The sequence below is a fragment of the Cornus florida genome, unplaced genomic scaffold (assembly GCF_030987335.1).
Source record: "Cornus florida cultivar Cherokee Brave unplaced genomic scaffold, ASM3098733v1 CherokeeBrave_3.0.0_Hap2_Chr02, whole genome shotgun sequence".
Classification (NCBI taxonomy): Eukaryota; Viridiplantae; Streptophyta; class Magnoliopsida; order Cornales; family Cornaceae; genus Cornus; species Cornus florida.
In genome coordinates this window covers 2814782-2958960 of record NW_026775572.1, presented here as the reverse complement: position 1 = coordinate 2958960, position 144179 = coordinate 2814782, and the positions used below count along the sequence as shown (strand labels likewise).

Below are 144179 nucleotides of genomic sequence, written 5' to 3'. Positions count from 1 at the left end.
TATAAGTTTTGCTGTTCGTTAGTTGATTTGTTGATAACTGTGAGGTTTACAGCATGCACCTCGTGCTAGTGAAATGCTTCACCTCTGCCTTAGCAATCCAGTGTACTATTTAACTCACTCGCTAAATCCCTCTTGGGTTTTGGGTAATTCCAGATACCTTTTGCACTATGTTCTATCCTATAGTCAAAATAGAGATGCTTTCACTGAACTGGCTGGAGTAGCAATTGTTTGCTTGCTTGTGGGCCTTATTGGCTTTGGTAAGTTTAAATTCTTCCTTAAATATCTGTCTGCCTTTTATTTTATTATTCCATCAGTTTCTTATATTTCCTAAAACGACAATTGGTTATCTTGTTAGGAAGAATTTACCTTGGCATGCACAGTGTGGTCGATGTCATAGGTGGTCTTGCTTTTGGACTGGTGATTCTTCCATTTTGGCTTACCATTCATGAATATGTCGACAATTTTATAATTTCAGGACAAAATGGTATGGGTACTTTTTTCTACTTAATACATTTGTATTTCAGATTTTGTATGAGATAATGCGGCGTTGTTTTTAACTGCTCAAACACAATTAAGGCCAGTAAAATGGCCTAGAGAAATTCAAAAGGGGCCAAGGTTTTCAGATTGAGGCGAAAATTAGTCAAATGGCTCCAAATGAAGATTTGAAGACCAATCTGAATCTTAAATCAACAAACAACCCACTTGTTGGCTTTGTGATCTGATTTTATGGCTTGAAAGTTGAAACCAGGCCAACTAAATATACAAACAAGAAACTCTGTGAGACAAATTAGTGAGCTGCCATCAGAAGCCCAAATATGACTAGAATATTGCTTCAAAAATCCTAACCATCCGTTATTATTATTATTTTGACAAGGGCCAAGAAGTCCAACCGTCCTTTTGGGGATTGAATGGACTTGTCCAGTAGAAGTAGGCCTAGTCATAAATTTTACCCTTTTAGAGGGCCAAGGTCCATATGATGGCATTTCAGTTGTTTCCACAGCTAAGGAACATTCTCCTTAAATTGAAATGGAATGAGGGAACAGCTTTCTTTACTTAGAGGGGACATTCAGCTTAATAGAAGTAATAGAAGGGTGCTAGCCAGAGGCAGATGTCCTGCATCAAAGGATAGCCTTTAAAAGGACTAGTTGACCTCAAGGGCTAGTAGAAGCTCCTACAGTTGTTGGTCTACTAAGAAAGACTCCTGCCTTATATGTCTTCTTCTTCTCTTATGACAGGAGAAGGTTTCAGAAGCCTACATAGGGAAAGACTAGCACTCTAGAGAAAGGAAGAAAAAAACAAATGAGAGAGTCTCTCTTTGACCCTGTAAATGATTGAAACTTTTAGGTAGGATTTTCTATTGCTCTTGCTTTTTAGATAGAGGTATGTAAAAGCACCTACGCCTCCTTTTATGATTTATTAAAGCCAAAAGGTGGCACTTTTAACCGTGAGCCATGAGTTCTATGCAAAATACTTTTGTACTTATTTTCTTTTCTTTATTAAAGATTCCTCCAGATTGTACAGAGCAATATTTTTTCTCTCTATTGGTGAGGCAGAGAATCACCAAACCATGTTAATCAAAATCAAACGGAGTTGTTTTGAGGTTGCAAGTATAGAGTGAATTACTTTGGACTATTTTTCATTGGTATCCATCAGAAAGAAGTCGTTACTTGGTCGAATAAGACAAAATACCAAAAATTGAAAAATAAATTAACATTTCGTTGAGATACTAGGAATATTACACAAGGAAACATAGAGTATGATTGAAATTTGAGGTGCTAAACATGTGAGAATTGAAATTACTCACTGTCCATTATTCGCTTCTGTTGCAGTCACATTTTTTTGGGCTGCCCTTAGCTTCTTGTTGCTCTTTGCTTACCCGACACCGGAGCTTCCAACTCCAAGTTTTGAGTATCACACAGCTTTCAATGGTGTTGCATTGGGAATTGTAAGCATAAACCTTTTACCTGTTTAAGATTAATATTATTTCTTTGTTCATATCATAATTCTTTGCTTGGACTTCAAGTTATTGTTGGTGGTGCATATATAATTGATCACTTTCTTTCCCTATATGTGTTCTCATTATCTGTTAGGGTCAGAATGATGAAATTCATGGCCGTTAGTTGACATAAAACTTTCAAGTACATTATATTCATGGTATATAAAGTTTAAATTTCCCAAGTTAACCTTGTTTGAGAAGTAGAAAACAAGATTTTCATTTTTTTCGAGGGTATAGAGTACTGAATTCTTCTATACTTCAATCGGTGGTTCATTTGCTTCTAGAGTAGGAACTTAGATTTGACCTTGACGCAACCTAATCTGGCTTGAATTGGATTTTGAACTCAGGATTTAGCCTGTTCTCAATTGTTCTTGGCGTGCCCTTAGGTGCTGAAATGATGCCTTGCTGATCCATTTTTGAACTGTAATACATTGTGTACTAGTTTTGAGCAGAAGGTTTTCTCTTTCCCTATTTGTTGAACATAGGTGGAAAATAACCCATGTTTCCACCTTGGCCTACAGCTTAGTTGGGCCACAAGAAAGAAATTAATCTCCTTGGGGTTGAATTAGGTTTATCACATGCCCAAACTGCATGAAATCCTTGCACTTCCCAGGCTCTCTTAATCTAAAATACTTGTTTGTGATTTAAAACCCAAGATAGATTCTAACCATAGAACTTGATAGATATACGAAAGGTGGAACTACATGGTGAGATGTCAAGTTGACAACTAAGATACTGGGGTCAATAAGAGTATGTTGCTCTCAGTGCACCTTCTATCGTCGGATGCTGATATTGTATTATATGACAAGATAGAGTTTATCTAACTTATCACATGGTTTATCTTGTTTTTTGATTCCCAAATTCCTTACCAATTACATTTTACATTGGAAAGAAACATGACCTTGTGACATGACAAGTCATTTCTCTTCTCCACGTACCTGATTTTTTATGCACATGGAGATTGAACTAAGAAATACTGAAGTACCATTTAGCAAAACCAGAAGAACATGGGTGCTAGTCAGCAAAAACTTTTACACATGACAATAATGACGACTCCATGAAGTGTTGCTTGTACTGTCACTAGTCTCATAAGGGACTAAGAGCAATAATGCACTAATAGATGGCGTGTAGGAAACATGGGCACTTCCAAAAAGGTGGTGTGCCCGTATCAGATTCATATTAGATACTGAAACTTTGTTGACACATGTCCAAAACCTAGTAAATGTGTCAGTTCAAAAGTGTTATTTCATGCACTTGGCAACATTGCAAACGTTTGACACATGATTTGTGTAGTACGAATGCATCTCGATAGATGTCATGTCAGACACTCTTGGAAACAAGATGAACACACCTTGAAGTGTTCAACCTCTCTCTCACATACACATAATTTTGACATTATACTTATGCCCACTACAAGTCCAGAACTGAATAAACATTTTTAGTGTACTTTAAGAATACGATTTCAAGGATACTATTCTTTATTTTTATTGAGTTTCATCTTCCATATTATGTAATTCTTTGTACAGAAATTTTACAAAATTAATTGAAGTTATATATATTTATTATATAATGGATGTGTATGTTTAAAATTTTATATATATGTATTGTCATGCTGTCGCTGTGTTTGTATACTACCTTTTATGATTTGACATGGTGGTATATCCGTCGTGCTGGGTATTATGTTTGTGTTATTGGGATAGCTTGAATAAGAATTATCATATGAGAGTTGGAAATTAATCCCGGTATACAATCTCATCTTTCATTAATATGTAGCTTTGTCTTTAATATTGATGATATTTGCTCAAAGTAGAGAAATCACCTGTCAAAATATCTAACATAACATAAAATAGGGTTAAGCTGAAGTTTTTGAGATATTGGTTAGTCAGAGGACGGACTAGGATGTACTCGGTATGGGTCAGGGAGTAAATATTTTCCATAAATATGGATGCAAATAATGAATATACGTAGATGTCATATTACTGTAGCATTAAGAACTATTAAAACTTCAGTCTAGTCTTCCCTATGTGTCAGTGAATCTCACTTGGATGTGCTGTTCAAATAATTTAAGCCTGTTTTTGTCTGTGTACGGGACTATATGAATTTCATTTAACTAAATGATTACGATTGATGGTGAAAATTGGTGATAGAATGAACATGCAGAATTTTGATATTATATGTTTCCAGCCTATGATGAAAAGTACACTGGAAGTAAGATAATGGTGGATAGAAACTTAGAATATCAAATGCATGCTACTAAAAATCGTTTATTAATCTTCTAACTTGGTTCTACATTCTTCTGAGTTATAAATGCCTTTCTTCTCTCTCTCTCTTTTTTTTTTTTTCTTCTTTATATTTAGTTCTAAATCCTTTTTCTCTCAATTTTTTTTTTTTTTCCTTTTTATATTAGTGCTTATTATTATTAATTTTTTTGTTAAACAGGTAACTGGGATCCAGCAAACCTATCATCAGTTTCACCATGAAAATGTCCCACGGATCTTTACTTATCAACTGACAATCCCTAATTTTTTGGGGAGAATGGTAGTGGGTATTGTGACAATACTCCTTGTGAAATTCTGTGCCAAAGCTCTCTCGAAATGGAGTCTTCCCATTGTAGCAAACACCTTGGGCATCCCAATAAGATCAACCAGCTACATCCCAGCACTAAGCGCTTCGACAAGTGGTAAAAAGTCAGATGGAACTAGGCAATCTAGTTATTTCCAAAAAATGTTCCTTCTCTCCCAACAGGATTCATTTGATGTTGATACTGGTATAAGGTTTCTTCAATATGCTGGTCTTGCGTGGTCTGTGGTAGATCTTGTTCCATCTCTATTCTCTCACCTGCACTTGTGATGCATGGTAGTTCTTGTGTATATTTTTACGCCCCCCCTCCTTTTTCTTGTCCATTGCCTGCTTTTAGCAAATATCAATGTTTTTTATTTCTAGAAAAAAATACATTGTCTAGTAAGAAAAATCCGTGTTATATATTTTGTTCAAATTTATTAGAATATTTCATGACAAAATATGTTTCCTATTTGTCATGACAAGTGTAAACTAGGGTAAAAATGAAGCGATGATTTTGAATAATTTTAATAATTTTGTATCAGAGTTTTGGTTTATAAATCACCATGAGTTTTACAGTGCAATTTGGTGAGCTTCAACGATGACTTTGGATAAGAACCATGAGATCTTCACATTTAACCACTAAAATGAATATATATTTCAATTCAGTGATATATTGTACGGTAGAAGCTCACGACTTCTTTACCCTGGGTCGAATTTTTATGTTTACTATTGTTATGTCTGGGTCCAATTTTTATGTTTTTTATTATTATGCTCTTGCATGCTATAGACGACTTATTGTGAGAGTCAATAAGTCAACTTATGTGTTATTTTGTAATGCCATACAGTGAAGTGTCTAGATTAGCAAATTGCTTAAGCTTGTTAGCTAAAAAAAAATTACCCTTACAAGCTTACTAGAAGCCTAAAAGGGTTATTTGCACTAACATCTCTTGAAGTTTTGGTCAATTTTGTTCATATGCAAGTCAACGTTTATTTGATAGTAACACCCTTTGGGATTTTAAAATCTTGCATCCACACCCCTTTTTGGCCTATAAAAAGACCTAAATGTTTTTTTTGACTAGTCAACAATTACTGGTGATCATGAAATGACCCGAATGTCCTTTTCTAGCTAATTTTAATGGACTAAATTGACCCATTATTTACCACTTCATGCCATCGTCTATTATAAATATCAAGTTGGGCTTTGCCTTCCACCGTCACAAGTACTTCAAGTCCCACTGGGCGTGCTTCCTTCTACTACCTCATGGAGCCTGAATGTTGAAAGCTAGTAATTGCTCTGTCGGTGACTGATGCCGCTGCATAGGGCGTCTCCCTTTCGCCGCCAAATCCATTGTCACATAAGATAATAAAAAAAGCAAAGCATGTGTGCAAGTGTGTGTATATATATATATATATATATATGAATTGGGGGATTAAGACATACTGGAATTATATATATGTGTATGTGAATTGGGTTCCTCGTGGTTCAATTATGTTCATTATGAGTTCGATTGAGATTGTCATGGGTGGAGATGATGGTGGTAAAAATGGTGGGGGTAGCAATGATATATATATGGTTTCATATTGGGGTTTGAGAGGTAATGTATGTATATGAATACGAATTGGGTTTGATTTGAGGTTCTTCATGGTGGAGTGGTAGAGGACTTGATCTTGGCCTCCGCAAGGTGGCGGAGCAGTAGATGCTTATGGTAGCGATGCTAGTGGTAGTGTCGCTGCAACCTATTTATAGTTTTCAATTGCTAGGGCCCTTTACACGGTGGTTGAGGTGGTGATAATGGGTGGTGGTTGTGAGGTGGATGTTACGGTGGTGAAGAAAGAGAGAGAAGGGGGCAGATCGTGGTGGAGTTAACGATGGTGGGAGGTGGTGGCGATGGCAGTAGGTGATGACAATGGGTCGGCGATGGTGGGTTGTGACGGCCCGAGTTTTTCAACCCGGTGCATCAGTGATGAACCGAAAGAATGACCCGATAACGGATCCGAAATGCGGAAGCGAATGAAGCTAAATGACCACTAGAGATGCACGTCATCCCTAAGGCATCAAAATGAGTCCCCACGAAGCCATGAAACTCTATTAAGCCAAGCAAATGAAGCAAGAATGCCAAACCTGAAAAGAAATAAACTAAGGGCAAAATGGTCATTTCACATAGAAATGGGTGCCACTGTATACACCATTGGAAGGACAACGAAAAATGAACAAAATTAGACTCAAGAACCGCCTAATTATGAGTCCGAACGGAAAAGATATGAATTTAAAACAATGTGGCCTTCTCCGTTAAGAGTTACCACGAACCTATCTCACTGAAACAGGAATAACTCACACTATAGATGGAGTCTTGATGAGTGGTTGATACCAGCAGAAAGCTAACTTCAAGCTCTTGAACTTAGACTCAAGAACGACCCAATTTGGATTTAAAATGAATGAGATGTGAGCTCCCAAAGTTGATGCAACAAGGCTATCCACGGAAAAGATGAAGAATAGGGTTCCAGGGAGGATCGGTTGATCGAAGCCCAATCATCGGTCGGCCGAAACGATGATTTTCTCAAAAAGCCTACTGGAATGGGGTCTCGAGGCTTATCGGTCGACCGATGGTGTTTCATCAGCCGACCGACACATCTGCTGTAGCTATGAAAAACTGCTGCAATATGTAAAAATGGTGTTCGGTCCATCTCTATGGTTCTACATGCTTTCTACATGATTCGAATAAGTTTGAAAACATCCCCTAGCATCATTGAAGCATTCAAATCGTGCCAAAATAAAGAGGAACTCAAAATGACACCCCATGGATGAATTTTTCATAAAAATTCATAAAATCGCCAAAAAATAGTTCTAAGGTTGAAACTTAAGAGTTTTGTGAAATGTGGACATGCACGCAAACGTAAAATGACATTTAAGACGCGTCATAATGGTCCGTGGCCTCAAAATGTCCTCAATGCAAAATATGACCTCCCAACGGCCAAAAATGCCTAAAAATGGAATAAATGAAACCAAAATGCAAAACACAGAACGAAATGGTGTTTGGTCCTTGGCCATACCTCAAACATAATCATGGAAACCTTATGAAAGAAAAATAATGGAATTCCCACACCCGGTGTAAAAGTTATGAAGCAATGACTTAGCATTTCACAATATTTTCATAAATAACCTTAAAAATGAAAGTGTATAGAATACAAAATACATGTCATTGGCCTCCGGCCTTAACTCATACATGCCAAATACACTGAAAAGAGTGTACTTATGTACACATTACATATATGAAATAAAAAATACAAATTTGATATACAAGTCTACAAAAATGACCTTTCATGTCAACATTTTCATGAAAATGATACTTCATGTCTACAAAACTTCCATAGTTTAGTGTGGATCCCAAATCAAGGTCCCTGTACCTGAAAAATGTCCCTACTACGTGGGTGAGTAACATAAAGCTACTCGTAGGAGATGAGCATGCATCGACCTAGCATTTCACAAAATTACCACCTTAAGGTGAAACATGTTAAAGGGCTCATGCCACTTAACGTCTATGTCAAGATGAGACTCAGGGAGCATCATAAGCTACCTTAGATCATTTCTAGCATAAATCAAATCATCCATGCAATTTAAACAATATAGAAGCATGTTATATAAGGCAACATGATATAGGTTCTCAAAGTCTTCAACTTGAAATCTAAAACTCGAAAACAACTAAAGTGGATCATGCCACATAACGTCTATGTTTTAATGAATTTATAGGATCATTCCTAAGTTATATTGGCACATCAAAACACAAATCACAATATCGATGCAATTTAACCAACATTGGAACTTCCAATACAACACATAAAACATAGCTTCTCAAAGTAAACATCTTGAAACTTAAAACGAGAAAAACAAATAAGGAACAACAAGTTATAACATCATCTAGTTATCAACTTTAAATGAAAAGCGAAATCAAACAAAGTGGATACTCGGACGTCACGCTAGATCAGATCGATAACATAATTCCTTTAGGATTACTAGCCCATGGGTAACCTCCCTATGTGCGCACTAGACTGTAGAGGGACAATCCCCCGTACTAGAACCATGTCCTAGCCGTAGTCAAATAACGACATCCCCAAGTTTCCAAAATCAACAAGTTGTGCAGCAACGTATATATCAATATGTATATACAAGATAGTCAACTATCTACCATGCACAACCAAATTGGAAACACATACAATACATGCACTAAGTCCACAACTACTATGGCACGACAAATGTCGAATCTTCAGTGTGCGATTCTTTACACGCTATGGCAATATATTCCAATATTGAAAACAGATACTCATGAATCTAATACAAGTCCGAAATCATGATTTAAACATATTACCAAGGTCAAATACATTATTTGATCATTAATGCAATAGAAACAGAAATTAATTAAATAAACTAATCAATTTTCCTAAGTTTCATATCTCAACCAAATAGTCCCAAATCAATACATGTTAATCAACATAGCATGAACATTACAAAAATCAATCTAACAACTTAATTAAACCAATGGGACCGTTAAATAGATTTTAATTAATTATTTTAATTAAAATTTCTAAATTTTCATATTTAACCAAATGCTCCCAAATTAAAGTATGTTAAAGAACATGCCAAGACTTAATTTAATAGCCTATCATAAGTGTTTTTTATGCAAGATACGACCATAATAATTAATCTTTCACGAAAGAAAAATATTAAATAAATGTTGCAATTCTTTTACAAATGGCCCTAATTTAATATATGTAAACAACCACAGCAAAGCTTAATTTTCTAGCGTGCCATAATTTAATTCTAAGTTATACATCATCATGATAATTAAATCTTAATCATAGAAAATAATTAAATTAAATTATAGAACTTAAACCAAAGCATGCATACAAGTTGTATAAACTTTTAAAATCATCCATACAACAATAATATAAACCTAAGACACCCCTTACCTCGATTTAAGATGAAAATCTCAAAAGCCACCAAAGTGAAACGGCTTCGAATCCGACAATACTTCAGGGTTTTGTCGGGGACAACACCATAAATATTAAACTCCAAATAGGACCTACCAAAATTCCAACTTGATCTCAAACTCGAACTCAAAATTTGGCCAGAAACGGGTTATAATAAGGGTGAAAGATGCGCGTCGTCAAGACAAGCACAAAATGCGAAGGCACTATGGCTTTATAACAAAGGGAAGGAGGTTTAAATGAAAGGAGAAGGATGGCAGCCCCCCTTGAGCTACCATGAATGCTTCTGGTCGTGCTTGAAGAGAGGAAAAGACAGCTTTTTAATTTTGTAACCCCCTATTTATAGAAAATCTCAAAAAGTGCCCCGAACGGGCCCCGCCGGATCCAGAAAAGTGAAATTCGCACAGACGCTCTCAAACGGCAAAACTCCGTGAACAAAAAAGATTCAAAATGAGAAAATATGAATAATGGAAGAAACAGCGTCGCAAACTGAGTCTCGAGTAGAGAGTTATGCCCGAACAAGTTTGTCGGCAACCAGGTCTAAAAATCCTGAAATTGGAGAAAAATGACCAGAAGGAAATTCTAAGAGTACAAGACTCGACGAAATTTAAAAATGAATCCCGTACGAGGATTCAGGCTCAAAATGAGGCATTTTTGTAATAACTTTCATTAATTGCACAATGGCCCTTCCAAAAAGTGAAAACTGCACAACTGGCCCAGAATGAAAATATCTTTCAAAAATATTTTCTTAAAAACTCCTGAAATAAAATATCTTCAAAATATATTTACGAAAAACACCCCAAGAAAAGAAAAAGATTCTGAAAAACTATTCATCCATGCCCCTATGGACACCGGGAGCAACCAGAGAGCTTTTCTGCAAAAGTAAAGACACGTATTTCGTGGAAACCACTTGAGATGAAGGCACGTGAAGCCGGAAATCAACTCTGAGTACAAAAAGTGAGGTTGTGCCAACAAAGTGACAAACAAGGAAAAGACAATATAGGGAAAAATGACGAAATAGAGAAAGGGACAAAAAGTGAATAGTGTCCGAAAAGTGAAAAGGTGGAAATGACGTGATCCTCAAAGGAAGTTGTCAATCTAAAGGAAAGAGTCTCAGAAACCATTTTCGAGCACTCAAGATGACACTATCTGACGAGAAACAGAACTCAGAAAGGAAAAGATAACGAAAAAAAAATTTATCCGTAAAATTTAAAGAAAGGGAAAGGGATGAAAATGACCGGGTCATTACATGGGTGGTGGTTGTAGTGTTGATGTTGCGATTGTGGTGGTTGTGGGGTTGATGTTATAATGGTGGTTGTGAGGTTGACGTTGTGGTGGTAATTGGAGAGACAGCGGGGAAATTTTTCTTTTGTTGTCAAGGGTTATTTTTGTAAATTTCATTGTTGATATTTTGTAAATAAAATTGAATTAATAATTTAAGGGCATTTATGTCATTTGAAAGCTCAAGGTGTGTCATTGTTCAAAATTGCATTGACCAGCTGCTGGGTAGAATTAACCAAAATTTTAAGAGGTGTCAATGTAATTAACCCTGAGTAAAATTAAAGCACATAGAGTACTGCGCTATCTAAAATCATAGCCCACAACGATTTTATTTATCTATTTATTTATTATTATTATCATTTATCTTGACAATGGTTAGTAGTTAATTGGGGAAGGGAGGAGTTGAACTGAGGATCAGTAGGGTGGGGGGCAATTTAAGCCTGCCTCTTTTACCATTTGGGCAACACTGCCACACCTCATAGCCTAGAAGGATCAGTGACGGAGTCAGAATTTCAAGTCAGGATAGGCATTGTACAATATATTATATATATATATATATATATATATATATATATATATATATATATATATATATAAACATTACAAATATAAAATACAAAAGAAGAAGAAAAAAAAAAAAAATTCAAATATGCACGTTAAAAAGATGAATTTTAAAAAGTAAAAATTGAAAAAGAAAAGAAAAATGAGAGGACTTTAATAAGAAAAAGTTAAAAGTTTCAATTAAGGAAGGAAAATTTAACCTTTTCTTTTAAAGAAATTTAAGGAATTTGAAGAATAAAAGAGAAAATAAAGGAATAATTTTAGAAATTACAAAATTTAAGAGGCACTATATAATTTTTTTTTCATATAAATGAAAAAAATATTAAATATTATAGAGGGCGGTGCAAGGCAGGAGGGGCACGGCCTTCATTGGCTCCGTCCGTGACAAGGATTAAGAGAACCACATTCAAGCGGGGTGGTTGGTTCACTAGTTTGAGTTTGATGTGTTTGTTTGAGATAATGCATTTTAGATAGTAGTTGAAAAAACAAGTCACACTTAAAAAGTAAACATGAGAGATACTAAAGCCTTTAGGTTGGTGGTAGTTCTTTTCATTCTCAAGGAGAATCGTCTGAATATGTTTGATATTAATGAAAATAATAATAATAATAAATAAATAATTTAATATTTTAAATGAAAGTGGCTTGGCATTGAAAAATATTTCAAAATATGAACACATGGAAGTTTTAACTCCTAGAATGAGCTCATTAAGCTCGGTAAGTTAAGTTTTGTTATACTTTCCTAATGGAAGGGAACGGAATAAAAGGCTTGCAGGTTGAAAGAAATTTTGTTAATATTAAATTGGTTTTTATTTTTATAAAGACAAGATCAATGAAAAATGGTACGGTGATTCATTTATTAAACTAGTTTATTTCCATTTCTTTCTCCCAAACCAATTATTTTCCTTTTATTTATTTATTTTTATTAGTCTCATATAAAGTGGTACTCTCATTTTTTCTTTTCGGCTCCATTTGGTTAGATAAAAATAAGCAAAAAAATAAAAAAAATAAAAAATGAAAGAAAAGTGAAATAAATGAAAATAAAAGTTATTTTTTAACATGCATTTGGTTAGCAACTTAACATGAAAATTTATTCAAGAAAATTATAGGAAAATATTAATTTGTTATTTTGAATAGCATAAAAGTAAAAAGAAAGTGACTGAACATACTGAAATTACCCTTATGATTTCAAATACTAAAAAAATAAATAAATTTGTATTTGATGATGTCTACTTTTAGCAAAAGAAATAGTAAAACGATGAATTATTAAATTTAATAATATAATTATTTATAATTAAAATAAGACTTCATAATATATTATTAGGTAAAAATAGAACTAATTATTAGTTTAAGACAAACGAAACTTAAAAATAATAACAACGGAGATGAAGAAACTAACAGCAATATTAAATTTTGAATGAAACTTGATTATACGTTGTTGTTGCTAATTATATATGAATTTGTGGAAAAACAAAGAAACAAGTGTTTTTTTTTTTTCAAGAACTTGCCTAAGTAAACGGTAAAATATGAATGTCAAATAAAAAGACTTATTTCACGAGTAAATATTATTTTCCTATATTTTGTGCAGGAAAAGTTTTGACAAAAAATAGGAAAGTATGGAAAACAAAAATTTCCTTTACGTTTCTTTTTCCATCTATCCTTTCTTTTTTCATCTATCCAAACTCCAAAAAAAGTTTAAATTCTTTTTTTTTTTTTTTTTTTCACCCTACCAAACATCAGGGACGGGAACGAATTTTTTTTGTTAGGAGGGGCACAATGTACACTAAATACATATAAATGAGTGTTTATGGAGTATATATACATAAATGGTGAATATATATAGAGATTAATATTTTTGGGATGAAGTAAATTAATAAATTACATATATAGTATATAATGAAACAATTTTTAAAATAATATTTAAGGAAACATATATAGCATACCAGGGAAGGAGAAATTTAAGGGGGGAAATTTTTACACATTTCCAAAAAAAAAAAAACAGAAAAAAGTATATATATACAATAAGGGAAGGAAAAAATTCATAGCTATTACTGGTTCTGACCCTGCCAAACATAGCCTAAATAAAAAGGGAATGATGTTGATTAAAATAATGAATTCTACTTAAATATTTTTAAAGTAATGTCTTTATATAATAAATCAATACGAGTATTTATATAAATGGTAAAAAATAAAATAAATAGTTGCTTATTTGAAAGGTTAATGACACAAAACTCACTTGAATGGTAAAAAAATTGGATGTTATTAACTTGGAATAAAAAAATTTGCGAAAGTTTGTAAATAGGTTTGAATACTGTTATATATATATATATATAAGTTGAAATAATCCAACTTATTTAGGGAAAAAAAAAGAAATAATTCAACTTATGTTAGGATCATTGAAGCTTTAGGGCACAGCGGGCTTTCGAACTGCACTTCAAATTTAAATGATGTGCGAGGCTGATACACATGCTCTAACATGGAAAAAAAAATAAGATCATTGAATATATCTTAAAAAATTGTTAAATTAAATTAAAATTAATTGCATAAAATTCTTTAAAATATGATTAAATGCATATTAATGATTTGATTATACTGTTGACATTTCTATCGCTAATTTACAGTATTTGATAAAGTTTTGTGACATTCACATGAAAATCTCGAATTTTTGAACTAATTTTTAATTTCAATTTCAACTTTTTTATTATTTATTATTTTTTATATTCAACCCATTAATTATCTACAGCCAATGTGTGTTAAAAGGGTCGACAGTTTTTTTTTAACACCAACAAGAGAACAATTTATTGAGAAAAAGAAGGCAGTCAAATCCAAAAGCCAACTGGACAATTCGCTTATTATGACGCTAGCCGCAACTAGTTCGGACACAAAATAATTTTCCTTGGTCTCGAGTGTTTCTTTCTTTTAAAAAAAAAAAAAAAAAAAATCACGGAGAAGATTTTTTTATCTTAATCTCTAAGTTTGAAATAGGCGAGACATCTCCGTATTTGTTAAAAGCCGATATTTTCGCTTTGTGTCCGATCTACATTTCCGTATCTGAAAGCTAGGGTTTCTCAATTCTCCTCCTAGATTGCACACAATCCACAACTACTTCCCGTTTTGATCTCAACATCGGAGGTTTGTCCTCTCTCTATACATATGTGATATATGTATGCGCTCTTTAAAAAATTTCTCTTCAGATTTCATTTGTACCGTCTTTCTTTCTGAAATTCGTCGTTCTGACGATTCTTCGTATATATGCGTCTCCATCTAACTTTTAGAAGTGCTTGATTCTTCGTACCGTTCTGAAATTCATGGTTTACTATAAAGTTGTTCGCTTTAAAAATTTAAAATCCCTTCTGAATCGGTGTAATTCTATACATATATTTTGCAAATTTTTCGTGTGAATTTTCATGTAATGCACGATCTTCATTATCACTACGAATAGTTGGTCATCACTTTTTTTTTTTTTGGTTGTAAATTTTAGTTTAATCTCACGGTTTCTGGTTATTATAGCATGATTTTTCGGTAATTGGTATGAAGATTAATTTTTTTTTTTTGTTAGTGCCTTTTATATGTTGAACACTCAATTGTACTATTCTAACAAATCAATGAATGTATCGCTTGTTTAAACAGGTTTTTGGGGTTAATGGCATTGTTTTTTCGGTCATTATTGGATTACTTGTTGTTGATTTTACTTCTTTTCTTTGATTGATCAGGGTTTGACCTTTGAATTATAGATAACAATATTCTCATTTTGTGGCGGTAAGAGGAATTTGGATCAGAGTCTTATTTGTTGGGGGTTACTGTCTCGGTTGTGATTCTGGATTAGGAATTTGAGTTGGGTTTGTCAGCTATTGTTGAAAGGGAGGGGTCAAAATTTCAATATGAGAACTTCTTGGGCGGATTCTGTTACTGCTGCTGAGACTGTAGTTTCTGGCAGTAATAATAATGTGAGTGGTGGAGCTTCACGTCCCACCAAATCTGCTTATGTTCCTCCGCATCTTCGTAACAGGCCTGTATCGGAGACACCAGCTCCATCATCTAGTGGTCCAACATTAGGTAATGGTAGGATGCACAGGGGAGATTCTAGGTCTGACTACGGGTACCAAGGTTATACTGGTGGTGGTCGGGTTGGTGGTGGCGGCAGTGGTTGGAGTGGCAGAGGTGGGGGGTGGGACCGCGGGAGGGGCCGAGAGGTAAACCCCTTCGGTAATGATGATGTTGATGGTGATGCAGAGCCTTCATTTGGTGAGCAGGAAAATACTGGTATAAACTTTGATGCTTATGAGGATATTCCAGTTGAGACAAGTGGAGATAGTGTGCCACCTCCCGTGAATACATTTGCTGAGATAGACTTGGGGGAGGAACTGAATCGAAACATTCGGAGGTGCAAGTATGTCAAGCCGACTCCCATTCAGCGTCATGCGATCCCCATTTCTCTCGGGGGTCGGGATTTAATGGCCTGTGCTCAGACCGGGTCTGGCAAGACAGCCGCTTTTTGCTTTCCAATTATTAGTGGAATTATGAGGGGGCAGTTTGCAAGACCACGTGGATTACGGACTGTGTACCCACTTGCTCTTATTCTCTCTCCTACAAGAGAGCTCTCGTGTCAGGTTGATTTGTTGCTAAAAGGATGCACTTGGTGCATTTATTTATTTATTTATTAATAATTTAGGAAATAAGGATCCTTACATTTCATATTGACATGCAGATACACGAGGAAGCTAGAAAGTTTTCCTATCAAACTGGTGTCAAGGTGGTAGTTGTTTATGGAGGAGCACCAATCAACCAACAGGTTTTTATTGCCCTTTCAGTCTCTGGTCATATATGTAGAAGTATGGAATTGAGTTGCACGGTCTTGGTTCACAGTCACACTTGATTTTCATTGATAATAATTTTGGTGTAAACTAAACAGTTTAAGATCTGTTTATGCATGAGTGGATGTAACACCTCTTAATGCCATCTTTTGATTTGTTTTTGGAGTTGATGCCTGTGTAAGTTGTAGCTTATGGATATTTATGTCCTTTTTTTCCATTGATTTTTTTCTTTTTTAAAGTTTCTTTTGTTATTAAAAATCTAAATTGTCTTGTATAAACTTAATAAATAAAAATTAAGTTAAAGATGCTTGAGTATTTGTTTTTTTGACCTTTCTACTGACTTCGATTTGTCATCAAATCCTTCCATTCCTTTATCTTATATGGCTGTAAATGGACCTTTATGAGCTTCCAAAATATTTTGTAGGCCATGACCAATGCCCCAATTGGTCTTATACTTGTGACCTGCTATCAGGAAAAAAAATTGCAAATAGGAACTGAGAGAACTTCCCATTTATGTATACGATGAAACTTGCCGCCTAATGTGCCAAAAGATGCATTTTGTGAATATCTACTTTGAGATACTTGTTATATGCATTTCAGAGTTTCACTTATCAAAAAAAAAAAAAAAAATGCATTTCAGAGTTTTGGAGTAGTGTTTTTTTATTTATTTTTAATGCCACTTGCTTCCCTTTCTTTTCTAGAGCGCATTAATTTGATGTTTTGGGGTAAGCAAAGTGTAGTGACTATAGTCCAGAAGTTCCTGTTCAGCTACTTGCAAAATGGGGAACTGTGTACTGCCTTTTATTTTTTCCACCAACACACTAATTATAGAGCACTTAGGTTTTAGCAATACTATCCTAACCCAACCCCCCCCTCCCTCTTTTTTTTTTTTTTTTTTTTTAATTCCCACAGCTAGCTGAAACTGGCCTACATTTTTTCCCATTTAACTTCGTATGTCGTAATATTGACGCAGGTTTATCAGTATGCATATAGTCATGTTTGATTAGTCCAGCAAGTGCATTGATGTGGTAGTCTTGGTTATTGTCTATCCTTGTTTGCTCATGTTACCATTGACTTTAGATTGAGTATCTTTTATCATTACCAGAGCCAATTGCAGCATCATCTTGAACTGATATTGTGTTACTGTTCGTACATGTGCAACACTATTTGTTGATTGTATGTGATAGCGGAGCAGGGTAGTGAGAAAGGGATGGGTGTAAAATTGGACACTTGGCAGATGTAGGCATACATGGTGGCTTTGCAGGGGATTTTGTTGTAATTTAATTGGATAAGGCTTGTAGAAATTGGTTAGATCTGGCTGAAGTCTTGCTTCTTTGTAATATGCGACTCTTTGAAGTACAAGCTACTCATGGTAAGGAGTGTGGATGTTGTGAAATTGGTGATTTTGGAGGAGAAGTGATGGTGCAGGACGATGGTAAATTAGCCATTATCGGGGTCTTGGAATTTTCCAATAAAGGATTTTATCTAGTTAGACTTCTAGATGTTTTTTTTTTTTTTTTTTTAGGACTTTTATCTAGTTAGACTTCTAGATGGTTTTTTTTTCTTTCTTTTTTAAAATCATATATTGTAAAAGCTTTTTGGGGCTGTTTTCTCTCTGTTTGGCAGTGTGGTCAGGGGATTGAATACAGATTCCAATTGCTCCATCATTGGCTTTGTTCAAGTTACAGGGAGGGAAAAATAAAAGTTGGCATTATATAGGAAGTTTTGCCCTTTGTAGCATGGAGAGTTGAGCAGCTTTGAACTAATTCTGGTTAGTAGGAAAGAGGACATTGAGCATCTCACTTTCGTATATTTGTTTTGGGCGGTAGAGTGGCATCTCTCCCTTTTTCCTCTCAGGTTTGCTATGGCATTCCTCCTTCAAAGCCAAAGCAATCTATAGTGATATATAGAGAGGTTGGCTGGGGGATAGCTGGAGTACCGATGAGGGACATTGACTGTAACCAAGAGCACATTGATCCTTCTCCTCGCTCGATGTCCTTCTTCACTCTCCCAGTTTCCGTGGTTAATAAGTTAGAGAAGCTTTAGCTTGATTTTCTTGAGGGGGGTGGAAGAGTTTAAGTACCGTGATGTATATTGTTAATACTGTTTGCCCTCTGATTTGAGTTGATGAATTGGAATGAGATGTCTGAAGGAGTTTCATAAGGCTTTGCTAAAGTAGTTGGAGATTTCTCGAGGCATGATGGATTAGGGTGTAGGGTTGTGGCCTCAAAATAAGGGACTTGGGGAGTAGGTCTATGAAGTGCTTGGGGCACATGAGGTGGGAATGTGGAAGAGCTTTAGGAGTGAATGGGGAACATTTTGCTGCAAATGTTCATATTTTAGTGGGGTGATGGGGGTTGATTAGATCTCGATTAGATGTTTAGTGTGGAGGATCTTTGAGAGAGGTTTGTCATCATTTGTTTCAGCTTGTTTAGGTTAAGGAAGCATTAGTTGCTGATGTTCGTAGACTTGACTGGAATGGGGTATTTTGGGATGTTCAATTATGAATAAACGAATTACAGTGCGATTGAGCTAATTGTGGATATATTAGAGCGTTTGCAAAGTGTGTGACCAGGAGGAGGGGTGTATGAGATCTGGTGGAAGGCCTTGAAGTTTTGAAAATTCAGGTGAAATTTTTTACATTAGTTGGTGGAGTCATTAGATGGGAGATTCCTCAAAGTTATATGGAAGGTTAAGGCTCCTTCTAACGTGGCTTTCTTTTTGTGGACTGCAGCTTACTAAGAAATCCAGATTGATAATCTGATTGTGAGTGATAAGTCAATATCCAACTGGTGTTGCATGTACAAGGAAAATGAGTAGACTGTGGCGCGCCTCCTCATTGATTGAAATTTGATTAGGGGGTTTGATCTTTTGATTTTGTGCCGCTCAAGTCTGATGGGTGTTTTCCAAGATAGTGTGGGATTTGCGTCTTTTTTCACAAGGGGGTTTGAGGAGGTGGTGGAGGAATGCTTGGAATGCGGTTCCTCTTTGGTTTATCGGTGCATGGGGAAGTGGAACTTTTGACATTTTGATGGGGTGGAAGAGCTGTCCTATGGAATAGAAAGTAGATTAATGGCCATTTAGCTGGGTGTTATGTCGGGTTAATCCCTCGATTGATACTTTCTTGGATTTGACTCCTTGATTCTTGAAAAAATATTTTCCTAAGCCCATGAAATTTTATTATAATTATAACTTGCATTAGACCAAAACCAAATGTACTAAATTGAGTTGGGGTCTTTTTATGGTATGTTTTTGAGCCTCAATATGGCCATGGATTGAAAAATCTGAGAAGATTTAGGGCGCTTTGGTTCTTGTTTTGGGTAACCTAAACAAACCCAAATTTTTGTGCACTCTTGTCAAAAGTGAGGGAAAGGGAGAAGTGACAACAAAGTGGAGGCACCTAATAGGATTTTGAGTTCCACCAAAACTCCACCAGTGACTTGAAGCATCAAAAGATGAAATAAATAAATAAATTATTCATTTGGGGTAGATAAACCTAAACACTCTAAATATTTAGGACATATATGTGTTGAGGGACGATAATTAAAATGTTAAATGTTGTTTTTTTTTATATTTTATTTTTACAAGGGATAACCCATATATTCCGGTTAGCTTTTGTTATATTTTTTAAATAATTATTGCATAACTTGAGAAGATAAGGCTCATTAGTTATCTTGTACATTATTTTACAATCATGTTCTTTTTTCAATATAAAAAGCGTCGGATGTAATACATTCTTGACTTGCGCCACATGTATATTATTTTTTTTGACAAATTGCCGAGTGTGTCGGTAGAATGTCGTGTCCAAGACAATGCTGTACATGGAAAAGGCTCCTCCTAGAAGGCACTTGTGTTGAATGGGAAGAAGGGCTGGAGGGGAGGGAGGAGTAGGTGGGAAGAAATGGAGAAAGAATAAAAGAAAGATTCTTGTAAAAATTTGCCTGTATGTTCAAAGTTTTGGACTATTATAGATCTTGAAATTGTAAAGCAGGACAATAGGAGATTAAATAACCTGTACTCGTGCGGGTTCCGTTATCAAGAAGTGTATCAATGGCTGCTTTTACCAATTTCTCCTGACACGTTTGTGACGCTGTCACGCTGAACTGGACTCCCGATAGATAAGATAAAATCAGAAATACTCTTTATCTCATACTTGTCTATCGATACATAATCTAATGCTTTAAAAAAAGAATAGAAAAATTTTCTCATGCAGAGAAGTCTTGATGAAAAGGTAAAACTTTTTCTAGGATATCTTTTTATATGGACCCTGGTATTTGTTTTGCCAACAGTTTTCCGCCAGTCTCAGGCCTGCCTAGCCCTTTTTTATTCTTTTTTTATTGTCCCTACTAACCTTCCAAGCATTATAGCTGAGCCCAGGAGAGGTCAAGTAAATGAAAAAGAAAAGAAGAAGGATAAAAGGATATTGACCATCATGTTGAAGTTTCCAGAATTTGGTTGATCAGATATATCCTATGTTTAAGGATAAATTGTATAATTGATGTTGGCGTTGAAGTATTCATTATTCCTAGATATTGACATATATTGTAGGCCCATTCAGACAAAGTGAGCAGTTGATTGTTTAGTAGCAACAGCACTTCTCCTTCGGATTTAAGATGGTTATCTAATGGCAGGGACGGAGCCACTAAAGGCTCTGTTGGGGGCAGCTGTGCCAACTTAAATTTCCTTTTTATTTTCTTCGACATCGCACAAAAAGTTTCTAAAAGCTCTTTTTGTCTTTGGAAAAATTATAATCTAGTGAGGGGAATAATATTTGCACTACACTCAGTTTGCTTTTTCAAAGGTAAATGACTTAATTTATCATTAAAAAGCATACTGACTTTACTGTGTAATCACTTTAATGACCAAATTTAAAGATAATTGTTATTTATTGGTAGTGCAATGTTTGAGATGAAATCACTGGTGACTTTTATTATTATACAGTGACCATGACCACTGTAAAACATTTGCTTCTCTTTGATTACTTAATCTTTAGCATGATTGTTGTGTTTGGACCTCCAGCGTAATATATATTATAAATCCAGGCCCATTCCAGTTATAATCATTCAAAAACAAAACCCATGACCCAAATCCAATATTCATCTAAAAAATGAACAAATTCACAGTCCTTTCTTCATAAACTAGTGAGGTAGTACGGACGTTTGTGACTATACAATTCGGTCCTTTCCACGTATCAAATCTCGTCTCTCCAAAGTAAATTTATGGTTCCATCATTATCAATTGTGATCGTGAAGTTTCTATTTTTTTTTTTTATAGGTATCATAGTTTTTTTGGTAGGTTAGATTTTATATCAAGTCCATCCTCTCTCCTTTTTTTTTTTTTTTTTTAAACATCAATTTCAATTGCTTTCAAATTTGGTGGTATCTCTTGGATATGCCAATTAAAAATACTTATGTATGGAGAGAATGATAGCCAAGTTGATGACTTATCAAAAAAAAAAAAAAAAAAGAAGGCCAAGTTGATGGAATTTTGTTTATTGAAACTTTTTCTATACAATGACCGTGATCACTGTTGTCAATATTGATCCTGAAGTTTAATTGAATCTGATAGTGGCCAATTTTGTTCTTATTTATCTATCGTGTTAGAATGTTTCTCTTTTTTGACATAATTAAAGTATTCATCTTTTCTGAATAGTTTTCCTAAAAAAAATAAAAAATCCCACTGATATTAAAGCAGGAAAAATGGATTTTTTAAAAAATAGTTAAAATAAGTCATCTCTTTCAAAATATGATCCAAATTCAATCTTTTTTTCCTTTCTAAAACAGATATATATACGGTGGGGTTAACTATAATAATTTTTGTATGGCGTGTTTGGAACAAGTTGTCATTATCACTTCATTTAGTTGTTTAATTATCTTATTATCATGAAGTCTGTATTATTTTGTATAGATTTCTGAATTTTGGTGTAGACTGAAATCATATTCATTATATGCCAATGTTGCTGCTTGGGATACCTGGTTTGTTTCTCATTTGATAAGCAGTGGCTGCCTTTGGTTACTATAACCTGATTGCAAGTAATATTACCCTTTTTGCAGCTGGACTGAGTATCAAATATTTGAAACCTAGTGCTTGTTATTAATGGCTTGTTCTGTGTGGTCAGTTGCGAGAGCTTGAGAGAGGAGTTGATATTCTCGTGGCAACTCCTGGACGATTAGTTGATTTGCTTGAGAGATCGAGAGTGTCGTTGGAGATGGTAAGATACTTGGCTCTTGATGAAGCAGATCGAATGCTGGATATGGGATTTGAGCCTCAAATCAGGAAGATAGTGGAACAAATGGACATGCCTCCCCGAGGCGTGAGACAAACAATGCTGTTTAGTGCTACTTTTCCAAAAGAGATTCAGGTCTGTTCATTGTATATAAAATTTCTTGTCAGTTTTTTGTTGTTTATATTGTTTTTATCTAATGCCATAAGCTTTTTTTGCAAAGTAATCTCTATTGTAGTATCAGAATATTATTTTGATTATTTTTTCTTTTCTGGAAGAATCTGATTTGATACTCAGACGATCTTGACTGATCAATTTGCTTTTGCGTACTAGTAGGTTTCGTTTTAACTTTTCATAGGTGTCCTAGTTTTGATATTCACATGGATTTATTCTACTCATAACCCCCTCCCCCTCCCCCTCGCAATGGGCGTGCGCTGTTGCTTCTAGGTTGTTAGTTTACATTCTGTTGTCTGATGGTGAGGCAGCATGGAATGAGTCGAGAGATGTGCAACCAAATTGGCATTTTTTCTTTTTCCCCCCTGGTCTGTCTGATTTTATTTTTATCTTTTTTTGTATTTTGTTTCATATACAGAGACTAGCATCTGATTTTCTTTCAAACTACATTTTTTTGGCCGTCGGAAGGGTTGGTTCAAGTACTGATTTGATTGCTCAAAGAGTTGAATTTGTTCAAGAGACTGACAAGAGAAGCCACCTTATGGACCTTCTTCATGCACAGAGAGCTAACGGAAATCATGGCAAGGTAATACGAGCTACACTTTCTCATGCAATTTGTACTTACCTGTGGAATAATATATACTTAATATTAGTAACATACCAGTGAGTTTAAGCTCTGCTGGTATCTAGAATTTGATTCCTATAACATTAGTGACTACAGAGAAAAGAAAAATAAGATGAAAAAATATACTTACCTTTGGCTTAATCTTCTGACTGTTATTTTGGCAATAAAACTGTAGTTTAGAGGCTATCTATTCGGTTCATTTTTTTTTTTGATAAGTATCTATTCGGATCATTTTTATGGCTGGTTTATAGTTAATTGTCTGTCACTTAATTTGCAGCAATCTCTGACTTTAGTATTTGTGGAGACGAAAAAGGGTGCTGACTCATTGGAACATTGGTTGTGCATTAATGGGTTTCCTGCAACTACAATACATGGTGATAGAACACAGCAGGTGAGTTAACAATTTTGAGAATGTACACTGTTAGTTTGATTTTTGTAAATGTTATCCTTAAGAGTTTCATTAAAATGTGTGCTCCTTAATATGCTAATGCCACAATGCCATACATTGTTAATTTATCACCTTATCTGAGTTGAGAATCTCAATTGTGTTTTTGATAACTACTAAGTCCACAATCTAGAGACGTGAAAGGATATGATGTTTGGACTTTTATATTGTACCACACTTGTTGCATGTGACAACGAGGCTGGCCAAAGCTAACATGGGATGAATTTATTGGAAATGATTTTCAAATGTTAATATAATAGGAGAAATGACTTGTGGTGGGATACAATGGAAAAATAGAATTTGGACGGCCAACTCCAGTCTCCATTCATATAGGATCAGAGGAGGGATGATGATAATGATCTTATTTACGAGGAAAAATAATAATTTATTCTGACAATCTGTTTGCTTATCAAGAAAATTATTAATTAGTTTAAAGATATCATTCATGGAGCTAGTTTATAGATGAGGTAATTTTTTTGAGAATTAAAGTAGAAAAGCTATAATGACCTGATGGAATTCTTATTGAGGCTTGAGAGTGTTCGAGTGACGATGGTACAGTTTGGCTGACTGATTTGTTTATCAAGATTGTGCAGACTTTTTAGATGCTCATTTAATGGAAAAGAAGTGTTTTGAGTGCCCCTTTATTTAGAATATAGGTGCTGTCTAATTTGGTCATCTAACTTGTAGTTCTTATGAGTCGCGCAATGAAACTTTGGGAGAGTAATTGAATGAACAGTACATTAGACAACAATATTGAAAATCTGTGTCTTAGCATCTGAGGTCTACTGTTGAATCTGTTTTCCTATTTCAGCGATTAAAAGTTAGTATAAGTTAAGGTCCTTTGGAAAATAACTTGGAGGGCTTTTTTTTTTTTTCCCTTTCCCGCAATAATTAAAATAACCTGTAGAGTTTTACCTTTTTCATGCTTGAGCATCATTCGCCATAACAGTAATAAGGAGCAAATTGTTACGATGGCTCTCACAATTTGCTTACCTTATCCTAGATCCGTTTAATTTCTTAATTAGTAAAGAGTCCATCCTTTATTGCGGACCATCAACCATTTATGATAACACGATTTTCGCAATTTATATTTCCCAGATATGAACACCCTCATATACATATAACCCATTTGTGTAGTCAGTCAAGTGGACACCTCGATTTAAATGCCGAATCGATGAATACACATCGTTCACCAATTACATATAAAGCATATAAACCCCATATATATACATGGGATAAAATGTCTTACATAATCCATTAAATTGCCTATGCTAGGGCATAGAATACCAACTTTTTTTTGATGAAGTTCTTATTTTGATGAGATCATAATGTCGGCTATTTCTGTTAAAACTTTGAATAGAAATTAAGTAGGTAGGAAAGAGTGAAATTTGTGTGAAAATAGGAAATTTAGAAATTCAAAGGGATCAGATTAGATCAGATTTGTATTGGATCTGAAATGAATTGACATATATGTATATTATAGTAGTCTGGACCACAAATGAGAGCTAATAAGGAAATCGACAATCCCATAGAAAGACATCTTTATGGGGGAGAAATGTGACAACCTTTGTGGGTGGGTGTGATTTGGGCGAGCACTGGTAGGCTACGGGGTGTCACGATTCCACATTGCCTGGAAGAGGTGAAGTGCTATATGTACACTCTTCTATGACACAACGCGTTTTAAAGCCGTGATGACTGTGAACCTACTAGAACTTCGGAGTTAAGCGTGCTTAACTTGGAGAATATTGTCTCTGGTCCGGGAGTGCAAAAAGCGGACAATATTGCGCCTGGATAGGGTGAGGGTTGTTACAAGAAAGTTACGCATTGAGTATGCTCCAATGGGTTGTTACAAGAAAGTTACGCATCGAGTATGCTCCAATAAATTTCTAGCCCTTATTATCAAATAAGGAAGTGAGCTTGCGAAGACAATTTTAAGGAGTATAAATTTAGCAAGATTAGTAGCCAGCATGAAGGTATAGTAAAAATCAATGGCAAGACTTATCTTAGCTGAAATTCTAGTACTTTCTGATTATAGGATCAAATATTCAGAGAGAAATTCAGGAGGGCATTAATCATATAACTAAGAGTGGGATGGTTGAAGTGGAGAAGTCCTCCAAACGATATGTGATTGTAAAGTTCATGCTAGGCAGAAGAGAGTGGGCTATAAGAGCTATTTGGCCACTACTATTTTTGGTACGAAAGTTTGGCAATTAAGAAACATGTTAAAAGATGAATATTTCTGAAATGAGAATGTTGGGATGGATTAAGATATAATAAGTGTCATTTTAGATGTGCATTTGAGACCAAGTAATGCAATGGTTCAGAGGAGTGATTTGATCTAATAAGTCGAGGTGCCAAAAGGATGACTGAAACACGAAAGTGAAAAGGAGTTTTGGTGGGACTGCAAAAAATGACATGATTGTGTTGAATGTAACTGTGAATATGGTTTGGTAGGGAGTTGATTGGATTTGATTTATCATTGCAGCCAATCATGTTTGTGCTTATGATGATTACGAGTCGGGTTCTGCTGGGTGTTTTCCTCTAATCAGGCTCTAAGTAATGGTAAATAACTGTAGGAGGTTTGAGCAAGCTATTATTGACAGAATGTAAAACAAGTATGATGGTAGTAATGACTGTAGGAGGTTTGTGCAAACTATTATGACAGAACTTTCATTGTTATTTTATTTTTATTGGTGGAATGTTGGTTACTAATATTTTCTTAAGTTTTTGCAGTCCTTTATTCCTCATTCCATGATTTGGCCTCATTGTGTTATCACTTATCAGAATAACAAACTTAATTATTATGCACGTGCGTACAGGAAAGAGAACAAGCATTAAGATCATTCAAGAGTGGAAATACGCCGATTTTAGTGGCAACAGATGTGGCAGCACGTGGTCTCGATATCCCTCATGTTGCTCATGTGGTCAATTTTGACCTCCCTAACGATATTGATGATTATGTACACCGGATAGGACGAACGGGACGAGCTGGCAAGACAGGATTGGCGACAGCTTTCTTCAATGAGAACAATTTATCTATGGCAAAGCCTCTAGCTGATCTGATGCTAGAATCTAATCAGGAAGTACCTGCTTGGCTCACTCGTTATGCAAGTCGTTCATATGGAGGGGGTAAAAGTAAGCGCTCTGGGGGAGGACGTTTTGGTGGTCGTGACTTTAGAAGGGATAGCTCTTTTAATAGGAATGGGGGTGTCACAGATTATTATGGTGGTAGTAACAGTGGTGGTGGATATGGGGTTCCTGGCAGTTACGGTAGTGGATATGGTTCTGGAGTAACCAGTGCGTGGGATTAGTGTCCACAGTGCACTGGATTTATTTTCTTGTAGTATATATATTATTTTTGTCAAAATTTAAGGATTATTATTATTATGTGTTACCTTTTTTCCCAAATGTAGTTGAGTTCCGTTTGCCTTGAATGTATGAAAAGCTTTCTCGAGTATCATCGAATGCTTGTGGTTATGTTGAGATGAATGTTGATTTCCTGTGTGGTTCGGTTGGTAGTTATTTTTTTTCATGCTCTGAGTGGTAGTGAACAAGGTAACACCCAGGCCAACAAGTAATTTCAAGATTAAGAACAATTCTGTATGACGAGGTCCGATTTGATTATATGTTGTAGTCTCATTGAATATAAATATCCAAATCATTCTTATTCACATTCCGTCTTTCTCAATATTCTTTATGCTACGGATGCTACGCATATTTTCTTTCATTTATATCGGACTTTCTTCCAAACACTGATTATAATTAGATTGTGCTTCTATATTTAAGTCTGTCTAATTTTATATATATATATATATATATATATTTATTTATTTATTTATTTGTTTGTGTTTCCAATATGTTTTTATATTTTTAGAAAATTAAATAAAAATTTCTCATTAAAGAGAGGTGTGAAGTGGGAACCACTAATCAAATTGGGTTTTTCTTTACTTATATTGTATTTTATATATACATATATATACACACATATGTATATGAATATGGATGTGAAAATTAGGATTTTTATTCACGGAAAAAATTTGTAGCTTCCTGAATATTGAAGAAAGAAAAAATTAGGAAAAAAAGAGATTAAAAAGAAGGGTGATTTAGGAAAAATTAAATTCATGTGATTGAATTATGTTGGGATTTGTTACCTTTCCTATTCAATGACAGTACTGTCTCTCTCTCTATCGTATATTCTATCAAAAGAATTACTTTCACAATTTAATTACTAGTTACTTTATTCGAATTATTTTGTAATACAATAATTTGTAATATTTAATATTTTTTTTGTAAAGTATCACTACAGATTTATTTAAATCTAGAGATATAACTCTTTTGAAGTCATAAACGAAATTGTTGTTTATTTTTTGAAGTTGTAATTCAAATTTTATTTTGAGGCTTAAAATTTCACGTAAATCTTTATATTGTGTTTCTTGGGTTTTGATTTACTTTGTGTAACACAGTGCCAAATCTAAATATAATATATATATTTTATTTTTTTATTTTTATTTTTAAGAGTCGGTCATAAGTTGGATAGTAGATACTATACTGAAAATGGCAATCTCATATTTCCCGCTCGTTCCAATCGATGAAAAATTCAAACGCAGCCTTAGCCCGTTGCGCCTCTTTACTCTCTGCCTACTTAGTTCGGCCCCTCTCTCTCCCCTTGAAACCTAGTTATTCTCCAACATAGAATGACTCGAGGCGCTAAGCGAAAGTCCAATCAGGACATTCCGTTACCGCTAGGGTCTTCTTTTGCAGCAAAGAAGGAAAAGAAGGATCCGACGGTGGATGATGATATCGGGTTCGCCGGAAATCCAGTTCCAGCCAACGAAGCGAGGGAAAAGTCGTCATTAGGGTCTTCTTTTGCAACAAAGAAGAAAAATAAGCTTCCCACTGCAGATGAAGACATCAGCTTGGCTGGAAATCCAGTTCCGGCCAACGAAGCCAGGGAAAAGTCGTCATTAGGGTCTTCTTTTGCAACAAAGAAGATAAAAAAGCTTCCCACTGTGGATGATGACACCAGCTTGGTCGGAAATCCAGTTCCGGCCAACGAAGCCAGGGAAAAGTGGCCTGAACGTTACCAGTCCAAGGTCTCTCCGCGAATTTTTATATTTTTATGCTTTATATAATCATTATGAATATCATTACAATCTTTGACAATATTTTATATCTTTATTTCAGTCTGATTCTGCGTTTCTTTTATGTTCCTTGTTTACAGAATAAGGTCAAGACTGTTATTTCTCCTAATGGATCCGAAGAGTGAGTGATTCTGTATGTTAACATCAGTACATATGTGGATCTAATTGTTCTTTTTATTGTGTTTATGGTCGTTCTTGTTTCATTTTAGCTGTGAATCCACTGAAAAAGAGGTTTTGCAAGCAAGACGTCACTATACTCAAGCCATTGTGGATGGTTGCATATTCAAGCTTTATGATGATGCATATGTCAAAGTGAGCTCTCTCTCAACGTCTGTGTATATATATATGAATCTGCATATTTGTGTCCATGCTCTGTAAACTTACATTTTGTGCATATCTAAAAATCTATTCAATTATGTATTTTTGTGTCTATACATGCCATAGAAGTTCTGATGCCACTTGTTATTCCAGTAGATTTAAATTCACTCACAAATAATAAATTTGAACAAACAAACATCTAAAAGAAACCATATTTAACTTCGTTCAGCCCAAAAATGAACTCACAAAATTGAAGCTTGAGCTAAATTCTGTTTTCTTCTCCATGATGCTCGAACTCTTGTGATTTCAGGAGTACTCTCTTTCCTGAAACTATAATTTCCAAGTATGTTTCAACCTAAGACATCTCCAACATAGAAACATGATCACAAAGAAAATTCCAAATAATCTCCATGGTGGCTTAAATTCTATCAGCTAATTGTTTCTTTCTGTATGAAAATTGGCTCTGACTTTGTGCATGGCCCATCTGCAATTAGAATCATCACGGCTGTTGAATCTTTTTTGCATATTCCAGATGTCCCAATATCAGAAGCCTTCATTCTATTGTTACTTGTTGGACATTGATAATGCTTGTTAAAGGGGTTGATACAAAATTCTGAATAATATTTTCATGTTTTTATAAAGCTTTGTATGGTTTTAATGAATGCTTTGTAATGACACTTGTCCAAATGTAGAATTATTTGTTTAATAAAATTTCTTTTATCAGATTTGATTTATGGATATCATATTATGTTTTAGCAACATTTAATTTATTGAAAGATTATTTGTAGACTTTGTTATATATTTTCTAATGATAGTGGTTGTTAGTGAAATTGTTACATCAAATTGAATAATTCTTGCAATCTGTACTAGTGACCAGGATTTCTGAGATTAGGTGTTCTCAAGGAACCAGGAATGCTGATCAAGGTTTCACATGTATACATATAAGGTTGACATGAAGTGAGCTATTGGTTGGGCCATTTGATGGAAATTTTGTTATGGCTTGATTTTCCAACACATCACTATTATACCAGAGTTGATCAATAATAATCCAAAAATGCTTTGGTCTAAGTTCATTTTTTGGATTCTTATTTTATAAATTTGGTTTTATAATTTTCATGCCAACTAGAGGCCATGCCTGCACTTCAATAACTGTTGTTTATTCACACTTCAGCAAATTTTGATGTTCGAAGTTCGAACCATATCTGGTGCCATTATTATGGGTGTACATGCATATGAGTGCATGTTAAACTGTCTCAGTTTAAAATAACGAGAGGGAGCTACATAAGAAGATGCTGGCGTGTTATATTTGAAATCGGACTGAAAGTATGGTTTTGCTTTTATATTAAAATACCTGCTTATAATTTTTGTAGCCATATTATTCACTTGCATCTTGTTATCCAATTAACTGGTTACCTGGATTGTAATATGGATGGTAAGTTTTGTAGATACCAGTATTTTTCTAGTACAGGAATTCAAGTAGTATTTTGTTTTTATGGAATATGTATATACTTTCTCTTATTTTCTACTCTATTTTTAATGTGTTAGGCTGAAAAGGGAGAACCTGATTTCATTGCCAAGATTGTGGAGCTGTTTGAAACCATTGATGGAGAACCGTATTTTACAGCTCAGTGGTTCTATAGAACTGAAGATACGGTAAGGGCTATATAACTTATCCATTATATTTATTTTGATTGATATTTTCATTCACTAATCTTCAAATGTTTGAATATTTCTAGATAATAAAAAAACAAGCCCATCTGGTTGACCAGAGACGAGTGTTTTACTCGGACATAAGAGACGACAATCCGTTGGATTCCATAGTATCGAAAGTAAAAATTGCCCGACTCCTGAAAAATGTATAACTATCACATACTTATTGTCACTATTAAATCCAGTTTTATATATGTCACATTAACTCCTGCTGTATGTATCAGTACATAGGGTGATGACTATCTACTTTGTGCAACAGGTGGATATGGCTGAAAAAGGGAAGGCAATCTCATCTTCTGATCTGTATTATGATATGACATATTCGTTGCCATACTTTACCTTTACAACCATAAGTACAGGTAATATTGTTCTGTTAAAAATGACTGCTGTAGTGTTTTTTCTGCTTTGACTCGTTAATGAATAGATGATACCATGGAAAGCCCATATAATGTGTGAAATTGTATACAATCTCAAAAAAATGTATATTTTTAGTTTAACTTAGGATTGCCTTTTGCATCATTGACTCCAGATCAGCTCAAGGTAGATAGTGATGCATCATCAGTAACATCAAGTGAAGCTAGTTCAAGCAACGCTCCAGGAGACACAATTGATTATTCAAAGTCTTCCGAAGCATGCAATCTTCAAGTTTCTGAGATGACTCTACTGGATCTATATTCTGGTTGTGGTGCGATGTCTACTGGCTTGTGTTTTGGCGCTTCCATTTCTGGTTTGAAACTTATTACTGTAAGTGAGAACTGAATTTAAATGCCATTTTCATTTATGCACAATTCCATGTAAAGATTAATCTCTTGATTGCTAATATGTTTTTTTTATCTGTATTTGGTTATTAGAGGTGGGCTGTTGATATAAATTCTCATGCATGTGAAAGTCTAAGGATCAACCACCCTGAAACTGAGGTGATATATGAGTTACTTTTCTTCTATTTTTTGTATGCCCCAATTTATCCACATCCCTCATCAATAGGAAAACTGGAATATGATTTTAGGTGAGAAATGAAGCAGCCGAAGATTTTTTGCATTTGTTGAAGGACTGGGAAAAGCTCTGCCAGGAGTTTCCTGTTGATTTTAAACAAGACAGCCTAGATAGTGATGAAGACGATGATGCTGCTGATGCGTTGAAAGTTCCTCACGGAGAATTTGAAGTGAGGAAGTTAGTTGCTATTTGCTATGGGGACCCCAACAATGTCAGCAAACGCGGATTGTACTTCAAGGTATTCAATATTAACTGAAAGGAATGGGTTATTGATGTCATGTAATGTGATTGACTTACTGTATTTTGTTTGTGCACCTTTTTTTATTATTCCTGATACCTGTTAAGTAGTAAAAAATTTGACCTCCTTTCCTTTTCCAATATATTCATTCAAGTGGTTGAAACGTCTTAGGAAGATATATCTTACTAAATATTTAAAATTGCAACAATATTGAATCAAGTTTTCCAAATGTAGATGTGCTTATGAGAGGAATGCTTGAGAAGCTATTTTAGTATGTTGTATATTTACATTGTTTTTTCATTTTTGTATAGTCATTTTAGGCTTAAATTGTAATAGGGTTAGAACTTGTATGTCCATAATCTTTTATAACGTTTAGAAGTTTTGGATAATGCTTTTAGATTGTCAAATATCATTGCCTAATGTTAAACTTAACAAACTTGATAGATATGCATGTCTTTTTAGATAAAATTTCCGAAATGCAATGCAATTAGCAGTTTCTTGTATGCAATAGGAAAATATCAGATACTGCAAATCTCATATGTGGGAATGCCTTTATTTTTACATGGAATAGTGCATAAATATAAAAAATTGGAAGACTTCTTTACATAAATGTTCCTTGAATATTATCACATACTAGTTTCCTCCTTATTCTCGAGAATCAACAATTGTTCATTTGTTCCTATACCTTTCACCATTCATATCTTCTTCTCAGTATTGCCAAGGTTGATCAATTTATAGTTGTCGCGAATTCTTTTCTTATATGAATGGTTATTATTCACTTCGAATTTCTCTTGTTATGAATAAAATACATTTAAAATTAAGAGAAATTCTTAATTTTACTTTCAGTTACTTTCTTTTTCTCTTCTTTTCCATCTTTCTTTACCCTAATAAATTTTTGCATCTATTAGGTGCGTTGGATGGGCTATGGTCCTAGTGAGGACACCTGGGAGCCTTCTGATGGGTTAAGGTATTCTATTTATTTACCCCTTGCTGTACTTTAATTTTTTGTTTGGCTGCCTATCACTTTTGTTATCCACACAAGACATATTTTCTAATGTTATTAATTCTATATCAGCAAATGCAAGGAGAGAATAAAAGAATTCGTGACAAGAGGTTATAAATCAAAGATATTGCCTCTTCCAGTAAGATTTTCATCTTTAGCATTTGAAGTTTTAAATGTTTTCTTATCACAGATAGTATCTTTTCTTTCTGTGGGCCATTTTATATTTTATTGAAGGAGTTCATTTCATGACATCTTTGTATTTCTTTCCATGTTTACTTAGGGTGATGTTGACTGCATATGTGGAGGTCCTCCATGTCAAGGAATTAGTGGATTTAACCGTTTTAGAGACCAAACTGACCCTTTGAAGGATCCAAAGAACCATCAGGTTGTGGTGTTTATGGATATCATAGAATTTTTGAAGCCTAAGTACATATTAATGGAGAATGTATGCGATATACTAAAGTATGCTGGAGGAGCTTTGGTCTCTTATGCCATTGGGCGTTTAGTGTCTATGAATTACCAAGCACGATTGGGTATAATGGCGGCAGGTTCTTATGGAGTTGCTCAATGTCGGATGCGAGTCTTCCTTTGGGGTGCCCATCAACTTGAGGCAAGTTTATTTCTGATACAGTAATTCTGTTATATCATGATTAGTAACTCACAATTCTTCTCATGTTTTAGAAACTGCCTCAATATCCTTTACCCACACATGCTGTCATTGGAAGAGGTATTGTAATAAATGAATTTAAGGTACGTGTACTGTTTATAGGCAGTGTTTGTGTTTAGTGTTTGATTGAACTATTTTTAATTTTCATGTAACATATCTTTTCCTTAAATATAGGAAATTATTGTTGGGTCTGACAACGGGCAGTCATGCATGTTGGAGAGGAGCACTTTACTAGGTGACACAATCTCAGATTTGCCACCGGTAAATGTTACTTTTAAAGTTATCTTATGGTTCTTATGATTAAATAATCTAATAATGCTTGAGATATTCAGTTGATATTTTTTCACATTAATTTAGGTCACAAATTATGAAAATCGTGAAGAAATGCTTTATGGTGGTGCTCCTCGTAACACTTTTCAAAAACACATTAGATTTAGAAACAAAGGTGAGTACAAAAACCCTTTTTCTTATGCAAAATGTTCACTTATGTGTTTTGTTAGGGTAAACTCTGCAATATTCCGTTGATGTATTGTATTTGTTCAACTACTTTTTCATAATGTCAACATGACATCTAGTCAATAACTATAATTATATAATTGGTATTTCATTGCCTTGATCAATCGGTATTTATGCAAGATTATCCTGAATCTTGCCAATATGCGCTACGATTAGGAAAATCGTAATAATTTTATTTTCCCATATTTCTCCACTCTCTTCCTTTGTTTCTTTCTCTAGTTTAAATCAAAATCTACTTGAAAAACATCAGAAACTGTAATCTTGATTAAAAAATTGATTGAACCTTTTAAGTAGGGCATGTTAAGTGATCATTGCATATGTGATTGAGCAACTAATTTATAGTTGAAACCATTTCTTTGGAAATCAATCTTAATGTATATTCCAATTGGCCTTTAGGGAGTTCATATCATCAAAATGTTATTTCTGATGTTCTAAATTTATTTTGTTGTACAGTTGCTGGACAGAAGAAACAAATGCTTTATGATCATCTACCATTGAAGTTGAATGAGGATGATTATGAGAGAGTCTGTCGGATTCCTAAAAGAAAGGTTTCCTCATTTTTATTTATTTATTTATTATTATTATTATTTTTTCTGAATCAGAAGTATTTAGTTAATTTACTTCATTTTGAATAGTCATTGACTGTTCACTGATTGTGTCTAAGAGGGAGCTAACTGCAGGGAATAGCCATTGACTGTTCACTGATTGTGTTTAAGAGGGAGCTAACTTCAGGGAATAGCCATTGACTGTTTAGCGATTGTGTTTTATTAGGGAGCTAACTTCAGGGATCTGCCGGGAGTAATGGTTGGTTCAGTTAATAAGGCACAATTGGACCCGTCAATGGAGAGAGTGTTGCTTCCTTCCGGGAAACCTTTGGTACTGTTCTGTTGCAAAAACCTCAATCCTTCTATTATGTACTCTTTTCTTTCGCTGATCAAGCCAATTCTGACTTCCATTACCAATTTACTTGTAAAACATAGGTTCCTGATTATGCTATCAAGTTTGTCCGTGGGACGTCAACAAAGTATGTGCTACTTATTTGTGTATATTTATTTTGACCATAAGGATGTTATAAAGTATCCAAATTCTTATATGTAGGCCATTCGGTCGGTTGGGTATGGATGATATTGTTACCACGGTAGTGACAAGAGCAGAGCCCCACAACCAGGTTTCAAAACTTAATAATTTTCTTCAACATACTATTTTTAATCATGATCAGGAACTTCGGCCAACTTTGAATTCAAATTCTTTTTTTAAAGGTTATCCTTCACCCAGATCAAGATCGAGTGCTAACCGTTCGTGAAAATGCACGATTACAAGGGTTTCCGGACTTTTACAAACTACAGGGGACTGTTAAACAGAGGTATCAGACTAAACCATACTTTCATTGCATGGTCTATATATATATATATATATGTATGTATGTATTTGGAGTGTCCTTGTTGACACTAACTGTTCCAAAACTTAAGAGTAGTGGTTGATGTTCTAATAAAACTGTAAACTTGTGTGATGTGAAAACCTTATCTATAATTAACATGTACTCCCAAAATACTTGTCCATCCACGTCTCAAAATACATGTCCCATTCCTAAAATGGATGCACTATTTTTTTATAACGTTCCTAAACTACCCTTTGACATTTACTTTATTAAACAAGTGTACTAATTTCGGAGCACTCTTTTGTTTTTTAGTAAGGATAAATTTGAAAATTTACTCTTTATTGATATAATAAAAAAAATATAAATTCTGCCATTATAAAAAGTTAGATTCCCCACCAAAATGGCCAAGAATTTTGTGTCATTATTTTTTATTTTTTTGGAGTTAATAGTAGTATTCCTCCATAAACTTGGTCGCTAATTCATAACTCCTAATTCATTTTGATATGGTAGTTAATCATCCCTAAAATTGGGTGTGTTTCTATTTTATTTTCAGGTATATACAGGTTGGGAATGCGGTTGCATTCCCGGTATCTATAGCATTGGGATATGCCTTGGGTAAGGCCAGCCAAGGAGTCCATAATAGTGAACCCTTGATGACCCTTCCTATGAAGTTCCCTGACTGTCTGAAAGATATTCCGTGCTTAGATGAATCTGACTGATTTTTTGTTGCGCAAATTCATAGCTGTTTGGTTGAAATGTAGGCTATTCTTAACCTTAGTGTCCCTTCCTAGCAATTTGGTTGAAATGCTAGTAGCCCATTCTTTGCAATTTGGTTGGAAGACATGCTATTCTTCACCATCTAGTTGGAGCAATGTTGATTTTTGCATCTATGGTTTTAATGTGTTTTTTGATCATGCCGGGAAATGTAACTTCAAAGTATAATATTTGAGATGTTAGAATTTCAAATGTTATTCAGATTATATAGCCGCACACTGGTGCCTGTATTGGCAACACACTTTTTCTTCTGTTTTCCTTTTTCTTTCCTTTCCCTTCACCGCCACTTCCCTATTGGCTTCTTAAGAAGCTTAATTACTATCATTGATGCAAGTGTTGCAAAAACTACATGCAGAATTTTTTTTTTGGTTAAAGAACTACATGCAGATTTGGATGCACTTTATTGTTACTTTTTAGTCGGTCGAAAAAGATTTTTGTTTGAAAAAATGGAAAATGCAAGTTGTTGGATTTATCTGATTGATAGTTGTATCACAAGTGAGATTGGATCAACAATTAAAATATTAGTGCAATTTCTGTCTTTAGCCTTAAACTTTATATTTAATGGTTTTCGTACAAACTAATATGCCTTTAAAAGTTTTTCTAAAGTTTTCAACCTTAAACCTCTCTTGTGATGCTAAACATTTTGGCTTTTGTAGTATGTGGAAACAACCCAAAATTCACTGTAAATTCATATACTGTGTGCAAAGAAACTTTATCTTTGATCCACTCTCTTTGAAATTTTATCACAACCATGAAATCAACCACTAATCCTTATGAAAACTCAATCGAAGAGACAAACCCTAGCTTGGAACCATGTGTATTCTTGAGTTTGACGCGTATGTCCGGCTAATTACTGAGTTCACATCTGCCCCTACTGTATATATGTATCCATAAAATAAAAAGTTCTCAGTACAGTAATGATGATGTTGATGTTGATATATATATAGAAATGCAGTATTTTTCATAACCACAAAAAACCACTTTATCATTGCTTCAACCCTTGCCATGCTTCACTTATGGCCTGGATGTTGAATTTTTGTTCTTGCAAGAGACTTATTTAGTAGCAAAACTACTTACATGTGCATAAAGTTTAGGGGTAGTGCAATTTAGTGTAAAAAAAGTTTAGAGGTTATCAATTTAATCAAAATGTCTAAGATGTCTGGCTTATCCAATAATTTCGGCAGAAAAGCCTTATTGTATCAAAGGCTTAGATGCTGTCAGTGGGACATTTTGACCAAACTAATAGGGTCTTAAAAACATTTGAAAGTTCACTACAATATGTTAGAATATTGATGATTGCCCATATCAATCTAAAGAGCACACAATATTTAAAATCAGGCACTATATTTTGAACGGTATCCATGAATTTTAGTTGCCTCACGTCAAGTGACAGTTACCTATGCACGATATTGTCACTACTCATAGTTCTCTTGCGAGGCCCACGTGAAAGTCAACAAATTATGTGGACTTGGCAAAAGAACTGTAAATGTGGGCCCACGAGGAGGGCAGTGAATACTGACAAAGTAGGCAAGGATGTAATGTTACGTTTGGTGTGCAAGAATGGAATGCTCATTCCAACTATTCAGTTATTTGGTGTACATGAATAGAATGGAATGACTATTCCAATAGAATGAAAATCCATTACAGGGAATGAAAATCCATTCCATAAGTAAACCTATGGAATGACCATTCCATTCTATAGTAAGATAAAATTATTTTGTAATATTCCCAATAAGCCCTTAATCACATTCCAATAAGGCAAAAATATTTCGCATTCACCAAAATCTTTCACATTCCATTTTTCATGTTTATCGATTTCTTTATTAGACGTGATAAATGTCTTTCATCTTCCCTCTCTTCTGAATATACCCAGAGTTGTATTGACAAAAAAATTGCAGGACTTTCAACCAAATTACAAGTATTAATTTCTTTATTTATTTATTTTTGATAAGTAAGTATTAAATCTCTTTTATCTTCTGTGTATATCACTTTTTTATTTTTATTTATTTTTTTTGTATCTTTGTATTGAAACATTTGTGTAATTTTCTCGAACCAAAAGTGGACTAATTTGACTTTTAGACCCTTAGTCAAGTTCATCGTTGGATGATTGGAGAACCTTGCTTAATTAGAATTTTATCAAAACTAGAATTTTCAAGAAATCTACAATAAAAAAAATTAAAAAAAAAATTACACAATTACTTGGAAATATTACCAGGTTTTTTTGTTTGGTTGATGATTTATTTATTCCTTAATTTTAGTTGAGTTGATCTTATGGTGCATGATTTTTTATATATTATTAAGATTGATATATCATTATATATATATATATATTATTTTTTAGCCTTTACATCAATTTCTTAGATAAAATATTCAATCATGATAAGTTGGTTTAGTTATAATTTTTTTATTTTTCTTTCTTCCAATAAAAAAGGCATTTTTGAAAAACGGCATTCCCTTCCAGATTTAATGATACTCAACCAAACAATAAAATGGTAATAATCATTCCATTCCATAACGATTCATCGTATTACACCAAACATTAGAATGGTAATACTCATTCCATTCCATTCACATTCTTATTCCATTCTAAATTTTATTTCATTCCATTCATGCACACCAAACGTAGCATAAGGATTTATTTGGTTAAATTTTTTAATAGTAGAAAACCATACAAAAACTTGGAGGTTTACCATACATATACTCTGGTGTAAATCGATTCATTTCAGAGCACAATAAACATTTTTCATGTAGTTGTGTACTTGGAGATCTTTTTAACTGATAATACTTGACTTTACCATACATGTGCTCCTGTATAAATTGATTCATTCTAGAATACAACAATCCTTTTTTGGTGAGTCATATACAACAAAGTTGATGATCATTTTATCTTACCACAAACTAGAGAGATCATTTTAGCGGATTATTGATAATTACTCAATGTTACGACACATATGCTCCATTAAATGGATTCATTTCAAAATATAACAAACCTTTTCATTTGGTCATATACGACAAACTTAATTGGAGATCATTTTAGTTAATGATACTACAACAAATTTAGAAATCCTTTAAGGAACATTGAGATAAATGACTGAATTTTGATTAAATGCAGCACAAGTGAATTAGCTATATGGAAATTACATATGCATTGTGTTGACGAACTTATAAACTTTTTATATGCTCCGGTGTTAATTGATTCATTTTAGAAAATAACAAACCTTTTAAATTAGTCGAATACGACAAACTTAGAGATCACTTTAGCTGATAACACTTAACGCTACGACAAACTTAGAGATGAAGATTGAAATAAATGACTGAATTTGATTAAATACCGCACAAGTGAATTAGCTATATGGAAATTACGTATGCATTGTGTTTGACTAGTTTAGAAACTCTGTATATGATCCAGCGTTAATTGATTCATTTCATAATACAAGAAACCTTTCAGTTCGTCGATCAGATACGACAAACTTAGGGATCACTTTAGCTGATAATACTTGACGTTACGACAAATTTAGAGATCCTTTAAGGAACATTGAGATAAATGACTGAATTTGATTAAATGCCGCCCAAGTGAATTAGCTATATGGAAATTATGTATGCATTGTGTTTGACAAACTTAGAAACCATGTATATGATTCCGTGTTAATTGATTCATTTCAGAATACAATAAACCTTTCAGTTCAGATACGACAAATTTAGAGATCACTTTAGTTGACGTTACAACAAATTTAGATATTTTGTAAGGAACACTGAGATAAATGACTAAATTTTGATTAAATGCTCCACAAGTGAATTAACTATATGGAAATTACATATGCATTGTGTCTGACAAACTTAGAAACTTTGTACGTGCGAAAAATTATACTTAATCATTCCATATGCTCCCGAGCCTCCTGTGTTAATTGTTTCATTGCAAAATACAACAAACTTTTTCAGTTGGTCGGATACGACAAACTTATAGATTGTCTTATCTAATAATACTTTGACGTTACGACAAATTTAGAGATCCTTCAAAGAATATTGAAATAAATGACTGATTTTTATTTTTATTTTTTGGAGATAAGGTGAATGAATTAAATGGAAGTCTGGAGTTCATTCGAACTAATTAAGGAACAGTACGTATGTGCTTATTTCTAGGTTGTAATGTTTGTCATTCTATTTAGTAATTGGAAAAACAGCATATAACTATGACCATCTATTCTATCAAATATGAGCACTATATTATTTGTAGTAAAGGAATATATATTGTTAATGGGATGTATGCTTTACATGGTGCTTCAGTGTTTCAATTATCCATTGGAAATCGCCATATATTAGGTCCAACAAATTAATTAACTGTATGAAAATTTGAGCATTAATTAATAATGAATTATAATTCTAGCTAAAATTGTTATATATTAGTTAAAAGTGTACCCACGATAGTGAGAGCTTGATGGACAGGAAACATAGCAGTACTCCGAAAGGGTGGCAAAACTCCAAAACCTATTATATATGTCTTAAATGTTTTTTCGATCAAAAGGCAACTCTTTGATATTTCTCATTGTAACATAATTTTTCTTTTTATTATTCTACATAAATTTTTATATATATTTTAATCCAAGGGGTTAAATTTTTATATATATTTTAATCCAAGGGGTTAGGGACTTAGTGACTCATGAATGTCTTAGAATTGAATCTTCTCAAGTGCAATCAATTTCTTAGGGGTCACGGCATAAATATGATCCGAGTTTTACCAGATTCACGTGGAGGGGTCGCTTTGCATGAGTCTCGTAAATTAGTCGGCCCAGATATCCCGATTAAAATAAATAAATTTATATTCTTTTCTTTCTTCTATCTTGATTTTATAGTTCTATACATTGGCTTAAGTTTAATTGATGATAATGCAACACAGACCCAACGCTGCTGCATAAAGCTCAACTCTATTTTTTGAAAGGTAAATATATATATATATATATAATATGAACATATATAACATGTGGCAAGAGCTTCACAATATCATCATTAACAAAAACTATTAGAAAATACATGAGCTGCTAAACCCTACTTTAATTAAGCCAAGGTCCATCGCTGATATAAGATATTCTGTGGACCTGCTTGACAAATGTTGTCCGATGAAGATGTGAAGAATATTGACAAACAGCTACTAATTCACTCAGCATGCTCTAATAATCTTGTTTTCTAGAGTTATTTAAATAAATTTATTCCTTTGCTTCTTAAATGTGTTACATTTTATTTCTGTAATGTTCACAAATATTTTTTGGATTAAAATAAAAATCTAAAATAATATTCCTAAACTACTCCGAACTCCGAAGTGTTGAAAAGTACTTAAATTAACAATGAATATCTATTTTAAATTTCACAAGGAGCACGAAATAAAAGCATGTGTTATCTCAAAAATTAAAGTCTTCAAAGCATATATTTATTTTTGGGTGGAGGAATTAGTTAATAGAAGCATTATCGAATCTCATGCACACTTATCCTCCTTCCCTCCAAAAATTTAAAAGAAAAAAAATCAATGAGATTTTTGTAATCTATATTAGAGGTTTTAATTATGAAGTTAGATTAATTAACACGAGACATGCATTTTCGTTTATATGAGCAGACCATTCAATTTGTTAAGTCATTACAACTCAGCAAGTGAGAGAATTATATATATTTAGGCAAATACTATTAATTTGAACTTATCCCTACTTAATGTGTGACCCATCTAATTAATTGTGTTTAGAGATAAATAAATGGTGAATTTATTTGATATAAATAGTACATATTTACTTAATACAAAATTATAAATATAAAAAAAGAACTGATTTTTTATATCAAATTTATCAAGCCGTATGATAAAATATTAAGGCAAATACTATAGATATTAATTTGAACTTATCCCTACTTAACAGTACAGCTAATTGTGTTTAGACTTTAGAGGTAAGTAAATGTTGAGTTTATTTTATATAAATAGGACATACTACATACAACATTATAAATATAAGAAAAGAAAAAAGAACTGATTATAATTTTTTTTTTTTCAGATATGATGATTATAAATATATAACTGTTTCTTAAATGTATATATTATGTTTGCTCACTGTGGGTTGCGGAAAATTGCAATAATTGGTTGTTGTGTAGACAATATATAATTTCTGGTTTTAATTTTAATTATTTTTTTACAAGTTGCATTTGTGGATGAAGCCATTGAGATAAAATTTTCTTTTTGTCTTTTTAATTGAAGATAAGGGATAAGTTTTGTTTCTGAAAAAGAAAGAATGTACAATAACTCCCAAGACAGTGGAAATTATTTAATTATATATTCAGAAAGAAAAGAAAGTAAAGTACTTAAATACCCAACAAACATGACTTTCTCATTCTTAATTTTGAAGAAGTAATGCGTGGTTTGGGTAAAATCGGTGTTAAAACAATAAATACTGGCACTAAATGAAGTTTATCAACACTTCTTGAAAATTTGACTTTAAATTAATTTATATATAATAGAGTAGAATCAAAGATTCCCAAAACCTGTTTAAATAACAGCCCCAGAGTGTTGCTAATCCACACCTCTCTGAAGATGCCAAAAAAATCAAGCAAAGTCAATAATTCTGGTGATGCTCCAAAATGGGAGTACCAGTGCATCTACTGCAATCAAACCTTCTTCTCCGGTCGGGCTTTGGGTGGCCACCAAAATGCTCACCGGTTTGAGCCCAGAGAGAAGAGAAGAACCCATCACCTGCGTGTGCCGATGCGATACCAATCTCTTGATGGATCATCTGGACCTGCTGCTGCTGTCCACTCACCACCTTCACCACCTAATTGGTCTGGTGGATATGGAAATTTCCCCATGACTGGCGGCCTTTGGCCGGCTGCTCCTCTCGGTCATGGAAATGGATTTCCGGCTCCACCACCGTTGGCGGCTCATGTTGATCACATGCAGCATGCAATCAATGTGGCTCCGGATTATCCATGGAATGGTGTGGTGGGTAGAGTTGGGATAAATCGTGACTTAAATGCTGTTGAAGTCACTTCCAAGATGAGGGTGGATATGGAGGTGGACTTGGAGTTGAAGCTTTAATTCTGAAAACTAACCCCCCATTCCCCCACCCACCCACCCCCCCCTCCTCTCTCTCTCTCTATATAATATCCAGCAGCGAGTCCTGCATTTCCTTGTATCAAATTGTCATGGTTGTAATGTTTTTTTATTTTTTATTTTTTTTAGGTTGCTGTTTGATGTATTTAGTGCTGATTCGTATAATGTTCATGTATGTTTAATTATGTATATATGTGTTTAATATATATATGTGTGTGTCTATTTCTGGTACTTATATATCGTTCTTGAAGTTTTCTATTAATTCTTCTTTTAACCTTTTGTTATCATTATTCCGTTACTTTTCTTCCATCAGTTAAGTCTTCTATATCATCAACACAAGAAGAAATTTAGTGAGATTACAAAGAAAATATATGAGCCCTCAAAATTAGGAGATATATATATATATATGAGCCCTCAATCCGCAGATGCATGTATATTAATATTCCTTCATATATATCGTTATCTACAATTTTCTGTGATACTGTAAGACATTAATATTCACATTTATTCCTTCTTTATACCTGATAAAGAAAAAATAAGCTTTCATTCCTTCTCTTTATTTATTGAATTAGTCAGTAAGCCTTGCTGTATTCGTAAAACTTTCGATTGTATATATTTTTTAATTATTGATTTGAAACTTGTAACACTAAATCTTACAAAAAAAAAAAAAATTGCAATTTTTTGTAACTCTTTTTATATTAATTAATAATTTTTTTTGTATTAATAAATAAATACTGAAATATTTTGAAATTGATAAAATAGATAATTTATGGTAGAGTTTTATAGAAACTTTTTATATGAAATATTTATATATATTAATAATTCTTGTCTAATTAGATTACCTTTTATTTAAAAAAAAACTCATAATAAAAGGTAATTTGTGGTAGAGTTTTAAAAAAATTGATTTATTTTTTATATCAATTAAAAAATATTTTTTATATTAATACTTCTTGTCTAATTAGATTTTGTTTAAAAAACTCATAATAAATAAATAAATAGGTAATTTGTGTTAGAGTTTAAAAGAAACTCTTTTTATATTAATTAATAATTTTTTTATATTAATAATTCTTGTCTAATTAGATTTTCTGTTATTAAAAAACTCATAATAAATAGATAAATAGGTAATTTGTGTTAAAGTTTTATAAAAAAACTCTTTAAAAACATCTTTTTATATCAATTAATAAATAATTTTTTATATTAAAAATACTTGTCTAATTTTTTTATAAATAGGGTAATTTGAAATTTATTAGTTTGATTTTATAGTTTTATAGAGTTATTTTTTTTTTTTTTTTTTTTTTTAAACTCTTTTCATATCAATTAATAAATATATTTTTTTATCTAAATAAATAAATACTGAAACTCTTTGCACATTTAATAATAGTATATATAAAAACTCTTTTTATATTAATTAATAAATATTTTATTATATACATAAATAAATGCTGAAATTTCAGAGCTTCTGTATTTTATAGATAAAAACTCATTTTATATCAATTAATAAATATTTTTTATATAAATAAATAAATACTGAAATTCTTTGGCAGAACTTTTGTATTTTATATGTTCCTCTGAATTTCTGGATTTCTGGATTTCAGAGCTTCTTTATTTTATAGATAAAAACTCATTTTATATCAATTAATAAATATTTTTTATATAAATAAATAAATACTGAAATTCTTTGGCAGAACTTTTGTATTTTATATGTCCCTCTGAATTTATGGATTTCTAGAATTCTGTGACGTTACCGATTTTTTATCGTTTTTCTAATTTCTGGAATTTATTTGATTTTCTAAATTATTTTAATCCTTGTCTCGTTTTGCGTGCCATGCGGGCCCCGAGGGGCGTTTTGGTCAATTATTGAGTCGAGGGTTTTAGAAGTGTATTTTCAATCATTTTATGTCAATTAAAAGTAACAGTTTCATTTTTAGATTTTTTCAAAAGTCGGGACGATTTCCGGACTCGGGAACTTTCCTTGGTTTTCTCATCTTAAGTGAGGAACGTTATTGGGATTTCACATGTGTGCGTGTATATTTATATGTATTCTTTGAGAGGATATTTTGGGCGTAGGCATGTTATTACAATGGAAGACCATGGACTAGGAGGTAACTTTGCCCAAAATTAGTAATCCACAAGAATTGGACAAGTGGCACATTATTGGCCTTGGAAGCAAAGTGAAAAATTAACCTAATTTCCTCCTTCTCTTCATTCAGCCGAGACCATCTCCCTCTCTCCTTAGTTTTTCCTTTTCTTCTCTCTATATATCTATACATCTATATACACATATTTCTCCATTGTTGCAAGCTTGATTTGAGGTGTTTAGAGTGAGGTTTTGGAGGTGATCAAGAAGGATGTTGGAGAGCTTGGCATGAGCTTTCATTAGAGACCAAAGGTGCAAGGGCTTGGAGGATTTTGAAAAAATTTGGGGTTTTTCTTCTATTTGAGGTAGAGTTTATCTAATTGTCGATTTCCTTGGAACTGGTAGTTAATTAGATGACTTTCCCTCATTTGACATGCCAATTTAATGTTAATTGAATAATGAAGATTTTAGGGTTTTGGTTGATGCAGAAGCTTTGTCTTATTAATGTGTTTGATGGAAATTAATTGTTTATCTTGTGTATGAATTTCAATTGACATGCTAAGAAGTTGCTATATGGTGGATTATCTCTATTACTCTTTGTATAGTCATTTTGATGTATGTAGAAACATGTTTAAGTGTTGGATTATCGTGTTATGGTTGTGAAATTGCTTATTGGATAATGAAAGCATGATGAGAATTTGAATGGTTGAAATCAAAATATTTCATATGCATGTCATGAGGGTATTGATGGGTATAAGAGAGGTGATGGTGTGAATGTGATGTGTGGATGTGTGGAGGGGTGAATGAAATGTGTGGGTGTGTAGGAGTGTGGAAGTGATGCATGGACATACGATGGTATAGACGGAATGTGTGATTATGTGAGGGTAGAATGTGATGTGTGGTTGCATTGGCATCTTGTGCATAGCATTGAATATGATGGTGTGTGAATTATTTAAAAATTGAGGTGTCGTATGTGAATCCCTCGCATGATCCCCATCTCTTTTTCCTATTCATTGCTTGTAAGGCATGTAATTATTTACCGTGCTTGAGGAGATGCCACTTAGGTATTCTCTACTGAGCCTTGTGCTCACTCCTCTACTTATTATTATTTTTCAGGGATTGAAGATGAGCCGGTGAATAATATACATCCATGGATATCAATGTAGATAGGACTTCACTTTTATTTTTTACCAAAGCTATGTAAATTTTGGCCATAGAGGCCTTACTCTTGTATTTAATTCCTTTAAAATTTGAATAAAATGAGACTTTTGTAATTCGGTCTTTAAATGATGTATTGGACGGGTATTGGGGATGCAATTAAATATAATCTCACAAAATCCTTCTTGGTGCATTTTCTTGGAACGTGTTATGTATCATTCAAAATATTTATTACCAATATTGTTATCGTATTGGGTTTTGAATTGTATATAATTACGTACACGTGCAATGGTGGTAATTGGGTGATTGGTTATCAAAGTTGGTGTATTTGGGATAGTGGGAATTGCGAGTGTGGATAACCCAAAACCAGTTGACGTATAGCGTGAACTAGTCGACGTGTAGTATGAACCAGTCCACGTGTAGTAGGAACCAGTCGACGTATAGCGTGAACCGGTCGACGTATTATGTGAATCAGTAGATCGGTATCTTGGCAGAGAGTTTGTCACTGTACACTTCCCAAACCAGTCGACGTGTACATCCCACACGTCGACCGGTATCTCGGCAGTGGGTATCATTATTGTTCATGTCCCAAACCAGTCTCTGTTTTGTATGTAATTACTATTTTAAATTCTTAAATTACACTTTGGTACCCAAGTAAGGTTACACTTAATTATTTTATGACCCAAATAAATGTAATAATTATGTTTTGACTACCGAAAAGACTATTTTACCCCGGATCTTATTTTAATTATTATGTGATGCAAATAAATGGCTATATTAACCTTTGAGTCTAAAATTATTGAATTAGGGCAAATTACCATTTTGTCCTTTTTGGACCTTGATAATTAAATTTAACGTGAAAAGACCGTTTTACCCTCGGATGATTTTGGGTCGGGTAATGACCCGTTTAATGATCTGGATCTAGTGGATTCGGGTCGTTAAAAATTCTTAATTTCTGTATCCCTTCCTCCTTCCTCCTTCCTCCTTCCTCCATGCCCCTATTTATAGGCTTCTTGGATTAATAGGATGATGACATATGTACTCTCCTGATAGTTATCATAAAAAATAACTATTCTTTTTATATCAATTAATAAATATTTTATTGTGAATGATTTTATTAGGTAATTTTTAGAGTTTTATAGAAACTATTTTTATAAAAACCTTTTTATATCAATTAATAAATATTTTATTGTGATTGATTTTATTAGGTAATTTTTAGAATTTTATATAAACTATTTTTATAAAAACTATTTTTATATCAATTAATAAATATTTTTTTATATAAATAAATAAATACAAAAATACTAAAACTCATAATAAAAGCTAATTTGTTATATATAATAGAGTTTTAAAGAAAATAAAATAGTTAATTTGTGGTAGAGTTTTATAGAAACTCTTTAAATATATCTTTGTCAGATGTGATAGAGTTTAATTGAAAATAAAATAAGTAATTTGTATTAAAATTTTATATAAATTATTTATTTTCTTTAAATATATATATCCTTGTCTAGTTAGATTTTCTTTTATTAAAAAACTCATAATCAAAGGTAATTTGTGGTAGAGTTTTGGAAAAATTATTTTATTTTTTATATCAATTATTAAATATTTTTTATATTAATAATCCTTGTCTAGTTATATTTCTTTTATTAAAAAAACTCATAATAAATAGATAAATAGGTAATTTGTGTTAGAGTTTTATATAAACTCTTTTTAAAAAATTATTTTATTTTATTTTAATATATCCTTGTCTATTTAGATTTTATTTTATTAAAAAATTCATAATAAATAGATAAATACAAGTGATATGTGATAGAGTTTTTAAAAAAATAAAATAGATAATTTGTGGTAGAGTTTTATAGAAATTATTTTATTTTCTGTAAAAATAATCATAATAAATAGTTAAATATAGGTTATATGTGATAGAATTTTATAGAAAATAAAATAACTAATTTGTGTTAGAGTTTTATAGAAATTATTTTATTTTGTTTAAATATATTCTTGTCTGATTAAATTTTATTTATTAAAAACTCATAATAAATAGATAATGTAATAGAGTTTTATAGAAAATAAAACAGCTAATTTGTGGTAGATTTTATAAAAAAATTTTATTTTCTTTAAATACATTCTTGTTTCATTATATTTTCTTTTATAAAAAAAATCATAATAAATAGATAATTAGTTAATATGTGTTGGAGTTTTATAGGAAATCTTTTAAAAACTCTTTTTATAGGAATTAATAAATATTTTTATATATTAGTAATTTTTGTCTAATTAGATTACCTTTTATTAAAAAAAACTCATAATAAAAGGTAATTTGTGGTAGAGTTTTAGAAAATTTATTTTATTTTTTATATCACTTGAAAAATGTTTTTATATAAATAATTCTTGTCTAATTATATTTTCTTTTATTAAAAAACTCATAATAAATAAATAAATAAGTAATTTGTGTTAGAGTTTAATAGAAACTCATTTAAAAACTCTTTCGATATTAATTAATAAATATTTTTTATATTAATAATTCTTCTCTAATTAGATTTTCTTTGATTAAAAAACTCATAATAAATAGATAAATAGGTAATTTGTGTTAGAGTTTTATAGAAACTCTTTTAATACCTCTTTTTATATCAATTAATAAATAATTTTATATATGAATAATACTTGTCTAATTAGATTTACTTTTATTTAAAAACCTTATAATAAATAGATAAATACGTAATTCGTGTTAGAGTTTTATAAAAACTCTTTAAATATATCTTTTGTTACCCAAGTAATGACCCTAGATGGGGGGTGAATAGGGTCATTGACAAATTATGAAACTTTTTCGATTTAGCTTTTCTAAGCTCCTTTTTTATTTGTCTCTATACTTTAGAGCCAAATATGATTCATTGTGATTAATGCATTTCCTAGTGGATTGTAATGTGAAGCTTTCTTTAACCTTGAAAATATAAAACAATTAGTTTACTACATTTGATAAGTATGTTGCCTTAGTAAATGATCATCTCATTCATTCTTTGAATCATGCATATGTAAGATGTAAAATTAAGCATGCGCATCATTGAATTCAAATTATAAATGAGATTATTTCAAGTGAATACATGTAATTCAATTAACCACTAAGGACAAACATTTGAACAATATTGATGTAAATTATGCTCAAGGTACAAATGTCATAAGAAGCCTTATTATAGAGTTTATAAGAAATATACCAAATATTCATCAAGCATATAAACTCTAAATATGAAGGTTAAGTTGAATATACATTCTATCAAACACTTGGTGTGTAACAACATTTAGCTAGTGAAGAAATATATTCATATATGATTTTTTTAAGTAACTATCTCAATACATTCCACCTAATCCAAGTATACATCCCATTCTCCCATTTGCATAATATTGATGTGATTAATATTCAAGATGCAAATGTCATAAAACACATTATCATAGAGTTTATAACAAATTCATCAAACATTTGGTGTGCATATAGACTCTAAAGGTGAAGGATGTGTTGAATATGTATTTTTGTCAAGCACTTGGTATGCAACATCATTTGAGATATATATGAATCAAATATAGAACATATAGTTTAAGCTAAAATCAATCACTCATTCAACTCAAGATGAACTAAGCATTTGATATATAAAGATTGAGCAAATAAAGATGCAATCAAATGTAAAGAGAGTAGAGATTAGAGAGTTAAGAAAATGCAAACCAAGGGACACATGATGTACATATATGGTTCGGCACAATCTTGGCCTACATCCATGCCTTGAGAAAACCTCTCAAGGATTCCACTATGGCTCCTCCTTACGGGTGGAGAGCAAACATTTACATGTTCTTGCTTGCGGGTGAAGAACTGACCTTGTAATGAAGCCATCTCACTTCTCCTTCTTTTGATGGCTAAGAAGAAATCATTGCCCACTCTTACGGGTGGAGAGCTCTACCAAATCCTCTCATTAGAGAGACACCTTCTTTCTTTTATGGGTATCACATTAAACAAACTTTTCCTTGCCAAGAGCACCTCTTGGTTTTCTTCTCTCAAGAATGGATATATAATGAAGCTTATAATGAATGTCTCTCAAATAGACAAATATACAAATCAAAGCTCTCATAGTTAAAGTTACAATTGAAATAATCAAATGAAAGCTCAATTCTAAGCTTGCAAGATGAATCACATGAATGATATGAAATAAATGCTTCAATGGTGATTCCTAGAAGATATTTCTATCAAAAATGATAAACAATTTCCACCCCCAAAGGTAAGTCTCTCTATGGCTCTCTCGCATGCCCACAATGTCTAGACATTGTGTATTTATAGCCCCATTTTAGAACATAGCCGTTTGGGGGCAAAATGGTAAAATTCCATGAAGTCAAAGGGTCAAAATAGCCGTTAGATTCAAATTGCCTAGAGAGAGTCGATTAAGTTGTAGAGAGAGTCGGCTCAGTTGTGAACTGAGTCGACTAGATTGCTAATGGAGTCGGTTGAGTTAGCTGTCTTCAGTTTTCTGAAAAATGATAACCCTCGGTCTAAATGAATCGACTGAGTTTTTAGAAGGAGTCGGCTTAGTTGAAGACTGAGTCGGCTGAGTTGAAGATTGAGTCGACTAAGTTGCAGTTATACCAGAAAATGAAACTGTTTAGTGCTTTACTACTGACTTCTGCACAGGACTTCTTTGCACACCTAGAGCTTCTGCACAGGACTTCTTTGCACACTTTCTTATTTCCATTGAAAACATTTAAGTAAATGTCTTTATAGTATTTATATGTCTATTTACTTTAAGTTTATAATGTAAATAAGGAAGTACCCTTCATTTGGATTCAATAAAAAATATAAGAAAATTGAAATCCAACTAAATCAAAATGTAGAAATTCAGTTTTAGTACAAATTTGGATTTCCGACAGTTTTGGTAAAATTGAATCCTTATGTAGACCAATGTAGACTTGGCCATAAAATCCCATAAAATTAGTTTTGGCTAATTGAAGTGTAAGGAGTAATTACCCGAAAAAATTATCTTGGAAAAATGTTTTCTACAAAAATCCAATTTTCACACTTAGCCAAAAACACAGTTTTCATGATGTGCATTCTGGGATCCTAATGTCCGTTACCAAGTCATGGTAATAAATGATTCTCATGCCTTAATAGTTGATCAATATAAATCATATGATTGATGTGCATGGTCTTAGTATTTCTAGCACAAGTGATGGGTTCTTTCAAAACTTAAGCAAGCTTGAACTAACTCATTCTTTAGCAAAGACTTCATGTGTCAATTATATTTGAATAAAGTGTTAAGTTTATTGCTAGTAGTTATAGGAACATATGAATAATAATGATACGCATGGTCCTATAGAGATGAGCTTCCAAATGAAGTTACTTCAAAAATAACTTTACAATTTAAGCTAGCACTCACCAAGCTATCTACCCCTTTCTTTAAGCTTTGTTCATGATCTTTTAGGCTTTGAGGTATTCTTCCTTTCTTTGAGTTGCTTTCTTGCTCACTGTAGTCTGGGCTATCTTTTCTTGCAACTTTCAGCCTTCTTGTATTTATTCATTTCCTTGATGTGATCTTGAATAATGGAATACTTGGCATGGTCTTTATGATCTTCATTGAGGTTCTTCTTTGAATGTAAATCATTTACAACACTTAATGTAAACATTAGTTCTCAAACACCATTAATGGTTTATTATCATTAAAACACTTAGATTGTCCTTGGATGAAATCCTTAAGATCAACAATCTGGGTCAACATCTTTGTCTCATATGATAAAGTTTTATTGAAAATAAAATAAGTAATTTTTTTTATAGAGTTTTACGCAATTTATTTTATTTTATTTTATTTACATATATCCTCGTCTAATTAAATTTTTTTTTTATTTATTAAGAAACTCAGAGTAAAAGGTGGAAACATTGAAACTCTGTGCACATTTAATAATAGTATTGATATAAATATAGATATAGATATATTGTGATAATTATCTATAATTATTTTTTAGAGTTTTATAGAAACTATTTTTATATCAATTAATAAATTTTTTTTAATATAAATAAATAAATACTGAAATATAAACACTGAAACTCTTTGCACATTTAATAATAGTATAGATATAGATATATAAGTCTTTGCACATTTAATAATAATATAGATATAAGTATATAGCCCCATTTTTCACTCGCATACACCATTAATTCTTAGTGTTGTTTGCTTAAGCTAAATATCCTGTCAAGTTGCGAGAGACAGTTAAGGAGTCAAAATTTTTTTCAACTCAAAAATAAAACTGCAGTAACCAAGATTCCAATACTACGACATAATTTGAAGGAAAAAAAATGTAATACAAAAATTCAAATATATAAATAAAATGAACATTAATTTCATAAAATTGCACTAATAAATTTAAAGAACTAAAAAATAGATTAAATAATAAGAAGAGAGTGAAAGGTTGACGCACATATATCATACATAAGTGCAAGAAGAGGAATTTTTAAGAATAAAAAATATATATATATAACATAAAAAGGAAAGGAACATGAGATAACTTTCAATGGGGAATTAAAGTTTGATTAAAGAATGAAAATGCAAAATTTTGTAAGGAATCAATAAATAAATAATCTTCCTTTCCTTTATAGGTTGGCATTGAATATGCTCATACTAACCAAATCTACTCTCTTATTGTAATACCCGTGAAAAAAAAAAAAAAAAAAAAAAAAAACATTTATCATTAGATGTGTTTATTGGAGATATTAAAGGAGATATATTTTAACGTATCTTTCAATTAGATAATTAACTATTATCCTGTATTTTAAAAACAAAAGACTTCTATATGAACTAAACCACTGGGCATATATCGGTACATTTCGGCATATACAAGCTATTTTAAGGATTTCTTTTCACTGAGATCGCAAAGTCATAATCTGATCAAGCGAATAGTGAATTTGAACGCAAGTTAATTCTTGCTTGTAACTTTGTATTTATTTATGTTTTAATGGTTAGATTATTAAATATGATTTAATTGTAGAACTCATGATAGATATGGAGATTATTCAAGGAGTTATTGAGTGATTAGAAATTATATTTATTTCATTATTTCTTTCTGTTTAATTGGAGTTGCAGATTAGCATAGATTTATACCGATTGATTGTGGGGTTATATAAAAGAAAATTGGTAATTGGAGTTAATGATAGTTTTGTTTTTAGTGTTAATTTAGTAAAGGAATATGAAAAATAAGGCAAGGAATCTGTAGAAGCCTGGAAGGTGAAGAAAAGAAAATTGGAATAAAGATGATGTGGCGGGACCTAGAAAAATTTAGCAAAAATCCAATTCTTTGGCTTTGGCTGCGTGAGAGTGTTTATTAGGTAATCAGATGCAATTGTGGCTAGGGTGACTGAAATCATAAATCAAAACAGAAGAACTGGCTTACAAAGTAGGGACTTCTTTGGAAATACGAACAAGATCCAGAACAATGAAATCGACTAGTAACAGCAAGGTAATACAAAACAATACGAAAAATGTTGTTACAGTTGTTGTTATGGTGGAGTGGGATTCGTGGAGTTGGTTTTTGTTGTTTATTTATGGAGTATTATATACAATTAATGGCAGAACAATTGGAGTGATATTGAGGTTGAAATTTAGAATATAAGTTTACAATTTTTTATAATTAGGACTATTAAGTTGGTACTGGTATGTTAATAATTAATAAATAAATAATTAATTATTAATTAAGGTGGTTGATAAACTCATGATATTATGAGTAGAAATTATTTAAACATATTTAGTGTTTAATTGATGTGATTAAACTAGTTGGAGCAGTAGTCTGGGAATTATACAATGATGAGTTTGTTGAGTGCAGTCAGGGACTGTCTACAGGAGTTAAATTACTCTTTTGATATGGCCATTGGGCTAAAGGTGCCCTTAGTATGTGGACGTGGTCAGGGGCCATCTGGGTGAGTAGACGTGAGTAGACGTACAATCCAGCCACATGTGTGTATTTGGTAGTCAGGGACTATGCAATTCACACCATTTATTCGAAGTGGAGTTAGGGGCTTATGTGAGGTATTGGCATTAGAACGCCAATTGGTCGAGGGGAGCCAGGGGCCCATGTGAGGTAAGTGGGAATTTTAGTAATTTAAATACTAGATGGGTTACAAGCTCATAGTTTGAGTTAATGTTATAAAACGACGATGATTAGTGGATATTTCGTAGTCACTTATATATGTGTTTATATACGGATTATAAGTAAGGATTGACTTGCTAAACGATGATAGTGTTTAGCAATTTTTTGCTGAGCTTGTGAGCTCACCCCTTTATCACTTTCAGGTGCACATGGATTTAGCTTGCAAAGGAGGCTTAATGGGAGACGGAGATATTTCATATTTTCCACATTTTGATTTTATTATTGTTTCTTAGCAAATATTTTGTAATAAGATTCACTTAGTACATTGGTGGATGTAATAAATCTCCTTTGGATTGTTAGATTTTTTTAAATAAAATGTTTTCTTACTGTTTCAATCATGAATTTTGGTGGATGTACGATGTGAGTCGCGTACCAGATTTTAGTATAAGACGAAGATTTTTGTGTTAGAATTTTTGGAGCGTGACACTTATTGTCTCACTAAGTAGGTATGCACCTAATTTCTCCTTAATCCTTTAATTATTTTTCCTATCTTTCCTAGATATGCCTAATATCTATATGAACACCTGCGTTTTCGCCACATGTATGCATATATTGTTCATATTTCATTTAGTCGTCAAATATTTCGCTCCATATAAAATAGCCGGTCTTATTATTATTCTATATATTTTCTCCTTTAATTCTTTTATCATATAATGCCCCACTAGTATTATTCCACTTTGTCCAACCTAATCCAATTCTATTATTTATAACTTCATGGATCTGTTTTTGTATCATTGATCCTAAGACCGAAAGTAATTACTTTGTATTAATATTTTGGTCTTGAATTTTTTTTTTGCTATATTATCATCACTTAAATTTACATTCCATGTATTCCGTTAGAAGTACCAATTTTTAAGCCTTTTTGATTTTAGAGTCATTCTCCATGCTTTTAATTAATTTCATTACTAAGACTTCCTTAGAGCTATCCAACAGTACTCATCGGTAAATAACGTGTCCACGGAAGGACTCCTTGCAAGTCTTTTGTTATTTCATCCATGATTATTGTAAATAAATATGAACTTAGCTTTGATCCTTGGCGTAATTCGACTCTTATAGAGAAATTAGGTGTCTCTCTGCATAGAGTACAAACGCTAGTCTTAAACTCCTTGTAGATATCCTGAATAAGTTCTACAAACTCTAGTCTTTGACCCCTGGTGTAATTCTGCAATCATTTGGAGTATTTTTTTTTTTTACTGTTTCACCAAACACTCCCATTTTTTTGGGAAGGGCTTCCTGGGATTGGAAGCCCGTGCCCTAAGAAGCTCCCCAAACAAGGCCCAAGTCTATAAAAATCATAAGTAGATTCTTTTACACTACTCCACTAATCGAGGTAAATGGCCTCTATAGTGGATCTTCCCGGTATAAATCCAAATTGATTTTCATACACGGTACACTCTTTTTCTTAGTCTTTATTCTATTTACCCTTTTTCCGTAAGGAAGAGAAAAGAAATAGAAAATAATTGTCAGTCCATTTAGTACTCAAATTACTAAGAACCCATCCCTATAAATGTAGTGAAAGGTGGCCTTTGCTTATGGACACTCGGAGGAAAGACCTGACATCTGGTATAATTTTGCACACAGTGGCTTCGTGATTGTGTTAAAATTCAAATCCATGTCAATACGCTTGAAGCTATTTTGTTGATGATTGTGTGTTAAATATCCATATTCCCTCATTTCTTGTTTATTTTTCCCAGAAAAAACACAACTGGGCCCTGGTCTTGTAGACAAGGGTTTTTGCATTGAAATTAATGCCCCAAAATACAATAACAAAGCAAAAATTAGCTTGATTTACATAATTGGCAGAGGAATCAACGGAAAAGAGAAAAAATGCCTTTCACAATATACAAAGCCAACCCCAAATCCCACTCCCTCCCTATACACAAGAAAAACAAAAAATATACTTTTATCAGTTTTAGTTATAGGCCTTTCTCAGCACTGGATTATTCCAAATCTCAAAACCATCAACTCCCCTAGTCGACTCAGGAACATCAGCTTCACCTCCATTAGATTTTTTTAGCTTTGCCACAAGACCCCACATATCAGCAAGTTCGTTTTCTAGATATGCCTCTCTTTCTTTGGATTCTTCTACCTTCCTTTGTAGCTCGGCCTCCTTTTGATCCTTTTCCGCCAGAGCAGCTTCATATGAATGCTCTCTCTCCCGACTCATGACTAGTTCTCTCCTGATATCCAAAGGCAATCCACCTTGGTCATCCCGTTTGATGTTAACATCTCTACGCCCATTCCGGGTTGACACAGTAGTTCTACGCTGGGTCAGAGAATTCTTTTGTGCTGTCAGCTCGGCAGCTAGTCTTTCGTTTTTGTTCATGAGCTTGGCAACTTCTTCTGACAACGCTTTTAACTCAACTGCAGCAGCTGAGGCTAAACCTTTGGCGTATGAACTCTCCTCTGCCAGTTTCTGATTCCGAAGTTCTAGCTGCCCTTTTGATTCAGTTAGTTCAGCCACTTTACGTTTCAGTTCTTCAATCTCAGTTTCCTATAAAACCCAAAACCAGTACTTCAAACGATATGACAATATACAGGCTCACTGAAGTATATAATGTCATTAGTAAGAATTAGTAGAAATATATACCCGTACAAGCCTATGTTGGAACAATATCTTTTAATTTTATTTCATCAATATAGTCATGCAATGACCATCTCCAAAACTAGCCGATTTTCAGTCCATGAGAATTTTGATCAATCAATCTGTTCAACAGCAGTCTCTTCTACAATGCTATATCATCTAATATTTGAATGATTCTAAAGTTTATACGACAACAAAAGAATGGGTTGCAATAACTGTGTCACAATTTAGAACCAGTCTCATTATCAGTATCCATTATTTTCCACGTAAATGATTTCAACAAAAGAATGGGCTGGAAGCAAGAGTGTTTTCCAAATGTATAATGACCACAGATCTGGAAACATATAGTGTCCTACCCATCCACCTCTTGCTCTCTCCCACAAAATAATAAGAAATAACAGATTGAAACATGAAAGTCTACACATCACAATGAATTAGTCAGTTACAATTAGAGTTAAACAAATTAAAAGCAGCTATGTTGAACAGATTAACAAAATATTGGTAGAGGAGGGTAACACTCATACAGGAGCTGCTGTCAAGTAACACTATTTAAGAAAAACAAAATCCTACATGGAATATTTTTTTTAAAAAAAAAAATTCATGTGAAGAGATTTTCATAATGGTATGTTTAATTGTTGAGAAGATGTGAATTGTATTAAAATAAGAGACAACTAGAAATCTTGTCACATGTTGATTAGAAGTAGCCGTAACAAGGTTGGGGGTTCTCTTCTTGGTCTACAACTTCTCAGCAAATCCCAAAGATATTTAATGGGTGTATCTTCCAACTGAGAAGTACGTATTTTGTACAAGGTTGCACATGCAAGTGTCCAAATTTCAGTAAGACTGGAAGGGTGAAATTTTGTCCTAGCATGCACAGATCGAAACATTCTCACAAAAATATATACCCATATAAATTGGAAGATGCTAATTCCTAATGGCATGTAGAGTGACAAAATTCTGTATATCAAAAGTCATTCAAATTATATATTTTCAAAAAAATTGGACGGAAGGACCTCCTATCAAGTGAAAAGTAAAGATTATCTAAAACATTTTCACATAAATATGCATGCGCATGTGCATACATTGATGAGTTGAAGTACATAAAGATTCCATACCAAGCAGAAATTCCAAGTAAAATGCCCTTGTAAAATATAGCATTCTGTTCCAGTTGAGTGCTAGGGTGTGAACAAAATGTTTGCGTAAGTTTGAGCTGGAGACTTAGCCAAGTTTCGCATTGAAGTCGGAATGATGAAGAATGAAGCAACTTTTGAATATCCTTCCTCCATGACAGTCAATCATAATAGACAAAGGTAAGAAGAACCTTACAAACCTTAGGATCTAAGTTGAAAATGGTTTGATTTGGACTTATCTAGACATTAGGATTGCACTACAATGAATTATGGTAAAAGGTTCTGTTTACACCATAACTTATCAGCCATTTCCAGTTGGAAAGGTTATCGTGGCCGATCCCAATGGAAGGGTGAACATTTCCAATTGGAAGGGTGATATGCAAATAAGGATGTGTTCAAACTGATGAGAGAGAGAGAGAGAGATCATGGTGGCTACTGAAATGTATTTCTCATATGTATTAAACCCTAAGCCTACAGTGGCTTATATAAAGATACAAGACTCATCTAATTACACAATGACCCTACCAACTATATGTAATTACATAATGACCCAAAACATTCTAACACTCCCCCTCAAGTTGGAGAGTATATATCAAATAATCCCAGCTTGGAACAGATAGTCCTTAACTGATTATGACCCAATGCTTTGGTAAACATATCCGCTAATTGATCTTCAAACTTCACAAATGAAGTAGAGATGCTCCCACTTAATATTTTTTCTTGAATGAAGTGACAATCAACTTCAATATGTTTGGTCCTCTCATGAAACACAGGATTTGATGCAATGTGAACAATTGCTTGATTCTCACAGAACAATGGAGTAGGAGTTTCAACTGTCAACCCAAGTTCTTTTAGAAAATGTTGTATCCATGTCAACTCACTAGTGGTATGGGTCATTGCCCTGTACTCAGCTTCAGCACTAGATCAAGCTACCACCGTTTGCTTTTTACTTTTCCATGTAACAAGATTTCCTCTTACAAATGTGCAGTAGCCTATAGTAGATCTCTTGTCTGAAGGAGAACCAGCCCAATCAGTATCTGTAAAACCTTCCACCTTGAGATGACCTAGTAACCCAAAACCTGGAGCTTGCTTGAGATATCGGATAATCCGAAGAACAACAATCCAATATGGCATTCTAGGAGCTCCCATGAACTGACTTACAACACTAACTGCATATGAAATATTAGGTCGAGTAATAGTGAGATAAATTAATTTCCCAACAAGGCGACGAAATCTGCCCGGGTCATTAAATAGATCACCCTCATCAGACACAAGTTTTGTATTTGAATCCATAGGAGCATCAACTGGACGACCACCCAACATACCTGTTTCTTCTAATAAGTCCAACACATATTTGCGTTGAGATAAACTTATACCCTTCTTGGATCTAGCAACTTCAATACCCAAGAAATACCTAAGTTTTAGTGTGGAATCGATTTTGCAAAAACAACTTCAACTTAGCAATGCCTTCAGAATCATCACCCGTGATCACAATATCATCTACATACACCACAAGAAAAAAGAAGCCAGCTTTAGTGCGCTGGTGAAATACCGAATGATCGGTCTAGAATCTATTAAGACCAAATTCTAATGCCGCCTCAGAGAATTTTCCAAACTAAGCCTGTGGAGATTGTTTCAATCCATACAGGGCCTTTTGAAGGCGATAAACAGTGTGACGATACTCCCCCTGAGCAACAAACCCATGTGGTTGCTCCATATAAACTTTTTCAACTAAGTCGCCATGCAAGAAGGCATTCCTGACATCCAATTGAAACAACGGCCAGTTACAATTGGCAGCAATGGAAATAAGTACCCGAATAGAAGAAATCTTAGCAATAGGAGAAAAGGTCTCATCGTAGTCAATACCATAAGTCTGAGTGTACTCTTTTGCCACCAGACGAGCCTTCAACCGCTCAATAGACCCATCGTGAAGGTATTTAACAGTGTAGACCCACTTACAACCAACCGTTTTAGAGCCCGGAGGTAAGGGAACAAGATCCAAAGTCCGATTATGGTGAAGGGCATCCATTTCATCTACCATGGCTTTGCGTCAATCCGAATGAGAAAGAGCATCTTGCAAAGTCTTGGGAACAAAAGTAGCAGACATTTTGGATAAAAAAACAAGATAAAGAGGATGAAACATTATGGTAGGAGACAAAGTTAGAAATGGGATGTGCAATAACACACGACCGAGTACCCTTACGGAGAGCAATAGGTAAATCATTAGGTAAAGTAGATGGCGTCGGATCCGAAGACTCTGAAGGAGATGGAGGGAACGAAGTAGGCGGTCGAGGTCGTCGAGTATAAACCTGCAAGGGGACAACGGAGCGAGGAGGTGTGGGAGCAGGAAATAGAGAGGGAACAGTTGGCATAGGTGGCTCAAGAGTAATATCGAGAGAGGTAGTAGAATCAGAAAAATATAGGAGTGACTCAGAAAATGAGACATCAGCACTAGTGAAATATCGCTGAAAATGTAACCCTTCTGAGTGCGAGAATACCCAAGAAAAACACACTTAGTTACACGAGGGTCGAGTTTGTCAAGACCGGGCCCAAGGTTATGGACATAACACACACATCCAAAGACCCGAGGAGTAAGATTAAATGATGGGGAGTTGGGAAATAGAACAGAATGAGGATATTTCCCTTGTAACACCGACGAAGGCATCCGATTAAGAAGATGACAGGCCGTAAGAACAGCATCACTCCAAAAACGTTTGGGAACATACATATGGAATAAAAGGGCACGACGTACTTCCAGGAGATGACGATTTTTACGTTCAGCTACTCCATTTTGTTGAGGAGTATAAGTACAAGATGATTGATGAATGATGCCTTTAGCATGAAAATAAATCTCAAAAGGGTCCGAGGAATATTCTTTGGCATTGTCAGAACGTAAAACTTTAATGGAACATCCAAATTGAGTTTTTATTTCTTTGCGAAATATTTGAAAAATAGAGAATAACTCAGAACGATTTTTTATTAAAAACAACCAAGTCATACGAGAATGATCATCCACAAAAGTCACAAAATAACGAAATCCATTAATAGAAATATGTTTTATTGGGCCCCATACATATGAATGAATTAACTGAAAAGGACTAGCAACACAATTGGTAGCTTCGGTTTAAAAGATACACGACAATGCTTACTAAGCTGACATGCTTCACAAGGCATGGACTCAACACAACTAAGACTAAGACTGGGGACTTGACGCTGCAAAACTGATAAGGACGGGTGGCCGAGACGACAGTGCCACTGGAAAGGAGACAAAGATGATTGAAGAGCCGTGGGAGATAGTGCAAGATCAAAGTAATACAAGCCACCTACTTCATGTCTCGTACCAATATTTTTCATCGTCTTGAGATCCTGAAAAATACAACATGAGGGATAAAATGTAACGGAGCAATTAAGAGATTTAGTAATTTGACTAATGGACATCAAATTAAAAAGGAATTGAGGAATATATAATACAGAGGAAAAGGACATAGAAGAGGTGAGTTGGGTGGTTCCCATACCCAAAACTTTAGTGGAGGAGCCATTAGCAAGAGTAACACTTTGAGAGGAAGGAACAGATTGAAAATCAGATAAGAGATGAGAACTACCAGTCATGTGATCTGATGCCCAAGAGTCAAGAATCCAGGGACTCTGACGATAGGATAAGAGATATGCAGGTGCACTACCTGATTGGGCAAAGGAAACCATGGAAGATGAGGTGGAAGGCCGTTGTTGAGACATAAACTGAGCATACTCATCGCGGGAAACTGTCATGGTGACCATAGCAGGCTCAACAGCCACTTGTGGAGCAGTTGGTGTGGCAGAGAAAGAAGAATCCCGTTCATTAGAGGTTACTTGATGTGCATAGGAAGAAGGTGGCGGTTACCCATGAAGATCCCAACAGTAATTGACAATGTGATTAGTAAGACTGCAGTGAGTTTAGAGTTTGAAGTCTCTGCTTCTGCCATGACCACGGCCTTGACCACGTCCACGGGTAAAACGACCGCCACTGCCACGAGAAGACTGATAACCACCCTGGTTCACAACTAATGCAGAACGTTCACTGCTAGGAGGAATAGTGACACCACTTGAAGCACTCCCGGAAACGCCACTAGATAGAGTAGCACGCTGGAGCCTGGAGAACATATCAGGAAGAAAGGGAAGTGCAGTGCTACCCAAAATCTGTGCACGAACAGATTCATATTTTGGTGACAACCCCGTGAGAAACCGAACAACATTAAAATCCTCACGTTATTGTTGCATGCTCTTCACATCAGAGGTGATAGGCTGATACAAGATCATTTCTTCACAAATTCCCATGGACTGTGAGAAGTACTCTGCGAGACTGTTAGTACCTTGCCGGAGGTCAAAGAATTGTCTACACCTCATAAATTTTGGTGATATTACCAGTACCTGATGTTGGAGGCGGTTCCATAGCTCCTTGGCAGTATCCAAATACAACAGGTTGGAGCTGATATTGGGTTCAATACAATTCAGCATTAAGGAAATGATTTGAGCATCCCTTTGTTCCCATGAACTGAAATCTGCATCACTGTCTTTAGGCTTATCCTTAACCAAATGAGAGCCAAAGCCTTTGGCTTTCAGAAAAATAGCTACTGACTTGGCCCATAAAATATAGTTCTTCCCATTGAGCTTGACTGAAGTCATGAGAAGATTGAAAGAAGCAGAAGAAAGCAGGTCTGAACCGGCAGCCATGGAAAAGGAAAAAGAGATAAGAAAACTGAACCTGGGAAAAAAAAACTGAATCCGGATCTGGTCAGACGGGCGGGATCTGGTCGAACGGGCCGGATCTGGTCGAACGGGCTGGATCTGGTCAAGCGGGCTGGATATGGGTAAACGGACCAAATCAAAACCAGTTCTTTGCTATTCCGGTTTTAGTAAACCAAGGTTGGGATAACTTCAAGCCTGCAGCCAAACACCACCTTTCTCCTTCACAATTAGCGCCGGCAAGAACCAGAACTCTGCCACCGACAATAAACTCCAACACCCGAGGTTCGCAATGGAGAATCAAGGCTAGTACACACCCTAGCCCTTCCAGCGATGACGGCAACCCAACACAAGCGGCGATCTAACAACCGAGTAGAGGGGGTTCGCGATGATGGAACCTCTGCAACTTGCGACAGCCAAGGCAGCCTCGGCCAACAAAACGAAGGGCTTAAGATCTGAGAATGACGGCCAAACCTTCGGCGAAGAACAGAATCGACTTCGATCTCGATTTCGATTTGTAGAAGAACACCACAGATGCAATCACAACCACAATCTTAGTTTCCCATTGTTTCGTACCGCTCTGATACTATGTTTAAACTAATGAGAAAGAAAGAGATCATGGTGGCTACTGAAATGTATTTCACATATGTATTAAACCCTAAGCCTACAGTGGCTTATATAAAGATACAAGACTCAGCTACTTACACAATGACCCTACCAATTATATGTAATTACATAATGACCCAAAACATTCTAACAGGATGCAATCATGAAGTGACACGTGTCTTCATCAAAGAAAGCCATTTAGTACAACTAACTGCATAGGGACACGTGTTTGCAAATAGGGAGGTAGTTACCTACAAGTTGAAAAGTCATGGGACACATGGCAGCTATAAAAGGAGCAGATACTTGCAAGTGAGGCAGTTAGAAGATCGTAGTCCATTCCACTTGGCAGTTCCAGAACGCGGCTAGAAGCCTTCAATTGGCATTAAACCACCAAAACCACTCCTCCAAAGCTGCAATTCATGGGAGAGTATATCCTTACACGTTTCAACATTATGAGAAGACTAAGGGAGACATGGGACACGCGGCACAAATCGGACATTCCACGTGACACAAATTAGACGTTCCACGTGACACAAATTAGACGTACAAATTGGACGTTCCACTTGGAAGCATCTCAATAACAGATGGAATTGTCACTGACTATAAATAGAAGACTTAAACAGAATTAAAGGGCATCTCCACACAGATCAAACAACTCCTATTTTCATCTACTTTTCATTTCAATTCATGCACTTTATCTTTTCTTAGTGTAATATTTAATTTTCAAGCACTTTAATTTCCCGCACTTGTATTTCAATTCCTTTAATTTCCAGCACTAGTACTTTAGTTCCTAGTTTAATGAAAATTCATACTTTCAATTCAATCCATTTAATTCTTCCACCAGCACTTCCACCAAGCATTTCCATCATTTTCCATTTCTGAAGTCCTTTTCCACAAAGGCAAAAAGAACCCTGTTCCAAGCTCTTCAGAATCGCTAGAACCTCAAGCCTCTCGAGGCCAGATTTGGAATATAGTTTGGTGCTATTCCATTTCCATTGGATTCTCGATGAATCCTGGCACGCCCGCACCTTCCACCTATCCACTTGGAACGGACAAAATTTTTGTGGCCAAAACAGGATCTTTTCAGAAATACAACTAAGTCTAGATACAATATGATATTGTACCGGTAGAGCCATTCTCTGTACCGGTAAAAGAGTTTACTGGTTTTGATACCTATTTGTCAGGATTCAAGTTGTACCGGTAGTACATTTTATTGTACCGGTACAACATGCTCTTGTGTTAGGGTTATTTCCGGCAAAATGACAATGTATTGGTTGGGCATAATGTTGCATCGGTATAATAGTACACTGGACATCCCATGTTATTGTCCAAAATAATATTATACCGGCAGTAGAATTCTTTGAACAAGTACAAAGTGACGCAAAATCCTACTTTCACAAGGATTTAATTATCTTTGAACTCTAATTCATGATTAGCTTTTCGAAACTATAAAAACAAAATTTCTAGGTTATTTTGGTGTGAAAAATTGCAGAATTTTGAGAGAAAACCTAGAGATTCAAGAACCCTAGGTTTTCCATCTTTTTAGGGCTTTCATCTTTCACAACTAGGAAATTCAGTACATACCCCATGCTTACTTGTGATTCTTAGTACAGAGCTTGATTGATAGTAATATACTTCAACCCATTTCATCTACGGTGTTCTTAAGGGAGCAGATTGTTTGCAGAGCAATCTTGTTCTATGTCAGCGGCTCGATTGTGAGATTGTGGGAGTGAATCTAAGATCTGCAGGTATTGGGTTCATTTGCATTCAATTTCATTATCAGGAGCAACTCTCACACGGTCAGCAACAAGGTCTTGACAAAGTGGTTTGAGCGACTAAGTCAAAGTCAGTGTAACTTTGTTTATATAGTGGATTGTTTTACTTTGGACCACTGTCCCATGGTTTTTCATGGTTGACGATTTTTAGTTGAAAAATCAGACGAGTTCTTTCCTTTACTTGCTTTGCTTTATTTGTTGATCGTGATTAATGGGGATCTTTATTGTTAACTAACTTAAAATTTTAGTCAGTTACAAAACTAAGCAATAAAACCTATTCCACCCCTCTAGGTCTATAGGAACCATCAGATAATACTAATTTAACTAACCACTTCCGCATAGTGCAACTCACAATATGCATATAGCAAAGGCATGATAAGCATCCAAGACATGTACATATGCATTTGTGATTTGACAACAAATTTAGAAATCTACGACTATGATATAGTTTAAATAATTTATAAACAAGACAAATGCAATGAAAAGTGGATTAAAATTTCTTGAGGGCTCCAGCTGAACCTTAGGTTTCCAATATCAAGTCATTTGACTCGCATAATTGATGTATGATACCCTTTTTTATTTCAATTATGTATGCTACAATGACCATTTTACATATAAAAATCCACCAAATGTTTGAGTTGGAACTTGAAACACGAGATTTAGAAAAAAACTTTGCCCTGCTTGGTTCAGTTTTATGCTTTCAGAGAACTGAAAATCAGAAAACTGTACAAAATTTGTTTGGTTGCTAAAAATTGTTTTATGAAAACTCAGTTATAAAAAAGGCCTGATTTCAGTAAAACAGTTTCCTGATTTCTGAGTTCTTGAGAACTATTTTCAGAAAAGTGAACCAAGCAGATGTTTTTCAAGACAAAATATGGGTTTTTTCTTTTTTTGTTTTCAAAGAAATGTGTGCGTGTGGATTTTGGGACATTTCAATAGAAGAGTATAGAACCCAAGGGTTATAACCCAACAATATCTCCTTACTTTCCATAGTGGAAGCTTGAGAGTTCAAGTCCCCATGGGAACAACATGGGTGAGTGTATCTTCGAGGAACAAAAAAGAAAAATACCAATAATGTTTCATTCAACTACTCCTTCGTCCCAAAATTCTAGTCAGATTTGAAAAGTCAATGTAAATAGATTATATAGTTCCCAATATATCCTCAGCCTTTGAAAACTTACCCAACTAACTGTGTATTTTAAATGGGTAGTTTTTTACTTTTAAAATGGGACAACGCATTAAATGCATGTCCCCTCAAGAACTTGGAATTTCGAAAAGGGAAGCCAGAGGGAGTACATAACTTTGCTTCAAGAACTAAACCAACACTCATTAAGGGGGTCAATTAGGAAAGAACCTGTGCTCCAAAAAGCAATGCTTCATTTGTGTCCTTCAATACAGTATTTTCTCTGCTTATGCAAACTTCTTCCTTGATACTTCTTGTTTCAGAGTAGTGTTGTGAATGAGACACCACTTGGCTAGCATTTTTCAACTCCAATGAATCAGAAAGCTGTTGTTTCAAGGAGGCAATTGTTTCTTGCAAATGTTCACATTCACATATCTGAAGGAAAGATTTCATGACAGATTTTTAATTAGTGAAATCATATAATGATGGAGTTCTGCATAATTGGCCGTATTGTTCCTGTACCTTTTGGTCGAGCTGCGCTTGAATTATTCGATTATCTGCAGCTTTAACCTGTAAAGGAAAAATAAAACATTAAAATGCTTTTCAGATAAAACTACAAACATAATTTAATCAATCTATTCTTTGCTTCATTTTACATCATTTCATAATTTCAATGTGTAACATGTTAATATAGGAAGCAAGCTAAACTTAAGAATAAGATGGCTCAAAAAGCATATGAACTTTGATTTCAAAGAATAGGGTATTTGAGAATCTGATGGAAATAACATCATTCAAATATGTCTTAAAAGGTATCTAAAATGAGTAAAGAAATATATATATATATATATTCCCTTTTTGTAATGATTATGAACGAAAGAATCACTTGTGCTCTCAAATGCACTGAAACAGAAGGGGAAAAAGATAAAATATAAAGAAACGATTTTATGTCTATTCAATGTTCAGACATTCCCTTAACTATGTCAAAGAATAAACAAATAATTCCCCATTTTGCATACAAAGGCTGCGTTACCTCAAGTTCAAAGGACTTCTCACTCAATTGTGCCAAAAGTTCAGCTACAGACTGCAGCACACAACAACAATTAGTATTAAAGATAACATGTAATTAAGAGCTAAGCAATCTATCAAACTAAACAAAGCCAACAAATACCCCCAATCCACGATCACCACCCCTGCACCCAAAGGCAGGTAAAAAAGGAGGAAGAGGGGGGGGGGGGGGGTGTGTGGGGTGTGGTTTGGGAACTAAAGGAAGTAGAACTTACTTGTGGTGCTTCTGGTTTATCAATTTTGTCAGGCGGACAAACAATGGAATCAGCAATTTGCTTTTCTAGAGAAGTTACTTGTTCATTCTTCCTTTTGATTTCATCATTCAACTTTCTTATCTCCACCTATGATGTAGGACCATAAAAATGAATTATATAGGAAATTAAGTTGCAGTTAGGGACACAAATGATATGAAATCAAGATATTACATGAATTTTTTCGCTCTTAGGGTTTCTTGCAGCCTCCTCAGACAGCCGCTTTAGAGCACTTGAATGGAGTGCCACCTCTCCAAACAAAATCTTTTGATGCTCCCTCAGAAGATCTATTTGGTCAATCGTCTTTGTGTTACTCTGGAAACATGACATTGAATTCTAAACCCAAGGGTTATGTAAAAGCATTCTAACTTATGGGCAATTATTTAACATTAATGAAGGAAGTTGCAAAATGGAGTTTCCTGAACAATATATATATATATATATAACCTTTTCATATAACAAAACAAGCCTTTTCATCAAGCTTGTGTTGGGATTATATGCCTTTCAAATCCAACTTTGGATTAAATAAATCTGTTTTTTAGACAAATATGTGGGAATGCTTATTTTGGTTAATTTATGAGATGAATACTGTCCACTGATTAAGATTGGATGATTTAGGTGCATAGAGAGAGTCTTGTGCTTACAAGTCATCAATCTACATAATTAGAAATATTGTAGATTAGAATTGAGCATTCTATCTAAAAAAATGTAACACATTGATTTTTATGAGATAGGATGGCTTATCTCAGTCATCTGAGTGGAAGACTCAAAATCACACGTGTTAGTGTGTATGACACATTGAATGGGATCACTGATAAGTGAAAATTATGATTGTCATTATAGTAATTTAACTTATCAGTACTAAAGCAAATAATTCTTAATCTGGAGGGAATAATGGACTTTTGTCTTTAGTCATAGTTGCTTTGATTAATGGGTGAGATCTTTTAAGATCAATATGCTAGGTATTTTGGGTAATCATTGATTACGGGCTCTGGAACATATATTGTCAAGATGAAATCCATGTGGTAGTATTATTTTGTTTTGGTTTGTTTGATCACAGAAAAGTGGATCTAGTGGTTTTAGATAAATTGTTTAATATATTTATTTATTTCTATATTAAATACTCCCTCTGTCCCAAAATAGATGTCCACTTTGGGAACTGTAACTCACAATTTTGATGGTATTACCTTTTATGGTTTCCAAACACTAATTAACATGGAGGGGTTAATTTGCAATATTTAATACATAAGTGGCTTCTATATTTATTGGTGACTTGGAGTGCAATTATTTTCATTTAGTGGAATTGAAAATAATTAATAAGCTAATTAAATGGCTGCTAATTAATTGGGCTTATTGGAGACAAGACATGGATATATAGGCCCATCTAGATCCCACTTCTACCTTACTTGGAGAGCAAGCAAAGAGTTAAAGAAGTATTAGGGGAAGGAGAGAGAGGGGCGGCCCACCCTATAGTATACATAGGGTGGGGCAGCAACCCTTTGTGTGTGTGTGCAAGACATAAAATATTCTCTTTCCAAAAACCATAGTTTTCCTTTGCTCTATAAGAGACCACTCTTCGTAAGCTTGAGGATTCTTTCAAGGTCATAGGAGTGAAGTGTAAGACGAGAATTGAAGCCCAACTAATTTGATTTTTTGAAGAAGAATTAGAGTGTTCTCGTATTGATAATCAACAACTCGTCCAGAGATTGGTTCCCAAAAACATGCGACGTAAAAAAAATTGATTCCACATTAAAAGTATTTTTCCTTCACCTTGAACGAATACGAATCAAGTATTTAACACTAATGATGGAATGCATAATAACCCTGCACCTACAAAGATCCATCCGAGTTTGAAGTTTGTACTTTCTAGCAATTCTAAATGCTACCCAATTCATATAGAACTAGAAGAATCTTAGATTTCCCAACTGCAAATAACATGTCTAGAGCATGCATTACAAAGGCCGTAGAAACTTAAATAGCAAAAATATATAGAGCAAGAAGATGGTGGTATAAAATTATTGGGCACAAGCTGCAAAATATATAGGCATTAAGTGAAGCAAAGAACAAAACATATGGGCAAGTATCACTTTGTACATGCATATTCCAACAGTTGATGACAGGATAACAGTGAGATATGACAGGTTCTGTCTCGTTCTGGATAAATAATGCCACCGAGTTCCAACAGTATAGGAGGAGAAAGATAACTTTCAGCCCGCTTCCCGCAAAACTTTTAGTTTCTCATCGTTCCAACAATGTTTAAGAGGAAAATCATGATACCCATGCATGCAACAGATAAATTTTCTCCACCACAAGATAGATTCAAACACTGAATTAGTAAATTGCATACCAGAGGTGTCCGTTGTCCCAAAATATTTTCGGAAACTTCTCTATCCTGTCCCGCCTCTGATAAAAGATCTGCAGAGGGAGTGCTTTCTGAATGTAGAGAATGTGAATGTCTGGATTCCATACGACAATTGACGCTTTCTGCTTGAGGGGTTGAAGGTCTACTAATAGACTTGACTCCAGTTGCTTTATCACTAGTGCTTGTCAAAGACCCCAATCCACTATCTCGCTTCTGGTAAATATAAAACAGGACAAAATGAGAATGCGAAATTCTCAATCTCTAACAGATAGTAAAGCACAATTTTAAATTACCACAACAAAATTGTTAAAAATCGTAAAATAACCTTTACAACTTTCTAATGGCTTTTCTGTTTCTATCAAAGGTGTTCACATCAAGTAGATTAATCACCAAAAGAAAAAATATATTATTGTTATTAATGTAAAGCAGAATTCTTAAACCAAAGTTCATAAATATATGAAAATAAAACATTGCATGAAATATTATTGTTTTCTCATTCAAGAATATTCTAATGAAACATTATCAATTTTAAGAAGCTGCAAAAATTTCATTTAATCATATACACATAGATGATTAAGTCATTTGTAATGTCAGTAAAGACATTGCCATAATTAACTTCATACTTCTCTTATTGAATTTCAATTATTTTTTCAAGAGCCTAGGGTATCAGTGTAGCATGTTTTCTCGCAGTATTTAATATTCTACACTACCCTGCAACTATAGGCATGTTTTAGTAATTCAAAAGGTGGCTTCTCTGAAGGTTGAATTTGCACCAGTGGCACCGATGCTCAAATGTCCTAACGCTGAATCAGGTAGCGGCTCTCATAGTTACTCATCATAGAAAGATTAATTATTCCATTATAAAGAAATATTAAACTCTATATTGTAATTTTCAATTAAAAATATTGATAAAAACCATGAAATTCAAAATCATTTGTTTTTTGGGTACGTAAGCAACACACACATTCACACACACCAACATTGCCCCATGTGGGGCTCGAATCGATTACCTCACCCTTTAGAGAGGAGAGATCATACCACCTGGGTCAATGGTTGTGAACATCTTTTTCTTAACCCACATTGTCTCCCTTTCCTGGTTCATATTTTTAAGGAGGGTACCTCTTGACCATATGTGTTTTTCATAGCACTAGAATTAAATCTCTATTGTTTTCTCACTGCTTTAACTTGTGTATATATTATCATATGGTGCTGCCAAATTTTAGGAATTCACAAAGTAATTTATTTCCAATATATATTGGCATATGGTGTTTTTAAGGGGTCGGATCTACATAATGGTTTTCCGCATTCAGATTCCAAAAGATAAAACAAACTAGTATAATTTCAATAAACGGACAAACACAAGGTGGATGTTCCTTTTCTTTTTCAAAATTGCAAGCAATTCTCAATCAGAACTTCAACCAATATATTCTCAGATACATGATTATTCCTTTATTTTCATCTGCGATATGAAAACGTGTTCCAGATTCTACGATACACGAAATAATCAGGACGGCAAAATGTCAATATAATTAGTAGTTTGATGATGGACATTTACTTAAACTCATAAAATTCTACCCCCAAAAATATAGCATAGGTTAAAACTGATTCATATTCTACATACCCGTAGTTTCCACCAATGTAGCAATCCATGCTTCCGGGTCCTTTTCTCCTCCTTCAACGTATCATCCACAGATTCAGCATTCCCATCAAGAGAAACATGTAAGTCAGTATTTTCATCATCCAACGTCAAATCTCGCCTTCTGTACGGGAGGTATGCAAGCTGCAAGTCCAAGAAGGAAGCTATATCATATCATTAAAAAGAATAAATGAGAAAATAGATCTAAAACCCAGCCATTCAGCAGAATGCTATATAATAAGTTTTCTATTCTTTATGATTTCCCCTTTTGATAGAGCCTATCTGAGATTTATTTCAGGTAAATTAAAGTGATGTGGAATATCTTGATCTTTATACCTCTTCTTCTCCAAAGGAATGCCTTCTTCTAGGACAAGGCTGCTGAGGAGATCTTGATGATTGAGAAGCTTTTGTGGAGACCAAAATTAGCTTCGTCAGCCTCTGTATCCTACCCAACAAAGCAGCTTTAGCATCTTCTTCTTCTTCCAATCTTGATTGCAGTCTGACTTGACCATCTTCTAGCTTTTACACATCAAACCAAATTAAAGATCAAGTCATACAAGTATTTCGTAGAGAAATAAAAAAAATTTGTATCAACCCATATTATATATTTCTACATAAATTTAAGTTGAAGATAAGGGAACATAAAAGAACATGACAACAGGGAAAATGAAAGTCATGAATATTGAAAAAGATTATAATAATTTAACTTGAAATCAAGGCGGTCCCAAACCGAAGCTACCACAGGTCCACAACTCAAGAATAAAAAGAGATTAAAAAAAAAATTATATACATATATATATATGTGTGTGTGAAAGGACAGCAAGATATAAATGAGAGAAAACACAGATCATAACTAATAGGCAACTGGGAAGGAGTCATGTTCAGGTATGCAAACTTAACTATGAACATGGATGCAGGGAAGGACAACTACCTAGAAAACAACAGATCAAGAAGCAGTATGAGTTTCTAGCAGAGAGGCTGTGCTCAGTAGGACTAATCTATGCCCCTTGGCAATGTTAAGACTAAATAGCACTTTATTTACCAGAAGAAAAAATATATATAAAAAAAGAATATAAATTGATGCAGAATTAGCTGTCTGAACTAGAGAAAGGAGAAAGCAGAAATAGAACCACTTAAGAATTTCACAGAACGCAAGAGGTTGAAATTAAGTATGACCAGACAATAAAGGAAATCAGATCTTGTGATGATGGAAGTGTTTTCAATCAGATGGTGAAACGTGGGAAGGAGTTAGAGGTGAGGTGGTTGATGGAGTAGGTGGTGGGTTCCATTGGATCAGGGAGGAAGAGAGAAAAGAGACGAAAAACAGAGAATAGAGTAGAGAGAGAAAGGAGTGAGAGAATGAAAGAGATACAACAGGGAGTTTTATGTTAAAAAAATTAGTTCAGAGGATATTTGTCAGTTCATTGATCGAGGAAAAAAAGGTCTACCGCCTGAGGCCCTTCTTGGAACATGAATAGTGTCTCCCTGATTATAAAAATAAATTGTAATCCATGCTTAAAGCAAATTCATTAAAGGTGCACCTGTTGTTTTAGAAGCACAATATCGTCTTCACCAATATCTTTCAGTCGAGGAAGTGTAACAATGCCTCTCTTTAGTTGTTCCAACTCTTCTTTCAGACAGCGAATCTCATTTTGATATTTCTTGATAAGCGATTTCTCATCAATTATCTGCAGGTCCACAGCATAATTCCAATAACTGCCAACAAAGAGAAATTAAAAAATGCAAACAACTCATAATTTCTTACCTTGTTTTGTGCTGCTAGAATTTCAATGTGTTTTGCACGGTGGGCAAATTTCAAAGTGTTATGCGACTCTTCTGAATTGCTTGACGAGGGAGTAACAGTGCAAATGAGCTGTAGTTTTACAGGGACAATTAAGTACACTTAAACTCCAATTCATTAGCAATGTTTATTTAGAAGAATCAGGTACCACATAGACAAATTCAAAGTATCCTATCATTCAACCAACATACATCAGGCTGAATTCCAAAATGTATAAATGCACACACAAATATATATATGTGTATATATACACAAATGAGGAAAGCTTACAGATACACGTCCATGACCACTTAATGATGACTGAAGAAGCCTTGTCAATTTAGAGTCTCTGTATGGTATATGTGCGGCCCTTCGATCTGTCAACTTTGATATAACCTGACAACCACAAATCATATCTTCTTAATAAGTCCAATCTGTAGAATGAAGACCACAAATCATATCTTCCTCAGGTATGCAATATTGCTCTGCAAAGGCATTCAGTGACATACAAGACAGAAGTCAACTATATTATGAGTAGAATAACAAACTAGATTAAAACATTAGGGACCACAGACAAGATCAATTAAAAGATAATGGGGGAGATTGATAGAATGGAGATTAGATTTATCTAGTATTGAGAGCAGAACTTTGTGCTGCATGTGGAGGAGGGCGAGTGTCAGTGAGAAAGAGAGAAGGCATGGACTTCAGTTCCATTCCATAATAAGGTTGCTAAAAAAGCATTGCAATTACATGAGAAGTTCAATATCAACCCCCCCCCACCAAAAAAAAAAAGAAAAAGAAAGAAAAAGGAGCAGAAGAAATAGCTTCAAAATATAGCTAGTGTTCAGGAATTATGCAAAGTGCATTTAATTTATTCTAGCAAAAAGAACAGATTTTTATAGCAAGACAAACTATTATGACCATTACCTACTTTATCTGCAGAAAAAAGAACTGTGGAAAGTATATGAAATTTTAGCATAATTTGTTGCCATAACGAAATACTGAGAAAATAGTAGTAAAAAAAAAGGGGTTCTCTCATTTTCCTATCGTACAGATATAATATAGTAGAAAAAGAAAGTGTTTGAGAATAGGTTGACAATTTAGATTACAATCAAGTATAAGTTGACGGGGCTAAAAGAAGACAGTTCTAGAGAACACAATTAAAACTGACATATTAATGAACATGATTGAGGCCTCACAGTTCCAAGAGTTAGCAGACTTTTATTAATATAGGATCCTTCTTTCCGACGGACACCAGTGCTTTCAGCCTTGGAGCTCTCAGAACCAGCCAGATCAATGAGGTTCTGCATGTATAAATAAAAGTTCAGAAAAGTTAAATGATATTTATTGGTGTTTTTTTAATTACAGGTAACAGATGATATAACACATAACAAAGAGCAACAAAATCCACTAATCTTTGTAAAACAAACATGGACAGAAAGATGTGAAATTAAGCAATCAGAATAGGTGTCAGTTATAAGCCTAAAGCTGGTACTAAAAAGCAAGGAAAGTATGCCTAAAGTTCAAAGCCTCAGAAGTATACCAGTTGCGATAAGTTAACAGCTTCTCCTTCACTATTTTTGCCACAAGGACTACTCTCTATTGTCTGTTCAAAGAGAATAGAACCAAAAGGGTAAGAAAGAAATGGAGAGGCAAAAAGTAATACTGAATGATATAATTCATTATCATGAAGAGAAAAGATGCCACTGAAAAAGGAAAAAAAAATTATATATATCTGCCAAGTAGTAGCAAGCACATACTTCAGAAAGAGAAGATGTGGAATAGTCAAATGCTTCAACTAACTAATGGGGTGGAAGGAGTAATATATATAAACTAAAAATTCATACTGAGGAGAAGCCTACTCACAGAACATAAGCCAATGCTTTAGGGGTATATATAAAGGATGGAAGCTTTTGTACCCCCACAGTTATTCACGTGCTACAAGTCTCCATGCATTTAATGCACTTGACCTTTGCGTACTACTAAGAGAAGAAACTTTCTCGGATCAAATCTGCAGTAATGATTACTTAACAGATACACCCATTGATCACAATATGCAAGACACATTCAGTCTATACAAGATGCCTTACAAGATACCTCTGGGTACTCAAAAGACTAGACATTTTTAAGAGCAGATGAAATAAGATTCCAAGAATTAGATGACTGAACTAGGAGTCTAGGAAATAGGAAACTGATACTTTTAAGGAAATAGAGTTGGAAGAATAAAACAATGTTATGTAAAATTAGATGCTAAAATTAGAAGAGTGCCCCCACAAAAAAAAAAAAAAGAAAAAAAAAAAAAAAAGAAAAAAAAAAAAGGAAGGTCCTAGGGAGGATTAAGGTAATCAGCAAGAAAGATGAAGATAAGTGCAATACTGGGCAAATGGTGTTCAAAACAATGTTACATTCTCTTCTAAATGCATGAAGTAGCTGCACTGAACATACGACATTAAGGTATTGATATAAAATTTATATCCAAAATGTCTGCTGGACATGCACCTAGCAAGCATAACCGATAATCAAGTTTACTATATAATTGTGCATAACTCTCTAATTATGTTATTCTGTTACACTATTGCTTCAAAAACATTCATATGCCTACAAAGACATTATATAACCTTACAAACTACTACGTAAGATTTTTTTTTCTTAGATTTATGAATATCTAGCAGTCTCCCTGTATATTTGGATTTCAATTTTTGATAAATTCACCTTCCAAAAAAAAAAAGGATTTGATGACTTCGAGTTTATATGCATAACCATACCAAACACATGTATCCAAGTCCATGAAACATAGGACAAACAGTAATTATTACAAACTTACCGTGTAACGAATTGGCAAAGATGCAAGGGCAAGTTGGTCTAAAATAAGAATTACTGGGTTCCAAAGAAAGCTAAAAGGACAGGCTGCAGTTAATTTACAATGCATGATTATCTATGTCATGAGTATGATACTGCTGACAATGGGAAAAACTTGACAAGATAAGAAAAACTAAAACTGGGCTTAAATATGATAAGGTGCTTAGAGCAAGCAATTTACAATGTCAGGTGATCTCTGTTATGACCTCCCTCTCGGATTGGATTGAAAATCTTTCAAGTTCTTTTTGTCACATTTTAACGTCTTCCAAAAGGAGAATCAAGTTCAAATTCAGTGGTTAATTTCTTGAAAATCTGGCTATTGAAGGAATTTTTAGTATCCGTTATGTTACTATTTTAGTATTTTCTGAACCAAATGGTCGAAGTTGAGCTATTAAGGCAAAGATTATAGTTTGATTAGAGGGCCTTTAATTGGTGGAGTTTGAAATTTGCTTGGTTGAGGGAGACTCTGACGTAGTAGTGACCCAGGGCCTCATAATATTATAGTCATTGGTTGAGAGAAACGAAACATTTCTACTTTACAGAAGCATATTAATTGGGTTACAAGATCAGGAAATGAGCCAGTTCTTGTAGCAAAAAGGGTCAACAACTTTGACGTCTTTAAAGGTCTTTTTACCTTCTTTTAGTTGTTCAAGAGGGTGACTGGGAGGTTCTCCTCATACAAGTTGGATGGTATTGCACTCTCCATGGTTGATCATTTACTTGTATCTTGTGTTCCCTTTCATTTTCTTCAATCTTTATGTGCATGGAATGACCATCTTTCACTTTTTCCAAATTTTTTCCCTTACTAATGTATTCCAGTTTCTTATGCATATAAATAGGAATGTGATTTTGGCACTCCACTTTTGTACTTTGGTACTCCACTTGACTTATTAAATAAAGAAAATGACAAAATTGGCCCTCAAAAGTTATAAGAGTACTTTTTGGAATAATTGTGGGGAGTGAGTGCTTTTAAGGGTGATTGTACCATTTCTTTTTCTTTTCTTCCAAAAAGAAAGGAGAGAGCAGGAGTACGGAAGTGGAGTGTCATCATCATTTCCAATATATGTCACAGGAATTAGAAATGAGGGTCACAGATTTCCAATGGAGGAGGCTGAAAACTCGGAGAAAGTGAAGAGTTGATTCTATAAATATTAATGAGAACATGGGGCTTGGTGTCAAGCACCGGAAAATTTTGATTGACTGTACCTTCCATGGTTAGTGTTCTGAGTTCCCTTTAGGTAACATATTGAGCCAATGTTTTTTATTTTTATTTTTTATCACCGTTTACTTTTCTGGTGAATGAAACTAATTTAGGCATAAAAAATAAGAAGACAGAAAAAGGACAGAAACTGCATAGAGCATTTAGATTAGATGAACTCAACAGTTCAATGAGACTGGACGTTCAAGTATGTGTGTGTCTTAGATGTTACAAGTAGCATCAACTAGATATGCTTTCCTAGTAATCTTGTATCACATATTATATGCATCTTCTTTTAACAAAGCTAACATGGAAAGGCCATCTAATTGCAAATGATGAAAAAAGTTAGAATTTAGCTATAAGAAACAATTAGTGAAATGAAAAAAAAAAAAAAAAACTAAAGATGTATTGAATTCCCATGATGTATTAAAAAATACCAGTGTAAATATTGTATGGCTTCTGCTGCTGAGTAAATTGAAATTTGTACAACCAACGTGTCTGTGCTCTGTTGTCAGCAAGCCAAATTTAGTCACATGGTTTAAAAGATACCAAGGAATGGTAAGAAATATATATCTTACATAGATTTACACCGCTAATAATCAATGATACAAGCAATTTTGAGGATGCTCACTAATCAACCATACCCAAAATATGTAACATTTCTTTTGATAGCTGAAAGTACATAAGATGAATTGTAGAACTAGATTATGGAATAAACAATCACAAGAAACGAATTCATAAAGTAATTAATAGTTCTTCTCGCATAAGTATTCTATAACAAATCATCTAGGTCAGAATTTGATCTGTTTCTTTTCCTTCTGGAAAAGAGAAGTGCAATTTTTTTTATCAGAAGCTTTAGATCTGCAGGGGATAAGAGATATTTCTTTAGGTGAGATGGATGAGTGGAAAGAAATGAAGAAGAATTCAAATGAGCTGGGGTCAGGTTGAAGGAGCAAGAAAGACAAACGATGGTGTAAGATGAGGTGACAGCAATTTTATTCTTAGAACTTTTCCAACTTATAAAGAAACATTTTGCACACATAACATCACGGAGAGGAAATTTTCCTCAAATATGCGCCAAACCCATATCGAGATGATAAATTTTTTTACGTTCACTTACTCCATGTCAAGGAATTTGTGGGATTTTCTCCCTCCTCTCTTTGTCATACATTGTCTAGCTGGAGAGGGCTTAGTCTGAGTATCAAAGCTAGATCGATGTGGCAGGTGGTGTCACTATGTCTTTGGTGGTGGATTTGGAAGGAGCAGAATAGGCATTCTTCTGAAAGTGAGTGTAAATGCATGTCCACAAGCTGAGACATTTGATGTTAAATCATCTTATGCCTTGCTCCGTGTCAAAGAGCATGTTATACACTTGTAAATTAGTAAATGCCTTGTTTGACGTCTGATGAATTGATTAGCTGGAGAGGGAGCAGAGTGAGTAGGAGTATTAGATCAATGTCTGGTCCACAAGCTGAAGTTTTGATACTAAGTTTTTGTCGCTTTATATAATGGGGTGATTAGAAGTTCTGAAAGAATCTCTTATACACATTTCAGAAAAGAGGAAGACTGCAGTCTTAAAAAATTGATCCACTATGAATATCATGTGTTTATGGGTTGTACTACTTTAGCGTGCTTTAATGAATAACTAATAGTAAATTCACTTGGAATATTTATAGAATATTTAATAATTAATAGTAAATTCACTTGGAAATATTCAGAATATGTCAAATGGATTTTCAAACAAATCTTTTTTATTTTTATTTTTTTATAACTTATTAGGGTTTAAATAAAAAAAATTAAAAAAAAACCCCTCTAGTTTCCAAAAACAATCATATTACCCCTTCTAACTTTTCAAACATCTATCATATGGCTCCCCATCCGGTTAGTTTGCTGTCTAAAACTAACACGCAAAAAGCACATGATTGTCATGTGCATCCCTTTCCACTTTAATATGGCCAAAGTACCCTTATAATCACCTAATGACCAAACTACCCTTATAATCACCTAATGACCAAACTACCCTTCTTCTTCACCAGAACCCAAATGAGCACTGCAACATTCACCTCCGCTTTCTCTCTCCTCCCCTCTCACCCCTACAACCACCCACCTCTCCTTCCCTCCTGAAAGTTGAAACAGTCCTCATCCGCTCCTCCATGCTCCCCGTCGGCAAAGCCCATCATTAGGACGATCTTCGCCGTCTATTTGCCAAGCCTGGCCCACACGTCTTCAAGGATGCCGCTATCCCCATCTCCCTCTTCGGCCCTCATGTCATCAAATCCCTCCTCTCACCTTCCCCCATAACCCTAGAAACCACTTTTCTGTTCTCTAAAGCGATTTGGTATTGGGGTGAGTCATTCAATTTGTTGTTGAAATTGGCCACCATGAACAGAAATTCCCAATTCATCTCAGCTCTAATCAATGTCGAAGCAGATACAAACAGCAGGGACTCCGATGAACGGTTGGTGATGTCCCTCGCAGTTCGATCTGGCAACGTGGATGTGGTTCAGGTTTTGATCAAGTCTGGTTACAAAATTCAACACCCAATTCAGAAAAATACAAGCAATGTACTTTGCACTACTTGGAGCAAAGCAGCTAGAATATACTGATATTATAGTTGAGACTGATTGTGAGAATTTGGTATATGCTCTAAAAAGTGATACTAATCCAAAGGGAAATTATGCAACACTTTACGGGTACTGTAATGTTAATCATTGCTTTTATTAATTACATTTTTTTTTTTTAATTTCAAAAATCTAACAATTTTCTTGTTTCAGGAAAATTAAGAGCTTAAAGGAGAGTTTTGCATGTTGTCATTGTTAGAGAGTGTGGTTGTTATTTCTTTTATTTATCAAGGGTACTATTGTCTAGGTTGACGTCAGCATCAGTTCGCTGACGTCAGCATACACAGGTCGCGAATTACAGCAACTTGATCACCTGAATTTTCTGGTAATTATGATAGTATTCTTGTTGCCTTTTGATGCTTTTTGAGGGTCGTTTTCCATTTCTGAAACATTTTTTAAGTTCTGGCCTTATGGGTTTTGATATGGATTTTGGAGCCATTTTTGGTTGTTTATTTTGTTGAAATCCCTTCCAAAGGGTGTCTTTTGTGCCTTGGAGGAGATTGCTTGGTGGTTGTGTGTTGATTCATTGCATTTAGGTTGAGTTTTTTGGCCAAAAAGGAGGTTTGACTGAGGTTGTTTACAGGCTGTTGGTACTGTTTTGTGAGTTTAGTGCTAAAATCTGTTGTAAAACCTTGTTTGGGTTCTTGGGTTGCAGGCTGTTGTTACTGGGCTGAAATCTGCTGTTAAATCTTGGAATTGGGTTGTTGGTGCTGCTATAAAACTGATATTAAAACCTGTTTGCTTCTGCTTGCTTTGTGTGTTGATTCTGGACTTATAATCTGTTCAGCTGCTGGTTTATTTTGTTTAAATATTGCCCACAAACTATCAAGGATGATGATATGCCTAAGTCCATTACCTCGCAAAAATTGAACGGAGTTAATTATTCTTTCTTGGGCTCACGCGGTTCAAGTTTTTCTATGTGGGCGAAGGAAATTGAAATACTTGACTGAAAATCCTCCCTCTGATGAGAAGCAACTTGAAGATTGGGCGTGTGAGGATAGTGTTGTTATGGGATGGCTTTGGCACAGTATGGAACTGAGATTGCTAGTACAGTTGCATTTTGTGATTCTTCTAAAAAGATTTGGGACTCTATTGCAGAGTCATTTTCACACCAAAGTAATGTTTCTCAAGTTGTTGTATGAGAAAAATTTTGCTACTAAGCAATCTGGGAAACCATTGTCAGAATACTATAATACCTTGAAAATTTTGTGGGATCAGTTACCATAACATCGACCATTTAGTACTGATTTAGAGAAGCAGAAGAGGCATTGGGAGGAATTTATGATTGCTTCATTGCTATCTGGTTCAGATACAGATCTTCGTGGCTTCAAAGATCAGATTCTCGCTAGTGAGAAGTTACCTACAGCTGCTAATGCTTATGCTCGTCTATTACGGTCATCTTTGGGGCAAAGCTCCACTGTACCTCCCATAGAGTCTTTTGCGTTAGTTTCTAGCAGTGGAGGTCGTGGTGGTTCTCATGGTGGTTCTCGTGGTAACCGTGGTGGTCGTGGTTTTCGTGGTAGTTCCCGTGGTGGTGGCCATTCTAATGGACGTGGTGCCAGAAAGTGTGATAATTGTAGTGGTACAAATCACACTGAACCTTATTGTTGGGTGAAATATGGCAAACCACAATATGCACATCAGGTTATGGATGGTTTTGCACAACCACTATTGCCTCATACTACATCTGGACATGTGGCTTCCGATTGGTTCTCGTGATACGCTCACTACTCAGCTTAGCAAGCTCATCCAAACACTACAATCTACTCTCCCACATACATCGACTGCTACCTTAGCCAACTCAGGTAATATTGCATGTGTGGCCCAATCTTCTCCATCTTGGGTCATTGACTCTGGAGCTAGTTTCCATATGTCTGGTATATCATCTCTCTTTTCCAATCTCAAATCTATTAAACATCAAATAGTTTTAGCTGATGGTTCTTCTTGTCCTTCCTGTGGGAAGGGTGTCCTTCACCCCACCAAGTCATTGTCATTATCTTCCAGCCTTTATGTTCCTAATTTTTTCTTTTTCTTTTTTTCCTAGTTGGGACTCACACACACTGCCTCCACTAAGGTTTGAACCCCTGACCTCCCTTTGGGAAGTAAGAGCCTTGTACCGCTACCTTTTAATCTGTTTTCTGTAAGTCAACTGACTAAGGCATTGCACTGTTCAATAACTTTTTCTTCCAATTCAGAACGAAGAATATGATTGGTTCAAGGTATGAGAAGGATGGGTTATATTATTTGGATCCTAGTGAACCTCCTTCTACCTTATCATCAGCTTTGAGTGCTACAATCTTGCCTCTTCAATGACATTTTCGTTTGGGTCACCTGTCATTGGCAAAGTTACGGTTAGCTATTCCTACACTGAGTCATGTGTCTGTCTTAGAGTGTGAAGCTTTCCAATTAGGCAAGCATCACTGTAGTTCTTTCCCTACTAGTAGTCATAGTCGTCAAACTCAGTCCTTTGATGTAGTCCATACGGACATTTGGGGTCCTTCTCGAAGCACTAGTTTGAATGGATTTTGTTATTTTCTTATATTTGTTGATGACTATTCCCGAATGACATGGTTATTTTTTATAAAAGAGAGATATGAGTTACCTCGTATTATTGCTAAATTTTATAATGAAATTTTTACTTAATTTGGTAAACGCATTAAAATTCTTCGATCTGACAATGCTTTGGAATATACACAGTCGATCATGGATTCCTTTTGTGTCGATCGTGGTATCCTACATCAAACTAGTTATGCTCACACATCTCAACAAAATGGTGTTGCTGAACGAAAGCACCACCATTTGTTGGATGTTGCGCGAACCTTGTAATTTAATATGCAGGTTCCAAAACTGTTTTGGGCTGATGCAGTTCTTACTGCTTATTATCTCATTAACTGCATGCCTTCTGTTGTTTTAAATAATCAGTCTCCTTTCTCTCTTTTATATTCTGATTGCTCTCCTTTTCAACTTACCCCTCGTGCCTTTGGTTGTGTAGCCTTTATTCATATTCTAGATCCTGGTCATGACAAACTGTCTCCTCGTGCTCGTAAGTGTGTTTTTCTAAGGTACTCCCACACTCAGAAGGGCTATCGTTGTTACAATCCCGAGTCCCAGCGTTACTTTGTGAGTGCTGATGTTACCTTTTTTGAGTCCATTGTTTTCTTTACATCGTCTGGTCTGCATTTGTCTCTTGATCTGATATCTTCTCGTGAGGGGAAGTTCTTCCTTATCTTTACCTACTTTTCCAATGCCATTAGCTCCATCTTCTAGTTCTCCTCCATCTTCTAATCCTCCCTTGCAGGTTTACCAGCGGTCACAATCTCGACATGTTGTTCCTTATGCTCCGGACACATCATCTTCTCAACCAGAGGTCCTTGTTCCTCCATCATCCACTTCTGCCACCGATGATTTACCAATTGCATTATGTCAAGGTAAACGTAATTGCACTCAGCATCCCAATGCTAATTTTATTTCTTATGATCGTGTTTCCTCCTCCTTGCAGCCTTTTGCCTTTACCTTGTCCTCTTATAAACAGGCCTTATCTATTTCTGGATGGAAACACGCTATGGATGAGGAAATGAGTGCTCTTCACAAGAATCAGACTTGGGAGCTTATTGTTCTCCCTTATGGGAAACAAACTGTCGGCTGTCGTTGGGTTTACACTTTTAAGTATCTTCCTGATGGTAGTGTTGAGCGTCTTAAGGCACGTTTGGTTGCTAAAGGTTACACGTAGACCTATTGAGTTGATTAGTCAGAGACCTTTTCTCCAATAGCTTGTTTAAACTCTATACAAGTTTTATTGTAAGTGGCTGTTTGTTGTTCTTGGCCTTTATATCAGCTTGATATAAAGAATGCTTTTCTTCATGGGGCCTTACAAGAGGAAGTTTACATGGATCAGTTATGCTGTTGCTGGTAGTGAGCACCTCGTTTATCGCCTGCGCAAGGCTCTATACGGTCTGAAACAATCTCCCTGTGCTTGGTTTGATTAATTCAGTGTTGTGGTGATTGAGTTTGGTTTTCAGCGCTCTACTTCTGATCATTCTGTGTTTGTTCGTCACTCTTCTGCTGGTACTATTGTGTTGATTGTTTAAGTTGATGATATCATTATATCTGGGAGTGATTCAGCAGGCATTACCAAGTTGAAGCGACACTTGGGTCATCATTTCCATACCAAGGACTTGGGTGTAAGGGCCTCTCACTGTCTCAACGGAAATATGTTCTTGATCTTCTTTTTGAGACCAGTTTCTTAGGTGCTCGACCTGTTGATACTCCTATGGATTTAACGGTCAAACTAGATGGTGAAAATGGGGATTTGTTTGCCGATGTTGGCCGATACCGACGACTAGTTGGGAAATTGATCTATCTTACTATTACTCGTCCTGATATTACTTATGTTGTTGGTGTGTTTGTCGGTATATGCATGCTCCTTATCAACCTCACTTTGATGTTGCTTGTTGTATTCTGCGTTATCTGAAGGGTGCGCCTGGGAATGGCCTGTTGTACAAACCCTCTTCTTCCTTATCTATATCCGGTTTTAGTGATGCTGATTGGGCCGGCTGTCGTTCTGATAGGCGGTCTACATCTGGTTATTGCACATTTGTTGGTTGTAATTTGGTTACATGGCGCAGTAAGAAGCAAACAGTACTTGCTCGATCCAGTGCTGAGCCCGAATATCGTGCTATGGCTTACACCGCCTCTGAAATGTTATGGGTTCGCTCTCTTCTTCGGGAGATGGGTATTGATGTTCCTACTCCTATGTCGATGCATTGTGATAATCAGGTGGCTATCTTTATTGCTAGTAATCCAGTTTTTCATGAGCGTACCAAGCATATTGAGGTGGATTGTCATTTTATTCGAGATTTGCTTATGCAAAACCAGATTGTTACTCCCTATATTTGCTCTGCAGACCAACTGGGTGATGTTCTTACGAAGCCGCTAGCCCGTCTTGCTTTTCAGCTCACGTGTTCCAAGCAGGGCATGTTTAATTTGTATGCTCCAGCTTAAGGGGGAATGTTAGAGAGTGTGGTTGTTATTTCTTTTATTTATCAAGGGTACTATTGTCTTTATGTCTACTTAATATATAATAGGCGAGAGGTGTGGGGAAAACCTTTTTTTTTTTTTTTTTTTTGATAAATAAAAAATTTTATAAAAAAACACTCCAAGGGGGAGCGGAACCCAAGAACAATACAAAAAGCCACTCAATCCTTCAAAGAGGCCAAAAAATCAACAATTTCCTCCAAAGATCTATGATCTCTCCCTAAAACCCAACAAAAAAGAGTGGAAATAATCGAGAATTTAAGCACCGAAATCGACATCGCCTTTCCTTCAAAATATCTCCTATTCCTTTCAAGCCAAATGCACCACCATACACAAAGCGGTGTAGCCCTCCACGCATCCTGACTGTGAGTCCCCACAGGGCAACCTCTCCAAGCCTCAATCAACCCTCTTGTAGATCTAGGCATAACCCAATAAAGCCCAAATAAGCCAAGCATCAAATCCCAACACTCTCTAGCCACATAGCAATGAATGAGAAGGTGATCCACTGATTCCTCATTACGAAGGCACATAAAACAACGATTGATCACCACTTGGCTTCTCCTTCGCAAATTATCCTGGGTTAGGATCTTACCCATAACCGAAGACCACACAAAGAAAGCCACCTTGAGAGGAGCCTTGGAGCGCCAAACAGACTTCCAAGGAAAACGAACATCAGGATCAAATGAGAGACACTTGAAGAAGGACCTCATCTCAAAACGCCCATGAGAGTTTGCTACCCAAGACCAACAATCCGAATCCTCCTCCACAATCCTTTGGCGATAAAGCAACTCCAAGAAGCGAATGACCTCCTCGATCTCCCAATCCTGAAAGTGACGCTTGAAACGAACATCCCAAACCAGTCTCCCATTATCAAGATGATAACAGTTGACCACCATGGCCTGCCTATCCGAAGCAATCCTGTAAAGCTGAGGAAAAGCGAGAGCGAGAGGAACATCTCCACACCACACATCCTCCCAGAAGCAAATCCTCCTCCCATCTCTAAGACGAAATCAAATGTGTTTAGAGAATTCATCCCAACCCTTCCGAATCACTTTCTAGACCCCTACCCCCCGAGGATCCCGCACTTCCAAGGAACTCCACCCTCCTCTCAATTCCCCAAAACGACACGCCACAACCCTCCTCCAAAGCCAATGTCTCTCCACACCAAATCTCCACAACCATTTCCCGAGAAGGGCCTTATTAAATGGCACCAATCTACGGAGACCCAACCCACCATTCCGAATAGGCCTATAAACCTGATCCCATTGCACCAAATGGAACTTAAACTCTTCAGCTCTACCTCCCCAAAGAAAATTACGCTGCAACCTCTCAATCCTCTCCGCAACTGAAGAGGGAATTTGAAAAAGAGAGATAAAGTAAGTGGGGAGGCAAGAGAGGGTGCTCTTAATCAGAGTGACCCTGCCGCCCTTGGAAAGATACTGCTTCTTCTAACCCGCTAGCCTTCTTTCAAATCTGTCCACCACTGGGTCCCAAATTCCTACACATCTCGAAGGAGCACCCAGAGGCAAACCTAAGTAAGAAATGGGAAATGACCCAGTCCTACAACCAAGAATGTCAGCAAACATCTCAATCTCAGGGACCTCCCCAACCGGCACCAAAACACTCTTGCCCACATTCACCTTAAGGCCGGAGACAACTTGAAACCAAATCAAAACACATCTCAAATATCTAATCTGGGACACATTCGCATCACAAAGAACTAAAGTATCATCAGCAAACATTAAATGAGAGATCTCCAACTGAGAAGCAACATCCCTGCCCACCCGGAAGCCCCTCAAAAAACCCAAATCTGAAGCCTTTCTCATCAATCTACTAAGGGCCTCCATCACAAACAAGAACAAGAAGGGAGAGAGAGGATCCCCTTGTCTCAAGCCCCTTGAGCTAGAGAAAAAACCGGAAGGAGCACCATTAACAAGAATCGAAAACCGAGCACTGGAAATGCAAAAGTGAATCCATCTCCTCCACCTATCACCGAACCCCATCCTCTCCATCAGATAAAGAAGGAAGCTCCAACTCACATGGTCATATGCCTTCTCTATGTCCAGCTTACACAGAACACCTGGGACCCCACTACGCAGTCTGGAGTCCACACACTCGCTTGCAATAAGAACTGAATCCAAAATCTGACGACCACCGACAAAAGCATTTTGAGAATCCGAAATGATGCCATCCATAACTTTCCTCAGTCTAGAAGCTAGCACCTTGGCTATCAACTTATAGATACAACCCACCAAACTAATAGGGCGAAAGTCCCTAACATCCAACGCCCCCCCTTTTTTCGGAATAAGGGTAATGAACGTGGCATTCAAGCTTTTCTCAAACGAACCCCGAGAATGGAAAGCATGAAGAGTGCCCATCACCTCCCCTTTGACCACCTCCCAACACTCCAAAAGAAATTTCATGGTAAAACCATCGGGACCTGGGGCTTTATCCCCATTACAACTCTTCAAAGCAAACAGAACTTCCTCCTTAGAAAAAGGCAACTCCAAACCCAAGCACTCCTCCTCAGAAATAGAGTCAAACTGTAACCCTTCAAGCAAAGGTCTCCACTCAACAGTCTCTGTGAACAACTTCTCAAAGAACTCTGAAAATTCTTTGCAGATCTCTTCTTCCTTACAAAAAACAACCCCTTCAACCCGAATCCTCCCTATGTGATTGCCTCTTCTATGAGCATTGGCCAATCTGTGGAAAAATTTAGTATTTCTATCTCCCTCCTTAAGCCACAAGGCTCGAGATTTTTGCCTCCACGAGATCTCCTCCATGATTGCAATATCAGTAAACTCCGCCTTACACTCCGCCCTCCTAATCTTCAAAGCCTCCACCAAATCCCCTTGACCCTCCATCCGGTCAATAGCCGCAATCTCAGCTAAAACCCGATTTTTCCTCCATTCCAGATTCCCAAAGACCTCTTTATTCCAAGTCTTAAGGTTCACCTTTAAAAGACGCAATTTGCCTGCGAGCACATGACTAGGGGTGCCAGCCACACCATACCCCTCCCACCAAAGACGGACCCTCTCCAGAAAGCCCTCAACCCGCAGCCACATATTCTCGAATCTGAAAGGAGAACGTCTACTACACAGTCCCCCACAATCTAACATCAACGGAACATGGTCAGAGATAGGACGTGCTAAAGTAGTCTGGACAACATCAGAGAACCTCTCCTCCCACTCCCCTGACACCAAGAATCTGTCAATCCGAGAGAGGGTAGGGGGAGAGCGGCCACTTGACCAAGTAAACGGACCTCCAACCAAGGGCAAATCAATCAGCCCAAACTCATCAATAAACTCTGAGAAAGCCTCCATATCAGACGTCCACCTACCTCCCGTTGACCTCTCAAACGGAGAACACCATTGACTTCGAATCTCCCCCAATTCCTCCCAAAGCAAGTGGCGCTTACCGTCCTCTGAAGGACCATAAACACCCGAAAAAATCCAATGAACTCCATCCTCAACTAAAGCAAGAATGAAAGAAATAGAGAAACGCCCAACCTTAGCATCCACTTTAGACACCCATCTGTTGTCCCACAAGATCAAAATGCCCCCTGAGGAGCCAATAGCATCCAAAGCAACCCACTCCACAAATCGCCCCCCCCCCAAAGACTCCTCACAATCCTATCAGACATCGAAGCCAGTTTAGTCTCCTGGAGACACACCACATGACCCCTACTTCTACGAATAACCGACTTCACCACTTTCCTTCTAACCGGATCATTGAGACCCCGGACATTCCATGAGAGAATTTGTAGCTTCATAGGGAAACACTTGGAAAAGCAAATCATCCCCTCCTTCCACCACCTCTCCCTCCAGATATGGACCCCCTATTCCTCCTTTCGCATGTGATAACATCATTGGGACTTTGCAACATTGTCTCCCCTCTCTCCTCCTGCCGCCCCACCTTATCACTCACCTTTACCTTAAAATGAGAACTAAGGACATCATTAAACAAACACATCGCCTCATCCACCCTGCCTTCAAAAGAAACACCCAACAAAGGGCCCACTTCCAAGCCCTTCTCCCTCACCCACTCCTCCTCAAGGTCATTCACTCCAACCTCAGTCGAGTCACTAACCCAATTCTCCCCTGGTGGAACAACAGCCAAAGGGACAGCCAAATTCACTGCTTGTTCCAAATCTTCCCATGGAATTATGCCCGAATACCCATCAAGGGATGAACCTGCAGCTCCCTCCCAATCATCAAGAACTGAAGAAGAATGCGAACAATACTGTGGAACAGGCTCCTCCTCTGTCAAAACATCTCCTGAATCAGAAAGAAAGCCTTTTAAAGCCAAGTGGTCCCGTAACTCCTTCAATAGAACAGAGGATGTTTCATCATCCAACTTTACCTTCACATCCTGACCAATACAAACCGTAATTCCCTCACCCATACCTTCACTTCGCCGAGAGAAACCAAGCCTATAACCAGAATCACCAACATGTCTTCCAGCCAAAACCGAGTCCTTCTCAATCACCGGTGCCAAGGATTGAGAAACCATGACAGTCCCACCCATCACCCGATCCAGTGAAGTCATCGACCCCCCCAAAGAAGGAGAAGAAGTAGAAAGAGAGCACAACTTCGGAGGAGAGGAGTCAGAGGGAACTGAAACTGAAAACATACCCGGATCGAACCCCGACTGCGAAGATGCCACCCATTTCTGTTTATCTTTCCTTGACCACTTTTTGCGAAGAGCGGGAAGAATAATTTTCTTTTTGGGCAACCGACGTCTCAGTACCGGATCCTTCACTCGTCGATCAACCTTGACTTTCGCAGATAACAACCCGGCAGCACAGGAATCTCTGTCATCACTCATTGATACCAAGGGCTCAAACCTATTACACAGAAACCCAGATCCACAACTCGGCCCACTCTTCAACCCCGAAAGTCCACCAACAGAATCATCTCTAGAAGAATGGGCGCTCGGCCCACCAACCACCTCACAAGAGACTTGCCCACCACAATCTAATTCCAAAGAATCTGACAGAGGCCTTTTAGCAGTAGGCCTATTAGGCCCAACAAGCAGCCCAACAGACCCAGGCAAAACATTATTAGAAACAAGGGCCCCATTCTCAAGACCACCATAAAGCCCATCTAAGTGGGGAGCCGAATTTGAATAGATCGTGGGAACAGTTGTTCTCCATTGGGAACGGGCAAAGCCTGAGCGCCAACCACGTGGAAAAGCTGGAACCCTCCCCCTCCCACGCGCCTGCTGAGCGTGGAAGCCACCTTGTCGTCTTGTTTGATCTCGCTGCTGAGCAAAAGGTCTACGACTATTTCAGGCGAGACCTCCACCCCACTGCAACTTCCGAGACGCTTCCTGCCATCGGCGATCCGACAAAAAGGAAAGCCAATCCTTGCGATTCTGATTGTAAATCCTTCTAAAACACTCCGAATTGCGAATCCATAAGTCTTCACTCCATTCCTTCCATGCCTGGAACTCAACCATACCTTTTTTCCCCATGGATTCCCACCTCAACCATACTTTCTCCTTAAGCAAGTGCGAACCATCCCCGCCTTCCAGGCTATCAGTCGTCGGAACAAGCTCAGGATGCTTCTCCTCCCAAACAAACACCTTATAGCAGAACTGGTCATCATGTATGAACACAAACGGAGGACAAACCTTCCCATCAGAGACAGTGATTCGGACTCTTTCAGCATCCAAAGCTTCATCGGCATCCACCCAAATGAACCCACCACAAAGATCACCAACTGTCACAAACAGAATACTCCTCTCTTTCTCTCATCTTTTTTCTCTTCTTCTCTACTTCTACAAACCCTAACTTCTTCAACTTTAATTGTCATATTGAACATTACTATAGAGAAGAAAACAGGTTGGCCAACTATGTTGCAAGAGTCAAAATGAACCAGCGTGAACTCGAAACCAAGGTTGTTGATAGGCTTGAGAAGGATAATTAGAAGAGTACAGAAGCCAGTACAGAATTCAGAATTGCTCAAAAGAAAAAGGAAAAGGATTAGACCAATTGTAATAACACTTTAAGTAGGTACTGTTACTTTCTTATGGTAGATAAAATGAAACTATGATATCATGAAGGGAAGCGACCAGAATGTTTTTTTTGAAGTTGTGAGGATTTATTTTTACTGATACAATTTATCCCTTAACAGGTTGCAGTCAGTCTCAAATATTGAATAATTAAATCTTTGGTAGAGGGTATTACAGTATGTGACATTCTTGCCAAAAAAAAATTTACTCGGAAACCTATTAATCTTCATGTGTATGTATGTGTGATATGTAGCAATTACCTTTCAAGGGTAGAAATGAGCAAACTATGAAAAAGTTATAATGTTAAGATGCTTTGGGTCTCTAGGTCTGATAGGTAGGGATCAGAATGGTTAGACCCCTCTGCACAGATCTGCATTCAAGGGTTGGAGAGAGAAATATGTGTGAGTCTTGGTTTTGTGCGACGTCGTTTTAATTTTAGTATTGCGTATATTTTTCCCATTTCACACGAAGGGCATGTTTGGTATTTCAAAATTACACATTCAGTTTTATAAAATAATATTGTACTATCAAGGTCATTTTTGTCAAATCGCATGAAGTTAACAGTTCTGTCACGGAATGGGGGCAACATGATAGTTTTTGTTAGTTACAGGGGTTATATGACATTTTTGGAAACTAGAGGGGGGTTTTATGATTTAAACCCAACTTTTTATACCAAACTATTGTAACCAAAATATCCAATATGACTATAGTAACAATTTATGTATGAGGATGATCCTTAGAGAATCAAGAGTTGCTATTGCTCTATTAGCCAGTCTATCTACTTTTGCTGACCTAGGAATCAAAGTAATTGTTGCCAAATGAAATACATATAAAATTCTAAATCTCCCTTGTAGAATTGGCATAATATAACAAGAACAATAATTCTTTTCATTTATCACATATGAAGACATCTCAATCACATAATGATTCCATCCCCAGTGAAATGCCCCCCCTAGTGTCTTCCAAGAGACCCAAAACTTTTGATTGGTAGCAAAACCTGATCCCATCTATTTAGATTACAAAAGCAGACTTCTTTCAACATCACAAAAGGTACTCCAATTCCTAACTGGCCAATTTACCAAGAGAACAACCACTGGAAAAAAACTTGATTGGAAATAACGAAGGAATGAGATGCAAAGAGAGGTTTTAAGAAATCTTTCATCAACAGATCAGAATGACCTTATTAATAAATCCGCCATTTACTTTAAAACAGAGTTTTCAACAGAGAATTTATGCAAGCCGTATAGTTATGAGATTAGTTGAGAAGGTGGCGCTGCTTGTATTTTTTTCATTTTCTCTTCGAAGTTGGGTATTTGTTCATTGTACTCAAGATCAGAAATTTCCCATGCATTTCTTGGTCATGCAAAGATAAAATATTAACAAGCAAAACAAAAATGACAGTACAATTTTACCTTCTCCAGCAGCAATAAGAGAAAGGGCATGGGCAGGGGATAATACAACCTCCTCCTTTATTCCTTCAACAAAGGTTCCCTACAACCAGTGATCATGCAATAAATAATGTGTTTTAAAGTGAGTTATGCAATACAGCCAGCTACATCATCCAAACAAGACATACAATTCCTCCATCACTCTCTTCACCTTCCTAGTCCGATGTGGGTGTATAGGTTCAATTGATGTACACTTTGTACAGTCTCAACAAAAAGTTTGTCTTGGTAATGCCATACATAAGAAGTTATTTATCTTCTCCAAACAAACAAATCTATAATAAAATTTGAAGGAAAGCTTCAACAAAATCTACTAGTCTTAGCAAGGCATGCATAAAAAGTCATCAGTATAGTTAAAATGAACAAGTAGACAATAAATTTAGAATAATGAAAGCCTCAGAAACATCTGCTTGCTTATTACCTTAGGTAAAAAAAATAAAAAATCTGCTTGGCTATCAGTTGAAATGTTTTCAAACCATGTTAGCTTGTTGAATGGTCGCATCTTTTTTCGTCATTTTTCCTGAAATAAGTTTTTCAATCCTTACTGTGAATCCACTATATTTTTATGTGGATTAAGTTTATTTCCAGAACAGTTGACACCAGAACACCACCCCCCCCCCCCCCCCCCCCCCCACAAAAAAAAAATAAAAACTGAAGGCTCCAGCTTGTATGTCATGAGAGTTAAGAGACAGAAACTTTTGATGTATCCTTGAATGTGTCATATTCAACACATTTTCTGCTAAAGCTTTGCCAAGTTCAGCCAGTAACAATTACCAAATAAAAATATATATATCTCAATGCCAAGAAGACCTTGACAGACAAATAGTACAAATGTACTGGCGATTAGGTTCCATTAAAATATGTTGTACAGTATTGTATGAGTTGTCACACGTGTACAATTAGTATTGTGCGAGTTGTCATGTACCCCTCATTGCCATATATAGAATTACCATGTATAGGGGTTTACTTGTTCTCCACTCACCTACTCCCGTAGCTTTTCCTATATAAACACCATTGTATTATTGTATTACTGAACTCAATAACATAAACGTTTTCATATATTCTCTTTCTCTCTCTCTCTTTCAACAAAATCAAAGCATGTCAACGTGAAGGAAATGAACAGGCTATTTTATTAATTTATTGTTTAAATTGAATATAATATCAGCTCAATTATTTCACCATCAGTTTTAATCAAATTTAATATAACTATATGTATTGTGACACACTTCTAATACTCTTCAATAAGATAATGTTCAAATCACATGCTTAAACACATAGAGAATGTCTATATGGAAGATAACAAATTGCGAAGGCAGGAATAAGAAAATGGTAAACAAGCACCTGAGTGTCCTCTCTGATTCTTAGATTCTGTCCCGCTGGATTCAACAAGTCATTTACAACCTGAAATGGAAGCAACCTTAAAGGATGGTAATGTAGCAGAACCAAGTTCTATTTATTCTTAAACAAAATATTTAGAGAAAAAAAAAATACTATAACAAATATGCATCCTCTTCTAAGGTCAAACACTTTATTGAAGTAATATAAAGCAGAAGTTCATATGGGAGTATTATTTACTTCAATCAGGAGAGAACCTGTATGATGGAAAAGACTTAAATTGTAAAATAACAAAGATAAAAATTTCGGCAAGGGATGATACTTCAACAAACGTTTAAGACATGAACACTCTAAGAGATCAGCTTCTTATCCTTCTATGAAATCTTGGACAAACTTAGGCAAGAAAAAAAGGGGCATCAGATCCAAACATATCAGAGAATTTAGTACAACTTTAATCACTTACAAGCAAACAATATTATTCTAATCCACTACAAGCACAATAAGTAAAATGAGAACATCCTTGTAGTGAATTTGAAAAATAATGCACACCATTTACATATGCCTAGCAGATTGTATTCCATATGCTTATTTGACTGCAACAACTAGCAGTGTTCTGTAAAGGCTAATAGGAAAGCAAGATGGCAATAGAAAGAGGAAGCAAATACGAAGACTCGATGAACAACAAAGAGAACTTATGGAAAGCACAAAAGCATACTATTCCACATTCTAAAAGAATCAAAATACATTTCATGAACCCTGACCTAACAATTATATTAGAAACAAAAATCCCATACATAGCAGCTGCTCAAGAAACTTGAAAGTTACGACAACATAGTCATATTTTACACATGAAACCGAGCACTCAAACTTCATTATAAGCCTCAAGTACAAAAAATGAAAGCATCCTTAAGTAAATAGGATAAGTGAATTTCCAGATGCTAACCTCATTGTAGATTTCCAAATATGAGACACGAAGGAGAAATTCTCTGCTTGGAGTCTGGGAAATAAATAAAATTTCAGACTAATCAGTTTGTTAATAACTATAATCTTTAATAAACATTAAACTGGAGGCTAACTCATATGAAATACCTCTTGAATGATACTGAAAGTATCCTTTACAGCCAATGGTATAATACCAGGGGACCTCTGATCGCCCTGTCACGTTTATAACCAACATAAGCACATCGAAAACATTTTTGTGCCCAAACTAGCAGCTCCAATGTCACTATAAAACATACAACTCATCATGGCTTAATATATGTCATTATGTCATTTTATTTTTGTTAACTGAATTTCTGAACTTCTCATTTCATTCGCAATGGATTTTCTATCTCATTTCTCTCTTTATATGCTACTCAGCCCTATGATCTAGGTACAAAAATTTTAAAGAGGGAAGAACAAGAACGATTTTACTGTTAGAGAATATATTTTCTTTTTTCACACCAACATTTCGTAATATTTTCTATGGTTAAGTGAAATCAAGTGACAATACTCTGGGTGCGATACATGCAGAACAAGTTTGAATTCAAAGTTTATTTATTAAAATCCACCAGATTACAGATGAAAATATAATTCCTCAGTAGTTAAAATTGGATTTAACTTGATGTCGATCAATTCTGATTTCTGATCACATTACAGGCCTAACTAATAGTAAAAAATTGACAAGTATGGAACTTGACTCTTTCAGTGAGCTAGTCAAAGGTCAATGGCCATTGGAAATACCTAGACAATTATTTGTGGATTACAGATTTATTGTAACGGGCCAGGCACTTGCCACTGGACCCAAAGGCTTAAGCTATTAGGTGGTTCTGCCTACCCACCCTTATAAGTCCAAGAACCTCCCCATCTGGATCCAATGTTGGACAAGAACCTATTACATTCTCCCCCACCTAAACTCACCAGCCCTCTGTGTGGACGCTTGGCATGACAACGAATCAAGGACTGGATGTGCTCTAATACCACTTTTTAGGCTAGGCCTAGCACTTGCCTTCCGATTTAAGAACTTAAGTTGTTAGGTGGTGTTGCCCACCTGCCTTTATAAGCCTAAGACCCTCCCCATCCGGATACGATGTGGGACGAGAACCCATAACACTTATCCACAGGTCTAGCATGCAACTTCTCACAGCACCCTAGATCCATCATCTTGGTCGAAACTTCAAATCTTCGAGGTAAGCCGTAACTCAGGACTTTCCCGCAACATAGATTCATGACTTGTCTAGCTTTTAATTGTAGTTTGAAACAACAATTAACATTCAGCTGTCAAAATTTTGCCTTATATGTTTTCTGTCATATAAATATTATCTCATCATCCATGAATTCCAATATCCACTAACTATTAACAAAGAAAAAAGAAGAAAACCCCCGAAATGTATTTCAATAAAGGCACTGTTATGACAACCCAAGTAACAATCATGAAACATGACATAAAAGTAAACACACTACATACAAAGATTTATACATGATTCGGCAAAGCCTACATCCACGATGGAGATCCAGCGAAAGTCTTCACTATGTATAAAATTGGAGTTTACAAGTTTCAGCCCCTTACTCTCTTTCTGTACAATTTTCAGTCTCTCGATAATGCACTCCAAACCCTATACACCCTTATATATCGGGCTACAAGAAAGTACCAATTAGGGGCTTGGGCCTACACAAAGCTCATCCAATGGGCCATCGTTGAGACCCGGCACCAAATTTGGGCCACAACATCATAGGCACCTTGGGAAAGGTTAGTGAGCGAGAGCAAGAAATTATTATTAAAACGAGTGCCTTGATAACAATTTTATGTTTCGAATGCTACATTAAAATCCACTTCACATAATCCTTGTGTTCTATAGATAGAACAGTAAAGGATTATCAATCATTTCCGAAGATCTCAGTACATCACACTAATAGTGATTAGTGACTAAGGATCTGTTTTTCACTTTTGCAACATTTGAGGAGGACAGAATGAGCTTAAGCAGTTAGAATGACATCATCAAAAACGGAAATGTGACTCTAATATGTAAAAGGCAGAATATCTCAACCAAAAAAAAAAAAAAAAAAACTTTTCAGTGAAATGGGAAAAAAAAAGTACCTCAAATTCATATTGGTTCCCAAAATGCCTAAGCATACAGAAAAGAAATAATTCTTACTTGCATCGTGTGAGTCTTCCCACTGCTTGTCACACCATAAGCAAAAATTGTGCCTGATATCAAAAGAAAGCATAAATGAAGTTAACTGTAAACAATGGCCACATTAATACTTTTCAACAAAATTGCTTTTATTGGGGAAAAAAATTTATCAAAATCTTTAAGGAAATAATTGGCCCATAAACAATCTTTCCATGCAATAAGTGTGTCCCTAATTTCAGGGCATTGTGGTAAAGATGTCAGCACAGAGACAACACTAGGTCTTCATAGTAAAGACAACACCCAGGGCTGTGCATGACACTGGTCCTTGGGCATTCCAGCTGGGGCAGCTCATTTGAAGAGGCACAAATGCTTACGAGCCCTATAAAAGAAATATTGCAGGTCCAGATACTGTTTACCGGATAATTGAACCTTATAATATGGAGAACTTGACAAAACCTACCAAACTGCCTAATGTAACATAAATTAAAATCGGTTAAAAATATCCACTATCAAAACCTAGTTGCACACGCTCAAGCGCCCCAACTGCATAGACATGGCCAAGATGCCTACACAACATGCCACAGTGAAACAAACAAGTATGAGCTTAATAAGGAAAATGATGTTATTGATGGTACAACATCACAAGTAACTCGAGGATCAATTTTGATATGATATGATCCATCAAATATTATGTTGATATGAATAGAGCATACCATATAGTTATAATCAAAGAAAATAATTGAACAGTTAAAAGATAAGGTGTCCTTTAATTAGCCGCAATCCTATTAAATAGCATGATCCGAAGCATTCATATGCATCTGAATGAGCCAAAGAATAATATTGTTTACCATTGATGCCTTCCATAGCACCACTAACGACATGTTGTGCAGCAACATCATATACATGACGTGTGGTAGTAGTAGGGCCAAAGACCCGATCTGAAAGGAAAAAAGGAGAATTCAAATGTTAGTCAGATCATTAGCTTGTCTTGTACAAGCATTTTATATTTCAAATAAATGCTGAACAATTGGGTTGAAAAAGAAAAGGATAACATTTAGAGAACTTACATAGAAAAACAAATAGTAACAACAACGCATAGGTACAAGAAGCTGAATAAACATTGGAAATTTTTAATACACAATATGTTCATTTTAAGCAAAAACTTCATAGAAGAACTTTCAAAATAAAACCCTATCACATCAATGCCTCTTTAGGTTTGCACACTTTCCAGGACTTCTTTAGCACGATAGCACTCGTATCCATGTATTGTTAAAATCTCAATGATCTGCAGCTGGAATGTAAGGGGACTGAATAGGTCCTAAATAATTAAATATAGTTGCTAAGTACTAAAATTGTCAACATCAACCAGAAAGAAACCTAATAGACTGATTACATAATTGATCCAAATAACTTGTGTGAATAATTTAATTGTATAAAAACAAATAATAACACCACCACCACCACCACCACATAGGCAATTGGAAAAATATATATATATATATATATATATATATATATATATATATATTCTCCAGGTTTTCTCCGGGTACCCATCCATTAAATCCAAGCCACCAAAAAGATTGACAATCAATCCCATGCTCAGGATAAAAATAAATAAATAAATTACCATGTTCCGTTCAATATCATCCATTAAGGCCAAGATTGTTGTAGCGTACCAAATGCATATGCTGTGGATGGATTATGCTCATTCCGCACAATGGTTTCTCCATCGGCATACCATGCAATCTCCTCTCCTTGTCGAATTTCTCTAGGACTACTCCAAACACAAACCACGGCCAAATTAACAGCAAAAGATTCAAGAATTGCAAACAAATTTGCTCGAAGGCCATGAACACCTCGAGAATTGCAAGATTGACGACAAATTAAACCCAATGCAAAAAAATTAAAAGCACCTGAGTGGCCGAAACCGAACGGTAACGGTTACATTCTCTGTTGATCTCTCTGCATCCAAACTCTCGGAGTAAAAGTATTGCGGCTTACTTCTCGCCGATGACGACGCCGGTGAACTCAGACCGTCAACTGATGTTTCCAGAAACTGTTTGGTAGAGGACGTAGTCGACGACGAAAGCGAGTTCGCTGTTTTTGAAGTCGATTTCTTTGGTGTCGATCTTAGTCTCGACGCCATTGTGGCTTCAAGACAAATCAGTAATCAGTAAATATGACTTCAAATGCAGAATTATTTAACTAATCAGCTTATTATATGTCAAGATTCCAAGATTGGCAAAAAAGATTTACATATATATACAGGTATACGTAGAATTTTCTAGGAAGATCTTTTCAGTAGTGAGAGAGAACAGAGAGATGGTGAATGGAAGACATCGTCGTAAAGGATAATGCGGAAGATTTTCTTTCTTTTCTTGGAAGCGATTCCCTTTCATGGAAGGCAAACCGCATTTTCAATATTTACTTTTGTAGCGAGAAAGTAGAGAGAGAGAGTCCAAGACTTTCGAGTCATGGACATAAAAATGAAGGAGACAGTGTACAGTATATGCGTCTAGAGAGAGAAAGTAGAAAGAGTCCTGAGAAATAGGTTTGGATTTCAATAAAAGGCATGAATGCTGTATTTGTGTTAATTTCCGTAATTTCTTGGCTTCTTTTGCTTTATTCGAGCGCAGAGACGTACGACGACAGGATCACAGGACTTGCATGCCACGAAAAAGGAGGAGCAATGTGTGGGGATTAAATAGGAGGAACTGTGTGCGTCTCAATTGGAGAGAATCTGAGTCCCACTTCTTTTCTTTTTATTTTTTCTCTTTATTTCTATTTGTTTTATTTTTTATTTTTTATTTTTATCTAGTTAATTAAATGCTCCAAACATAGCATAAATATTACTTCATTTTAAGACCATTGACGCTCTTATCATACTCAAGTCAAGCTTTGGTTTCGTTTTGAAGGAAATTAAATGCAAGTGCACTAGGAAATCAAATGGCAGGAACAAACCCACTCTTTTTTTCTTTTCTTTTCTTTTGTTCGATTTTTTTTATTTTTTTTATTTTATTTTTTTTCATTCATATCAGCTTTTACTTTTTAAGTTATATTTCCTATTTCTCTTTTAGGTTATGCACTCTATATTTTATTATATTTAGAATAAGAAAAATTCACATTTTCATTAAACTAGTGCCCTTTATAATTATGAAATTGCATGAATGGCACGTCAACTCGTTAATAATTTAATAAATATAAGAATATAAACTTAATGAAAGCATGCATCAAGAATGTAAATAAGAATTGTATTATAAAAAAAATATATATATTTAAAATTAGTACAAATTTTTATAATCTTTTAAATTTATGTTCATCTTACTTTTTCTCATGTAATTAATGCTTTTGAAGTTTTATATATGAAGTAATTTGTATTTTTCTTTTTTCTTTTCTTTTCTTGGAAGCGATTACATCCTCTTTCAGTATATAAATTCAAAAAAAATAAAAAATAAATAAATAAAATAATAATAATAATAATAATAATTACAACCTTAAAATAAAGTTTCTCTAATCCCCAATTGAAAGCATGAATTAATTCTACATTTTCAAACCCAACATTTTCTATCTACTACCACTGTGGAAGCTGGGAAAGGCTGTCTGCCAACCACTCATATGAACTTGAAAGATTCTTTTTGTCTTGGCCACTGCCAACCCTTTTGTTTTCTTTCCAAAGTCCCATATTACAGTTTTACAAAAAATAAATATTGTAAATTCTCTTTATTAATTGTATTATTGTCCGCACCTAGTTGAATTGCGTCTCCAAGTAGCATCGCAATGTTATCCATTTCTATGGATGGCCCAATATGTTATTAATTAGGTGCCTGCTCTCACTAAATGCAACAAAAGAAAGAGACACATTGACTCAACCACCTATATATATTATGAAAAAACATAAAGCAAACTAAGATATGGTAGAGGGAAAATAAATAAATATATAAAAGAAAGAAATGCGTTAATGGACCCCTTGTGGAAGAAAACAATAAAAATCATATATGATGATACAGCGACACTTAAACTATTATTAATTAATTATAATTTAAAACCATACTAAAACCATTCCACCTCATAGATTATTATTATTATATTCATCCCACTGAATCGTTTACAATTAATAGAGATGTATGAACGCCACACATCAACTTACGTTAGTTATAAAAATCATTAGATAACACCAAATATTACTCATTTTGTAGGGGCAGAGCCAAAAAAAAAAAAAAAAAAAAAATTAGAAAGAAGAAAAGAGATAGTATATGAGAAGAAATTGAAGTGGTTGAGTGAATTATTCACATGGTATTGTTGTCTGAATAAATAATGTAATTTATATTACATGAAGTGGTTGAGCGCTTCCTTTTAAAATGATATATTATATTGGTAATTAATTTATGGAACTCAATTATATTATTAGGTCTATATCATCAAGTCGTCATAGAATTTGTTGAGAGATTACTTGGCTGATACATTGCTTAATAATTATAACCATTGTTGGATGCACTTAAGCATGCAGTTAATTAATAATTAGCATCTATTTGTAATTTTATACACAATCTCTCCTGTAAAACGGTATATGCATGCACACATATATGTGTATATATATATATATATATGTATGTATGTATGAGCTCGTTTGGAATTGTTTTTCAGTGACTTAAAAACGATTTTATTAAAAGCAGCTTTAGTTGCTTATTTTAGTTCAGGAGAGATTTTGAATGAAATTAAAATTTAAAATTTTTAAAACTGCATTATAAGTAGATCAAAAGTGAGAAAGGTGATTATAAAGTTATATTACAATGTTTTTTTTGTATTGGATGAAGTGAAATATATAACTACCGAAAAAGAGAGTTCGGATCGAAAGGTTGCTACTTACACACAAATAAAATGTGTTCGTATTTCGTTTAAGGAAAAAGATGTTATACCATCTTGACCAATGGTCTTAGTGATAAAATCATTGTAATTGTTGTATCTAAGGTTAACAATTATTTGTCCTATCCCATTTATGTGTATTATACACGGTTAAGAATGGATGCTAATAAGATTTAGAGAAGAAAGTCGAGATTAGATATATAAGTTACATATTTGAACCCCAATTTATCTATGGTGCCGCTTCATGTCGTGCTACGTTTTGTATCGCTAGTGCAACGTATTACATAATAGTGTAACAACCTCATGACCAAGTGCAACACCTTAAAATAACAACTTAGACTCCGTTTGTTTCGACGTAAATATTCTTCTTAGAAAATATATTTTTTTTCAGGTAAAATATTCTTTTATTTTTACTTTTTTGGTATTTGGGCAAAAGTCTACGTCAAGGTTGAATTCGAGTCCATCAGGCAGAATATGTAAAATAATTTGTCGAAAATTAATGGATAAATTATTTTTGTTAAATTTTAATATTTTTTTTTGTAAATATTTTACAAAAACCAAATACCAAAAAATAAAAAAAAATAATTTTTAAAAAATATTTTACATTTAAACAAACAGAAGTAATTTTTACATAATTATAAATTTTTTGCACACGCGATGTGAAGCACAAGTGGGATGAATGAGTTTCAAGTGGAGGACTATCAGTGCCATCCCCAATTTGCACCTGGCAACCCGAGCGATTTGTTTGTTTATAGACATTGGGTTCCTTGTATCTGGGCTTGGGTCAAGTTTGGCCTAATTACATCCCAAATTTAGCCCAGGGTTCTTTTTGAAACCATACAGGGTCTGGTTACTGTAATGTCGGTTTGTCAATTGTATCTCCTTATTTATTTATTTATTTTCTATTACTTTTCATGTTTCTTATTTCGACTGAGGTTGTTATTAACCTTTAGTATTGCAAGTGTAGTGTTAGCCTAGCGGTAGGGTGTGTATTATTTTGGACCTTTGACTCATGTTCGAAATTCCATCAGCATCATTTTTCTTATCTTTTTAACTTCTAACTACCTAAGAGTATCTCCAACGACTCATAATTTAGAGATTATGAGCTTTTTTTACCTATTGGATTGCTCCAATAGAATCTCCAAAAATGGGCCCCATGTTTTGGGTCGCGGAATGGGTCGTCAAAAACGGCAACCTAGTTAGCGATTGCAGGCTCATGACTTGCAGGCCCGCCCAGTTTTTTGATTTTTAACTTTTGTGCCGAACAACACAACGATCCATAATACATTTAAGGGCATGTTTGGCAGTGAAAGAAAATTTTAAAAGTCAGTCTTTTTTTTGCATTCTTTGGCCTTTTTTTTTCTTCAACATAATTGAACTAAAGAACTGTTAAGGCACTATTTGGCTGACATAAACGGTGCCTTAAAGGCTTTTTTAGGTCCAAAAAAGTTTTAAAAAATTAGAAAAAAGTGAATTTTTTTTCTTTTCAAAAATTTTAATGTTCCTATTTACATTATAGTCGTTTTAGGTACTGTTTGGCTGACCCAAACAGTGCCTTAATGGCTATATTGGCTAATCAAACACTTTTTTTTCCCTAACAAATAGAAAAAAATAATTTATTAAAAATTTAAAAACTATATTAAAATATTAATATTTTTGGAGAGTGAAAATGCACCATTGAAGTATATGTGATAACTAAAATTTAGAGACTCTAAAATACTGACGTGTTTATGAAAAATGCTGACGTGACAATTGAAAAATGCTGATGTAACAAATTCAGAGAGGTTAATTTTAAAGAGTCCATTGGAGATAACCCTACTAACCATTGCCAAGTAAAAAAAATTAAAAATTAAAAATTAAAAATTAACCTTTAATATTTAAATTAATGACGTGACATCCATCATAGACAATGTAGTCTCTCTCACGCACAAGAAAACACTACTGCGGGGTGTTTTCTGAATTTTGGCAATGGGATTCCTCATTAAATATTCAGCCCACTCACATTGGCAATCAATGGACTGTAAAACTGAAAAGACATGGGTGGGCTGGCTTGGGCTGTCAAGTCCCATTATTCAGCCCAAACATAAAGTTCTAAACACGCATGGGATTTTTGTTATTTCCACATTGAAATGTTGGTTTTCCTTGTTAATTAAGAAGAGTGAAATTCTAAATATTTACGGAAAAAAAAACAGTGTGTGAAATTCAAAATAGTTTTTTTTTTAAAATGCACATCATTGTCAAATTCAGATCGAATATTTGATGCATTATAGTGAATTTGGATACGAATGATAATGGTGGCCATAAAAAGATATTTGTTTAAAAAATGAAAAAGACACACTGCACTCGCTCTTTTTCACAATTTTGAGGAAAATTGAATAGTGGGGTTTGAAAAAAGCAATAATGGTTTAATATTTTGGTTGTAGTTCCCAATCAAGTGCTTCATATAGTTGAATTTAGAAAACTCTTGAATTCCTAAAAAGAATAAGAATGATGGGTATGGCTCAACCAAACACATCAAAATCAAGGACCCCATTTGCCTATCTTGATTTGTGACAAATGATCAGGACGATAGTGATGAAGGGTCTGTGTGAATCCGATACTTGACCACCGCACATAAAACCAAAATCTTTATACATACAAATCACAACATTATTTAGGTTTACTATAACTAGTTATATATAGTTGTTGTTATGTACTTGATCATTATATGTTCACATCTTGATGAACTGTCTCTGTATTTTGGAAGACGCAATGTTAATTCTTTTTCATTATCAAGTGCCCATCATCGACCCTACTCTTGTACTCATTTTCCCTCCTTGGAAGGAAAAGTCAAGGAGTTCGTGTGTGGAGGGTACTTATTTGGGACCACTCAACAAAAATTGAAAAATATTGATTGTTAAGTTTGAAACAATACTTGCTTTCACATCAATGAGCTAAATTAGTAGTAATTTATATTATTGTAAATTAAATTAATTTTAGTCTTTACTTTTGCCTAATCTCTACCCTTCAAATACGGTCATGGAACTTTTTCCTCAGTATAGTGTAATTGACACCTTTGTGACTAAATAAGTAGTGATAAATAATAGGGCTAAAAATATAAAAGGAAAAAAACTCTTGTTGTTTACAAAAACGACATATAACTCTTTTAATTATTAAAAAAATATTAAACTAACATAAATTATCACATTGCTTTCTTTTCGTTATAGAACCATTAAGTGACTACGAAATGACAAGAACGCCCTTGATATTATATTAAAATGAAATTGTAAATTTAAAATGACAATTTTGCCCCGTGTGAGCCTTCTTCGTCATCTTTGGAGGCCTTCTACGTGGTCGCCGCTTGCACCAAGCGGTGACTTCTTCGGTGGAGGTGGAGAAGCAAGTGGGTCTCTAGGCTTCGGCAATAAAAAAATGCAACCCCATTTAGAAAGAGATTTGAATACAAATTTTATGCCAGGGTACATAAATTTGCGTTTTATAAATACTGGGTTTATATCTTCATTTGGAATTTAGAATAAAGACTGATAATTTTGGATTTATTGGCTGATAAATTTATGTTCTATGGATGGGGATTGCATCGATGATCGATGATCAAGTAAGTAATTTATTATTATGGAGAAGTTTATCTATTAGGGACTGTATTTCGATCTAATGGTAAATTGTTTGTCTTTTTTTAATTATTTTTATGTTTTGGTTAAATAAGTTTTATGTAATAGCTGGTTGTGTCAATGATGAAAGGAGAAAATAAGACAAACACTGCATACTATTATTCCTCAAGGTATCGAAGATAAGGTATTTGATCGACTTGGTGTTCTTTTTATTTGATCGACTTGGTGGATTATTGGACTCCTCAGTCACCGCCATATTTGATCCACTTGGTGTTTGCGTGTGAGAGAGAGAGAAAGAAAGATAGATAGATAGATAAAGAAAGATAAAAGACTGTAGAGAAGGGTAATTTTGTCATTTCGAGAGAATAAGGATATTTTGGTCATTAAAATGCAATATATGGTGCACGTGATAAGATTCAGTTAATTTTAGATGGTTACCTAACTAGGAGAGGGTGATATGGTATATTTTTAAAAACATAAAGGGATAATATGATAATTTATGTAATTGAAAGGGTTAATAAATAATTTTTATAAATAACGGAAAATTTTATGTTTTTAGCCTTAAATAATAACTACAAACGTGTCAGTAAATGCTTGTCACCCGTGTGTGGCAATGCCTTAGTTGTAGAGGAGAAAGTAAATGGCCAACATGCGGAAGGTAATTAAAATTGTTAGGAAGCTTGTTGATGGAACCTTAATACTTGGAATTGACATTGCTATTGAGTGTACCTCATTTTTTTTTTTTTTACAATATTTATCTTTACATCTTTGATGTGACATGATAATAAAACGACACGTGTTTATTTTCAAAATTAAATATGAAAAATGTAAATAAAGACCTTTTTTTTTTTCATTAATCTAAAAAATCTTTTTTTAAATGGTGTAGAGACGAGTATTGTATTATAGTACATGGGAAAAGAAATAGGAGTAATTGGGAGTGGTGTCCGATGTCAACGTCTAAATATAAAGATGTGGACCATTTGGCAGTGATTGAAGTAAATGGGGGGAACATTATTCATGTGAACGTCGTTAACTTACAACTACCAAATCCAGGTACTGAAATAGTGCTTCATGACTGTCAAACTCAAAGAACATGATAGAAAGATGACTCTCTCTCTCTCTACCCTACTTTGAGCTCTCAACTCCCAAAGGAAAACAATCAACTGCTGCGACGACTTTAAAGACATGTTTCATTTATAAAGTAGGCTTCGGAATTATTTCTATTACTAATTCAACTCAACCGTCCTATTCATTCTCCTACCCACCTCAACAAATTGCTTACTACCATTCTACTAAACTTTGTCAAATTCGAGTGATCGATAGGAGATTCCTTCCATTTGAAAAGAAGTGGTGATACCACGTGAACCAAGTCACGGATAATTTCAAGGAATTGACTACACTGATGAAATTTTGAGACTTAATGTCTCATGAAGTATTAAGTTTTTTATTCAAATCATCTCGAGTGTAATTAATTTTTTAAGGGATAACGATCGCCCTCAAATATAATTTAAATTTTACCCGATTCGTGTGGAGGAAACATTTTACACAAGTCTTGTGGATTAATCGAAAATCTAAGCCCTTGGATTTAATGCATTTAGAATTTCTAGCAAATGTATGAATACTTGCACATGGCACTGGATCTATCAAAATGTTTCACCAAACACAACAAACATTTTAATGTTGCATATTTATTTACTTTTATAGGTTCCTTTTACCATTACCACTAAATTATACTAACTTTTTTATGCAACACATTTATTTTTTTATTTTTCATTACTTCAAACCTTTAGACAGAGTTTGAAGTGTAAGCATCTTACTCAGCAAAGAATTTATTTTTCTCCTCCTTTCCTTTTAAGTAAATTATCTTTTTTATGCAAAACATTTATTTTTTTATTTTTCATTACTTCAAACCTTTAGACAGAGTTTGAAGTGTAAGCATCTTACTTAGCAAAGAATTTATTTTTCTCCTCCTTTCCTTTTAAGTAAATTATAACTTCAGAACCTTGTTTATTGTATCAGTCGACTCCATTTGTATAGAACAAATGCAAGAATGACAATGATTATGAGATAAATCACAAGCGGAAACCAATTATTAATCTGCTAGAGACTCAATTAGAAATTGAATCACTCGACTCCATTTAAAAAGAGGAGGTGTTACCGCTTGAACTAAGTACTTGGATTAATTTAATGCATTTAGAATTTCTTGCAAATGAACACTTGCACATGGCCCTGGATCAGACAAAATGTGTCACCACTCAAACACAGCTACCATCATAATTTCATGGTCAGACATTTAACCAATGCATTCTGTATTTATTATTGTAGTGAAGAAATGGATTAATCTATACCTTTCCTAAGTAAATATAAAGATATATCCTTTTAAAAGTCAATGCAATTGTTTTACCTTCCAAAATAGAATATAAAAAAAAAAAAAATTAAGATTAATTTCACTGACACTCCTCAGGTTTGGCTAAATATCACCCTCAAACATATTTCGAAATTAATTATCATTCAGACCCCAATTTCTTTTTTAGTTACTTTTTCCGTTAAAAATGTGCAAAATGACAATTTTATCCTTATTTTTTAAATCTATTTTAATCCAAAATATCAAAATCCAGAATGACCAAATTGCCCTCATTTATTACTCTGTCACCCCCAAAACTCTCCATCTCACTAATTTGCTGTCAATTTGCAGTATCTCTCTACACACGTGTACACACACACACACATATATATAATATGAATATATATATAGATTTAGCAAACATAATAATCGTCCGAGATCACGAATTTTGATCTCGGACAATGCAAGCACCGTCATAAATTCCTTTATTTGTTCTACTTATCATCTTTTCTCCAGAACCAGCAATTGAACAAACTTGAAGCCGCCTTATATATATATATATTAGATTACAATGAGACTTTTCGATGGGTCTTGGTTGGATCAAAATGTAACTTTGGTTTCAGTTGAACATCTATTTACCAAGCAAAGAGCTTTGGTTTTGTCTGTCTCATTGATTTGGGTCTTTTGAAATTTACGAATTTTGGGTCGATTGAAACTCATCGATTTGGGTATGTTGAAGTCACCGATTTAGGTATGTTGAAGCTCACCGATTTTGAGTCTGTTAAAGCTCGCCGATTTTGGGTCTAACTGAGGCTCATCTCTTGCCGGCAATAATGAAAAAGAAAAAAATAAAATAAAAGAAAAAGAGATATATATATATATATATAAAGAAGAAAATGAGGAGAAAGCTGGTTGGTGTACATGATAAGAAATTTATATATATATATATAAATAATTTTAATTTTTTTGATGTACATAATGAGAATAATTTTTTATAATTATAAATTGGTGTACATGATGAGAAATATATATATATATATAAAGAATAATTTTAAATTTATATAATAAATGTCAAAGGGTATTCAAGTCATTTCAACCATTTTTTAAGTCGAAATATAATTAGAAATGTAACAATGTCATTTTACATGAAAAATGTATCTGTCACATTTGAAATAAGTGAAAAACGGACAAAATGTTTGTAATACAAGTGATAATTATTTTCAAAAAATATGTCAGTGTCATATTTAGCCAAACTTAAATGGGTGTCAATGAAATTAATTTTAAAAATTATTACCCACATACATATATATCATGGGGACAAATAAGATATATATATATATATATATATATATATATATATATATATATATATATATTTAAAAAAAACAAAAAAAGAAAGAGACCAAGGACACTCATATTCAAAGATACCTCCCAGAGAGTTGATGCAACGTACATCTGAAAAGATGCCTTGTGGTGGTCCATAGTCCATACCTTGAGTTCCAGACAACAATGATCATACCCATCAAGCTTTTAAAGAGTTCAAAGAGCAATATATTTGGTTACATTGACAGTTTAAAGGGATTTTACATGTAGAAAGCCCATCATGGTCATGAGTTAGCTCCAATACACACACACAAACACATATATATATGCATGTTGACATGTGTTTGGATGAGTTCCATTTGGTCTCATCTTAATTTCAAATGTGAAAATGGTGGGCTCTCATGTTCTCATCTCCACTTGTATTGCTTTTCTTCCATCCACATTCTTCCCTACTGTTCTCATCTGCTAAAAATATCTATATCTAACCCCAGACATTAAATTGCCCAACTTGCAGCATTCAAGTGACCTGAATTAGTAGTCACATGAGAGGTAAAGGCCAACAAGAATGTCTCAAAAATTAATAAATCCTTTCCCATTTCGATCATATTCAAATTTTTGGGCTCAATTTCTCTGCAGCTTAACCACAAAAAATTAAATTAATCACCAATGAGAATGCACCGCATTCATTATAATAATTCATGATCTTAAGCTTCATTTGTCCATGGGCATGGGCTTCAACTTACTCTATCTCCATGGATGATGATGCAATTTGATGTTAGAAGAGGATTCTGAAATAATCTCTATATGGAGGTAAGACTGCATACGTTTGACCTTTTTCAGATCTTAGCCCTTTTCTTCGACCTATAAATTCATAAATAAACAATTATCACTAAGGGGAAAAAAAAAATACCTATGATATTTCACTTGGTTAATTAGCAAACTAATACTACTAAGGTCTTTATTTCATTGCCAATTTTTTATCTGGAGCAGATTTAATCTCAATAAATGTGAATCCAAAATTGTGCAACTAATCATTGGATGAATTTAAACACCATATAATTAATTAACAAATATATATGACATGGAAGGCTCATTAAATAAAGAATCAAAACTTATGAATAATTAAGATGAAGTGAGATATATATATATATATATATTAGTACCACATGGGAAGGAGGAGAGTGGTATATAGGAAGGGGACGTGAAAACTCAACATCTAACCCATTTCGTCCACACATGGGGAACACATGTTGCAGGAGAAGAAAGGTAGTCTTAAGAGCGAAGTGGAGGTCCCAAGAAAGGAGTTCCTCAGAGGCAACGTCACAATCAAGCCATCTAATGAGAAAGAGAGATGAGGAACAACGAGACAGTGACCCTTCTGTCCCTAACACAGAACACATCAAACCAACAAGGCTGAGAGTGAGTGAGAGAGAGAGAGAGAGTCCATATATGCATTGCTGAGGCAAGCTTAACCTCATTATTTTTCTACCTAAAATGAATTAGGGTTTCTCAGCATGTGACCTTACTTCTTTTCTCCACAAGAAATTCGGATACTCGTTTATTTTATTTTAGCATATTCAATTATCCTTACGGAAACTTGAATCCCGTCTCAAATCCATTTTGAGAATTATTAGAGAAGATATCAATAGAATATTATAACTCTAGGTGTGGATTGAATTATTTAACAAAAATAGTTATTTGGTGTAAAATGAGCTAGAATTAATTCACAGGGTATAAGCAAAGCAAAGCAGAATTAGGAAAAGGTGCATGCATGTGTATGTATGTGTAAGTGATGAAAAGTAGCTAGCATGCATAGGATGTTGCCAAAACATAGTGCAACAATGGCAAAATGTTCACATCAGACTGTTTTCTACTTTAAGAGGGGGCACAAGTGGTGAGAAGTTGAATTGAAACCCCCCTTTTGTGGTCCCTCACAACCTCTCTGTGACTGTGACTTTAATGGCAGAGAAGGGTTTGCATGAATGAAGAGCTATTGTCGTTAGGGTTAGGAGAGATATGTGACTATTAACTTTTAAAGGGGAGCATGTTGGGTGGGTCCCATTTAAGAGATTTGTGCAATCCATCAATAAGGGTGGTACTTCCCATTAAAACAAAAAAAACTGAATAGCTCCTCTCTCTATTATAATAACAAGCCCAGAGAGAGAGAGAGAGAGAGAGAGAGTTGTCTAGAGAGAGAAACGGTTGTCTTGGAAGGGCAAAGAAAGGTAGAATTATAAAGATATGAGCAGTTGGCTGCAAAACGGGTGGTCAAGCATGCACCAAAAAAGCAGACTGTTTCGCACAGAGACTCAAAATATACACATCATTAAATTACTATTTCAGATAATACACACGCAAATCCACAGATGCTCAGAACACTCAAAACCCTTTATAACTAACATTAATCAGTCAAGCCCAGAACACACACATACACACAAACGGACAAAGATAAAAACCCAATTGGAAAGGAAAAGTTCCCAAACAAAAACGGTAAAAAAAAAGGTTGGTTGAGAGTAGTCCTTGAAACAAGTGAAAGAAGAAAAGGGGAAGTCCACATTTGTGAATATGACAAAATACACATACTTACATATATATATATATATATATATATATATATATATATTTTCAATAATTAGATTACCTAACTTCGCAGTTTAGAGGGTACCCACAGTATAAGAATAGAGGACTCGATCTCAACCCTCAGATTTGGTCACTGGATCCAAGGGTCAAGAATTCATAGTTATGTAGAATTTCTGTAAATTGATTTTGATGGTCATAGTATTTCTTAACCATATTGTGGTGGACCAATTTTCGATCCTCTCCCAATTTAAATTGAATATGTAATCAGATCTATCTTTAATTAATATTCTTTGCATGTAATTTAAGCCATCAGTTGTAGTCATCACTACATTTTTTTCCCCCTAAATTAATTCAATAAACAAATAAACCCAACATTTTAAGAAAACTTTATTTGCAGCCAATCAATTGTCATTATCTTCATTGTTCTATTACAAGGAGGCATTGCTGCATTGGAAAACTACTACTATTACCATCGTTCTTCTAATTATTTATTTATTTATTATTATTTTTTTAATAATTGGTAAGTACAATCTTCTAAACTTTACTATAATTTGTAGTAACTTACTAACTTGTGACTTGACAGTCACATATGCTCCAACTTTGATGCTTCATGTAGGCATGAAGTATTGCATGGGTTGGCCAATGCACATCAATTGCCAGATAAAGCTGCATCACATGATTCTCCATCAATATAAACTTCTAAAATCAATATATATACAAGGATAATCTATGCGTATTACCAAAATTTTAAAAATATATAGTATTTATTAACTAAGAGAAATTTAATGAAAAGTAAAAGGAGAGTAGGACCTACGTACATGATACATGTAACTACAACTAAACAAACAAACAAACAAGAGCATTGTAGAGAGAGAGAGAGAGAGAGAGAGAGAGACAGAAGTGTAATTTGTTACCCAGAGGAGAGGAGAGGAGAGGAGAGGAGAGGAGGGAGGGAGGCAGGGATAGGGATGATTATTCTCATCCACATTCTTGAAAAATGGTTAAATATTTAGAGGACCACTTCACACCAAAATCTGCAATAGATCTAAAAACAGCAAGCAGCTATAAAGAACCAACACCAACTACTGGTACCTGCTCAGAGTGAGAGAGAGAGATATATATCTCACCCCCACAACCAAATTCAACTTACTTCTTCACACAAATGCAATTATGCATAGACCAAAAATATTCAAGCATATAATGTACATATAATATTCACCAATGGCACAGCCATGCACTATTGGGAGGTGGACATGATAAATTATGGTCATTTTTTAGTGAATTCCCATGTATTTAGATTGGAAATACACATAAAAATTATAGAAGTACCAAATTTAATCCTTCCATATCTCTGTTTTAAAGAGGATTGGATCTCTACTGTCGTGAGACTCTTCTAGAAGGATTAAATTTGGTGCTTCTATAAAATAAAAAAATAAAAAAATAAAAATGAAGAAGATTCTAGAACCTTAAATTAAGTGTATGGGAAAAATTAGCTAACAATTTATTTGATTTGTACCTAAATCAATCAAATGTACATCATAATTTGTAAAGCACTTAATCAACTTTAAGCATTGGTTGCCCTTGGTTTGTATTTTTGTGAATAATATTTTGAGTCTATGTGTGTGTATATATATAAATGTTCACTACTTCCTGCTATGCACGAAAATGTATTCACACCTCAAATATTAACTATTAGTTAAACAAGTAGTTTATATTTTGATATCCAACGATTAAATCCCTTTGCACACCCTTGAAAGCCAATTAATAAGAGAGATATAAGGTTAATTACTATTATTAATTTGTTTAATTTTTTTTTCTTTTAGCTTCCATTTCTTTTAAAATAATTAAATAGTTAAAACTCCTATTTAGAAAGGAAAGAAAAGAAAAGAAAGAAATCTTATCACAAGATTTTGTCTTCTATATTCTAGAATTTATCATCAAAAAACATATCCTTTTCATATATGAAATGAAATCTTTAAGTTAGGTTTTAGAATTTCCACATTTGGATTTTAATTTTAAATGCTAAAGCAAACAGAAATCCATTACATCCATAAAGTCACGCCCCCTAACTGATCTGAAATCTTTGAAGACGTCTTATTAATACACTTTAAAGTCTGTGTGGTACGTTTTGAAGATGGAATTCATTTGAGTTCTTTCGTTATGTATATACAGAGAGCCATCTGCTTGCTTTACTTGTTTAAATGAATTAATAGAAGATGTTGTCTATTTAATACTTAACCATCAAACTTCACCTTATCTCGAGCAAGAAATGATTATACCAATAGTACCGAGCAATAATTGTACTAATTAAAAAATTAATAACAACAAAAAGATGCGACTATATTAATAGTTATATGTAATTCTCTCACCCTAACAAAAGAGGGTCATCGATGTTGTTACAAAATTATCAAGATGCTAAGAGACCTAAAACTTTCCAAAAATAAAACAAAAATTAGAGAAGGGAAGCACAGTGTGGTGCTTAAGAAGCCAAAAGGCAGAAAAGCCACTCTCATACATGACGCACTCCAAAATTTGTGGTTTGGATCAGACAACCCTCTTTATAGGTCCAAACAAACACACCCTCTCTCACCTTCCCACATAGAACCCACATCGATCCCCCTTTCATATTCTGCTCCCTCCTCCTCCTCCTCCTCCTCCTCCTCTTCCCCACCCCTCTAAGGTGGTAGTACACTGCACCCACCTTCATCTCCTCCCATTTCTACTAACCTACACCTGATCAAAACAACCCCCAACTTCTCATGGAGAAGACTGAGAGGGAGACTCATGACTTCATGAATGTTGAATCCTTCTCCCAATTGCCCTTTATCCGTCCGGCTCCGGTGAAAGAAAAGGGCATTAGGCTCTTTGGGATAGAATTTGGCTCCGGTGACGCTGCTGCAGTCACCGATGAGTCTGAGTCAGTAGAGACTAATGCATGTGACGAAGTTAAGGACACTGATAATGGAGAGAGCAGCCGAAAATTCGAATGCCACTACTGTTGCAGAAACTTTCCTACCTCTCAAGCTCTAGGAGGCCACCAAAACGCGCACAAAAGGGAGCGCCAGCACGCTAAACGCGCCCACCTTCAGTCTGCCATGGTGCACGGTGGCCTCTCAGACGCTCACGTCTATGGCCTCATGAATTATCATCGCCTTGGTTCTGCACCGACACCGGCCATGACTTACCACTCGTTGAACAACAGCAACAGTACTTTTGCTACTAACACTAGGCTCTATGGGAACCATGGCTCATACTCTCATCATCAACCTATTAATGGGAGTCCCTTGGCCTTATGGCGAATCCCATCCGTCCAAAATTCTCCTAGTTTTAGCCGTGACCATTCAATGCCTCCGTTGCCATTGTTTGCTAATGGTGACTTGAAGCCATCGCCAATGATCGGAAGCTCAAGTTCTCAGAGTCAGTATGTGTATGAATCAAGGCCGAACGTGCAAGATCATGTGAGTTTGGATCTTCATCTGTAAGAATATAATATAATAATTTCTTAAGATCGAAAAGAAAAGCATTATATTCTCTGGGTAGAGCCCATCTTTTGTTCTGAAAAAAACATAGAGCACAATCATCACTCTTTCTTAGTATAACATCAATTAATGTAAACGAAATGATTTTAGGACTCAATGACTTTGGTTTGTGCCAGATTAACCTGATGATTTGATATATGAGAACAAGTCTCTTTACACTCTTAATTGTAGTTTAGAATTGCTATTCATTGTTAATTTAGTTATTACTGTTGTTTCGTACAGCACTTGCAATCTCATATGAGTGCTGCAGTCTACCAATCCATCTTTTCCATCTTAATTGTATACACGTGTTTCGAATTATTCAAAGACCATAAATCAGTGTGAACTCCAAAGGGTACGTATGTGTATACACGGTTTGAGACATACATGTGGTTATGGAATGTGTTTGTTGTGTAGATGTGAGGACAGTGATTTTTTATTCACTCACAAAATTAAGGTGATAAGTTTTTGACAGTCTGCTTGTAATGCAGAAAGAACCTGATATTTCCATTCAAGTAGCAGATAGAACAGTTTGCCTAAATTTAATGAACATTCTCCAATTTACTTTTCTTATTGACACACACACACACATATATATGTATATGTGGAGAGAGAGAGAGAGAGTGATTGATTTAATCATGTTTGTATGTCAATCAAACTTTAAATGATGTGTAGCATCTACTTAAGATTTGATTTGGAATCTTTTGTCAATGAGTCATGAAGGCTGAGGCTGATAAACAAAGGTGGCAGATTTAGGTCCACTAATTATGAGCAACCAATAAGCTAAGATGAATGATCCGAACAAAATCTGCACCATCCAATTTCAATCACGCAGCTCAGATTTTGGGGCCCTTGGTTGATTATCAGAACCTGATCAAGAGAATTATCTGGTGGTTGTGATGTTTGACACATTAAGAGTTTCGAGAGGTGTAATCAGAATTGTGGCCTTCATAATATAAAGTGACATCAATGGTTTGTTCCTCTGCTGGTGAAGTTCCATGACAAGGAGGATAGGTTGTGTCACTTCTATGCCAAACACATTTCTGACTAGGAAAATGGTGAACTCACGCTCTTATCCATTAGATCTACGGAGTGATTATATCAATATGACTTTTTGTTAATTCGAAAGTCATATTGTTCAAGATTATTTGTGCAGAAGTGTGTGACCAATAAATGAATGAGGACGTGAGTTTACGTGAGAGTGCCCTTAATGTAGACTTATCTTTTGCATTATTAAGAGGGAGGACCTAAGCTTTCATGGCTTTAAAATGGCAAACCAACCCTCAGGAAAAGATGTGTCCTCCTAAGACTTGAAGGAACATGGTAGTCAGACTGCCATCTTTGTTTCCTCGCCTTTTGTACGTTCTCAGCTTTTATCTCTCTCTCTCTTGAGCTAGAGAGAGAAAGAGGTCAGAGGTGGGTGGGTTATTTTAAAGGTGAACTGAGTTAAGAATTTGGAACCTTGGAAATTCTTCTCAAGCTAGAAAGCAAGTACGGGTACATGTGCCTGTCTTTCCCAATCTGTGTGTTGTGGCAGCTCGGTGTCTTAGATGATATTGATAATGGGCATCATTCAGTGAATGCCTTACAAAATACAGGTGACTGACCAAACACTGCTCATTTATACGAGTATTTATACTGCTTCCGCTTGCTAACACACTGTACTTTAACTGCATGCATGTTAGGTTGCTGTATTTTTTTCTACTCTGTTTCTTTGTTAAATGTATAAAGTCCCGAATTTTTTGTTTGTTTCCTATGTTACATGTATGGTTGAAGATGTGAGAATTGGAACTTAACTGGCATGTGTTCATCTCACTCACTGTTTGGAAATTGGAATGAATTATCCCACCAACATAAATAGAGTTCTAATGGCTGGTTTGTAACACCAAATGATGAATCCCATTTAGTAGAGAATTTAATTATCGAAAAAAAAATGATGATGGTAGAAATTAAGTTAAATGAAATTCTAGAGATGTGTAAATACAATGAGTGCCAAGAGAAAAGGATGTTTGGTTTGGAAGGTTGAGGAATCGACTTGTTTTTATAAGTACACTTGATCTATTAAATATGTGTCCATAAAATGTGTTCTACTAAAAAGAACAACTTTTGAAGACATGGCTAAATCTTCAGTAGTCGTATGACTCATATTATGAAAGTGTGAATAGAACATGTTCGATTATGATATCATAGCAACCATTTTGTGCAAAATAACCTAGTTTATCTCCACGGTCTTCCCTTCTAGCGCTCAGTGTATACGAGACCAACACTTGTTGATGACCATTTTTCAGGGTCTTTCCAAGCTAAACACATCAAAGGTTTTGTTAAAGAACGACCCATTTTATTGATCAATTGTCAAGTATAATAGGCCCTAAATTAATAAAAATAAAATTATTGGTATAACAGGCCCTAAGTTAATGAAAAGAAAGTTCAATAATCACAAAATCAAATAAGCAAAGCCATAAATGCACTAACAACATCTTTCTGAATTGTTCACACCATATACACATCCATTTTAGGGTAACGTACATAATTATAACCCTGTTGACAGGCAGCTTCAACGTACAGAGGATAAGGGTCAATTTCCATTGCATACCACACAAATGGTATTATTGACTTATTCCAAATTTTATTCGTATGTGGATATAACCAAGCCTAAGACCCAAAGAGCATCATTCATTAAGAGCTAAACAACACAAATCATCATATGAATCTACTACCATTTATACTAACCCTAGAATACCTTGGTGTAAGGGGTCAATATTTGATGGATTGATAAAAAGTTTATGTTATCGAGTATAAAGACACAATCAAATTACGTAAAAATATAACAAGCGTTAGATTTGTATTCAGTCTACCTCCCCTGGTATCTTAGGAAAATCACACTTAGTAATAGCTCTGAATTTGTTGTAGTTGATGTGATTTGATGGAACTTCCAAAATTAAATAGAATAAGAGCCCACAACATATCAAATGGGAAGGATGAGTAATTTTTGTTTGTTCACAAATTCATTTTCAATTGGATCGGGATAAATTTTTTATATTTTTTTTCAAACCAAAATTGAGGAAGAATAGTTTCTAGCCAAAAGATATAGTGAAATACAAAAATGTCTAGCAATATTTGCAACCTAAATTTTTGTTTTCTTCGATGTAATTTCGTACATGATATAATTTTTAAAAATAGGTTGCTAAATTAGGGGGAAAAAATGGCGGGCAATGTTTTATTGTAGCATCAAAGGGGTAATAACAAGAATAAAGAGTTAGCTGAGTTTTTGGGACAACATTAATGGAAAGTACTTCAAAGACTCTGAATGCTGTTTCTCACATAAATACATGCATGTAGTGTCAGTCTGACTAAGCAACTGAAGACGGTAACTACATTTTCAACACAGTGATTTGGGCACACCCCCAAATGTTTACAGGCAAGCCCATCCATCTTCAACTAACGTGGGCAACTTAGACATTATGAAAATCATCACCCCGAAAATTATTATTTTTCAATGATTGTTGTCCACCTACAAAGTTGCTAGACATATCTAAAAAAAAAGCATTGTCATACTTAATGGATTGAATTATTAAGACAGAGGTCATTCATGTCCTGCTAAATAAATTGACAACTCAAGAAATAAAATATTTGGACGGGAAGTGTCACTCTAAATTAGACATTTTATGTTAGACTCGACTCTTTCAAATTAAATTTATCGCGAAGTTATCCCGACATATGATTAAGACATCACCCATATTGAGAAGGGATTATTAATTTTGGTCCAAGGGTGAGATGTCCATGTCCTTCTTGCCTAATTGAAAATGTAAAAAATAAAAAATAAATAATTGACACCCAAATTACTGTCACAGTGTTAACGTACCCTAACTACATATTGGGCCCACAAATAAATGGTATTATTTAGGTGATGGTGAATCTGGTACACAAAAGATGAAAAAAGGGAAACACAATAAAGACGTATGAGGAGTACACACATTTAGGAGGACCACACCTTAACAAAGACCCAGTGGAATTTAAGAAACCAGCGGCCCACACCCCTATAAAAGCTTGGAAACGAGGTTGACAGTTTGAACAGTGCCCCGTGCTATCATGCGCTCTGGGTGCATGCAAACTCGTTGTACTAGTTCTTCGTACTGCCCTAATCATGTCTCAATGCCGACTAAATGCCACATGTACTGTTTGGCGACTAACCATTTGCATCCCACAAACTTGGGAACTGGGTGATGAGGGAGGGACTTATGCTCCACAAACTTTGTAAAGAAAAATCAAAATCGCAGTATTAATTGAATGCAATTTAGAATTTTAAATTTATTAATTACATGTACTGCGAAAGAGTTATCTACCTAAAAATTTATTAGATAATATCTCACACGAATTTTTGCATAGTTGTTACGTTTTTGTTATAGATCTTCTCACTTCACTTATTTAAAAGTGTATTGAACTTCTATTAACAAAAGGCAATTGTCTTTAGCATTTTACATTTCTATGTTGGAATGATTTAACTAGCTAACCCATCACTGATTCACTACTCCTTTACTAATTATTTTTGAAAAACCATTTCTAAACTTAGTAAAGAAGTAAAAAGAACAACAATATTATTATCCAAATATCTTTCTTTCTAACATTGCCTTTTTCAATTATTCAATCACAAATATCTCTCTTCTTGAAGAGAATATGGTATAACATTGATATTGCATATGGCCATATTAAGTTGCTTTAAATACAATAATGTCATCTCATTGACGACCACAAAATATTATATCCAACTGTTGGTTAGATAAAAACTTAAAGGGTAAAAAGAAGGGAAAAAAAAAAAAAAAACTACGCAAGTGCATTTAACATTCAGCTGTGTCCAAAAAACACTCTTATATTTTTTAAATTGAGCAAATAATGACATTTTGTCAATTTGAAAACTAAAATACCTTAAGACAAAATAGATTTCAATTTTTAAGAATATATTAAGGGTATTTTGGAAGTTTTTATTTTTTAAAAAAATGTAAAAATTGGCAATCAGGGCAGTTTGCACATATTTGGGATAGCAATTGTGTTTTTTAAACTTTAGTTTTTTTTGGCAGTTTTACCCGAACTTAAATTGAAAACGGATGTACAAAATACGATTTGGTCTTTATCACTTCTAATAACATTATTTAATTTGTAATCATGATAAAATGTTTCCAGAAGTTGAATTAATCGCTAGTTCTTTTACGTGGGTTGAAGAGACATAGGATTCCACTTTCTAGGTACGAAAACTGTATTGGTAGCAGTATTATTAGCAAGTACGAATTTTAGAGGTTATATACAAATTCAATAATTGAAGTACCAAACCTGCCAAACTAAATCCAACAGTTACGCTAACTCAAAAAATAAAAAAAAATACCGTTTACAGTTTCTAACAAGCAGTAGTTTTCCCAACTGTTTGAGTAAGGTGGTTGTTAGGAATTAACAGCATTCCTAAACAATGGGATTTGGAACGATTTGATGAAAGGGTTATTTATAAGTCCCCGCAGGGCCTTCACAATTTCTCACAGGTGAATTCACAAGTTACATTACATCTAAAGCCAGCCCCAAAAATAGTAGTCTTGGACCAAAACCATATTACAACAACACAGTTTACACAGTTCACTGTGTGAAGAAAAAGTCGAGTAATTTTTATTACCCCCTCAGTTCCAAAATAGCTGTGAGTCATATTTTTCAAGTATTCAATTATTTTGAGACAAAAAAAACATTTTTTTTTCAATTTTTCATGATCTGATAGGATGTAAAGGAAAAGAAGAGGACAGAAAAGACTTTACATGGCGTTTCCCCAGTATATAATGTTCAATACCCCTTTCCTTCCTCATTTCCTTCCTATCCAACCAGGATTATTCGAGTCCAAGGGAAGAATATAAGGAAGAAAAGAAAAGAATCTACAGAGTGAGACCCACAAATTAAAGAGGAGAAGAATTTAAGGCTATAGATTTGAAATGTAGCGATTTGAGTTTAATTTTTTTTTTTTTTTTTTTAATTATATTAAGAAGACAGGAAAAGAATCTACACAGTGAGACCCACAAAAAGGGAGAAAAAATTAAGGCTATGGATTTGAAATGAAGAGATTTGAGTTGAGTTTAAATAAAAAAATTATTTATTGAAGTTATATCCCAAAGTTGAAGGGAATATTAGATTATAGGACATGTTTTATTGCAAATTTTATGGCATAGAGTTCAACAACTCCTTCCACATTAAGGCTATCAAAACAATAAATCAATATATCCATGTTGTTAAGACGTTAAACTTAATTTAATCACTCCAATTTTGTGCTATAATAATTCAAATCCTACAATTCAAATGAAGCCTGAGAACGAGTTACACGATGTTCATTGATACATTGACATACTAAAAAATTTCAATTCACAAGTCCCGCATATTAGTCAAGAACACTTAAATTGTACAGAGAAAAGTTTCAGTTTTTGTTTATTCAATACACAAGGAAGTTTTGATAACCTCAAGAATTCTATTGATGTTTGTCAGTTTGTGTTAGGAAAAGGAATTGATTTGTTTCTCATTTAATCAGGTTTAAAGCGGATTAGACAATGAGAGTCAAAACTTGTTCTACTCATAGCTAATCTTATTTAGTTTTTATATGGAGTAGATATTTTATTATTAATTATAAAAAATAAAAAAAAAAGTAGATATTTTATTATTTGTTATTTGTTCTTTTCATTAATTTTCATGATATTTTGAATTTGTTATCAAAAAATTAACACAATTTATGACTATAGTCATCAAATATTTTATTATATTTAAATTTATTTGTTAAAAATCTTATCTTGAATACATTTAGGATCGTCTTTAGTTATATAAAAAATATATAGCAGGACACTTTGAACCCTCCTCGACCCCAAAGCGGAAGCAGGGCAATGGTGGGACGGGTTAGGGATAGGGGCACTCTGTACCATACCCCCATTGACATCCCCCCAGGTATGATTGGCGTGTTGGGGTTGGGGTCAGCCAGACAAAGAGAAAGAGTGGTGGTTCTGCAATACAATCCACTACAGAACTCACCAGACAAACATCAATGCCTGGTAAGAAAAGACCTACAAACAGCAGCTCAACTATCATTGAAAAACTGTGTGGTTGGATATAATTTTTAGACAAACGATCGGCATCCAATCCCAAATTCCCCAAAAGCACCACCACCACACACACACACACACATATATATATAGAGAGAAAAAGAGAAGAAGGCCTGCTCGATTGATCTCCTAAATTTCCATGCACTATCAACTTAATATTGAATAACGTGTGATGTATATGAAAATGGTAGCTATTGAACTATGACAATGGCATGTATCATATCAATGGAGTATCAGATCAATTCCTTTATTGAAATAACGTGTGATGTATATGAAATCTACAGGGGACTATTGCATGGTATAATGTAAAAGCTCAAGTGGTCAAGCATTAGAATTTCGTAGCCACTTTCGGGAAAATGGTGAAAAAGGTTAGGTCAATATCTAGTCCATTCCTCGACATACAAGATTGAGTAATGGCCTTGTTGTATATGAACTAAATCATTATTAATGATCATTTAAGTCACCACTAATCCTGGACATGAAACGCATCTATTTGACAGGTTGAAAAGCACCGGACACAAGTCACACAAGATATTCTTTCATCTCAACAAAACAAACTAGTACTAATATATTATAATTTCATGAACTGTGAAGCACAATGATACTCCCATAATTAAAAATTTAAAAAACAACAATAAAATAATAACAATCCTAATAATCTAGAAGTTTCATGTATCTGGGACCAGAATATGTTTAGGATCAATTACAAAACTGAAAATATTGTAGTAGAATTCTGATTTGTGCACCTGCAACAGGTCATCTGAGTCATTCGTGTTGAGCACGAGAAATGTGAGCCTCTTCCACATGACTAGTGAGCAGAGAAATACCATAATGTGAAGCACTCGAGGCAGCATAATATGATGTTCCAGTGAGTTGAGCATACTTTGGAAGTGCATGACCTATAAATTAACATATTACTTGCCAAGTGAATATATTAATGAAAAGGTCCATTTAGTGGGTAAAAAGTACAAAAGTAAATAAGAAAATATCAAAGGACATTCAGAAACTGAAAAATTACACTCTATAGCTTCCCTACAAGAAATAGTACATCATAAAATCCAGTGCCCATTGTTGTAAGTTGTTCAGCAGAGCCTTAAACATCCAGAATTTAAGCCTGTCGGATTTGCCTTCAGATTTGTCTTATGTCGATGTAGCAACGTACCTATCTGGCTAACTTCTTACAGACATTAATTTCTGGTCATTTACCAATCATTTATGTAGCAATAAACCCATCTTTTTATGATAATATGAACACTTTTCCCTGGGACTCTCAAAACTTGAACACTAGTGTTTAGGCGTTTATGATGCAGTATGAGGTGAAAATGGATGTTCATAACTTCAAGAATTCAGTATAAAACAATCATTAACAAAAAGTGAGCAAGTCATACTTCTCTATAGTGATTGATTGGGCATGTTATAATTTATCTTATTGATGTCAAATTAAAAACAAAGAGTTCATAGCTCAAGCATCTAAAAAGGAACCATTCATACCTCCAAATGCAGCACTGGCAGCTGAAAAATTAGAAGTGACGGAAGCTGTCAAGAAAGAAAAATGCAATGGAAACGAGTGAAACAAATTGTGAGTTTGACTTCACATTTTATGCCAACTAAGAATGGAATTTGAGCACATCCTGAGTTTCAGAAGAAGAAGTAAAAATAAATAAATCAAAAGAACTAAGAAAATATAAGAGCTCTACCCCAATAAAAAAAGGAAGCCACTTTGGTCCCTTCACATGTTTCTGAACATAAAGGATTCCTGAAATCAACAAATTTTGAGTGATATGCATTCATCAGTACATAAAATTTAAGACCAAAGGAATTTAATTATACCTGTATTCAAACAATGAATGGCACTAGGAATTCCACCAATATAATATCAAGTGCAATGTACACTATTATAATATGTAATATAACACATTAGAACTCACCGATCAAATGTACCATGTATCAAAGATAGGTTCCACCTTTGGGGAATAAAAATTCTTTATCCAAGACATAACCTCATATAGAAGACTCGGTCTCAAATGCCCAATCGTCCATCACGGGTCACCAAAAACCACGAATACCAATTGCGCTGAACTGTCATTTCAGTAATCTAAATTGAGCCATCAAGTAACTTTTATTTGATTGTTTAACATTTCTGATTTTCAAGAAGGGAGAAAAAAAAAATCAAACTCAACTCAATAGAACATTTTCCCAATTATTTAGAATCGGGCTACATAAATTCTATTTTGCGATTCTATCTAAAGCCATAATATCAATCAAATCCAATACTATTGGGGTTTAAGCCCACAACTACATAACCACTCTTTTTCAGAATGTCACACGAGTCCTTCTAAAAACAGGCATATCGTCGAATGAGCAATATACAAAGCTACTGTCATATATAAATGCCGCGTAACACGTGTGCGTGTGCGTGTTCGTGTGAGAGAAGAGATAAGTATACCGAATTAGGGTTAAGAATCTTCGGAAAAAAAGAAAAGAAAGAATTATAGGTTTTAAGAGAGAGATAAGAAAGACGCGTGCGTGTGAGAGAGAATACCGAATTAGGGTTGAGGCCCCGTTTGGAAAGTGTAGTGTGATGTAGTGTACTGCTCTAACCTAGAACAGAACAAGTTTTTTGTAGTATGATGTTCTAAAATGAGAACAAAACATGTTTGGTGTTCTAAGTTTGCTCTACCGAATCATGGAACAAAAACATGGTAGAACATGTTTGGTAATGTATATTATTCTAAGAACAGTGAGAACAAAATATGTTTGGTGTTCCAAAGTGTAACTAAAATTAATTTGATAAATAAAATAATTAAATATGTTGGATTAAAAATGTTTTTAAATAATATTTTCTTCAATACATTTTTGCTAACTTTATTAAGTATAAAGTTAGAAAAAATGATTGTATTATTTTAACATATTGTTCCTCCATTTATCTTAATTTATTATAAAAACCATTAAAATAAATTAAAATTTCCAAATATGGAACTGAAATAAAGTTTCAATATATCATAGTTTCACGAATTTTAATATATTACATACATGAGTATCAAAAATATTACAACATTCGTCAACAATGCCAATAAAAGTTCATGAAATAAAATTAAACTTTCAATATTATATCATTTCTCAACAGCCACAATAATAAACAACAACAACATAAGCAAAAACAACAAAAATATAGTTATAGTAAGACAACAACAACAATGTAGTTTTGCCGATTTTGTTGAGCTTGCAAAACAGCACCTACATCCTCCAACTCTTCCTGCACATGACCACCCACTTGCAGACGTTGGTGTATGTCATCCAACCATATAATTTTTCAAACATTGTCAGCATTGTCAACAAACATTGTCAGCTTTGATATCCATCTAATTACATAGTTTTGTCCACTAATTAAGAATGGTAACTTTTTTCAAGTATCAACTAAACAATTCGACTAAAAATAGACCAATAAATATATTCATATGATTTCACGTGTCATTTTTTCGATGCGTGTTAGTCACCTTTCATTCACATTGATTTGTTGGTAATATTTTACGTTTTAGAGCCAAACAGCACTTAAATCTTGGAAGTTACATTATGATAGATAAGGATCGAAAGAGTCCATTAGCAAAAGGAAATTCTTGAAATTTTGAAATGATATCATATGATAGTTGGAAAGAGAATATCTCCTTATGTAGATATACTGAAATTTCAATTCAAACCAACAATATAGATAAACAAACAGTGCTATGGCCAACATCCATATATATATATATCAACTCTTCCTGCACACAGGATCATTGACCACAAAGATGCATCAATTTAACAAAAAAATGCACACAGTGGCTATGCCTATATATAATTAATTATATATCTATATCTATATATATGTATATATATATATCTATGTATGTATATATATATCTATGTATATACAATGCACACAGGATCTAACAGTGTCACCGGGTTGCAATCAAAACCCTTTCCTTCAGTCCACTGTGAATTTTTTGAACATTCCACCACAAAATCCCCATTACTGAACATTTTAATTGACAGACAAATTACAAAATCAAAGCAAGTTAGAAGCTTGATATAAGAAGCTTGGCAGTTTGATGGTCCGGCGAAGCCACAGTGCACCATAAATAGAGATACAAGAGAGCATTCCTCAACAAATCAGGTAACAAGGTCTTCATAATTAATTTTTTTTTTCAAGCAAACAAAAAATTAACTCATTTGGTGTCGACGATGAAGGTAAATAGACCGAGAATCGCCTGTGAATCCGAGAGTGCAGAGAGCAGCGGCGAAGCTTGGTTCGCCGGAAAACGCAGAGGTCACAAAGGGGAAGTTTATCTTCAGATCTGCATACACAGTGGAACACCGACAAGCCCGATCTTGATTATACATGTGACTAAATTTAGACAGAACTTGCAGACTCGTTTCAATGAAGAAGATGCATGTTTGGAACTCACCGGTAAGAAGAAGACGTTGTCGAGAAGCTTCGTATTTACATCAATGGTGTCGATTTCAACCCAAGATCTCGGAAAGCTTCAGTACCTCCCAAGGGTACATTGTGAATCGCCTCAGTCGTAGAGAGAACCCTAGAACAAGATGGACCGAACAAGTATATTGTGTTCTCAGTGTTCCAACCGGTTGGGCTATTGTTCTCCATTCTACAGTGAAAAGTGGGCCTTGCACAATATGGGAACACTTTGGAACATGATTTTTTTGTTCCGGAAGTTGGCCCAAAAACTGAATTTATTCTACAACTGTTGGACACAATACAACCCATACCAAACAACCAAGTTTGCTCAATAGTGCCCATTTGTACTGTAGGGAAGGGCATAGAACAAGATGGAACATGCCCCAAACAGGGCCTAAGAATCTTCCGAACAGTTAAAAAAAAAAAAAAAACAAAGAATTAGGGTCTAAGAGAGAGATAAGAAAGGGTAACCAAAAGCGTTGCTTTAGATGTACAGCCAAACATGAAACATCTAAAGAAAAGGTTGTCATGGGCCTTAAGTCGGCTTAGCTAAAAAATCTAAAATCTCGGATAGGCCCAATCCATGGTGAAAATGAATCAGCCCATATCACTGAATGAGTATACGGTCCACGAGCTTCAGGCCCAACAACACATTTCTCATTCAGCAGCTATAAAGATACAGAACTAGGGTTTTAATATCCTCGGCAGAGTGCAGTTTAGAGAGAGTGTGAGGGAGTGGGAGAGGTGTAGGGAGAGAAAGAAAAAGAAGATGCCGGCTGGACATGGTTTGCGATCGAGGACGAGAGATTCGTTCTCTCGGGGGTTCCGCAAGAAGGGGACCATACATCTGACGACCTACCTGAGGACGTATCACACCGGTGACTACGTCGACATCAAGGTAAACGGCGCCGTTCACAAGGGTATGCCACACAAGTTCTACCATGGCCGTACTGGACAGGTCTGGAATGTCACGAAGCGCGCCATCGGTGTCGAAGTTAACAAGCAGGTCTCGATATCTCTTAAATCTTTTTTTTCCTTATAGACACGCATATGTGTGTGCGTCTTGATCTTCTGTGTTCCGGTGGTATTTATTAGTGTTATTGTTGATATAACTATATAACTTAGCAATTGATCTGATGTTCTTTGTATACAAATGACTAGATAAAAAGTGTGTTGTTTTACAGTATTTGGTATTTGTGAAATAGGGTATTTAAGGTAGGAGAAAGAAATCAATATAATTGTCCTTAATGGCATCAAGCCGATGTCATTCATTTTGGGACATGATTTATTATTATTATTATTTTTTTTTTATTATTATTATTATTTTATTTTTTATGCTTGGCTGTGTTTTCTGGGTTTGCAACTTTCGACTTGTAGAGTAGGAGTTTCATTTGTAGTTCTAACGTTATCTAGGTTTTTTTTTTTTTCATCAATCTGTAATACATTCTGATTAACTATTCAGACTCATAGTGGGTTCTGCTCCATTTGGTAACTATTAGTGGGTTTTCTTTTCATCAATCTGTATTACTCGAATGTTACCTCGTTATTGGATTTTGTGAATATAATTTTATAAATTCTTTTTGCAAATATCATGTTCTCCCTAATTGCTCATCAATATTCAGCCCATTATCTCTGAGTGAAATTTACTTCTCCTATCGATAAACATTTCCTATATCCAAAATTGTTTTGTCATTTGAAAGGGAATTAAGAAAACAAGAATGAGGAATATGGTTGTTCATAACCAATCCTTGCAAATCTTGTTTGGGTTTGGAGTTCATTTGTACTACAACCATATGGACAAAGTTCAAGACTTTATCTTTCTTGGTGAAGGAATATGGTTTGTTCATCTTTTTAAAGTGGTATCAATTTCAACTTCTCTTATTCTGAGATTAAAGTAGGATAACAAAATAAATTCTACATTGCCTTTTGCTTCTTACGAGATTTGAGAGAGATCGCCTTTTGTATCTAACTCACCTGTTGGTTGCACTAGTAATAATTTTATTATTATATTTTGCTTTGTTATATGGTATTTCTTTCTTTTAAATGTGTGAATATAATTGCTTGGATCTGTGTATTTTTGTTGGAAGTTGGTTGTACAGATGGCATTTGATGCAAGAAAGAATTACAGGATAAGTGGGATGTGTTTTCATGTGTGTTTATATTTTCAACATTGGGGATATATTTGAATGGCTGTAACTTACGCCTTGGATTGGTGGTGGAATATATTTTCAAAATTGGTCAATTTGATCTTTGCTCAAGTTTGTTTATTACATTCTGTAGTTTATGATTATAAACACTCTGGATTGCTAGTTGATTAAATTGATTGTGACACTCTCTTTGTGCCTTTGCTTTTTCTTTTATTTTTTATTCTCTCTTTGAGTGGTAATGGAAGTATTAAACTGAGATGTGGTAAATACGAATGACTACAGGTTGGTAACAGGATAATCAAGAAGAGAATCCATGTGCGTGTGGAGCATGTTCAGCCCTCTAGGTGCACAGAGGAATTCAAACTGAGGAAGAAGAAGAATGATCAACTGAAGGTGGAGGCAAAGGCAAGAGGTGAGGTTGTTAGCACGAAGAGGCAGCCGGAGGGCCCTAAACCTGGCTTCATGGTTGAATGCGCAACTTTGGAAACTGTAACTCCAATCCCCTATGATGTTGTCAATGACCTTAAGGGTGGTTACTAGGTTAAGCTTGTTCTGGATTTATTTCTTTTTCTTATGGCCTTCTGTTGTGAAAGACTGGATTCAGTCAAGCAGAGGGGTTCTTTATATTGTTAGCTAAGAATCTGGTTTATGCGGATTTTATTTCAAATGAGAGATATTTTTCTTGAAGTGACTCTGAATGTATGTTTTTCAGTCCAATACAGTCTTGGGTTGGAAGAAATTATTACATGCTTCTGACGAATCCCATAAGCAAAAATTTACATATTTATATAATATTTGCTTAGGTATCAACTAGTGATTGGCCGGGGGTGGGTGAAAATGATGAAAGGTTTCCTTCATTTTTTCATCGATTAAAATTTGGATTTAGTGTTCCACTTTGGTTTGTCTTAATTCTTGGAGGTTTAAAGATGAGTAACCTCTTCCTCATCCCTTTTTTCATCCTCTTCTCATCCAAGCAAGCAATATATCAAGGAAATGCGAGAAACCACCCAACCCCATTTCTGAATGAGGAGAATGTTGGTTCCAACATTACTAAAAATGTTTTGAATCAAATTGCGATTGCCGCACCAACCTGCAAAATAATAGTAATAGTTTTATTTTTTCCTTTCAAATGTAAGTTTGTAAACCTTTTTTTCAAAAGTTAATTTGAGTTCACCTTGTAACACAACTTTTCACTCTCTCATTTGCAGGCATTCCTTTTTTCCTTGATAGTTGACATCTTATAGAAACATCTTTTCCGTAAAAAATATTAAGTAATATAATGCATATATGATTCCACCCTGCATTTATCAAAACACAGCCTCTTGAGTTTCAAATTACTTATAGCATGGACAGTTGGGGCAGCATTGGAACACGGACTCTTAATTTACCAAATCTTTTTAGCATTTCTCCATCCTCAAATTTCTCTCACCATACTCTCACCATAAATAAAATAAAATAAAAAATGAGTTACTTTAGAAAACGAACAAGCCACGGTGAGTTTTTACAGAATTCACTGCAGTTACCAAGGGCATGCACACACTGATCCATGACAATATGGGCGTTCGAATGGGCTTGAAAAAACATGCTGAATCCATCAAATACAGTACTCAAATATAAAGGCACAAAAATGAGCACTTCACAGGAAGTCAATTAAATATAAGTCCCAAATATTTTATCATACACAGCCTTAGCTTTCACATACATCCCTTGGATGGAGAAAAAGATAATGAATTAAAAATAAATAAATACATAAACAGAAACCTCTTCCAGCAATCCTGTTAGTTGGACATTACGTTCTGTTCTATCCAAATCCCCAATTTCTGTTTTACTTTTCTGATCCCAGTGGGGGAAGAAAGAAAAAGAACATTATCATCAATTCATAAAAATAGAAAGCTTTCCAGGCTACTAATCACATGTTGTTCAGGAAATATTTAATTTTGAAAGTACAGATTAAATTGCACTGGCACATATTAGTGAACTATATTTCTATTTAAAAGAAAAAAAAGAAAATTGAATTAAACATATCATGATTTTTCTATGAGACAAAGGTAGCATAATACAAAGCAGATCATATCAAAGATCGCACTTGGGAAATACCCACGAAAAAAACATAGGGAGCATGATTTACCATATTCTTACAATAACTTATCTTTTTCTTTTGGCTCTCTACTTCTATCTCAAGGATTCACCTTCATAACTGACCTGTAGATAAATTGATGTCGATAATAATTAACCAATAATAATTACAGTTATTCAAACACAATAATAACATGACAGACAAAGTCACATACTCTCTTGCTCTTGAAAGCCAATGAGTGTAACTACGTAGAACTGAATCAGATTATAGAACCAACAATGCATAATTATTATTATTTTTTTCTCCGTGGCAAGAAACTCGCACACCCTATGGGGACTTGAACCCTCACCTCTCATTTTGGGAGGTTGAGGAGATATCACTAAGCTACAATTACATGGTAATGACCTGGTGTGTTTTGCTTTAATTGATATTTGGAATTATATGCACAAAAGTGACTGCTCTCAAATTCAAACCTGTGTTTTCACAACTGACGTGCATAACTTTTACCCAGTACACCTAGCAATGCCCCCTAATTCAGATTGGTGGTTTCTATTTGCACAAAATGACAGCCTCATAGTCTCACATTTTCATTCTAATGAAATAATAGGTGCATACCCAGAAAAATAAATAATAATAGGTACACAGTTACCAATAAGAGTTGTAACCCAGTGGGTAGCAAAAGTGGGTGTGCTATTTGTCAAACCAAAAAAATATAAATAAATAAATAGAATGAGCATCACATAAAGCATTATGTAATTTGTACCCCCTAAGTGCACAAATACATACTCTCTTCCTATTAATTAAAGTAAATACACCAACAAGCAATGTGATATCAGGAGGTGTGAAGGAGAAACCGACTATAAACCTGACCCTTGGTATAATTGGTACAAAGGGGTAACATCAAAAATATCTGAGATTCATTAACTTTTGCTTATTCAAGATATAAATCAAAATTCAGATGTTGATGTGGAAGACAAGCTTTTAACAACTAATGTTTCATAAACATTTGAGCAAGTAATTTTATAAAACTATACATTTTATGTCTTAAATGTAGACCATTACGACTTTGTTACCCAAAAAAAACAAAAAAACAAAAAACAAAACAAAACCAAATATATAAAAAAACGTAAATTAAAATAAACATTATTCGACCAAGATAAATGGAAGGTGAAAAAAAAAAAATTAATAACAGAAAAGAAAATTTGGCCTACCCAGCAGCATCAACGTCTAGTTCTAGGCTTGCAGCGAAATTCAGCTAAAAGTGCTATATGATCAGAAGACCACTCCGGAGAAGGAAGTGCTGTGTCTTTCCTCAAGCTATCCTCATCCAAGAGCTCCAACAAAGATTCCACAGTTAAAGAGTCCGCTGAGATTCCATATCAATCACTTTAAATGTCAGGTATCTATGTAATCTATATCTAATATCTCCCTGTAACTTCTAATTACATTAAAAATTGGGCAGAAAATGCAAGTATGAAGATATAAAGAAAGGAATGGAACAAAATGAAACACTTAAAACACACTAGAAAATCAAACAAAATGAAATATGTTCGAAGTATACCTGAATAAAATATGTAATCAACTGTACCAATAAAGTCCCTGGTGCAATTCGTAAATAATGGTTCATTTGTAGCAGGATCCATTCTCCTTCTCTGTTGCTCTAGACCAAGACCAACCCCTATTCTTGCAAAGGATGAGTACGCGCTTACCTGACAGAGAGCACAAACATTAAAAGAGAAAACATGTGTGCAAACACATCCCTTCGCCATAAAACAAAAACAACAATAATTATAATAACAAATATATCCATATAACAAGCCCTGAAAGCAATCCAATCTGAAAGATATGTTACCAGCGGCAACTGATGTGTTATTTTGCTAGCAGGGCGCAAGATTCCAATAGGGTCTACTGCTAAATCTGGATGCATGGGATCAACTTTCCCCATCGCAAGAAGTGCATGAGGACAACTGCGTTAAAGATTAACAGCCCCTTTAGATAAGAAATATATCACAAGTAATTTGAGATGACTTGCAAAATTCTACATTAATAAATAAAACCAATGGTACATGGACTCTTCCAAAGTACGTGAAGTACCCGTCAGACACACAACAATCGGACAAGTGCATGGGGTATGTGTTTGACACATTTGGTTGGACATGCACCTAAAAAGCATATCCAAAAAATTAATTTTATTAAATTATTCCTTCAAAACAAGTTAAATGTCTACTTTAAGAAATAATAGGTGTCTGCTTGTTGCACACAACAAAAGGACACATACCCACACCCGACACACGTACCCAAGTCCAAGTAGCATAGAATAAAACCATCCTAGGATCATAACTTTTATCATTGTCATAACAACATACAAACCTTCCAGGAATAGCATTAAAATCCCCACAAACCAACATGGGAATGTCTGCACTGGCAGCTATCTTTTCCAATCCTTTTAAGAGAGTGTGAACCTTTTAAGAGAGACAAGCAAGATGGAATATATTGTTAAGTAATGATGCAAATTAAGAGCAAATTTTCAAAGAAAAAATATGGGCCTTGGATAACAACCTGCCAGAGCTTAACATCCTTTAAATCTTGGTGAACATTTACATGTGTGTTTGCCTGTACTCCAAAAATCAACAGAAAAATTGTCATAATATGCTCCAAAAGACCTACTATGAGGCAAAGGCTGAAAAAAATTAAAAATATTTAAAAAAGAATCTCAATATATCATTAGTTGAGACAACATTTAACAGCAAAAATCATTATCTCAATATATCATCCGGAATGTAACAGACAACATTTAACACATAACCGCAACATGTAGGCACCCAATATAAGCATATTGCCTGATATATCACATCCTTGCATGGGAAAAAAAGCCTCTATTCTCAAACTAAATCATTATCTTGAGATATCATCCAAAATTAACTGACAATATTTACCACGTAACCACAATATGTTGGTACCAAATATCAGCATGTTCCTTAATATATCACTATCCTTGCATGAATGGGGGGGAAAAAAACCCTTCATTCTCAACAATTGTCTTGAGGGAATAGTAATATTGTCGGGTGAGGTATCTTGTTTGGTCACCTATTCACCCCATTCTCTTATAATTATGTGTTTATAGTAAGGCCTCAAACCAAAGATTTCAGTTCTCGCTTGTTTCCAACGGACTCTTTGCATCACCAAAAATTTCAAGGTTAAATAATTTGGGATGACAATTGTTAATTATTTTTAAAGTAATACGTGTATTGTTTTCATTTGATAAGTAACAGATTTTATTATAGAATACCACAGCTAAGGGGATAACTAATAGAGCAACGCTACACGTCACGAAAATCGAATGGAAAAAACCTCCGTTTTAAGGCGTTTGCTATACTACTACTTCAGGCGACTGTCAGTTCCAATCAAATGGAAAACACCGACCAACTAATCCCTAATACCTAGGAGTTCTCAATATTTTTGGTCAACAATAGACTTTGTCGAGATCACGAGTCTAAGAATCTGTTACCTACAAATTAGGTTGGAGAGGAGAAACATAGACTGAACAATCAAAAACCATCATAAGATGGATGAGATGATTCCAGGATGCCCTACAATTTGGAATGATGGTGATCTCACTGATGGTTACTCCACTAAGGTTTCTCTGGCAAACGATGGCCATGTCCACACAGTAATTAGGAACGGTGGTGATTCTATATCTTGAACAGAAGGCTCCCTCTCAAGGAGAAGAAACCTTTCCATGACTGGTAAATCAACCTCTAGGATACCGGTGCAAGCTCAATCGATTCGGGAGGGAGAGGTTGAAGAACCAACATTGCTTGCCCTGGACCATGGTTGAAGAACTGAAGAGAAGAACGGAGGGTAGAATTTTTTGATGAAACAATTAGGACCAGAGGAGACTAACATGTCAATACCATACATAGCCAGGTCATTCGAGTTATAAATCACGAAAAAAAAATCGTAAAGTTCAGCATTTTCCTAACTAATAACTGGTCTACAAATTATTTATTAATATAGTTTATGCGATAATCCTTTCCATGTATAATTTTCTTCTTGTAACACAAGAATATGCAAAAAGGACAGCCAATGGTGACCAATAGCTCAATGGCTCACGGGGAAGGCATGAACCAGGACTTCAAAGCAGTGGTGAGCGAGGGCCGTTTGACCGCCGTCCAACAAATAGACAAACTTGGTATGAATGATATTATGTCCATGGGAAAAAGTTCTGAATTGTATTGGTCCTAACTTAAGAACTATATTCCGAGCAGCCAGTCCAGCAAGGCAAAATTAATATTTATTTTACGATTATTGTATATAAATGGATAATGTCTAGGAATGTAGAATGCTGCTCAATTATATATACCTTAATTTAAGTTTGTCCATATTTTCTTTTATTTGGAAGGGAATGTTGAACACAGGCAAAATATTATATCACACCAACACGGCAACCATGGCGTCACCGTGTTCAATACACAACTCTGGCTTGACATGGCCACCCCTAAACTCCACATCCCAAACAAGTCCAGTAACACATGCCACCAACTCAAAAAACACAACATCAGAGGCACTAGAAGCAACGACAACGAGATAGTAGCCATAGTGGTAGCAAAAAATTGTTATTAAAATTCATACCACACAAACAAGTTGGCGTTTCCCAGGATTATCGATCCCCTGGTTGCTAAATTTTGCTTCTAGAACCACTATCAGTGCAACATTATCCTGTTCCAAAAAATAAATCAAGAAGCAATGAGTCAATGACAAGGAAACATACAGCCCAATTTGGGGAGTAAGCAGAAAAGAAAATCATCAGTTTAAATGCAATTCAGCCACCTTAACCAATCGACTGAGAGCAGTTTTCTTCTGAGCACTAGGAACCAAAGCATCTGTCAGAGACTGCGCAGCTTTATTGAACTCAACCTGTGCAAAAGCATGTATTCATTAAAATTTGGAAAGAATCAGAAAAAAGAAAAACACATTCTGAATTGAGACACTTCCGAACCTCGTATTTTTTTACATGTGAAAATCTGTCTCTACGAAAAAATGTAGCACACCCATCAATTGTATGAACATTTCCACTGAAAACCTGCAAACAATAACACACATCAATAATATAAAGAATTTTAAAAGGTAATAACCATAGGGCGTGAGATCATTAACCAACCTCTGCCGTTTTTCTCTTAAATAGAGCTTGATAACCATGTTTGTCAAGCTCGGGGGCAAAATATTCCTCAAAGTGATCACTTTGAACCTGAAAGCAAAACACCATAACCATGTTAGTCATTGTCTAAAGGCACGTTTGACCTTCTAAATTACTCCTAAGATTCGAATTTCCTGGGCTGAAATTTCATTTTCTCAAGATTCAAGGTCCAACATTAAATTTCTATCATGTATTCACATATTTAGTAACTTCAAATCACTACGGATAGAGGTAGCAAATCCAGATGACATCAGTTAAGTTATGGTGGTACCTTAAATGTGAGGACAACACAGCACACTACAGAGAGTAGAATTAAAAGCAAGATATAATAATAACTTCAGAATGATTAGGAAAAGGAAACTGTCCTACATACATGTAATGATTTCCAATGGATCAACAAAAGGTAATTTGTCATATCAATAGATAGAAATAGGAAATTTTCCCTTATTATTCATTGGTTCCGTCTCTGTCACACGAAGTAAAGAAAGACGAATCCAAATTCTCAGACATGCAAATTATGACTATATGTTCACAATTAGTAGGAGCTAAATATCTAGAAATCCATAAGGCCTGCTACCTACCAATCTTGAACTGTTTGCTGTTAGTGAGAACTAAAAAAATGACAATCATGCATAAACACATTTGGCAAGGCATCTTTCAAGAATAGTTTTTATACTTTTACTTCTGGTAAGCAGTCATTTTCAAAATAATAATAATTATTATAATAAAAAAAATAGAAGAATTGTTCTTAATTTTATAAAAGGAATATTACTTGATAACTATTGTTACCCAGAAATGAATTTTTATTGCTTTCATTTTTTTAATGGAAAATATGTATATATTTGAACCCAAAGGGATGCAACCACACCTACATACACTATATATTATTCACCAAGGACTGTATTAACATAAGTGGGAAATTCAGGTTTCAAGTCCCCGCAGGGGCATTCCTTCAACTTCCACAGAGTATTTAGTCCTCTGTAAAAGATAATTTAGTTCTTTACCCCGGTCAATTTTAAAACTTAGCGAAAATACAGTAATTCAGGTCATTTTTACAAATTATAAATGGCGCTCATGTACCTCTTGGAGACAAACAATGTCTGCACGATAGCCAACTATTTCTCGCAATAAATTCTGCCTGCGATAAGGCCAAGAAAGAGCCCAGGAAGGGCAATAAGTGTATAATTCACTGCTTGCATAGACATCAGCTAAGATGTTGTATGAGAGCACAGAAAAAGTTCCAGCAGATAACATGCGGCCATCTGAATCTAAATGCCCCAGCACATCAACTCCACTAACTGAGATCAAACGACGTGGACTAGGGGATGGGGCCGGAATAACACGGGATGTTAATATGGTGTTGACATGTCCAACAGTTAGTTTTGTTTCAGCATCTACCACAACACATTCAAACTTAAGGACATGACCAATATCATCGGCTGTTGGTGTGTATGTCTTGGAGCGTCCTACTTCAAACCAAGTTTCACCACCATTCCTTTGGGCAACTACCGCAGGATATAAAGAAGCTGCACCATTGGCCAAGTTAGGGTTTGGTTGCAAAGCAGGCAAGTTTGCGTTCACAACCCCAGATCCTGTGCTATTGAAGCGCCCAAATAATTCTTCCTCCTCAGTTCCATTTTCATTTACAGCACTGGCAGCACGCTCATGTAGAACACGATGATGCTGCCATGCATCCGAAAAACATTTAGGAGAGCAATGGTAACTTTTAGCAACAGGAATTTTGGCCTTAACACATCCAAGGCACTGCAATGTGGCTTGCTCTGATGGATGTACACTACAGATGGCGACTTTTTTATCACTTTGTATACGATACCTGCAAAGCAAAACCAAGACGCAGAAAATATGTATCAGGCGCCAAATACTAAAAGACCAAATCCATGCTTCAAACCATTAGGTAACAGAGATACATAAGCAACATAATCAGAAACCCAATGATTGCATATCTTGTAGACATATGGAGGAAGTTTGAAGGAACACTCTTAACACTAATTTATGACACCAATACAGCATCAATGTGTACAGCATACCCTAAAGCAAAGGGCAAAATCCATTTTCTAACTACAGACATTAAAACAAATATAGATATGCCCCTTTTTATGAAACGGCCGGCCCAAACTTTTAACACTATCTAAGAACCAAGAACCAGAGATTGTCATGTAACATGGTCCAATGCTTCTTTCCCAGATTTTAGCTGATTTGAATCACAAACAGCTATGCCCGCATTCCCTGTAGTTAAGCAAATTTGTGTCCAAGAAGACGAAGAAGAATCAATCTCACTAATAAGATGCCTTCTCAATGTCACAACCCACATATATATAAGCATCAACAAAGCACCCTAATCAAACTCTACTACCAAAAAAAAAATATAATAATAATAATAAATTTCTAAAATACACTAGGATTAAAACATTAACATAATAATAAAAATATAAATGGACAAAAGTCCTTAAATCTATTTATATTTTCCCCGTCTCCAATAGTAGGTGCGAATCATATGCACTTCAAGCTCTCAGGGTATGTCTCATTCTCCATCACCACGTTGTCACTCTCTCTAAAAAAGATGCATGCAGCAGGCACTACTATTTATCTATATCTCTGATCTTCCATTAAATTTAACTCATTAAATTCTCATTTAACTTCCTTGGTTCTTGCACATGTTCAAAATGGCATTCATTCATCTTCAACATATAAACTAATAGTAAAATACCTCCACTATTTTCCATACTAAAAACACGTGCAAAAAGTAATCAGCGTAACCAATTTGAGTAACTCAATTAAGATATATATATGTATTTTTTTGGGCTTCACTCCCCTTTTGAGCACTTCTATACGATTGTATAGAAGACAAAGCCATTATTTTTGGATGTAAAACTTCATTGTAGATAACGAACCACTATAAAACCTGTTACAGTGACTTGCAACAGTTCCTGCCTACAAAAGGGCTCTGCACATTGTCAGTTGCTAAAGTGACCAACAGATAAAAATTTTCTCCATCAGCAAGTTTAACTCCATTGATCAATATATGGAGCGAACAATAAAAGAAGCCCCGACAATTTTTTATTTGGAATCAGGTTCACATATGTTTGGACCTATTCTGAACGAAACCTATAGGCTCTATATGTAAACCTTGCAAACACTATCACAATCACCAACCAATCCCTTGTTGAAACCTTAAAAGTACTGCAATATTCAATCAGCTGATTATGAGAATAAAAAAGATATAGCTTATACCTGACACTAGAAAATGTATCTTACACATGACATGACAATGACCAATTATACAAAGCTTCTATCACGGCACTCTAAAACAAACAGATCTTCAGCTGTTCAATGAATATAAATTCTGTGAGAATTTTAATAATTGGAAAACTGTACCAAGGGTTATTGCCTGGGGGTACTTTCTCAACTTCTAAATAGAAAGTCAAGGGTTCAAGCCCCATGTAAAGCTAATGGGAGTGAGACTCAAACAGTGGGAAGGGGAATAATTCTGTGTATGAGGGAGCAGGAAAGTGAGAACCAATATATGACCGCTAAATAACAGAGGTAAGGGAAGCACCATAATACATAAAAGTAGCCACAAACTCAAAAAGCATCCATTTGAAAATGGAATCAGCAAAAATAGTCACACATTTAACCCGTCTACAGATTACCCAATTTAATCAAAAAAAAAAATCATTGGGTGTTACCTAAGTTAACCACATATCTGTTCCAAAATTAAAGATGTTCAAATTTTAGTTTTCAGTAAATCAATAGTTCTCCTCATAACTCTTTTACTCTATCATTAAGTGCACCTTTTTTTTTATATACAAGTCTATCATTAAGTGCACCTGAAAACATTTTATGGTAGTCAGTACGACTCTTCGACTCCTTAATAGGTCTCGTAGGTTCTCACTAGATCCAAATATGATTTCATCTTCCTAGCTAACAAAACCAAATGATTAACCGACAAACCAAAACAATTAACAAGCAATATATCTCACCTATATTTTCCATACTGAATGCACAACAAAATCAATAAAATCTAACCAGCGAAATCAATTTAATTTAAGTATATGGTTTCCCATCCTAATTACAACTTCAATATGAAGCACTCACTTTTAAACATCAAACATCCCTCAAAAAGTAAATTCGCAGATAGTTATAGCCCTTCTCACCTATACAATAAACACACACTTAAGTACCTAATATTTACCATCCTTTTTCCCATGAACAAGTTGGACCGCATTAGCTGCTTATGCTCAATGACCAATAAAAATTGCTTTGCAACTTCCCTGAGAATCAGGTTTGCTAATACCTAAGCCCACCACAATCCAAACCCACTAATACCCTCTTTCAAACCCGTCAATGCCCTCGCATCCAGGCTCCAGTAACCAATTCCACATAAAAAATAAAAAAATGTGAAGAAATTTGACACAGAAGTCTAAGCAAAAAGAGCATCAAAATTGTTTATTCTCTCAATCACAATGATAACAGGGAAGACTGATGAAAGAAGATACAATGGAAAAAAGAAAAAGAAAAACAAATCCCTGATGTCTTAGAAACTTGGCTGTTTTTCTTCCTATCTTAGAAATACTAAAGATTCTTTTATATTCACCCAATATATTACAACTCAAGACACAGACTATGATGTTCCATAATCTATCATCCTATATAGATTATACACATCTCACACCTTTTTTTTTCTTTTTTTTCTTTTTTTGATAAGTAAAATGTATTAAAAGGCGTTCAAAAGGGGAACGCATCCCAAGCTATACAAAAATTATACACATCTCACACCTAACAAAGTCACTCTAGAAAGTGAAGATAAAGAAACCATAAGTTGTCCAAAGTATACAAATAAAACAATACCAACTATACTTGGAAAACTAGCCTGGTGATGTAGCAGTATTTATTCATAAACATACAAGATATACTGATGTATAAAGGTAAGTTATAATGACATGCAAAACAGATAATTATGTTCACACTGACACTAAATTTAGCAATTAGGACTGCAATGAAGATGCTTACACAACTAAAATATATTGAAATGGTAAAAAGTATTACATCCGAATACCAATCTAAATTAAGATGCATTCTTTGAAATAAGGTCTCCTACTCCCCTTGTTAGATGCAATATTTAAGCCAACAAATTATACAGGAAAAAGGGGGGAGAGATTAAAGAGTAAGTAACTTGAAAAAAAGCACAAGTATTGTAGATAATCAGAGGCTTTCTTAAGTTGAGTTGAGTGGAGTTGAGTTGTGATGTTCAGAACAGTTGCTGTCAATAACATTTAGATATTTGCAGCATCTCCAATGATATTGCCATTTCACAATGTCTCAGCTACCTCATGGCAAGCTACCTCATGGCAAACAAATCGAGAAAACTAATATGAAAGAGAGAACAACGCTCACACACATTTGTATTCGCATAATAAGTCAGTCATTTAGAATCCCTCTGTTCCCAAAGTCCCTAATCCAATCTAGTGATTTCCTTTCAATCACAAAGACGGGCGTGACGTTCCACATCGCCTTGGGGGAGAGGTTTGATGACACTTATATATAAGTGGACATCCATTAAATGTGTTCAAGTGTTTTGAAGAAAACCATGAGCACCGAGAGGAGACTCTGCAAAACAGACAATATCTGCACAAGTTGGGGCAGGTGATGACAGATGGTATCAGAGCCAAAACTGGAAGGAGCATGCACAAGTCATGAGGGTCATGCCAGCGAGGATGTTGGGTCCCAAGAAGGGGTGATAGTGACATCAACAGGGAGAGAGGTTCAAGGGCGGATTTAGGGGTGGGCTCTGGTGTGCTTGAGTGCACCCAAAAAAAAAAAAATTACTATAGGAATTTTAGCCCAGGCTAAAAAAAAAAGAAGAAGAATTACTAGTATTAGCCCACCCAAAGAAATATTAGCTCACCCCATTGACAATTTCTGAATTCGCCCTTGGAGAGGTTTGATGACACTTTTATGTGTGGACACCCGTTAACTGTACAGAAGCCTGAAACAGGGACAATATCTACACCGGTTGGAGTGGGTCATGACAAAGGCCTTTCTTCAGTTCACAATTTTCAAACAAATTTTGTACTCATTTTTTAATCTCAATTAATTAATCATAAACATATACCAGGGCCTCCACCTAGGTCTCATCCTTTGCCATGATTCAGTATATGAAACCCTCCCTGATTAGATTTCAGTCAATGAGGAAATATTCCAATTTCATTGAAATTACATTAGGATTTAACTTTAAAAAGTTTTGATTGAATTAGAATCCACATGTCGTCAAAACCCTAAACTATTGTCCTCTAAAGAGAAAAAAAATAAAAATAATAATAATAACAAGAACAATATTTGAGTAGCACTGGTGATAGTAGGAGTACTAACCACTTGTATCTCAAGAAATGACCGTCGATGGGAGCGGATTCGGGGACATCCTCGGTGGTAGCGGATTTGTCGGGACGCCTCAATAGCACGTACGGCGAGAGCTCGCAGCCTACAATCGGAATATCAGACGGAAGGTGCACTCGAAGCACGCTCAGCATAATTTTCACTCTCTTACTTCCCACTCAACAACACAATTATCAAACCCTAACCCTACAAGTGATCCTACAAATGGTCCAATTCTTACAAGTTCGATGAAACCCAAATCAAGCAACACGCGTTGGCGGACACCTGGCGAATCCGCCATCACCTGATCTCGAAACCCGCCAGCCTTGCCCAATCTCACAAAAGCCCTAACAAAATCAAAAATCAAGAAATGCTAATAACGAGCACGAAGGATCTTTAGGGGAAAAGAAAAAGAACAAAAGAAAGCTACAAGAATTAAGATAGAGAAAATGGACGGATTCCAATGTCAATCGTAGAGATTGCGGAGCATCAATCGATGAAAACGACAAAAATCGGAAAGTCCAGAGAGAGATTAGTTTCGGAGAAATGAAGGTTTGATGTTAGAAAGAGAGAGAGACAGGGTAAGAGGAGATCGATTTTGTGTTAGGGTTTTACGCGAAAGAAATCGAGAGTCGTTCGTATTGCGCTGTTTGGGGATGCAAATTGAGACATGTGTGTGTGACTGTGCATATCTTGCAACTATATACTCGTTTTTGTCTAGATGGTATAAAATATAAAGTCGTACTTGTTATATTTACATACTGTGACTATTGGCCAATGACAAATAGGGGCGATCAACTTTTTCTTGTGACGGATTTGGTGGAAAGAAAACAAACAAACAAACAAACGGTTTATATAAAGTCCTCAGATTCTATGTGAACCAAAACAGTTTATAAAGCCATTGGGGAGGGGAAAAATAAATAATGAAAAGATTTGTTAACCATTAAGATTTTCTTTTTCTTTTTTTTGTTTTTTTTTTCATAAGTAGCTATTAAGAAGTTATAGAGAAGGAAAAAATAAATAAATAAATTA

At 34.8% G+C, this 144179-nt stretch overlaps 8 protein-coding genes across 9 annotated transcripts in view; 6 read left to right on the top strand and 2 right to left on the bottom strand.

The window, feature by feature from the left end:
* LOC132293120 (lipid phosphate phosphatase delta-like) overlaps positions 1 to 5138 on the top strand; it is a 6570-nt gene extending 1432 nt beyond the window's left edge. Inside the window, exons 5-8 of the mRNA XM_059790462.1 lie at positions 154 to 257; positions 356 to 484; positions 1830 to 1945; positions 4436 to 5138. Of these exons, the coding sequence (XP_059646445.1) occupies positions 154 to 257; positions 356 to 484; positions 1830 to 1945; positions 4436 to 4846 (760 nt within the window). The 3' untranslated portion in view covers positions 4847 to 5138. The remainder of the gene's footprint in view (positions 1 to 153; positions 258 to 355; positions 485 to 1829; positions 1946 to 4435) is intronic.
* A 9176-nt stretch (positions 5139 to 14314) lies between these two features.
* On the top strand, positions 14315 to 27118 carry LOC132293119 (DEAD-box ATP-dependent RNA helicase 37-like). Its single transcript, XM_059790460.1, has 7 exons — positions 14315 to 14512; positions 15094 to 15990; positions 16089 to 16172; positions 22313 to 22555; positions 23010 to 23177; positions 23494 to 23607; positions 26481 to 27118. Exons 2-7 carry the CDS (start codon positions 15262 to 15264, stop codon positions 26970 to 26972), a joined length of 1830 nt encoding a protein of 609 aa, XP_059646443.1. The 5' UTR covers positions 14315 to 14512; positions 15094 to 15261; the 3' UTR covers positions 26973 to 27118.
* A 996-nt stretch (positions 27119 to 28114) lies between these two features.
* LOC132293118 (putative DNA (cytosine-5)-methyltransferase CMT1) lies at positions 28115 to 36774 on the top strand. The gene is made up of 21 exons (XM_059790459.1): positions 28115 to 28754; positions 28883 to 28923; positions 29012 to 29114; positions 30666 to 30773; positions 30857 to 30976; positions 31090 to 31189; positions 31360 to 31574; positions 31682 to 31747; positions 31837 to 32061; positions 32970 to 33028; positions 33137 to 33203; positions 33345 to 33674; positions 33746 to 33814; positions 33906 to 33992; positions 34089 to 34176; positions 34701 to 34795; positions 35019 to 35123; positions 35228 to 35271; positions 35346 to 35415; positions 35507 to 35610; positions 36179 to 36774. The coding sequence occupies exons 1-21, from the start codon at positions 28356 to 28358 to the stop codon at positions 36342 to 36344; spliced, it is 2661 nt and encodes an 886-aa protein (XP_059646442.1). The 5' UTR covers positions 28115 to 28355; the 3' UTR covers positions 36345 to 36774.
* Positions 36775 to 42961: 6187 nt separating this feature from the next.
* On the top strand, positions 42962 to 43462 carry LOC132289158 (uncharacterized). Its single transcript, XM_059789922.1, has one exon. The coding sequence runs from the start codon at positions 42962 to 42964 to the stop codon at positions 43460 to 43462; it is 501 nt and encodes a 166-aa protein (XP_059645905.1).
* A 13108-nt stretch (positions 43463 to 56570) lies between these two features.
* On the bottom strand, positions 56571 to 100624 carry LOC132293116 (kinesin-like protein KIN-7K, chloroplastic). Of its 2 annotated transcripts, XM_059790458.1 has the most exons (24): positions 99786 to 100624; positions 99443 to 99680; positions 99206 to 99303; positions 98378 to 98467; positions 97551 to 97603; positions 95506 to 95571; positions 95360 to 95413; positions 94423 to 94482; positions 93049 to 93127; positions 78404 to 78471; positions 75453 to 75515; positions 75109 to 75213; positions 74201 to 74305; positions 73895 to 74002; positions 73671 to 73817; positions 72466 to 72648; positions 72115 to 72273; positions 70479 to 70706; positions 68306 to 68446; positions 68096 to 68221; positions 67846 to 67896; positions 67338 to 67385; positions 67047 to 67250; positions 56571 to 57369 (listed from the first exon to the last, which is right to left on the bottom strand). In XM_059790458.1, the coding sequence occupies exons 2-24, from the start codon at positions 99673 to 99675 to the stop codon at positions 56788 to 56790; spliced, it is 3051 nt and encodes a 1016-aa protein (XP_059646441.1). In that variant the 5' UTR covers positions 99676 to 99680; positions 99786 to 100624; the 3' UTR covers positions 56571 to 56787. The 2 variants fall into 2 exon arrangements, with proteins under 2 accessions (XP_059646441.1, XP_059646440.1); XM_059790457.1 differs by having other exon boundaries at positions 99443 to 100624.
* Positions 100625 to 114666: 14042 nt separating this feature from the next.
* LOC132293115 (zinc finger protein 8-like) lies at positions 114667 to 115951 on the top strand. Its single transcript, XM_059790456.1, has one exon. It carries the CDS (start codon positions 115007 to 115009, stop codon positions 115727 to 115729), a length of 723 nt encoding a protein of 240 aa, XP_059646439.1. The 5' UTR covers positions 114667 to 115006; the 3' UTR covers positions 115730 to 115951.
* A 12077-nt stretch (positions 115952 to 128028) lies between these two features.
* LOC132293114 (large ribosomal subunit protein eL21z/eL21y-like) lies at positions 128029 to 130167 on the top strand. The gene is made up of 2 exons (XM_059790455.1): positions 128029 to 128339; positions 129763 to 130167. The coding sequence occupies exons 1-2, from the start codon at positions 128103 to 128105 to the stop codon at positions 130018 to 130020; spliced, it is 495 nt and encodes a 164-aa protein (XP_059646438.1). The 5' UTR covers positions 128029 to 128102; the 3' UTR covers positions 130021 to 130167.
* A 1281-nt stretch (positions 130168 to 131448) lies between these two features.
* On the bottom strand, positions 131449 to 143869 carry LOC132293113 (carbon catabolite repressor protein 4 homolog 1-like). Its single transcript, XM_059790454.1, has 12 exons — positions 143145 to 143869; positions 137835 to 138588; positions 136719 to 136805; positions 136557 to 136640; positions 136388 to 136474; positions 136190 to 136276; positions 134117 to 134170; positions 133928 to 134019; positions 133410 to 133524; positions 133119 to 133266; positions 132769 to 132923; positions 131449 to 131682 (listed from the first exon to the last, which is right to left on the bottom strand). The coding sequence occupies exons 1-11, from the start codon at positions 143300 to 143302 to the stop codon at positions 132778 to 132780; spliced, it is 1812 nt and encodes a 603-aa protein (XP_059646437.1). The 5' UTR covers positions 143303 to 143869; the 3' UTR covers positions 131449 to 131682; positions 132769 to 132777.
* Between the last annotated feature and the right edge of the window lie 310 nt (positions 143870 to 144179).

Excerpts from the sequence above, each read along its gene's own strand:
- LOC132293114 (XM_059790455.1), top strand. The coding sequence starts at position 128,103 with ATGCCGGCTGGACATGGTTTGCGATCGAGGACGAGAGATTCGTTCTCT. Across the intron at positions 128,340-129,762 it reads GTGTCGAAGTTAACAAGCAG|GTTGGTAACAGGATAATCAA; the intron begins GTCTCGATATCT and ends GAATGACTACAG.
- LOC132293118 (XM_059790459.1), top strand. The coding sequence starts at position 28,356 with ATGACTCGAGGCGCTAAGCGAAAGTCCAATCAGGACATTCCGTTACCG. Across the intron at positions 28,924-29,011 it reads TCTCCTAATGGATCCGAAGA|CTGTGAATCCACTGAAAAAG; the intron begins GTGAGTGATTCT and ends GTTTCATTTTAG. Across the intron at positions 35,124-35,227 it reads TTCCTTCCGGGAAACCTTTG|GTTCCTGATTATGCTATCAA; the intron begins GTACTGTTCTGT and ends TGTAAAACATAG.
- LOC132293115 (XM_059790456.1), top strand. The coding sequence starts at position 115,007 with ATGGAGAAGACTGAGAGGGAGACTCATGACTTCATGAATGTTGAATCC.
- LOC132293116 (XM_059790457.1), bottom strand. The coding sequence starts at position 99,675 with ATGGCGTCGAGACTAAGATCGACACCAAAGAAATCGACTTCAAAAACA. Across the intron at positions 97,604-98,377 it reads TGCTATGGAAGGCATCAATG|GCACAATTTTTGCTTATGGT; the intron begins GTAAACAATATT and ends TTTTGATATCAG. Across the intron at positions 74,306-75,108 it reads GTCTGCTAACTCTTGGAACT|GTTATATCAAAGTTGACAGA; the intron begins GTGAGGCCTCAA and ends TGTGGTTGTCAG.
- LOC132293119 (XM_059790460.1), top strand. The coding sequence starts at position 15,262 with ATGAGAACTTCTTGGGCGGATTCTGTTACTGCTGCTGAGACTGTAGTT. Across the intron at positions 22,556-23,009 it reads CTTTTCCAAAAGAGATTCAG|AGACTAGCATCTGATTTTCT; the intron begins GTCTGTTCATTG and ends TTTCATATACAG. Across the intron at positions 23,178-23,493 it reads CTAACGGAAATCATGGCAAG|CAATCTCTGACTTTAGTATT; the intron begins GTAATACGAGCT and ends CTTAATTTGCAG.
- LOC132293113 (XM_059790454.1), bottom strand. The coding sequence starts at position 143,302 with ATGCTGAGCGTGCTTCGAGTGCACCTTCCGTCTGATATTCCGATTGTA. Across the intron at positions 138,589-143,144 it reads CATTTCTTGAGATACAAGTG|GTATCGTATACAAAGTGATA; the intron begins GTTAGTACTCCT and ends TTTGCTTTGCAG. Across the intron at positions 136,641-136,718 it reads TTAAGAGAAAAACGGCAGAG|GTTTTCAGTGGAAATGTTCA; the intron begins GTTGGTTAATGA and ends TATTGTTTGCAG.
- LOC132289158 (XM_059789922.1), top strand. The coding sequence starts at position 42,962 with ATGCCAAAAAAATCAAGCAAAGTCAATAATTCTGGTGATGCTCCAAAA.